At 38.9% G+C, this 144,179-nt stretch overlaps 1 protein-coding gene across 1 annotated transcript; it reads left to right on the top strand.

Moving 5' to 3' along the window:
• Positions 1–32,078: 32,078 nt before the first annotated feature.
• LOC149225650 (Heavy metal transport/detoxification superfamily protein) lies at positions 32,079–130,007 on the top strand. Its single transcript, XM_089377236.1, has 4 exons — positions 32,079–32,509; positions 35,515–35,568; positions 35,724–35,783; positions 129,601–130,007. Exons 1-4 carry the CDS (start codon positions 32,177–32,179, stop codon positions 129,733–129,735), a joined length of 582 nt encoding a protein of 193 aa, XP_089233362.1. The 5' UTR covers positions 32,079–32,176; the 3' UTR covers positions 129,736–130,007.
• Positions 130,008–144,179: the final 14,172 nt, after the last annotated feature.

Below are 144,179 nucleotides of genomic sequence, written 5' to 3'. Positions count from 1 at the left end.
TCTTAAAACACTTTAAAAAAATTAAAAATCCTTAATTTCGGGCGGAGATCGTGGGTTTTACGTGCTGATTACCTATTAGTGCCCATGGCCCAATTGTTCCCAACGAATTCCCAACTAAAAAACTACTTTGGGAGAAGTATAACAAGGCTTCAATGGGAAGGCCTAAGGGAGGAGAGAAGAGAGAGAAAGATCACTCTGCTGAGATTTTCCCTGACCAGGTCTGAAGATCCTTGTGCTTCTAGCACTTCCCCCATTTGCAGGAAACCCTAGTTTCCTTGTGTGATGATGTCTTTCTACTACTTGAGATATCATGGAGTAAGTCATGGAAGGAGTTTGTTGAAGGCTTGAGACTGGACAAATCCGGAGGATGGTTCCGCTTGGAGCCTGCGAAAGGAAGACCCAGGTGAAATTGTTCCTTTCTGTACTTTAGTTATTTATAATAAAAGAAACACTTGTCTTTGTTCCTGATATAAATTGTCTTCATGTTTATGATCTCAATATTATGATTCACATATGAATGGTTGTTTTAATTGTATAACTAACTACCTTTCAATATGCTATGAAGATGATTTCTTTATGATGCTTGGTCCATATACTGCTATACTTTCTTGAATTGATTGTTTTGCAGGTTGAAGGAGCAAAAGGAACTCCAAGAGGGTTTGGACCCTGGCTGGATCTTCCCAAATGAAGGACCCCCAGGTACGCCTCTCATCGTAGAGTTTGTTTATATTAGCATCATGGCTATATGGAACATGTGTTTCTCTTTGTAAATAACCTCTGATCTGCTAGGGTACCAACCCAAGACCCTAGGGGAATTTATCCCTTAACAGTCCCTCAGTTTCTCAATATGCCTTGCAACCTGAAACTATTGTTGTGTAGAGAAATCCTCTCTACGGACAGAGACAGTCCCTCTAGCCCAATGAGTGGGTCTAGCAACAAACGAGACAATATACAAGACACTTTCGTAAATTACAATCAAAATGAGAAAAGAGGAAGGAGACCTACCTCGTTCTGAAGCTATAATGCACTCCTTTGTTGTAGATCTTGACCGCTTGCTCCTTAGGCTCAGTCCTTACTGCTCACAGCGTTTGAATACCTGCAAAGGAGGCCAAAGGCAAAACAAAGCATAAAAGTGCAACAAGCATAATTGAATGTAATCCACTTAACAGATCAAGGAGCATTAAGATAAATGAAGCATTGACACAAGCATTTATGGAAAGTGAACCAACAATTGTATATATTAGTAAACAGAAGAGGAAGCATACAACCTAGGTCTTCATGTTAGTAGCCCTCCTTGAGTGAATGTCCAAGTCCAAGCTAAAGCTCTCCAAGCAGTCCTTCTCCAAGCCAAAGTGAATGGCATGTAAGCACTATCTCAGCATAAGGGTGCAAATAATCAGAGACTAACCATTTGGGAATGGAAGAGGATGAATTTATAGGGAGGAAGAGGGAGTTAGGATCTCACCAAAGATAGGGGAAGGTCATCATCTCAAGGAGGAAGCTCATAGGGATAAGATCAAAGGGTAATATTGTGAGAATTTGACCACATCCACAATGAACATCATCCAGTTCAGCATTCTTGAAGCCTCTAGATCATGAAGCTTCTGCTCCACTTTGGGAAAACTTTCCTTTTAGGGTTTAGCACGAGTGTCCAGGCAAAAGCGCGCTGGCAGCGTGACGCTCATATGGTGCAACCTGCCATCAACACGAGTGGGCAGTGTAATAGACACGTTGACCCAAAAATTAGGGTTTTGAGATTAATTTTATCAGGAAAGGCTTAAGGAAACTTTTCATTAGTTCTTTAGGGAGGATCTAGACTGCATATCAAGATGGGTACATTGCATAGTTTTCAAGGTTTCGGCACTCTGGGGTATGACACAGGGAAGTGTAGGAGGTGTGAAAAAATACTATGTAACAGATGCCCCCTAAAGCATGAAGGAAGAATAGGGAGTGATGGATGAGATGCTTTACGAGCTAGTGCAAGGACTAAGACAAACACCACCAAGAGACCTGCAAATCAAGGGCGCATATACATATACATATCTGATACCTCTATCATATATATCAAACATGAACTGACGGTATGGATGCAGCTATCCGGATAGAAAGGATGATGTAAAAAGATCCACGGTATGGGCGCAGCCAACCGAATGAAAAGGATCGTTTGGAAGTCTAAGATCCACAGTATGGATGCAGCCACCCGATATAGAGGGATCATAAGCATCATGGATATAAGGTCCCATGGTATGGTCACAGCCATCCGTATAGAGGAAACATGTATACAATCATGAATAATACATAACTCCACGCAGCCTAAGTTATATCAGACAAAACTTGGGGTCTTGCACTCCATCCCAACCCGATCAAAGTACAAATTCTAACATGCGAATGAATGTGTCGAAGTCGAACATGCTAGAAAACCACCTGATTATCGACCAATGATGTGAATCGTTAACAAGCATGAGAGAAGCCACCAATAATGACAAAGGCTCTCAAGGTACAACAATACAATCCATGAATGTGAAAATGATGTTGAAGTCGAACACTGACAGAATCATCTGATCAAAGGCCAATGATGAAAACCTCTCATCGAATGTGAAGAAATTTCCATTAAGGCATGCAAGCTCTAACATACTAAAAGGGAGTTTCTAAGTCATATTCCTAGATAATGAGTTGAAGTCAATAGGAAATGACCCGCCGAAGGAGGGCCATAATTATTTCCTCATCATCGACATGAAACAAAGAATAAAGTGGAATAAATGAGTATGATCTAGAACTGTGGAAAAGAGTCAAACAATGTACAAGTAGTAAACTGTAGATAGGACTTCTCTTGAACATATCCTCAATATGACTCTGAAGTGTGGCAGCATTTGACTCAACATAGGACGAAGGGTTATGACGATGAAGTGGAATAGTCAGATGAGAGGAAAAATGGATTACTCAAACCCAGAAAGACAAGTGACTGAGTGAGGATATCCCAAACCCAACACGATAAACAAATGAGTGTCATGTTCAAGAGTGATATGCTACTTATACAAGAGATGTTTCACTTTCACTTTTTCCACACTATTTCTAGTGAGTACCACAATTATTTTTAATCACAAGCTTGAAGGGGATAGGATATGCTTGTCGTATAAGTCCATTCTTCAAATCAATCCATCCTAGTAAATTTTACTAGTCTTAGGAAGGGGAAACTAGGCCTTGTCATGGTGACAAGTCTATCGTCATTTAATTTTTACGAGTCTGATGAAAGAGTAACTCGATGTCTTTTTCATATTTAGAGAGTTTGAAAAAGAGACGAAAAAGAAAACTCCATCAGGTCCCTTTTCGTAAATTGTCTCTTGAACCTGAAAAGGTAGAAAACAATATCCAAGAGAACCTCTTAGCCATGTCGACCAAGGTGTTCATTTTTCGTAAATAGTTAATTGCAGCTCGAAAAAGGGGTAAACATATACTGAGACGACATCAATTCATTTAATTTAACGAGTTCGAAAAGACAAGTACTCGGCGATATTTTCATCTTTCGAGAGTCAGAAAAGAGCTTAAAGATCACTCCACGTGGAGGAACGACTGGTATAAAAAGATAGAAACTGGTTCTAGTCATGATGGAACTGCTTAAAACATGTAAAGGTCAAGAGGCTGGCTAAGAGGACCACTAATCGCAGATGTTCCTTAGGCAAAGGTAAAACAACCAAGTGAAACCGAATGATCGACCAAAGAGATGGTGGCAATGGAAAGGACAAACTAAGGCTCATTTGGGAAAAAATGGCTGATAAAAACGATAATCACGAGATGTAAAGTGGGAATGGTTTCATTTTTACACAAGCTTGAAACATGGGAAACTATGATTGAGTATACTTGAATATGGTTTCATTTTTTCACAAGCTTGAAACATGGGAAAAACCTATGCTTGGATTTGGTTTCATTTTTAAACAAGCTTGAAACAAAGATAAACTATGCTTGAAATGAGTTAGCATGCCCCCAGCATAATGACTCGATTTGAGTACATTCCCCCCAAGCTTCACTTCATTCACCTAAGTAGAGTACAGGTTACTAACAGGTGATGGAATGAAGGCTCACTTACGAGATCAAGTGAAAGAATCAATCTGGGATTTTACGAGATCTAATCAAAGACTTGAATTGGAAGGCGATATGTTTCATTTTTTAATGAGCTTGACACAGGAAAAGAACCATGCTTATGACACCTCGTTTCATTTTTTAACGAGCTTGACATGTGTAAAAGAACTCTTCTCATAGGGACCTATTTCATGTTTTAACAAGGTTGACATAGTAAAAGAATTATCCTCATAACACCTATTTCATTTTTTAACGAGGTTGACTAGTAAAAGAAATATCCTCATGGTCCTTGTTTCATTTTTTAATGAGCTTGACACAAGACAAGGAACTCTACTCCAAACCTTTGATTAGAGACCAAAAGAGGCCATGGCTTCCAAGAGGTTTTCATCAGACACTCTGGAAGGAAAACATGTCCAGGTATCCAATGGAAAAATCGGGCTCCAATGCCCCCAGTACATGATGTACTACATCACCTACTAGATCATCAGTAGATGTTGGCATGGAACAGGTGGCCACATAATTAACCTGTGGTGGGGGTGATACCGCTTGAATATAAGAAACATTTAGGGATGATGGTTTATTGGGAGTTGATTTAGGACCAATGAATGTAAGTTGATCAATGATCACAATTCTTCCTTCATGCGGGAAACACATCACTCGAAAGAGGGAAGAGACAAGAGCTCCCATGACATAAACATAGTCACGGCCAAGGAGTAGATTAAAATCCAACGGGCCTTGGACAACCATCACGTCTATATAGAAAATCTTTCCTCCCAAAGTAATAGACAACTTAGGAAGGATCCCTAATGGTTGTCTGGTTCCTTTGTTAAAAGCTAGCAAATTCTGGGTGACAGGGACAAGATAAGGAGAACCTAAAGCTTGCCAAGTAGTTGAGGACATGATGATAACATATGCGCCCTCATCTATGATTGTGCTAGGTACAACCATATTATAAGTCTATATTGTAATATGGAAAGGCACATAATACCGAAGACAATATCCTTCCAGTCGATTCCAATTAAAAGAAGTGACTAAGCTACTCAGAGGGGGTGTTGTAGGAACGTGAGAGCTGCCCTCTTGCGCTCTGCGAATAGGAGAACTGCTATCATGCACCGCGAGAATGGGAGGATTTACCTCCAGTTCATTCGAAACTGAAGAAACCAGAAGAACTTGAGCAGTATGAGGTTCACTCTCTACCGGAAAGGTACGTTAACTAAAGGTGGAGCCAAGTCTATTTTTTTTCAACCAATGGTTAGTCGAGAATGGACTCACGAGACTCACTTTCAGAGAGGGCAGGGTTGATCAAACATGGATTTTGACCAAGCACTGGATCAACTAGTGAAGGATCAGGGGAAAGATTTCAATACCCAACCGGAAGACGAGGTTGAGAAGCTGTAAGGTTTTCCAACTCTTTGGAAGCCTCATCCAGAAGAGGACAAAGGTGAATGGGATGATTACCTTCACACAACTTACAAAGAAATTTGGCTTTTCCCTTTTTCCCATGGGCTTTACTAGTTGAAGGTCTATCACCAACATGATCTCTAGAGGTTAATGACAAAGGTCGATGTGAACTTGTGGACTGCACTTCTAAGACCTTGGGAATACCAGGACAATTCCGAAGAAGGTGGTCACCCTTACACAACATGCAAGGGACTTTTACTTTCTGGGACTGATTGGAAGATTTTTCTACATCAGTTGCATCAGTAGCAATGGCTACTTGGTTGCCTCGTTTCTTATTTTGCTTCTTCTTCTTCATCCTCTTCTTCTTCTTCTTATCTTCCTGGTTACTAGAATACGTACTTTCACCAGGCGAAGAGGAAGAACGGGGTGAAGAAATATGCGAAGAAGGCGAGGGGTCAAATTTAAGATCAATTGGAGGTTGATGTAGTTCATGTGGAGGAGAACTCGGTTGAAAAGTAGTTTGGACACTCGGAATCACCGAGGTCGAAAATAACCAAATTGGCAAACCAATGGTCAATCTAGGAAGGGACAACATTGCCATATAGGGAGCACCAATATTTCCAAAAGAAGGAAAAGAACTAGGATTCCTGTCAGAGGGGTTTCCTTGACTAGTAGACTCAGGAAATGTTTCCATCAATATCAACCTAAGATCTACTAAGGAGTATTTCCACAGGAAGGATGTTTTTTTGTGGTCAATTAATTGATTTTAGAAATTAACAAAACAAGATAAAAAAAGGTAAGCTAGGCAAAAGGGTTTACCAAGTATCCGTGAACTGTAATATACACCTTAGCTGAAGCCAATGACTTAATGTACGGTGGCCAATCTCCCCGAATGTTGTGTTCGATGTATCACATTTACAAGGTGGCTGACTCGATTACTTGTGGCTAAAAGATAGCAACCTAGTGGGGTCTCCCAATATATACTCGACGATACGGGGAGCACAAGTCCACATTAGCACTATCTAATACATAACCGTTTGGTAAGAGCATTCCCATATACTTGTCATACTGAAGTGCCTCCGATATACCTGAAAGTACCGGAGGACCTTCGATATACTTCTGTAGTGGAATGAGATTTCACCCCCGGGATACAATGCAGGCAGTTAGCGACAGTTGCTAGGTTTATAGATGTTGGAACACGTCTCTAGCCTAGACCTCTAAATGTTTTTCATTAAGTTCCAAATGCTACTTAGGTTAATTGGTAAATTTTAATGTATATCTTCAATTATGTTTCAGTTTTGGGCTCAAAACGATGTCACCTGAATCCCTAAGATGCAACGATATGAGAAAAGGAAATTTTCCACTTCAGTGAAAGCTAAACTAACCAAGGGAAGAAACTCAATCAATAATGCATCAAACAACATGTCTTCCACTAACTTTCACTTTCGTCTTCCAAATGCAATGCCAAAAGTGAAAAATATTTTCACTTTTCACTATCCTAAATGCAACTTTCTGAAAGCAAAATGATTTTGACTTTAGTAAGATGCATTTATATGAATTATGTTTTTGTTTTCGTTTTGAATGATTTGATGCACCTAATAAAGTCTTTAGATTTCAATCACTGTAAAACATGATTTATTTTCAATGTTGAATCTCAAAAAACAATTTTCAATGCAACTAATCTAATGCATTTTCATGAAAAGTAAACTTTGAAAGACAAGCTAAAACCAATGCACAATGATGTTTTCAATGATTTCCACATAAAACAACACTCAATCAATCAGCAAAACCAACATGCCAATAACACCAACAAGGACCAAGTGATGACCAATTGACGACCAATTGACTAGAAACCCTAGAACTCAATTAGATTTCACTTCAAAGCTAATCCGACAAATTTTGCAAATTAATCAAGGAAATCAATAAAAAACACTGACAAATACAAGCATATAGGATGGGAAAAGACCTCAGGGGCCAAGACACACCAGATTCTAAGGAAGAAACCTTAAAAAATCTCACATTCAAGGATCAAACTACTTTAGATAGAAAAACCCGTGTTGATTGGGTCATCATAACTACTTTGCATAAAAACCCCGTGATGGTCGGGGTCATCAACACTACTTTAAATAGAAAAAACAGTGTTGATTTTCAATGTGACATAACAATGGAAAACAGGGTTTTCAGTGCAACTGTACAGGTAAAAACTAGCGTTGCCAACATGACTATCACTAAACTCGCACTAAGCGGGAAATATGGGAAAAAACAAAAAAAAATCAAGAATACTCCAGACTTAGCACTCTAACGTAGCAATCAGTAACTGTATAAACCTAGATTGATGCGCACAAGCCGAGAAACTGACGGTTGGTCAAACTAATCAAAGGATTAGATTGAAGAAATGGATGGAAAGGTTATATCCTCCCTAGTGGAGTCACCATTTTTTGTGTGTAGGTAAATCCCCTCTGCGTATAGATACGATCCCTCTAGCCCAATGAGTGGTTCTAGCAACAAACGAGATAATCTACAAGACACTTTCCTAAATTACAATCGAAATGAGAGAAAAGGAAGGAGACCTACCTCGTTCTGAAGCTATAATGCACTCCTTTGTTGTAGATCTTGATCGCTTGCTCCTCAGGCTTAGTCCTTACTCCTCACAACGTTTGAATACTTGCACAAGAGGCCAAAGGCACAACAAAGCATAAAAGTGCAACAAGCATAATCGAATGTAATCCACTTAATAGATCAAGGAGCATTAAGATAAATGAAGAATTGACACGGAATTTATGGAAAGTGAACCAATAGTTGTATATATTAGTAAACAAAAGAGGAAGCATACAACCTAAGCCTTGATGTTAGTAGCCCTCCTTGAGTGAATGTCCAAGTCCAAGCTCAAGCTCTCCAAGCCAAAGTGAATAGAATGTAAGCACAATCTTAGTATAAGGGTGCAAATAATCAGAGACTAACCATTTGGGAATGGAAGATGATGAATTTATAGGCAGGAAGAGGGAGTTAGGATCTCACCAAAGATAGGGGAAGGTCCTTATCTCAAGGAAGAAGCTCATAGGGATAAAATCAAATGGCAATATTGGGAAAATTCGACCACATCCACAACGAACATCATCTAGCTCACCATTCTGGAAGCCTCTAGATCACGAAGCGTCTGCTCCACTTTGGAAAAAAATTCCTTTTAGGGTTCAGCGTGAGTATCCAGGGAAACGTCACACTGGTGGCGCAAGGCTCATATGGTGCAACCTGCCATCAACACGAGTGGGCAGTGTCATAGTCGCGCTGACCCAGAAATTAGAGCTTTGAGCTTATTTTTATCAGGAAAGGCTCAAGGAAACTTTTCATTAGTTCTTTAGGGAGGATCTGGACAACATATTAGGATGGGTACATTACATATTTTTCAAGGATTTAACACTCCAGAGTATGACACAGGGAAGTGCAGGAGGTGTGACAAAATATTGTGTAACAACTGCGCAGATGTGTCCTCCTAGAACCCATCTCGCAGCAGTGCCTTGCATCCAGAAACTGTGCAGTATTGCCTTTCAGCTGCCCAGGATGCACTGCAACTAGAAATTGTGCAGAGGTGTCCTCCCAGGACCCCATCCCGCAGCAGTGTCTTATGCCTAAAAACTGCGCAGTGTTGTCCAAGTTGTCATGTTTGTATTGCATGTAGAAACTGTGCAGATGGGAATCCCAAGGCTTCATCCCGGCAGGAGTCACTGCCTGTTGAAACTACGTTGATCTATCTCTCAATGACTACAGTAAATGGTGACATGTTGAGATCACTCCCAAGGAGTTGAGGATAAGGACCAAGAGACCAAGTGATGGAAAAAGATCAGGATCGCATGGAAACTTCGTAGGATGCATGATCATCGCGAGGGTAAGTATGGTAAGTAAATAACACCTTTCGAAGTACACCTCTTAGTTAAGTTTACAGGATTGCTTGTCATTGTCATATCATCTTGTCTTCAGTAACATGCATGTGTGCAAACAAAAAAGTCATTTCATGTATTTCCTCTACATGTCTTGCTTCCTTTTCACTTATTTGACCAACTGTTGTCTTCAACATGTTGATTGATATTTCATGCTTGCGACCTTGTTCTAGTGATGTTGAAGGTCTGTCTTTGTGCGTATGAGTTGTGTTTGCTATGTAAACATCTATCGCACTCACACACAAAGTTGTAAACGATGTCACACAAGTGTCATCACGATCGTTCAATTATCTATCTCAAGTGTCACACTTGTCGCTCTTAACCTTTAGACAATCACACTAAGACATGTTGTCTTGTTGGTTTGAGGTGTCTTGTCATCGAGTCATGTTTAGTGTGTGTTCGCAAGGTCATGTATACACGAGTTCACTCGCTGACACACTTAGCCTCCATCAGTCAGACCACCCTCCATCAGTCGGACCTCCACTGAGCTGCACTATGCAGTCTCAACTCTCAGTGACCAAGCATTGTTGCCCAAAACTATGCAGAGCTTGAGGCTACCCTCCAGGTAGTCTGCACTGTACAATTTTGGAATCAACCCAGCTAACTATCACCTAGAACAACACAGAAGTTGCCCAAGAAGCCATCTCAGTCTGCACTCCCCACAAGCCTGTCCATCAAGCCTCTCATTGGTCAACCAAATAATTTGACTTGAGCAATGACCTAGGGATGCACTCATCTCCAAAACTGTGCATAAGTTTTCCAGCTTGACTCCCTTCACTTCCTAAAGAAATTGCGTAGACATGAGGGACATGCATTCGTTTCCTGTCATTGTATTGTCCAGTGAAATTACACAATTCTGCGAGGCAGTCCCCTTGATGGCATGCTCTCCAATCCTCTTGAAAATTGTGTAGTTTCATTGACAATCCACCTACTTCCCGACACCCCGCTTAGCCCAGAAAATACATAGTCATGTCTTGCTTGACTGCCTCCCAGAACTGCACAATTCTGACCACCAGGCTCCCACAACCTAATCCCGACCTCCTGTAGAAAACTGCGCAGTTTTCACTACTAGTGCTCCCTGTTGCCCACACTGCCTTCCCTAGAAAAACCGTGCAATTCTACCTCCCAACTAAGCCATATCCCACAGATGTCACAACTCTTCCGAACTGCTCATCCTAACCTCCTAGTGACCACTGCGCAGTTTTTCCCGATAGTGTCCCGGAGCCTCGCATCCTAGCCTTACATGTGCTCGGCGTTGTTTCAGAGCCTTATCCTTTCTCTCAATCACCTGTGCCAGAAACAAAGGACAATGCATCATGGTAGACTAGGGTATTTCTAGATTTGATTTCATCTCATCATGAGTGATTGATGAAACATGTACATGGATGAGACATGGCAGGACAATGAATAGGATGAACAAGGAGCGAATTCTAGAAGACTTGCTCATGGTTGGACGAACACATGAAGCATACCAAGTAGCAAGTGAAGGAGACACATGCACATGCATGAACCATCAAGCGAACACCAAGACCATTGAAGACTCCATGCACTTTTCCATGCAGAGGTGAAGCTATGGTACACCACGAGAACACTCATCACTCAGCAGTACAACAACTCGAGATGAACAACACAACCAACATGTGCATACCAGCAACGTTATGTCGATTTGTGCCATGAGTCGCCTCGCCACATCACTACTTTAGGTCATACTTGTATAATCAATGTAACGTAACGTGGAAGTCCAAGAGACCCATGGATGAAATTAAAGAGTCATGTAAGTTGAATAGCCATGAGGGAAGTTGAAGAGTCACAAGGGCCAGTTCCACCCTTGGCTACATATACCCCCTTATTTGTGCATGGAAAATACTTTTCACCTTGGCTCCTCCAACATAGCCTTGAGAGTCTGTAATATTTTCTTTGAGGAGTGAGTAGTGGATCCAATGCTCCACTATTGGGGTTAGTGATCTATGGTGTACGAATGTGTCTTGGAACTTTCACTTAATTCAGAAGCCTGTCACAAGCCAGCATGTTTTCACACATGTATTATATTCGTTTGTAATACTATTCTTTGGACGCTTGTAATGCATGTTGCTTTATCTTGTACTAAGATAGTTGAACTATTTCAGTTGTTTTAGTGCATATGTTGTTGGAAATGTGTTGTATCATTTGTTATCATTGTCTTTCCAATGTGGACTACTCTGTCAGACATTAAACATACTCATTCTTGTAAACCTGTTATAACGACTGTCACACTTGTGTGGACTACTCTGTTGGGTGTTGTATGTGCTATCTATTCACCTTTGTGTATGTGACTACCGCATCCGTCTGGACTACTCCATCGAAAGCTACGCAGATCCTTTTGTGTGGTGTTTCTCTACCTAAGTTGGTACTACTCCATTTCGACTTGAGACTCACTCTCACCCTCTCCCTCTGCAGTTTAGAACTTTGACACAAGTGACATTAAGCACTCACCAGGCACACAGACCTCATTGTTTGAAGACAGTATACCAGTCTCATGTGCCGACAAGCAAGAGCTAAGGCATATCTTTAAGATAATGGAAACTAGGCCATCATACTGGATGGGATTCCTACACCAAAGGATGTGAGGTCTAGTTGGGACTTCATATCGGGGAGATCCCCTGAATGTTGGCAGATCCAACACCGTCAACATAATGGTAAAATGATTTTTTGTATAATACAAAGTATTTACGTAGATTTTATTATTATTATTATTATTATTATTATATATGTCGTAAGGATTTTCCCTCTGAGAAGAACTCCCCTCTTATGCCACATGTGCCATTTTGGGCCATTGATTTTGGTGTTAGAAGATTGAAATAATGTCTGTCGTGAGATTGAAAAGAGGTATTAGTTACTTACAATTCATAAATTTTCATGATTGAAAACAAGTATCAGTCTTCTTAGATCTGAAAGTAAAACTGAATGCATAAGGAGTTTGATATCTGATTGATTGATTGTATAAGTAGGGTGATCTCTGCTACTGCCTGTGTGAAGCTCTGTAAATTGACAATAGATGTTCAATATATTGCTGGTTGGTACAGACTTGATTCAGAAGTTTTAGGTTTCAGTAGTTTTGAAGGTATACGCAGGTTTGATTGAAGGAAGTAGCGTATACATGCAGGTTGGGTTCAGTAAAGTAGCGTACACATTCTGATGCATGATTTTTGAGGTTGCAGTTGGTTTTGAATGATGATGCAGGTTTCTGGGTTCAGCACAGTGTTTTGGTGACAGTGATCTGACTGATCAGATTAATTGATTATTGGTTGATGCAGTTTGAAAGTTCTAATGGGTCCAGTATGAAAATTTGATGAAACGAGGCCTTCATGTGTATAGTTGTGTACCAGGAGCATCCAATCTGAAAATTTATGAAACGTGGTCCCTTGAGGAAGAGAGAAGGTCATAGCCTTCTGTAGGTCAGCGCCTGCGTACTAGTAAACACATTGGCTAGTACAAGAGCTAGGGGGTTGTAGCTCCCTTCCAGCAGAAGTTGGAAAACGAGAGAAGGTTGTAGCCTTCTGCAGGTGGGTTCCTACGTACTGGTATGAGTCTACACCAGTACAAGATTGTAAATATATTTTCTTATTATTAAAATAAGACAGAGATAATAACAGCATGTGGTTTTCACCCACATTGGGTTTCCACCTTAAATCTTGGTGTTCATGTGTGTTGCTTATGTGTGGTGGTTTATTCTATTTTTATTGCATTATTTAATAAGCTTTTGATGCACTAGTTGTAGATCAACACATGATAAATTAACTAAATCACAAGTGCTCTGGGTATACGCTGGTTTCTCTAATCACAGTAGCGTGTACACACTAGTTCACTTTACAGAAGTAGCATATATAAATTTGTTTGGGAAATGAAAAATTATTGATCTGATAATACTGATTCACCCCCCCTCTAAGTATTATTTCCAACAATTGGTATCAGGGCAGGTCCTTCAGAAGAAGCTTGATCGCTTGAAGGAAGATCTTTCAAGATGAATAATCACGAAGGCATGGGATCCATCAGACCACCAATCTTCAATGGGATCAACTTAGTATATTGGAAAATAAGAACCAGAGCCTATCTGCAATCGCTTGGAGCTGATGTTTGGGAAATTGTGGTAGGAGGATATCAATTTCTAGCAACAATTCCTACAGACTCTGCAGGTAAGAAGTTATACAAAACTAATGCCAAAGCTGTCAATACGTTATTGGGAAGTCTGTTAGAATCAGACTTTGTCAAAGTCATGCAGCTCGAAACAACCAAAGATATATGGGACAAAATCATTTAGAGCTACGAAGGAGACTCTCAGGTAAAATGTGCTACGCTTCAAACTCTCAGAATTCAGTATGAAACTCTTAAGATGCATAGTGATGAAAGTGTTGCTAGTTACTTTTTATGTATAGATGAGATTGTTAATTGTATGAAGAATCTGGGTGAAGAGATAAAGGAAGTTACTTTAGTTGAGAAAATTTTGAGATCTTTGTCTTCTAAATTTGAGTCAAAAGAATTTGCCAGAGAAGAAAAATAGGATCTTCAGACTACCACTATGACTCAACTTCATGGAATCCTAACTACCTTTGAAATGAGAAAAGGAGGTCCATCATATATGAGAGAAGCCACATTTAAAGCATCAGCAAAGGGAAAAGAAAAGGAAGAGCACAATGAATCAGGACACATTTCAGAAGAAGAAGATGAGGTAAATTTTGTCAAGAAGCTTCAACGGGGTTCCGGAAGATTCAGAGGTAAGCTACCTTTCAAATGCTTTGCTTGTGGTAGAGTCGGTCACTATGCTGCCAAATGTCCTCATAAAGATAAATATGAAAAAGGGAAGGAATATGCAAAAGGCAATAGAAAACAGGTTGTGAATAGAAGGAGTTACTATACACATGAAGATAGTGATGGTTTATCTAATAGTGATGAAGATGAAATTGAACAAGATTATAGACTACTCATGGCTTATGACAATGATGATTTTTTGGATGCATTAGAAGAGGAAGACTTTCTTGAAGAAATCACTAAACTCAAAATCTGTGTAGAAGAAAAGAATATGATCATAGATACTTTGACACACCAACTTGTTGAAAGAGAAAAACACAATGAAAATCTAGAATGTGAAATTGTGGGTCTAAGAAAAGATCTTGAGAAGACAAAATCTCTTAATCTTAGATTTGCTAAAGGATCAGAAACTTTAAATGAAATCATCAATGTTCAATGTTCTCCTCTGATAAAGATAGGTCTTGGATATACTGAAGATTCATCTCAATCACAAAAGCTATCTTGATGTAGCAAAGACCAGTGAACAATATGTCAATCGTCAACAAAAGTCTAAAATTACTCATCAGGTAAATCATACTCAATTTACTCCAAGGATGAATATCAATAGAAGCCGCAATCAACAGGTAAACAATACCAAAAGATACTATGATTGCAAAAATTTCTTTAATGGGCAATGTTTTTCATGTCATAACTTTGGGCACAAGGTTGCTCAATGTGTTGCTTACAAAACCATCATGACTATAGAAGCACGAAATCAAAGGAGTGTGACAGGAATCATGAAAAGTTCCTATAATAACTTTTCTCCTCTTGAAAATGAAATAGAATGTTCGATTTGTAACAACTTTGGTCATGAAGAATCTGAATGCAGGAGCAAATTTCGGCCAACACTTCAAAAGGAGCAAACACCATTAAATCCCAAGATATGGAGAAGAAAGGAATCTCAATCAGAAAGATGTGGCATAGCTCTGTATGCAGAAGGACAAGAAAATCAGTGGTACATTGATAGCGGATGCTCCAAACACATGACAGGTGATAAAGAGAAACTGCATTCATATAATGCTTTAGAAAAAGAAAAGAATGTCTCATTTGGAAATGACACTCCTGCTGTCATTAAAGGTAAAGGCTTTGTTTTCTTGAAAGAAAAGGTTAAAGTTGGAAATGTCATGTATGTAGATGGTTTAAAGCATAATCTGTTGAGTGTCAGTCAAATGTGTGATCAAGGAAATGAAGTGGTATTTCGATCAAATAGATGTGTGGTTCGTGAGCTTGATACAGGAAAGACCGTGATCAAGGGGACAAGAACTCCAAACAACTTATATATACTTAAAGGAGGACAACAACAATGCTATCTAAGCAAAACAGATGAAAACTGGCTATGGCATAGAAGATTGGGACATCTAAGATTTTCTCGAATAAGAAAACCATGCAGGCTCAAGACAGTTCATGATCATCCAGATATCAGCATCACAAAAAATACCATTTGAAAACCATGTCAAATCGGTAAGAAAACCAGAGTTCACTTCATTGAAAAGGAAGGGTCAGCGAGTAAACGTCTCTAACTCATCCATATTGATTTATGTGGACCAACAAGGAAAAAGTCACCTCGTGGAGAAGAATACTTTATTTTATTTATTGATGATTTTTCCAGGATGTGTTGGATAGGTCTATTAAAGCACAAAGATGAAGCATTTGAAAAGTTTAAAGCCTTCAAATATTTAGTTGAAAATGAATCAGATCGAAAAATCAAATGTCTCAGATTTGATCGAGGGGGAGAATTCATATCAAATGACTTATTTGACTTTTGTGAACAACATGGAATAAAAAGGAAATTCTCCGTCGCAAGAACTCCTCAGCAAAATGGTGTGGTAGAAAGGATGAACAGAATAATTCAACAAATGGCTCGAGCTATGCTAGATGAATTTAGAACTCCTACAACATTATGGGGTGAAGCGGCATTTGCTGCCGTAACTATTCTCAACAAAGTGAATGTTCGGGTAAATAGCAATCAAACTCCATATGAACTTTGGTATGGTAAGCCTCCTACTGTAAAAAACTTTAGAGTTTTTGGAAGCAAATGTTTTATCAAAAGGACTGATGAAAAACTTGGTAAGTTTGAACCCAGAGCAGACGAAGGAATTCTTCTTGGTTATTCATCCAGAAGTAAAGGATACAAATGCTATAATAAAAGACTTCGGAAAATTGTTGAAATCATTGATGTTGTAATTGATGAAGCATGCAGAAATCCAGAACAAATGAAATCAACAGAGGAATATGACAGTGAGGAAGTTGGGGAATTCTTTCCCACATCAAATCAAAATGATATAGAAGAAGAAACCAATGAAGCACCAAAAGAAGATACAACAGACAGGGAAAAGACTCCATCCAGGTATGTTCAGAAGAATCATCCAGAATCTCAAATTCTAGGAGAAAAGGGGGCTGGTGTACAGATAAGAAGAACTCTTACAGGGACCTCAAGCTATCTAGCATTACTATCTTCCACCAAACCTCAGAATGTAAATGAAGCCTGTAAAGATGAATGTTGGGTCAAGGCCATGGATGAAGAACTTGACCAAATTTAAAAGAATGATACTTGGGAGTTAGTTCCTAGACCTCATGATAAAAATGTTATAGGAACAAAATGGATATTTAAGAACAAGCTGAATGAAAATGGAGAAGTTATTAGAAACAAGGCCAGACTTGTTTGTAAAGGGTATGCTCAACAAGAAGGTATAGATTTTGAAGAAACTTTTGCACTTGTTGCCAGACTTGAAGCCATAAGGATGTTTCTTTCTCTTTATAGTTTTCGAAAATTCAAAGTATATCAAATGGATGTAAAATCAGCCTTCCTTAATGGATACTTAGAAGAAGAAGTTTATATTGAACAACTAGAAGGATTCATTCTTGGAAATGATGCAAAACTCGTATGCAAGCTTAAAAAGGCTCTCTATGGTCTGAAACAGGCTCCAAGGGCTTGGTATTACCGCCTTGACAAATATCTACAACAACAAGGTTTCACAAAAGGTTCTGCAGATAGCAATTTATACACAAAGGTTGAAAATGATAAACTGCTAATTATTGTTGTTTATGTTGATGATATCATCTTTGGTAGCAATGAAGAATCCATGAGTCAGAATTTTGCTTCAGTAATGCAACAAGAATTTGAAATGTCCTTACTTGGTGAACTTACTTATTTTCTTGGTCTACAAGTACAACAAACCAAAGATGGTATCTTTCTTTCGCAAACCAAATATCTCAAGCAGATCTTGAAGAAGTACAGAATGGAAGATTCTAAACCAGTATGTACTCCAATGGTAACAGGATGTAGTCTCAGTTCTAACGATGAATCACCAGCAATAAACCAACCAACTTACATATCTATGATTGGAAGTTTGCTTTATCTAACAGGTACCAGACCTAATATCATGCATGCAGTAGGAATTGTTGGAAGGTTCCAAGCAAATCCAAAGGAATCACATCTCCAGGCAGTCAAAAGAATTTTCAAATATCTTCAAGGAACTCAAGACTTTGGACTATGGTATCCTAAAGATACAGACCTTACTCTTCATGCATATACAGATGCAGATTGGGCAGGAAATGTTGATGATCGAAAGAGCACTAGTGGAGGTGCATTCTATATGGGTTCTCGGTTAGTGTCATGGTTCAACAAGAAACAAAGTTCGATTGCCTTATCTACAGCTGAAGCAAAATATGTGGCTGCTGCATCTTGCTGCACACAACTACTTTGGATGATGCAAACATTGAAAGACATTCAGATCACATGTACTCCACCCATCTCCATTCTATGTGATAATACAAGTGCCATCATTATTTCAAAAAATCCAGTCATGCACTCCAAGACCAAGCACATACCCATTAAGTACCATTTTCTCCAAGAACAAGTGCTTGAACAAAAGGTTAAATTGGAGTATGTTCCCTCCAAAGAACAGGTTGTTGATATATTCACTAAACCACTTCCCAGAGAAACATTTGAATATCTCAGACAAAAGCTGGGAGTAGTTGTTGCATCATCCTGCTGTTAAATCCAGTTTTCAGAGGAAGGTTATTATACGCGAGTTTCATGAAGTATAGTTGTGTATACATGCGAGTCTCTGTGGCTGAAGACGTGTATATGTTTTTCCAACAGAAAAACAGTGGTTCAAACTCTGATATGGGTGCTCTGTCTGATATTGATGATTACAGTCTGACGATATGCTTTGTTCATTGATTTTTATCTGACTGACAAAGATGCCTTGATGAATGACTTGTTGACAATGCACAGGTAGCATAGGTTCAGGGGGAGCATTAGCCTTCACACACATTCTGCATTGTTGGCATTTTGGTTGCTGAATTCAGCTATGATTTGTTGTTTAAGTCATAGGGTCTGATATGACTTCTTTTGTCATAGTCTATATTTGAATGAGTCCTATTGGACAAATGATGTAATTTGTATCCCCACTTTGCATGGGATGGATGATGTAATATTTGTTGTATTTTTGTCATGTATAAACAATTGGTATATCCCCACTTGGTTGGGTGGATGAGTCAAATGTGGTGTATCCCCACTTGGTTGGGTGATTAATGTATGTATGAGTCATTGGTCATAAGGAGGTCATACTCACTTAGTTGAGTTATAGAGTCATGTTATTCCTTTGAATCATATCTCTGCAGAATCAGCATGTACTAAGGGGGAGTATGGATAGCATAATGGATATCAAAGGAGGAAAGTTGCTTGGTCCGCCCTTTGCCCTTGATGTCAAAGGAGGAGAGTATTTTGGTGTTGCATGTTATCTCTAATAGTTTCTACAGCTTGTAGTAATCAACACCATCATGGTTGCAATCAAGTCCAAATGGGGAGATTGTTGGCATTATGATACAAGTGTTGTCCTTGATGGCAACTCACTCACAGGTCAATTCAGTTTTGATAAAAAGCAACTCATAGTACAACAGGAATATTCAGAGGTAACAAGGCAGTGGTACAAAAGAATAGGAAGATGGAACTAAGGTCTACTGATTAGAATAAAGAAGGTGAAGGAAAAGGTTGATGTAAAGCAGTTTAAGAAGTATACACAGGTCCACTTAGTCAAAATGACGTATACACACTAGTACACAAAAAAAGAAGCGTATACGTATATACACACTCTCACAAGAGGAAAATCGCGTACAAGTTGGAGAATCAAGGTTTTGGTTCGAGGTATTTGGTCCAAGGTATTGGTCCTAAGTGGTTTTGGTCCGAGGTATTGAGAAAGGCCTAAAACTATATAAGGAGGAGAAGATCATTAGGCCAGGGTGTGCAAGTGAATGGGTTTCTAATGAATACTTCTATCTGAAGTATATTTTATGTTGCAGGGGCTATGTTGGTGATTTGATCTGAAATATTTTGTGCACCTTGAATTCAATGTTGGATCAGGATCATGAAACCTGAAATGACTTATCATTGAATGATCTGATATTGGTTGGGCCAAATCTAATTGTGTGGACCTGTTTTATTCTTTAAAGGTCATGATCTAGGTTTGTCTGAAGTCCGAAATAACAACGAAGTTATGAGTTAATATTTACAGATTTGTATGCTGGTTCATCTCAGTAAAAGCGCGTGTACATGCAGGTTATACTCTTCCAAGTAGCGTATACAAAAGAAAAGCCTTGTCTTCAGGTCTGACTGATCTATCAGATCAGTTCTGTTGTTTTACTGTTGTCTGTCAATGAAGTCTTCTTAGATCTGAAAGTAAAACTGAATGCATAAGGAGTTTGATATCTGATTGATTGATTGTATAAGTAGGGTGATCTCTGCTACTGCCTGTGTGAAGCTCTGTAAATTGACAATAGATGTTCAGTATATTGCTGGTTGGTACAGACTTGATTAAGAAGTTTTAGGTTTCAGTAGTTTTGAAGGTATATGCAGGTTTGATTGAAGGAAGTAGCGTATACACGCAGGTTGGGTTCAGTAAAGTAGCATATACACACAGGTTGGGTTCAGTAAAGTAGCGTACACATTTTGATGAATGATTTTTGAGGTTGCAATTGGTTTTGAATGATGATGTAGGTATTTGGGTTCAGCACAGTGTTATGGTGACAGTGATTTTACTGATCATATTAACTGATTATTGGTTGATGCAGTTTGAAAGTTTTGATGGGTCTAGTATGAAAAATTGATGAAACGAGGCCTTCATGTGTATAGTTGTGTGCCAAGAGCATCCAGTCTGAAAAATTTTGAAACGTGGTCCCTGGAGGAAGAGAGAAGGTCATAGCCTTTTGTAGGCTGGCGCTTGTGTGCTAGTAAACACATTGGCTGGTACAAGAGCTAGGGGGTTGTAGCGCTCTTCCAGCAGAAGCTGGAAAACAAGAGAAGGTTGTAGCCTTCTACAGGTAGGTGCCTACGTACTGGTATGAGTATGCACCAGTGCAAGATTGTAAACATATTTTCTTATTATTAAAAGAAGACAGAGATGACAACAGTAGGTGGTTTTCACTCACATTGGGTTTCCACCTTAAATCTTGGTGCTCATGTGTGTTGCTTATGTGTGATGGTTTATTCTGTTTTTACTGCACTATTTAATAAGTTACTGATGCACTGGTTATAGATAAACACACGATAAATTAACTAAATCACAAGTTCTCTGGGTATATGTTGGTTTCTCTAATCACAATAGCGTGTATACGCTAGTTCACTTTACAGAAGTAGCGTATATAAATATGTTTGGGAAATGAAAAATATTGATCTGATAATACTGATTCACCCCACCTCTCATTATTATTTCCAATAACCATGTCTAGCTTTATGAGCATCCCTTGCTTTTTGCGTTGATGGCTGGAATGGGTGATTTCCTGCACCAAGATCACATTATCCAGGATATGCCTGCCTTTAACAAATCCGCCTTGGTTGGGAGAGATGATTTTTTTCAGTAGAGGCTTGATTCTATTCGCGAGAAGTTTGGAGAGAATTTTGTAGGATGAATTGCACAGCGAAATTGGCCTAAATCGATCAAAAGCCACCGGGTTGGCTTCTTTTGGGATTAGCGCTAGGAAAGTGGAGTTTGTGCTTCCTCCCACTTTGGCTTTTTGGAGGAAGCCTTTGATCATTCGGAACAAATCAACCTTGATGATGTCCCAACATATTCTATAGAAATGAATGGAAAACCCATCGGGTCCTGGAGCTTTGTCTGGTTCCATCATCCAGATGACATTGCTGATTTCATCTTCAGTGAAGGGCTTCAGAAGTCTTGAGTTATCCTCCTCATTTACCATTCTTAGAACGTGGGAGAGGAAGTCTGTTGATTCCTCATTATCGTCTGAACCTAATTCTTTGTATAACTGCTGGAAGTGAGAGGTTGCAACCTCTTTTAACAGAGTTGTTCCTTTGAGGACAGTCCCATCAAGGGAGGTAATTTCAACAATGTGATTTCTGGAAAGACGAGCTCGAATTTGTTTATGGAAGAAGGCAATATTTTTGTCTCCAGACAGGAGCCATAGATTACGAGATTTGAGCCTCAGGGATTCTTCCTCCACTTTGAAGGAACGAAGAGTGCTGAGTTGGGCTTCTTGCTCATTCTGAATTTCTGAATAGGTAATGTCTCGCTGCTCCATATCCAGTTGCAGATCGAACAATTGCTTGGTGGTCTTCTTTCTAAGGCTGGTGGGGGAGTTTGAGGGATTTTTTATCCATTATTTCAAGGTTGTTTTGGTGGCCTTTAGTTTTGGTTCCCACACATAGATGGGTGAACCAAGAACATGGATGGACCAAGCCTTTAAGATTGTGTCCATAAACTTATCCCTTTGTGCCCAAAGGGGGCTGAACCAGAAGGGGATGGCCTCGAGATTTTCCTCTTCTTCGAACATCAAAAGAATGGGTTTGTGATCTGATGTCAACTTTGGTAGAATTTTAGTGGAGATAATCTTATTTTCAGAGAGGAAGGTGCTTTGTAGTAAAAATCTGTCCAACTGGGCTAAAATGTGCTCAGCCCCAGCTCTGTTATTTGACCAAGTGTAGAGCCCTTTTTTTGGCTTGAAATCTAGTAGATCCCATTGTTGAATTAGATCTTCCACGAAGGGAAGGAAATGGTCTCTACTGTTGTTTCCTCCTCTTTTTTCCTTTGGCTCAAGGATTAGATTGTAATCTCCTGCTAGAATTATGTTCTTGGGGGAGTAAGCATCTAGAAAATCGGACAGGGGTTGCCAACAGTCTTTCTTTTTCTGCATAGAGGATTGGGACATATAGATTAAAGAGGGCGAAGGTGATCTTACTTGCAAGGTGATGAAGTTCGGTGTAGATCTAGTGTTGCGTTTGGAAGGAGCTCTCAAGCTGGAATTTGTCTTCCTCCCAGAGGGTGACAAGCCCACTACATGTACCCCTTGCACTTGCTGCTTTTCCAGCTTTTGTTTTCCATTTTAAGGGCATCCCCTTCTATTTTAGTCTCTTAGAGCATGAGGATCTCAGGGGATTCTGATTTCAAAGGTTCTTCACTGCTCCGGCTTTTAAGGGATTCCCCAGGCCTATGCAATTCCAAGAGACTAATCACATTATTTACTGGTAGAGGGGGGAGCAGACCCTCCCTTGGGAGGCCTGGTTCTAGTATTTCTGCCGATGGACATCTCAATCGTGGGCTGACTGCCTTCCATTTTTTATCTCTCAACCTCTTCTTCCCTTGCCTCCATGTGAGATTTCCTCCCAACTCTTTTCGAGGGCCTCTCGATTGTCTCATCTTCCGAGGATCCAGAGTTCTCTAGAAGCTTCTTCCTTGTCATATCTACATAGGATGGGGAAATAGAGGCACCTTTTGGAGGTCCATCTTGTAGAGGATTTGTTTCCTCTGCTCTTTTATCTTCTACCATAGTAATGGGCTACTGTTCAGCCTTTTCTTCGGCTGTTGGGACTAGGGGTTCTTTTGATGTGCTGAGAATTTCAAAGGGATTGCTGGAGATCTCTGCTCTTGGAGGGCCTGTGCTTCCCTCCCCTTGTACCAAGGGAGGTGCTCTGCTCCCCATGGACACTCCTTTCCCTTTGGTTCTGCTATTCTGTTTAGCTGGTGTTGTTTTCTAGACCTGGATCCATTGTTCTCCCTTCGAGTTCTTGACCTCTTCCTCTATTTTCTTTTTGCAATGTCTGGCAAAGTATCCGTAGCCATGACAATGCCTGCATTTAAATGGGAGTTGCTCGTAGTCCAACACTTGAATGTGGGACCAATCAACCACCGTAAGCTTTATAGCTTCAGGGAGGCCTTCCTCCAGATCGACTTCTACACAAATTCTCACGCAAGAGTACTGATCCTTCCTTTCTGCACGATCTATGTATTTGCTGAGCTTATTGTCTATGGTTTCTAGAGATTTCGGGTTCCAACAGTGTAGAGGTAAGTGAGGCAGGCATACCCAATCGGGGACAGCCGAGGGAACATCCTCAGTCGGGTCAAAATCCGGCTTCCATTGATTCAGGTACAGTCCCTAAGGGCCCATGAAATACATGCCATTTTTCAATATGAGATTCCTGTCCTCTATCGAGTCGAAGACAAACACGAAGAAGCCCTTGTCTACTAAATGAATTTTGATTCCTTCTTTTACCAGAGATCTCCAGTTCCTTTGCACCCAAGCATCCATGGATTTGGGAGGGGGCCAGAGCCCGGTGAACTGGCCTATGAGCCCTCGTTTTGCTAGGTTTAGAGCTGATCTAAAGGGTTCATCAATCGGTAGGGCAACCGTGTGATGGTTTCCAACCTTTTGACGAATTTCTGTTGGTGTTCATTGGTTGGGCGTTTGTTGCAGGCAGCTACGAGTTTCTTGAATGCCATCAACTCATGCAGAAGAGGTGGATCGACCTCGAGGCCCCCTCTTGGGGCCATATCGGCGGAGCAGCACACAGATGTGCTTTGTAACAGCTCGCCAATGCAGATCCCCCGCGCAGCAGCTAAGGTAAATCTTAACTTTATACTTTTTATTTTATTTTGATTGAGTTTAAATGTTTTCATTACATTACTTTACAACATCTCTACCAATGCCTCTTGGTGCAATTATTATTATTATTATTTATTTATTTTAATAAAATAATTGTGTGAAGAAGTGCTTTACAACTAAGTATGAGGGAGATGTTGCAGTGTCCATAAATAAATGTAAAAATTTTAAATGTTATCTCAAGGTGGTGAAGATGTTGTAGTGGTTATAAATGTGTGTAAATAATAATAAAACATATTGTTGAGTCAATTAAAAATTAATAAAAGTAATAAATCTATGCAATCGAATTTGTTTTTTTTATTAATAAAATTATAAACAATTTGCCCCCTTAAAAAATTTAATATACATTATAAAGTTTCATATTTCAAAACATATAATTAATAAATATATACAACTTCATTTTTAAATTTAATTAATAAACATATACAAATTCAATATTTATAATATATATATTTTCCCTAAGTTATATATCTATCTATCCTTCTATATATATCATCAATCTTATGCATATCACATTAAAAAAAAAAAAACATGTAGCTATATGTAGAGTGAAAAATATTTGGTCCCTTTCAGCTCTTGGTAGATCCAAAGTTAAGATGGATTTAACCTAGTATAATTTCGCTATTTAAATATGTTATATTCCATATGAATACCATGGGTTCTCATAAACCTAGACCTCAAAAACCACCAGTAACTTGACCAACTCAAGTTTATATTATCTACTCAAGTTTATTTTAATTTTAATTTTATTTTTACTAAGTCAAAATGTTTACAGGACATTACATTACATTACAACTCTCTAGCATATTAGGTTGGGGAGCTCCTCTCAACCCAATCAAGGTTTTAATAAAATTAAAACAAGGGCTACATAGTAGCTAGTCCCTGCCACTTACTTTAAATATAGCTACATTAAAGTAGAAAACAATAAAAATACAAAGATTTAAAAAATTAAAATGTTATAATTAGATTAATTTTAAATTGTAATTAAATGCATTATTAAATTTTGTAAATTAACATTATTTGTATTGCAACATAGAAATAATAGTTTACATTTGACTTTTTATAGTTTGTGGATATGGTCTTATGAAAACGGGTAGTGGATATATTAGATACTTGGCCTTAATGCCAAAGAGCAGATTACAAAAGGTGAGTCTAAATCCAGAAGTGTCGCACAACCTTGCAAGGTCATGGCATTTATGCTTAGCTCACATCTCTTTTTAGCTACTACTATGCAGTTAATTTCAGAGATTTTCCCAATATTGTGGATACATACAAACTGATTTAACAGTAGGCAATAAAACATAACAGCTTTCTAAATTAAGGAATTGCTTCCCATATTTCTTGTCCGCCTCTGAGCAGGGCTTTAGCCGTAAGAAGGGCTACTTTGTTAGCTTCAATGTCCGCCTCCTTATTATTGACTCTCAACACGTGGTAGAAATTCAAATTCTGGAATGAGTCTCCAAGGTCTGTAATTATGTGTATCAGCCTTGCAAGCCTTAGGTCCATTGGCTTAGAATGAGTCACCATAGTGTTAATGATAACTTGAGAGTCCCCAATAACATTAGCCTCCCTGATGTTCAGCACTTTCAAAATCTTGAGACCTTGGAAAAGAGCCAAAGCCTCAGCTTGAATGCTAGAAGCGATGCCCAAACCCTAGGTGAAACTGTGGATCCTAAAGCCATCTGGATTCAATATGACTCCTCCAGTGCCAGCTCTTCCAAGATTGCCCTTTGCAGCCCCATCAAAAAATAGAAAGTGTCTCTGGTGGTTTGCAATCCATCCCTGGAACTCTTTTGCTGTAGCCCTTATTTGCCATTCTTTTGGGAGGGAGATACTCTTTGTAATTTTTTGGAATTGAAGATTGAGAGAAGAGCCCCAATTTATATCTTGCTGGCTGAGACTTAAATCATCTTTATGGCCTCTTAGACACTCTTTTAACTGAAATTTTATTTTAACTACCACAAGCTTGGCATCCTGTTCGTAGTTTCTGAAGATCCTTTTATTTCGCTCAAGCCAAACTTGCCAACAGATTATTTTAGGGAGAGTGGACCAAGCAGCTCTGATAATTTTGTTGTTTGGAGGAGGGCCGGGATACCTTTGCAGCCATTTATCAAAAAAATTAGGAATGAAGGAGGGCAAAGCGAAGCTGGAACTAAAAGTTCCCAGAAGCTCGGTCCAGATCTACAATGTGAAGGTACATTCAAGCATCAGATGTGAAACGCTTTCTTGGTTTACCTTACAAAGACTACACCTTGAAGGGTGGTGAAAGCCTCGCTTCTAAAGATTATCATCTGTCAAGATTTTGGAGTGACATAGAAGCCAGTTGAAGAAATCGATTTTTGGAAAGGAGGGATAATGCCATATCCCTTTCCACGGCTCTGGATTCGTGGCCACATGAGGGCGCTCACACAGCTTGGCGTATCCTTGAGCAACGGTGTATCCACCAGCCTGCACACCCCAACCTCTTGAGTCCCGTTTTCAAATCAACATTGGAGCCAATCCGTGTAGCTTGTAGAGCAAGACCTCGCACTCCATAGATAAATCTAGGGGCATTTCAATATTCTAGCCAGCCCATCGTAAATCCTGCCAGACGGAAATGTCCCATAGGGAACGTAAACCAACCTCCTTAATCCATCTGCGCAATGCTTGAAGTGAGCGGCAGTCTCCCAGCGGCTCGTGGTTCATTATTCTGTCTGTCCAAAGGTTGATCCTTTTTCCATTACCGGGAATCCAGTAGACATGAGCATTGATAGGAGGACAGGCTTTGATACAAGGCTTCAGGAAGGGCGTATTTGGGTGCGTCAGAGGGTGATCTAGACAGCGGGAGCACTGGCCTTTGAAGTATGTTTTCCAAAGAGCTAATTGCGCCTAGCCAGGGTTAGGTGCAATAATTCTCCAGATAAGCTTAGCTCCCATGGCAATATTATGATAGCCAAGATTTTTGAAATTCAAGCCTCCTTCCAACAACGGTTTGGAGATGGATTCCCAGTTGACTAGCAGAATCTTTTTCTCATTTTGTTTGCCCCCTTTCCAAAAAAAATTTCGAATGATCTCATCCATTTTTCTGATAATGCCAGTGGGAGCAAGAAGGATAGAAAACTGAAATAAGGGAAGACTGTTAAGGACTGATTTAATAAGAACGAACTTACCAACAATGTTAAGCCAGGAAAAGCTCCAGGCAAGCAATTTGTTCTTAAATTTCTCCAATTGAGGGATCCAATCTCTGCTGTAGGCTCTTTTGAGAAATACAGGGAGGCCTAAGTACTTGAAGGAAGTCCAATTTGAGGAGGCAACGAAACCAAAGGTTCTGGAAATGGAGTTGAGCAAGCTAGAAGTTGTGTTCGAGCAATACATATGGCATTTGCCATTGTTTAGACTGCTTCCCGAAGCCATAAAAAACTCGTCCAGAACTCCTTTAAATCTGGAGGCAATAAGTACAGAAGTAGCTCCCAATAACAAGGTGTCATCTGCAAAGAGGGCATGATTTATGTTTTTAACACCTCTTGCTATGCAAAGCCCAACGATTTCCTGATCCATCATTTTTTGTCTAAATAAAAACTGAGAACAGAGGCTTGAAGAACAAAAAGAAGGGGTGAGAGAGGGCACCCCTGCCTGAGCCCTCTAGTGGCTTTGAAAAAATCAGCAGCTCTGCCATTTACTAATGGAGCAATCCAAGGCTCCGAAATGCAAGCCCGAATCCAATTTATAGATTTCTCACCAAATCCAAGCTTTTGCAGAAAACTATGCCTAACTCTATTGAATGCATTTGCTAAATCAAGTTTGACAACCATACCTTTTCCATTACGACTTAGGCTTGAGTGGATTGCCTCTTGGACCATAATGAAATTGTCCACTATCTGTCTACCTTGAATGAATCCTACTTGACTTTCTGGTATGATTTTGGGGAGGATGAGCTTCAGTCTATTAGCGATGATTTTAGTAATTAGTTTGTAACCAATATTACAGAGCGAAATCGGGCGGAACCTGTCAAAGGAGTTGGCTCCTTTCTCTTTGGGGATGAGAGCAAGAAAAGCAGAGTTCGTGCTGCCTCTGATTTTCTGGCAGACTTGGGACTTAAGAACCATTTTGTAAAGATCTTTTTCCACAATCGACTAACAAGTTTGGAGGAATCTGGCTGAGAATCCATCCGGCCTAGGGGCTTTGTCTGGGTCCATAGCAAATAGGGCATCCTTGACTTCGTTCTTGGTGAATTTAGCTTCAAGAAGATGATTCATTTCAGCAGTAATCAAGGAGGGGACCACGTCCATTGTATCAGAGTTTTGATCCAGATTTATATCTTCACTGTACATGCTTTTAAAGTGAAGGGAGGCTGCTTTTTTGATGCTTGCATTATCCTTGTAAATGGTAGTGCCATCTCTGATTTCAGAAATGGAATTGGTACATTTCCTTGCTTGAGCTTGTTTGTGAAAGAAGGAGAAGTTCTTGTCTCTTGATTTAAGCCAAAGACTACGAGACTTAAGTCTCCAGTACTCTTCCTCAACTAGACAAGCCTTGTGATATTTTTGCTGGAGCTGGGCTTCTTTATCTAGGATCTTTTTTGTTATGTCAGCTGTTTCAGCTTGGAGATGATGAATTTCCAGAGTGCATTGGAAATTTTTCCTTTCAATGGCTGGATTGGGTAGAGATTTAGCCCAGCTTTTCAAAGCCCTTTTCACTCTTCTAAGCTTCTCCTCCCAAACGAAAAAGGGGGAGCCTTTGACCGGCTGCATCCAGATGACCTTGACTAGTTGCATGAAGTCCGATTCCTTAGCCTAGAGCGGGCTAAATTTGAAGGGAATTGGTCCAAGATCAAGCTAAAACACCCGTTCCAGCTTGATGGGTTTATGATTAGAAGTACTGCATGGGAGAATGTGAACTCTAGCCTCTAATCCAAGCAGAAGAAAAGAGCTTTGAAGAAAGAATCTGTCCAACCTGGTAGCAATGTGGCCATGACCAATTCTTTTATTAGTCCAAGTGTACTTACCAGAGATTGGCTTGATGTCCAGTAGGTCCCAGTCCTGCATAAGGTCCTCTGCCCATTCCCTTGCCGGATCTCAAACTATGCTGCCTCCTCTTTTGTCTGCTGATAAGAGAGTGAGGTTTAGATCTCCTGCAATGATAATATTCTCAAGATTGATGAGGTCTGCTTGGCTTCTTATGGATTCCCAACAGGCCTTTTTTCCCCAGCGTTCACAGGAACATACACATTGAAGAGACTAATAATCTCTTTTGAGTCTAAATGCTGCAATTTTAAGAACAACCAGTGAGTGTTGAGGGTCTCAGAAATGACTGAGAATTTGCTAGCGTTCCAGAGAGTGCCCAGCCCACTGGAAGCCCCTCAGGTTGAGATTTCTTTCGCCTCACATTTGTTCCAGAGTTTCTTACTTGCCTGAAGGAAGACAGAGTCTTCTAGTTTGGTCTCCTGGATGAGGAGTATGTTAGGAGCTTCTATTCTTATTAAACTTCTGATGGCTTCTTCTTTGGTTCTGCTCCCCATACCTCTACAGTTCTAGGAGACAATCTTCATCATTTGTATTTCTGGTTGGCTCCCTTGGAGCCTTGGGGCTGGTTTCTCACCATCTTTGGTTTTGATGCTAATAGCTTCTCAAGGGTTGGTTGGCTGCCTTGGAGCTTATCTTTGAAAGTTTCCTACTCTCTTTTTTCCCGATCTGTTTTGCGGCCTCTTGTGGATCTCCTTATCGAAGCTTGGGATTCTCCTATTTCACCTTCTTCCTCCGAGCCATTAGATTCTTGCTCAACTTCCTCGACTTCGACAGTGTTTCCTTTGGAACTCTCAGCAAGACTTACCCCCTTAGGAGAAGAGGGTGAACCTTTAGCGGGGGGGGGGGGGGGGGTTGGTTTTTGATTGTCTGCTTCCTATGTTTCCTCTATTTGTGAGCTTAGCGGGGTGAATTTATTTTCTTCGTCCATTTTGGGAGGGGGATGCTCAGGAGGGGCCTGCTGGGGACCTCTTTCGTTTGGACCAACCTGCTTTTGGGTTTTCCTGGCACGCTTGACCTGGTTCCAGCCTTCTTCTTTACCCTTATCTGGTTCAACATTGGATGGACATCCTCTGGCGAAGTGACCATAGACATGGCATTTTCGGCATTTGAAAGGCCACTGCTCGTAATCTAGCTTCTGCAAGTGAGTACAGCTTCCTACTTTGATATTGATGGCTTCCGGAAGACCCACCTCCAGATCTACTTCTACGCAGATTCGAGCACAGTCATATTGATCTTTGATGTTTGCCCGATTTATGAATTTCCCGAGGGTGTTGCCGATGTGCTTCAACAAGTCCCAGTTCCAACAATGCACTGGGAGGTTTGGGAGTCTGACCCACACTGGGACAGCCGTGGGAACATCGACTGCAGGGTCGAAATCTGGCGTCCATTTGTTGAGATAAAGGCCCTGGGGGCCCATGAAATAGGGGCCATTTTGGAAGATCAGATCCTTGTTGTCTTTTGAGGTGAATTCGAAGAGGAAAAACCATCTTCCTAAGAAGTAAGAAGTGACACTGTTCTTGATCAGAGGAGCCCAGTTCCTATTGACCCAGTTTTCGGTGGACTTAAGAGAGGGCTATAGACCGGTGAACTGGCCAACAAGGGCCCGCTTAGCCAAGGAGAGGGCGACTTGAATCGGGGTCTCTGGCGGTAAGGAGATTTCAGGAATGTTTTCGAGCCTCTTGACAAACTTGGCTGCTTCACTCTTTTTCTTTTGCGGCAAGCCAGCCAAGAGCCGAGAGAAGGCTTCGGCAGATGAAGGCGGAGTGGGGGGGGGGGGGAGAGAGCCTGCCTGGGGCAAGCCCGGGACTTCCATGGGGGCGAACCCGGCTTACTAGCCCATCCCAGCGGCAAACGAACCACACAAAATCACAAACTCTCAAAAGGAGAAGCTTAGGAACGACGCAGCAGGGCAGGGGGCCCAAAGCCACGGGCCGCAAGGCAAAGGGATCTAAGGTGCAGAGGCGCCGAAGCATAGGCAGAAGGCTAGGGCTTCATGGCAGTGCTCCAGGTCTCGAACCACCGCAAAAAAACGATGATAAGCATTCCCTAACACTTTGATTTCTATTTCAATGTGTAATGTTATACTATATATATTTTTGCAATTTTTTTTGGTCAAACCCAAACTAATATGGGTTTGACCAAAAACCCATTGCAATATCCACTGCGGCAGGGATAATAAGAACATTTATAAATATATAGATGTGAAATTTATATAAATATAAATAATATTATTAAAAACCATCATAGATTCATCTTAATTTTGGATCTACCAAGGTTCAAGGAATCAAATCTCTCTAGGTGTAAACCTTTGTTTAAATTTTGCATTCAAAAGAATGTTTACATTAAGAAGAGCCTTTTTGGTAGAAATCACATAGGAGAAAATTTTGCCTAGTGTGATTCATCATGAGGAACAAATGTGTGATTCATCATGAAGACCAAATGTTTACATTTTGAGATATTTGAGTTCATTAAACACTTGGTAGATCCAGAATAAAGATAACCCTATATTGACAATAATAAAAGTATAATTAAATTAATTTTAATGATTGTTTTAATTTTAGCAATTTAAAATATATCATAAATTGAAATTGATATTTACCAATTAAATAAATATTTAGATGATTATCATAAATTGAAATTGATGTTTATCAATTATTTAATTTTTATAATTTCACCAATTTTATTTCAATTAATTTGTATAACAACATCTAAATTATCAAATTACTTTTAAATTATTTCTATTATTATAAAAAATAATTCATAAATGATAGGTTCATTACTATTCCTACCATTTTTACAATTTTTTAAAAATAATTATCATATATACTTTTCAATTTAAAATAACCAACTCAAATACTTTCCAAATTATTATATTTTAACTAATAACAATCAACATTCATTAAAATCATTTATAACCATAACCTCATATATTCATAACCGGAAGACAAACAACAAATATTACACACACCTTGATTGTGGATAAAACCCACAACCCAAACGCCACCGAGGAGTAGAGTAGCTCACGACTCAGGAATAGCAATGGCAATGGCACCCCCGACATTCTCTCTCTCAACCAATCATCAGAGGACAGTTTGTTGGTTCAATAACGCTAAACCCATTTCCAAATGTATTTCAATTCCAAATCCATATACTTCAATGCTCAGCTGCTGCGGATTCAGTACTGTGGGAGTGCAAAATAGCATGGCTTGGAACATGGAGAGCCACAGAATAATACAAGCAAAAGATTTACAGCAGAGGAGGACATTAAGGGCAGTAGCAGAGGATACTGAACTGGTCTCAGAGGGGACCCAAGAGGAGCAACAACTCTCTGCTGTTGTTTCACAATCTGACAAACTCACCATGATTTTCAAGGTAATTCAGAACTGATATTTTAGTTTCTTCCGTACACACGTGTAGGTATGTATTGCTGGCTTAAAGCAGAACATAATTTTATAAAGTAATACCCACATGGTTACCAGAATCCGCAGTGGGTTATTTTTTTCATACAACTGCAGGAATAATGGGTATGGCATGGTTCAGATTTTTCTGTGTCTGCGACTAATATTAGTGAATTTTGAGACTAAGTTGGGTATGGTATAGTTTTTAAAATGGGGAAGTGGGAGCCTGGCTGCCACATTTTCAACACTGATAACCTTGGTTTGGGGTCATCCTGATATTATTGTTGGGTGTTTATGTCAGAGGATTGTGGTAAGATTGTAGTAACTTGTGGGGCTCAGATTCCATTGATGATGGCTCCGACTTCGAGAATTTTCTGAGTAGGGGTTGCGATGTAATAGTGGGAGCTGTTACAGTTTAAAGAAATTTATGGCGCTGTAGTCGGAGGACTTTGCCTGGTTTTTAAATGCTAAACAAGTTTTCAGGATGTGCTGGAATTCTGAATAGAATATGGGTACTAGTGAATGATCCACAGACAATGATAGAACTTCCGGTGTTATTCAAAATATCTGGATTAGATCTGTTGAAGTTAGCCTTTTTCCCCAACAGCCACTTGATGATTGGAAATTTGTAACTGACTGATGTGGACCTCGCAAGCCAGGGTGAGAACATGGGTGCCTAATGGGCATGGAGTTGTGTTTGAGCCCTAAGGTTTGTGGGGTCAAAATTAAATGTTGCTTAAAGAACAAGAACTTTGTTAGTTTCAGGGAAAGACTTGTTTTGTTCCCACTGCCCCCTCACTTCAACGTTAATTTATCAAAAAATCTGCAAAATACAGTAACTGAGTTTCCCTCATGGAATCTGGCCCATAATACCAATAATGGGATCCATTCCTTTGACAAGTAAATACATTGATGATGTGACATGTCAAATATCCATGACAGATGATCAAAAAACCATGTTTTGACTTCAGAACTACTTGGAAATCCATGAACACCAGCTTGCACATAAGATTGTCAATATCTACTAAAGAGAGCAGATCAAGAATATGCTTGGAAAACCAAAGTATATGTAAGGAGACAACCAATTACCCTGATGATCGCACTATCTCTTAACTGAATTTCTGGAGCACAATTGCCTTTGAACGGGGTTTATCCAAGGTGCCAAAATCTGTTGTCTTTCTGCCTAACTGATAGACGTTTTGAGCTGGTAAAAAATCTCAATTTATGCTCCTAGAGTCCTAACAGGGATTGCACAGTTCCCAAATGAGCTTAAACTGGAATTTCAATGCTCCTTTAACTAGTGAAAAGTGCAAGCCCCACATGAATGCAAGCCGTGCTCTTCCTAAAGGGTTTGGAATCCTCTGTTGTAAATGTGCTCATATAGATGCCAAATTTTTTGTCAGGAATCTACTGTATTTGATGAATATCATATTCTACACTATGTATTGATAGACGAGGCACCTATCTTTGTAAGCAGCCACACCCGGGTTGAAGTTGTACAAAGTTGACCCTACTGACTTGAGGCACGAAGTTCAAACCATCCCCTTGCCATGTATTGCCTACAAACTGGAGGTGCCCAATGAAGTCCTAAACTCTATAGTTGCAGTATACACACTCCAATCTTGGCTAGAATGGTTCCAGTTGTTGCCAAAATCATCTCTTGGATTATTCTGTTTTGTTTTCCATGGAGTAAGATAAGATGAGATAATTTTATTAATGTCCAAATGAATGACCACAAAAGTAGGTCAGTGGGACGAAATAATACATCCAGTACGAGTACAATGTGGAAGTGCAAATGCATCTACTAGAAAATGCCAAAGCTAAATCTAGGATACAATGAAGTAAAGAAGGATACAACAATAGGACGGCCTCATAAATATGTATATAACCAGATCAAAGGCCCCCAGTGATGTAGAAGACTATGTGAATAAGTTCTTTGGAGATCGATGATGTCAAGAAAGCCCGAGTCTGATAGCCAACAGCGAGGGGGGTGATAGCAGCGCTGGCTCTCTATTAGAGTCCTCTGGATCCAACGAGGTGTCTGGCTGCACGATCTTGGGGGGGATGTGTAGGAGTGAGGATACTTCTAGCATCTGAGGCCAAACTAAAGAAGCTCTGGATAAGTCTTTTGGCTACTCTGCTAGGGTTGGGGAGGAGTCCGTCCGGGGGGGGAGGGCACCCTGCTCGGAAACTATCGGGAACTAATCCCTCTGATGCTCTGGGTGTGAGTGAACTGATGTGCTGTTTGGCACCTCTGCAACGGTCTCGAGGATATTGTTTGGCCTCCCAAGGGGGGGGGTGGGGGCTGAGGGGAGACCTGAGGTCTTACTGTTCTGTGACTTCTACTATCGGATATACTCTGGAACTCAGCTCGTCATTTGTTGCTTAGAGTGATTGTCTTTTTCTTTGATGTTAATAATATTGACCATTGAGTGGGTCTCTCTATGTTGAGACTGTTACTAGAAGATTCTTATAATTGAAATTGAAATTAAAGTTTGGAATTTTATCAGTGTCCAGAAATGACTAACGTAGGTCAATGGGACTCAAAAGTATGGCTAGCTTTAATAGCCAAAGGAGAGTGGATGAGGCATGACCCAACATTGAACAAAATTAAATCTAATACTAAGTAGCACTAAAGCATCTAAGTATAACTGGCAAAGAGGGTAGACCAAGTTGGGGTAAATACTAAAGTATCAAAAACCGGCTGTGAAATTGAGGTTTTGATAACTGTAAATGTTATTTTCACCTTTGGAGCTGTCCATGCATGATGGGCAGATTTTGTTATTTGTGCACAATTTTATTGATATTTTCTTTGTCAATTGAGATTTTTCTTGTTCAGAAGTTTAGTTGTAATTTCATTTTGACTAAAAAAGCCATAAAAAAAGTGCATTATATACCTTTATGTTTGTTAATTTTAGTGCTTTTTAAAGTGGAATTGAATTTCTGATGGCAACAACTGTATTTCTGTTCTATGCAAAGGCTGATGGCACTATCACTGAGTCATTGGTGGGGAAGGTTTCCCAGGCATTACAGGTGACAACTTCTCCTGCTACTTGATATATCCCGTACCAATCTGAATAGGCTGGTCTCTTTTCAGTAGAGAAATCATTTGGAAAATTTTATCCCTAGCCAACTGTTTCAAAAGATGCAACAGCTATTCTAGTATAAGATCGGATGTCAATGTGCAGGCTTTAGAGGATGTCAGTGATGTCAAGGTAGAGACTCTGGAGGGTATTACTACTGTTGAGGTAACTGGAAAAATCTGATATTATTTTGTAATAATGACTCTGAAATGCAGATGTGTTGTTATTTTTCACTTGCTAAAGCAGTCCCTTTCCCGTTTGATCATTACTCTCAAGGAAACTTTCTGGTAATTCTTGCATGGCTTTGTTTTTTAACCTGTGTCAAGTGTTGGTATTTGACCCAATCTGTGATCAGAGGTGAAAATTTCTGCACAGTGCAAATGCTCTGCGAATTCAGACTTTTGTTTTCAAAGAGCCTTTCACGATGAAATTGAAAAATAAAGAAGAAATCATTCAACCATCATTTTGTAAAATGATTTTTCCAAAATTTTATGAGGATTATTGCACCAAGAAAACAAGTTGCAATAACAAGGTGGTGCAAGTTCGAAGACTACATAGCTACAATGACCTTGGATGTTGATAGATTTCATGGTTGCGAAGCTTCTTTTTACTGTGATTAGGAATGGGAATTATATAATTAATAAAAACAAAAATTGAAGGGTATTTGCCTGCAACCATCTTCAAGACTGATACTTCACTATCACAGGAATGTTGAACTTCAGCGTTTTAAAATAAAGAGCTGCATTTTAATGGTAATGCAGCACTTATTTTTAAAGCAATCAGCGCAGTCAGACTTTGGCATTCATCTTGATAGGCCTCTGGTTGGATTACATTATATTGAAGAAGTCATAAGAATCATGCTAATTCCAATGCCACTGGTCCCTTCTAGTTCTTTCCTTTTTCATCTCCTGCCTCCTTGAATGAAGTATAATACCAGTTTATTTTTCACAGGAATGTTGAACTTCAGCATTTTAAAATAAAGAGCTGCGTTTTAAGGGTTACCCAGCACTTATTTTTTCAGCAATCAGCGCAGCCAGATTTTGGCATTCATCTTGATAGGCCTCTGGTTGGATTACATTATATTGAAGAAGTCATGATAATCATGCTAATTCCGATGCCACTGGTATCTTCTAGTTCTTTGCTTTTTCATCTGCTGCCTCCTCGAATGAAGTATAACACCAATTTATATTTCCTTGTACCCTTGAAGATTGTAATCCTTGATAATGATGAGTTCCAATTCATCTCCACCTTTGGATAGGTGGATTATACAAATTCATCATCTTCCTAAATTGGTTCATTTGTTACCAATTGCCGATTTTGTGCCAACATACTGCTTCCCCATCTTTCGGACATCATCATAATTCTCTCTGTTGTTGGTAGTAGATCTCTAACATGGATGTATTGCGGTATTTACTATTAACACATCTTATCACACATAAACATAACAAAATGATAAACCATAACAATGACCAGAACCAAATATGCAGTTCAAGTTAAAACAATAATTAAACCCTTGTGCTAACTTGTGAATGCAGGGAACACGAGCTTCATCAAATTCTTTTTGCATCCTTGTTATCGAATTTTGACTTTTTTGAAGCATCATGTTCAAGATATTTTTAAAGTCTTTTGATGAAGGTATTATCGATTTTGATTTCATTGTAATGTCCTAGAATGTCGTCATCTTCTTATAGGAAAATGTCATTTCTTTTCTCCATGTTTAATACGAAGGTACCTGGTTTTTCAAACTAGGGTAACCCGAGAATTATGTCAATCTTTCCTTCAAACATAGTTATGACATTGAATTGTGATATACATTCATAATCATCAATTATTTACTTGCAAGTCCTTAATTTCATATTGTGCTTTGAAATAAGAAACATCTTTATTCTCAATTATATTTGGTTATGGAATGAATAATTGATTTGCTAAATTAATGTTAATGTAATTTTCCCCTGTAGATGTTTGCAGCTCAGGTGGGTACTTCTGCACAAACCTATGTGTCTAGTTGTGTAGAAGTCGTCCATAGTTTCCTTAGGTACTTTCTCTTGTGTGAGAAAATTGCTAATGTAACTTAGCCTAAGTCTAACTTAGGAAAAAACACATTATTATGTTGGCTTATTGAACTAAAGAAACTTAGGAAAAATAAAATAAATTACTTTAGTGAATATGTTTTAATCTCAACCATTGATCTCAAGTGAGGCAAGATTTAATCTCGGTTGTCAATCACTTTGGAGATTAGGGTTAGGGATTTAACTCAATGTAAAGTTATAGAAGAAAAGCTAGGGAGATGGGAAAGACACACTACAACAACACAAGATTGAGAGAGTCTTCTCAGTGAGTGCTAGCTCCAACAAAGGGCAACAAGTAGATTTGGATCAACCAAGGTGTTGAGAAATCTAGGGCATCAAGATTAAGTGATTTCTCTATTAATGATAACTGCATGTGAACGCTTTTTCCATGACTAGATTAGGACCTTCTCTTTAGTTAGATTATTATAGTGTTCTTTCTTCATCAAACAACTACCAAAGCATAAACTATAAAGAGACAAGGAAGACAAGATGTAGGCTATCAGCCAGGGCCAAAACCTCTCCCACTTGAGAGGAAAACCCAAACGAATTCTTCTTCTTATAGAGGCTTCAATTTGAAAAATACAAAGACCAAGACCCTTGACCTATTTGCCACTCCAAGACCAAGACACAAAGCTTCCTTAATGAGATCCTTCTTGCTTTAGTCAACAATAGTCAAACCGATGCTCCTTCCTCCTTCTCGACTACCCTTCAGAATTCGGCTTCCTTGCTTCAGACTTGCAACCCTTTTCGGCCCTAATTCAGAAACTGTAGCACATGCAAATGACCTTTTCTTGTGCCTTAGCAACTCGGCTAGTAATGCACCTTGATCTTCTCCTTGTCTTGACTTACGAGTATCACAACAAGAACTTGGCTTCTTCTGTAGTGGACAACCTTTTTCCTCGCACGTGTGGAGTAGATTATCCCAAAAATAGATCAAAAATTATCTTAATTATATTCGTCCTTCCTTCGTTTGGATATAGGTCTCCTTCTATGATCCATGCACATCTTTATTGCAGACTTATCCTTGACCAATTTGTTTGCCTCCAAATGAGAGTCGAGCTGCCTATATATAGTGATTTGCCCATGCATATAAGCCGACTTGATAGAGGGTGAGCCAATATGTCCTTTGATGTAGGTCATTTACTCCATCTTATAGTCGACTTGAAGGAGATGCTTTTGCTTGGTCTTGGAGGGCCTTCTTATTCTTTTAATGACTCATACAAAAATGTAACATGCCCAAGAAGGGTCCTTCATACATGACATTGACTCAATTTGACTTTTATGACTTGATGACAAAACCTAAAGGTTCACAATGGGAACCTTAACTAAAATAAAATTCCTTGATCATGAAACCCATGATTCAAGTACTACAAAAATAATTTTATTTTCTTCTTTACATCAATTACATAAAATCACAATTACACGTCATTATGAAGACCGAACCTAGTTACACTTTTCAACACTCCCTCTTAACTAGGGAGGTATTCATAATGGTACTTGGACATTCTCAATTTGAAGAATTCTCATAAGAAGAGTTGGATTGGTAACCCATCTGTATAGCATCATATCAACCAGCATTGTCACATAGCAAGGCCTTGACTAACAACTCTATCTCTCCACAAGATCTGAGCTCAATGTTGGCGAGGCCAATGATGTATAAACACCCGCATCATTGTCTCTCTCAGAAAATACCCCAGCTGGGTTCTCAGGGTGTGTTCCACTAGGACTATTCTTGTCTTGGATTCCCAGTGCTCAAAGAATATCGGTCCTCTACGACTACGCTTATCTTGGATGCCGTAATTCATCCTCAAAGAGCATCGGATACCAGATGTTTACCCAATCCTCCATTCTGTCTTCCCAAGTGAAGACAAGAATGATGTGTCTATCTCTCCCTCTTAATTAGGGAGGACATACCTATTCCAATGAAGAAATGTACTCATTCCTACAGAAGGAATGTACCTAAGCTCCCTCTTGGCTTAGGAATTTTGCTTCCAAGTTTCTAGCAAGTAAGAAACTTGTTTCTAGGCTCCCTCTTAATTAGGGACCTACAATAGCTCTTCAGGTGGAGATGATGGGACAACCAGCTGCTTGAATAACTCCTTCCTCACAATGTCATGAACTTCTTTTCTTTATTCGAGAGTCTTCATGTTTTGGGATTTCTTCGTAAGGCACAGACCATCCATCACTTTCATCCATGAGTCAATCATGTCATTATTCCTTTCATCGGAAAGTGATTCATCAGTTCTTATCTAGCTTCCTTCATGCTATGTTGCCTTCTTCATGCTATGTTTTCTTAAGGATCTTTCGTCCTACTACATGGACATCATGGGTGGAAGATATCCATAGATCTTCCCTTGGAAACCCTGCATAAGCCTGTACATATATCGTTCAAAAATAAAGGAATGAACATTAAATAAAAATTACCTTTGTGATGGTCTTTCATCATGACATCTTCTAGTTTGCATCAACATCTTGCATACATATTGACACATCTCCCCAATATATATGTTGTCAAGGGTCTCTTTCTTTTTTAGACTTCATCAGAGTCTACATATATTTCATGGTGATATCCTAGTTAAATCTCTCAGTCCTCGGATGTTGATTGCCCTTTTCCATAGATGCATATTTCATGATCTCTTAATTTCTTTCTTCACACATTTTCTTCCCAGGGACTTTTAATCAAAGTTCCTCCAATCACTGTCAACCACCTCATATTTCGTATGAGGACATATTTTGTTGATTTCATCTAGACAATGTGACCCATGCCTTCCTGCATCCTTTTAATGGAGGAGATCCTTTCCTTTTGATCATGCTCTTGAGATAGAGCATTTATCTATGTTACCTGCAACCATATGACATGACTCTTCAATATCGAATATAAGCATACATACCTCATTTTTCTTTTAGGTCATCTCAGACTTCCTTCAACAGCTTCCTTGATTGAAAGAACTTGAATCCCTTGATTTGCTTTACCTCTTTTGTCATCATACTCTTATCCCATGAATTCCACAAGTTGGAATTCCTAATGAAACCCTTGCTTCCTTTTGATTGGTGAACCTTCTGATGAAGATTCCAATAGAAGATCTTGAGTATCCTCATCTAGTAGATGTGTCCTTTTGACAGATGTATGATGAGCCTTATACCAGATGACTTCCCTTAAGTGCTTCGAATGAGGTTTCCAAGAGCTATATTCTTTCATAGACCTACTTCAGCTATCATTCATGCTTCCCTATGATGATGTCACGAGCTCTTGCTTCTAATGCTTCTTATGATGCCATTTCCTAACATGATGCATCCTATCGTGCTTCTAATGGTTCCTAATTGTTATACTTTACAACAGGAAGACTTGAAAATAAAATTTGAAAAGAGCTAGGAGAGGAAGACTATCTCAATCATAATAAAGATCTTTACTTCCTCTTTCTTGGATTTCTTCTTTTCAGCTTCCTCTACTTCCTCGGTGATATGGGTTTCTTCTCTTCCTCTTTTGTTATCATCCTTCTTGATCTTAGGACAATCTCTTTTGTAATGCCTATATTCTTGACATCCATAGAATTGAATCTTAGCCCTGTTCTTCTTCTTTTTTTGAGAACCAAACTTTCCAAATTTTCCCTCTCTTTGTCATTGTAGCATAAGCTTGGTTTTGCTCACCTGATTCTACATCAGATTTTGCCTTTAGCCTGGATTTTCATTCTTGCAGAGTGACCATAAATCCTGGAATGGAGTGGCTTCTTTCTTCTCATAAATACTTGAAGTAAAGTTACCCCACTCCTCTGGTAGTGCATTTAGTACTACTATGGTCATTTCTCTATCAGACATGACTTCTCCCAGATCTTGAAGTTGATCCCTGATTTCAGATATCCTCATAAAGTATGAGGCTATTCCTTCTTCTTTTGACATCTTTAGCTTGTAGAGTTCTTGCCTTAATGAGATGACTTCTCCAACAGTGCTTATGGAATACAACTCTACCAGTTTGTCATAAATTTCTTTTGAAGTTTTGAGTTTTGATACATATGGGATGAGGGGATCCTTGATGGATTCTATGAGAATCCTTTGAGCCTGAACTTTCCCTTTCATATATTTTGCAAGTGCTTGAGCATCTTATTTTGCTGGTTTGGCGATAGATCCTTTGACATGTTCCATAACCTCATTTTCAATGAGATTCAAATCTGTCCTTTTCTTCCATGCAAGATAGTTTGAAGCCCCAACCAATTTGTTGCTTTCCTTGCAAAAAGACATTTTGACAGATTCAGATGTGGACATAAATATACTTACTTGATGGGATGCTCCTTCTACTTGCTGCTTCCTTGATGTTGATGATGATATAGAGAATATAAAACTTCTCCTTGATGAAGATAGTTTTCTTCAAGAATGATCCTTGATCCCACAAAGAGGGAGATTTCTTTAGATCCTTTGATGGTGATGTCTTTGTTGATGATGATCAATGATGACTTCTTGATGATGTCTTCAATGGTAAGAACCTTGCTTCAACGAGAGAGGGATTGCCTTAGAATCTTGATGACAACGATTTTGGTCTTGCTTTTCTAGAAAGGAACTTGATGTATAAGTCCTTCAACTTGAGTAGGGTCTTTGAGGTCTCTTGAGATGACTTGAGGATTCCAAGACTTCTTTCTAGTGTAGACTTCTTTTTTAATCTAGGGTTTTTGATACTTCTTTTGTAGATCTTGACTTCAAGATGATCTTCTAGATTCACTTTGATGCCTTCATCGAGATTTGATCCTTGAGGGTCCCTTGATAAGATGCCCTTCCTTGACTTTGTCACTTTAGCTTTGATACCATGTTGAGAAATCTAGGGTGTCAAGATTAAGTGATTTCTCTATTAATGATAACTTGCTTGTGAATGCTTTTTACTTTACTAGATTAGGATCTTCTCTTTAGTTAGATTATTATAGTGTTCTTTCTTTATCAAATAATGACCAAAGCATAAACTATCAGGAGACAAGGAACACAAGATGTAGGCTATCAGCCAGGGCCAAAACCTCTCTCACTCGAGAGGAAAACCCAAACGAATTCTTCTTCTTATAGAGACTTCAATTGACAAATACCAAGACCAAGACCCTTGACCTATTTGCCACTCCAAGACCAAGACACAAAGCTTCCTTGATGAGATCCTTCTTGCTTTAGTCAACAATAGTCAAACCTCTACTCCTTCCTCCTTCTCGGCTACCCTTCAGAATTCAGCTTCCTTGACTCTGCTTCAGACCTGCAACCCTTTTCGGCCCTAATTCAGAAACCCTAGCACATGCAAATGACCTTCTCTTGTGCCTTGATTTCCTTCGCTTTAGTTGGAGGTCTCTTCCTTGGCAACTCGGCTTGTAATGCACCTTGATCTTCTCCTTGTTTTGACCTACGAGTATCACAACAAGAACTCAACTTCTTCTGCAGTGGACAACACCCTTTCCTCGCACGTGTGGAGTAGATTATCCCAAAAATAGATCAGAAATTATCTTAATTATGTTCCTCCTTCCTTCGCTTGGATATAGGTCTCCTTCTATGATCCTCGCACTTCTTTATTGCAGACTTATCCTTGACCGAATTGCTTGCTTCCAAATGAGAGTCGAGCTGCCTATATATAGTGATTTGCCCATGCATATAAGCCGACATGATAGAGGGTGAGCCGACATGTCCTTTGGTGTAGATCATTTACTCCATCTTGTAGCTGACTTGAAGGAGATGCTTTTGCTCAGTCTTGGAGGGCCTTCTTATTCTTTTAATGACTCATACAAAAATGTAACATGCCCAAGAAGGGTCCTTCATACATGACATTGAATCAATTTGACTTTTATGACTTGATGACAAAACCTAAAGGTTCATAATGGGAACCTTAACTAAAATAAAATTCCTTGATCATGAAACACATGATTTAAGTACTACAAAAATAATTTTATTTTCTTCTTTACATCAATTACATAAAATCACGATTACACATGTCATCATGAAGACCGAACCTAGTTACACTTTTGAACACAAGGAGGGTTGATTAGCTGGATCTGATCTAGGGTTGTAAGTTGTTCATTAGTTGGGCCATTATCCTAGGATGTTAGCCCAAGTAAGTTTGGATTAATAATGAAAAACTTTGATTGGGTAGAATCTGTGTGTTGTTTTTATGAGATTGGTTTTTTATTTTTGCTTCCGCTAACTAAGTTAAGAACCTAGCTGTGTAAATTATTTAGTAGATCTGCAATATGCTAGGTTTAACGGAATCTAACATGTTATGAAAGCTAGATCTCTAAGAATCGATCTTAAGGTACTAGGTTTTAGAAAATCAGAAAGGCAGAAAGATTTTCTTATGTTGATAATTACTTGTGATACTCTTATGTTCTTATTAACTTTCTTATGTTCTTCTTTTATCTTTGTTTCATCAAGAAATTATCAAAACAAAACATGAAGATCAAGGACACTAGATGTAGGTGGACAACCAGGGCTAAAACCCCTATATAGGGGAAAACCCAGTCAAGAACTCTTCCTTCAATAATTCAAAATGAGATAGACCAAGACCCTAGACCAATAGACCTTCCTCCTCCACCAAGTCAACCCTCAAACTGTTCTTCCAACCTTCAAAGATCAATTGCAACAATACTGCATCAACATTGCTTCAATATTGCATCAATACTGCATCAAAGACAAATTTTTGACCTACTGCATCAGAATTTCAGCCCAGCTTCAAGACTGCAATTTCAACCCTCCTGCAGCTTCAATTCCTTCGCACGTGTGAGACAAGAGAGAGAATTTCGACTTCCTTAGCAAGATAATGACCTCCTTCTCCTTTGCTAGCCCTTTCCTTCTTCTTCCTTGGAATTTGTACCTTTTACTGCTTCCAGCTATTGCAATTCGAACTTGTTGTGAGTGAGTGACAAATGAGGTCGAGTTTCTCCAATATATATAGGCTTCTTGTGAGGTCGAATTCCCCTGTTGAGGCTGACTTGTCCTTCCTTGGGGTTGACTTGGTGGAGGAGGGCTAAAAGACCTAAAATACAATAAAATAAATTTCTTCTTTGACAAATAAATCCCAAGAAAGGTTCTTTACAATATGACATGGATAAGGGCACTTGACATAAACCCTAGAAGTCTTCAATGGAGACTTTGACCTAAAAACAATTGACCCAAGCATGAAACCCATGCTTTAATAAGTCAATTTATTTAATAAGTCAATTTATTTTTCTTTCTTTTGATAAATATATTCAAGTAGAATTATGAAGATCGATACTAGTTACATTCTTCAACACTCCCTCTTAACTAGGGAGGTATTCATAATTACCTATACATAAATGTACATGGAAAATTTCCAAAATGAACTACGAAGAGTTCTGGCACACTCAGTGCCTCGGACTAGATACGTAACCAAGGTTATCTATCCGGGTGGGACTAAGATGGATTAAAGTTTCCAGCCAGTCTAGGTACCATCATGCTTACTAACTAACCATCAACCTAGGGATCTAGGTGCGCATCCAAGGTCAGAGCTCCAAGACGAATGCCACCCTCCCTCCTCGGGATCTAGACATCAAACACACATAGGCCGTCTAGATGTCCTCCCAAGCATCCACTATTAGATGCTTCAACTCTCCCTAATAAGCTAGATATATCCACTTGTACAAGCATGCTTCTAGAGTGTTTGACTTTTTTATGGAGAGATATACCTGTTCACACACAAACCCTAATCAACAATAAACTTTCAAATATACATATACAAGTAAACACAAACCTTCAGGGTCCTCAATCATCCTGATGCCACTTATTCATATGCAACCAGTCAGAAGCTTTTCTTCTTTCATTTCTTCAACAACATCAAGACATCCTCAATACATTGTAGTACTTTCATTTATTTTCTGATTTCTTCTTCAAGGTATCCATCATGATCATCATAATATGCCCTCCCTCTTAATTGGGGAGATGTACTCTTTTCTTCTAACCATGCTCCCTCTTAACTTGGGAAGATCAACCACTTCTTCTATAACATCGAAGAACCTATCATGGCTTCATTCCTTCTTACAATATCACGGTTATCATCATAACTTCCTTTATCATGCTCACCAATATTATCAAGTCAATTTTACTTATGAACATCTCCAACATCTTGAAGATTATGTACCTGCACAACTTAAACAAGTACAACCAAATACAAAAGCATGAAGTTAACTATATCAGAATCATGTCAATATAATGGAAGCAATTAGACTTTAGATATCAAACACCTAGTTAAGTTCATGATTAGCAAGAAACACATACTTCTTGCTAGGGTTATGTCATAAACCCTAGACTTCATCATCAAGACTTTGAGTAACTCAATCATGATATTAGTCTCATTATATCTAGGGCCTCAATATTGCTTTCAAAGATATATGACAACCTCTTTTATGATATATTGCAAACCCTAGAATCCATCCTCGAGACATAAAGCCTTAGATATCAATTCTGCAATGCATCTAAGGGATCAACAATTTTCAGAATTTATATATTAGACTCTACTAGGGTTTGTTGCAAACCCTAGATTTTATCAACAAAACTAAATCGTATTAGAAACGATATCATTATATCCTAGAATATCATTCTTATACTAAAGTTTAGTTACAAATCCTAGAATTCACAAACTATGAGCATCAATAATTAGGTTAGCATACTCACATATACATATCTAGGATTTCATAATCATGCACTAGCATATCACAACAATATCTACTAGGTAAACCCAAGACATAAACATCAATATATCAAAATTAGGTATACAACAATTTCATCAGACTAGGGTTTTGATTAGACTAATATACACATAGGGTTTCATTTCTAGAATCTTACTTACAAGGGCTTTGTTCATAAACCCTAATTCACCAAACCCTAAAGATCTAGGGTTTCAATACATAGCATAGACATTAATAGCAAACCCTAAAGGGCTAGGGTTTTTATCATAACAATACCAAAACATCAAAAGAATAGGAATTCTAGATTTCATCAACAACCCTAAGTAGACTAGGGTTTCATAATCAATATTGACACACCCTTAGGTTAGGGTTTTACAGTGAACCTTTTTAGGGTTCCACAAGAATAATAATATAATGAGGGTGGATTCATTCTAATGATTAATCACCCTAACAAGAATCATTATGATTCAAAACCCTAGATGTAACAATGTTAGTAATGTAAAACAAATTTAAAAGAAGAATGACCATACCTTTTGCGTGAAGAGAACTTTATAACAAAGCTTATAGTTTAAGACATACCTTGAGTTGTTCCTTAACAAACATTGTATGACGTCAATTCTTGAAGGGCTTCCTTTGCAACATAACTTCTTTCATGCTTCAAGTTTATCTTTTGAAGTCTCCTCCATAACTTTTGTGTATTCTGCAAGCTTTCCTAATCAAGGAAAATATAAAGAAAAGGTTACTCTCATACAATACAAACACATCTTGATAAGAGAGGGAAACCAAACATAAAAGATAAGACAAGGAGTAAGATACTTATCTTTGGTAAAATGGTGAGGGATCCCTCTTAATCCAATCTTTAGGGATACCTACAACTTTATAAAAATGATATGTTATACCTATAAACTCTATAAAGGAAAACAATTCAAAACAAAGATAAAAGATTAAGAGGGCTATGTGAGAGAGAGAGAGGACTTATTAGTATAAGTCCTTGACTTCTGCTTCTTCAGTTTTTTTCTTCTTAGGTGGATCTTCATTAGCAACATTCACATGTCCCCTCTCTCTCTTCTTATTTCTTGGATTCTTTGGACAATGGCTTTTGTAGTAACCCATCTTGTGACAATTATAACATTCAATCTTGGATAGGTCTACTTTCTTCTTTGGTCCTTTGAACTTCTTGAAGGTTCCCTTCTTCTTGTGATGAGCAGAATAGGCATTCAAGGTGTTTTCTTCTTCCTCCTCCTTGTTGTTTACTAACGATATTCTAGGTTCTTCTTGACTACATGCATTTCACATTTGTTGAAATGTTGGAGTATTCTTCCAACTGTTAAGTCCTGATGCAAAGGCACTCCAAGATTTTGGTAGTTCTAGAAGGGCAATAATTACGAGCTCTTTTTCTGGGACAACTTCATCTATAGCTTGGAGTTCATCTCTGATTCTGGATATCCTTATAAAATATGATGAAACGATATCATCATTTGTCATCTTAACAGTTCTTAGTTCATTCTTGAGGCTAGCTATTTGTTAATTTTAGGTATGTTCTATGCTAGAGCAATTTATTTGAATTTTCACAGTTAGCTCATTATCTTTTCCAGATTAGCAATCACATCAGCATAGAACATAAATATAAATCGCAAAAGACAAGCCAAGACAAGAGGACACAAGATGTGGCGCCAGCCAGGGACAAACCCCACAATGTGGGGAAACCCTTGATCAATTCTTCTTTTATGTTCTTCAAAGTTCAGTAGAGAAAGTGAGAGAGAGATAGTACATTCACAATAGAAGTCAACACTTTGACTTTTGATATCGGCAGAGATTAGTTGAAGACATATTGCTTCAACTGATTCTCTAAGGTGACTCCTTCACCTATCACAGTACTGCATCTCGTCCATTTGCCGCACCTTACCGTGTAGCACCATGCTGCCCCATCACAGTGCTGGACCTAGATGACTGAGCTGCTTTCATCTTCATGCTGCTCATCATGCTGCATCTTCCATGGTCTCATTCATCATCAAGCTGCCCATGCTTATGATTACATTCATCATGATGCTGTCCATGCTCCATGTATCATTGTGCTGCCCATGCACATGATCTCATACATCATGTTGCATCTTCCATCATGCTGACCATATATCTCATGATGCTGTCCATATTCATCAAGCTGCCCATATATCTCGTGATGCTGTCCATATTCATCATGCTGGCCATATATCTCGTGACGCTGTCCATATTCATCATGCTACCCATATATCTCGTGACGCTGTCCATATTCATCATGCTGCCCATATATCTCATGATGCTGTCCATATTCATCATGCTGCCCATATATCTCATGATGCTGTCCATATTCTACATAGTGTATCTTTCATGCCATGCCATGCCATGTCAATGAATATGCTGACACAATTCCACTGAAGATTGTTACAGTCATACCATTGACTGCTATATCAACATTACTGCCCATCAAGTCTTCAAGGTCATGAGTCTTCATGCACTGTGATAGATGACAGCGTATATGTCATCAAGATCTTTGCATTTGCTATGCTTTCTGTGACATAGACAGATCCGTATAGTTATGCCCAGGACGTATTACTATGACCCAAGTCTAGACTGTAATCTTTGATAGAGGTAGTGATCATCAAGTAGTTGACCGAGACTTGATTGTCTAGATTGCAATTGCGGTTTGTCATGACCGTGGCACCCTTATATTTGATTGCGGCTCCTACTGCGGCTTACCTCTTCATCACTGCGGCTTGACTCTTCATCACAACAGCTTGACTGTGACCTCATGTCCTTATGACTGTGGCTTCCTTTATTGCGTAAACATATCTCCAAGTGTTCCTTATGCCAGCGTATAAGTGTCTCTACAGCTGCGTTGTATATCTCTCCATTTCAGCGTGTATATGATTGATAGCGTGTATGCTCTTCTCATATGCGTATCTTGGCTGCGTTAAAGTGTCTATAACCAGCGTATAACATCCTCTATGATCAACAATGAACAACGTATATATCTCTCCATTGCCTACGTGTAAGGTCTCTTGTGTCTGCGTATAGATGTTTCCAGAGACACGAATTAGGGCATCACGTTCACTGTAATTAGGGCTTCATCTGCAGCTATGGCATAGTGTCTCTCCTTCTCCAAAAGCCCAAGACGTGGAGAGGAGATCACATGAAGAGTGTATGTACAAATGACTTCAAATCCTCTTCTATTTATACTAAAACGTAGGTGATGAATAGACATGACGTTTGGGCTTCTAGAGCCTACATAAGTTGCAGGTCGGCTTGATAACAATTCCATAATCAAAATAAATTCATATCTCCATAAATATTTGTCGGAATCGGATGATCTTTAGATCAATCTTACACCTCTCGACGAGAGGGATCCAATAAAAATATCAACTGCCATAAATAAGCTGACCCACATGGAGTTTGGCCCTAGTTGCCAATTTTAACACTCCCTCTCAACTAGGGAGAACTCCATCCGTTGATCCATATGTTCGACTGTACTGTCTCTGCCATTAGTGCCCTGCTCTACTCTGCTAAGCTCTGCTGGCTTTGCTCTGCTCTGCTTAGCTCTGTTGGCTTTGCTCTGCTCTGCTCAGCTCTGTTGGCTCTGCTATGCTCTGCTGGCTCTGCTCTGCTCTACTTAGCTCTGCTGAACCATGAAGAAGAAGAATTGATCGAGAATGTCTCATACCATTCTCCACTGACTCGAAGTCAGTCTCAGAGTGCGTAGCACTGCTCTGCTCTGCTCAGCTCTGCTGGCTTTGCTCTACTCTGCTCAGCTCTACTTAGCTCTGTTGGCTCTGCCAGCTCTGCTCTGCTCTGCTGGCTTTGCTCTGCTCTGCTCTGCTCTGTTGGCTTTGCTCTGCTCTGCTCTGCTGAACCATGAAGAAGAAGAATTGATCGAGAATGTCTCATACCATTCTCCACTGACCCGAAGTTAGTCTCAGAGTGCATACCACTGGTCCTAGACCAGTCTCAACCGACCCAAAGTCAGTGTCATAGTGGGTACCACTCCTACCACTGGTCCCAGACCAGTATCATCAGTCTCAGAGTGTGTACCACTGGTCCCAGACCAGTCTCAACCGACCCGAAGTCAGCGTCATAGTATGTACCACTCTTACTGGTCCCAGACCAGTCCTCCACTGACCCGAAGTCAGTCTCAGAGTATGTACCACTGGTCCCAGACCAGTCTCAACCGACCTGAAGTCAGCGTCATAGTAGGTACAACTCCTACAACTGGTCCCAAACTAGTATCATTGATCCCAGATCAATGAAGGTCATCCTAGCATAGGGAGTATGGTAGATACAACGATGCATCCATCGGTACTACTATGGTCCCTATCCTCATTTCCCTACTCATTGATCAGATGAGAGGTACTTCCCATGAGTCCTAGACTGCATGGGTAGGATGCCTCGACAGGAGAACTTAATCAATCCTGTCCTCACAGGAGAACTTATCATCCTGCTACACAATCGCCATGGAGAACACATCATCCAGGCCTCACAGGAGAGCTAATCATCCTGCTACATAATCGTCATGGAGAACACATCATCCAGACCTCACAGGAGAACTAATCATCCTGCTACATAATCGTCATGGAGAACACATCATCCAGACCTCACAGGAGAACTAATCATCCTGCTACATAATCGTCATGGAGAACACATCATCCAGACCTCACAGGAGAACTAATCATCCTGCTAGATAATCATCATGGAGAACACATCATTCAGACCTCACAGGAGAACTAATCATCCTGCTACATAATCGTCATGGAGAACACATCATCTAGACCTCACAGGAGAATTAATCATCCTGCTACATAGTGGTATCCAAACAGCTCACTGAAGAGCTTTCGTAACCAGACTGCCTCTCAGGTAGTCATGCTAGCAGCAATATACTCTGCCTCAGTGGTGCTCAAAGCCACCGACTTCTGCTTCCTGCTCATCCAGGATATCGAAGCAGATCCCAAGGAGAACCAGCACTGAGAAGTGCTCTAGTGATCCTCCACACTGCCTGCCCACTCAGCATTTGAAATATTTCGGTAGTGTATCTCAATCCATGAGAGATTGTGCCCTGAAGATATCTCAGAAGATTCTAGGCACCAATCCAGTGAAGCTCAACCAAATATGAGCTCACCATACTAACTGCAAAACATATGTCCGGACGAAGGTTCACCAAGAACATCAACGTGAATGATTTTATGAAACTCAAAGGCATTTCCCAAATCTGGTCCGACATCATTACCATATAACTTTTGAAAGTTAAGATCCTCAAGGTAGTCACAGGCTTGCAGTTTATCTTTCCACATTCGGAATCCAACTCCCTCTGTCTTCTACAAATGAGAGGGTCTGCACCTGTCAGACATAGGTGCCGGTATGAGAGGTCTGTCATCCACAACCTTCGGATGGTTTGGATCGATTTCACTCCTAGTGAATCTTAGCTTCATCAGACAACTGTTGATCCTCTCATACTATGCCTGGGGTGTTTTGCTTCAAGCCATAGAGGGCTTTCTACCACCTGCATACGTGAGATTCCCGATCATGAATCTCAAACTCCTCGGGTTGTTCCAAACTTGTGGACCTGTGGCATGAGGGGAATGGTCCCCTTATAAGATTTTCCTTCGGTACATCTCAGACATGTACCTTCATGTTCTTTTTGAATTCAGGCATCCCTGTCACCATCTGACTCACAGACCTTCAGTGCTGTGTCAATGGACATGGTCCCCAGTGGACTTCCTGCAACTTGATACAACCCTGAACTAAAAAAAAAACATCTTTGAAAAATCTATTTTCAAACACGTACCTTTCCATCGATGAGTGCCACCCTGAACCTTTGACTTCCATTGTTGAAATGGACACTAGGTTCTTCTTGCGATCAGGTACATAAAAGTGTTTCTGTAAATGAATCGAGTTACCCTCATTCAATTTAGGGGTAACATTCCCTACACCCTTTCCGGGATAGGTGGTATCGGCTCCAAGTATAATCCCATGATTATCTATCCGATGAAGTGCCTGGGGTTCCTTGCTTTGAAGAGTCGACCATTTCTCCTTGATGAACTGTATTACCTGTCATTCCCTTGATCATTGAAGATGTCCCTGAAATGATTGTTATCTTCATCAAGAGACGTGTCTCTGCCATTCAGACGCTCCTTCGCATAATGGTCGAACTTATTGCAACCACGGCATTCGCCTTTCCTTCCACCCTTAGATCCGAACTTCCCAATGAAGTGATCTTTAGATGGGTCATCAAAAACTTCCGCTATGCCATTATGATAATATGCTCTGCTTCAACTTCACCCTTTGTGAATTTAGAAGAGAGATGTGGAACCCATTGATCCTTGTCCCTATTGTCTTTGGTGATTGCTCTTTCACTCTTGCTTGGACATTGTCTTCACCTCAACTCCGATACCATGGTAATTTTAGGTATGTTCTATGCTAGAGCAATTTATTTGAATTTTCACAGTTAGCTCATTATCTTTTCCAGATTAGCAATCACATTAGCATTAAAGTAAACTGCAGATAGAACATAAATATAAATCGCAGAAGACAAGCCAAGATAAGAGGACACAAGATGTGGCGCCAGCCAGGGACAAACCCCACAATGTGGGGAAACCCTTGATCAATTCTTCTTTTATGTTCTTCAAAGTTCAGCAGAGAAAGAGAGAGAGAGAGAGAGATAGTACATTCAAAATAGAAGTCAACACATTGACTTTTGATATCGGCAGAGATCAGTTGAAGACATATTGTTTCAACTGATTCTCTAAGGTGACTCCTTCACCTATCATAGTACTGCATCTTGTCCATTTGCCGCACCTTACCGTGTAGCACCATGCTGCCCCATCACAGTGCTGGACCTAGATGACTGAGCTGCTCTCATCTTCATGCTGCTCATCATGCTGCATCTTCCATGGTCTCATTCATCATCAAGCTGCCCATGCTTATGATTACATTCATCATGATGCTGTCCATGCTCCATGTATCATTGTGCTGCCCATGCACATGATCTCATACATCATGCTGCATCTTCCATCATGTTGCCCATATTCATCATGCTGCCCATATATCTCATGATGCTGTCCATATTCATCATGCTGCCCATATATCTCATGATGTCCATATTCATCATGCTGCCCATATATCTCATGATGCTGTCCATATTCATCATGTTGCCCATATATCTCATGATGCTGTCCATATTCTACATAGTGTATCTTTCATGCCATGCCATGCCATGTCAATGAATATGCTGACACAATTCCACTGAAGATTGTTGCAGTCATACCATTGACTGCTATATCAACATTACTGCCCATCAAGTCTTCAAGGTCATGATTCTTCATGCACTGTGATAGATGACAGCGTATATGTCATCAAGATCATTTCATTTGCTATGCTTTCTGTGACATAGACAGATCCGTATAGTTATGCCCAAGACGTATTACTATGACCCAAGTCTAGACTGTAATCGTTGATAGAGGTAGTGATCATCAAGTAGTTGACCGAGACTTGATTGTCTAGATTGCAATTGCGGTTTGTCATGACTGTGGCACCCTTATATTTGACTGCGGCTCCTACTGCGGCTTACCTCTTCATCACTGCGGCTTGACTCTTCATCACAACAGCTTGACTGTGACCTCATGTCCTTATGACTGTGGCTTCCTTTACTGCGTAAACATATCTCCAAGTGTCCCTTATGCCAGCGTATAAGTGTCTTTATAGCTGCGTTGTATATCTCTCCATTGCAGCGTGTATACTCTTCTCATAAGCGTATCTTGGCTGCGTTAAAGTTTCTATAACCAACGTATAACATCCCCTATGATCAACAATGAACAACATATATATCTCTCCATTGCTTGCGTGTAAGGTCTCTTGAGTCTGCATATAGATGTTTCTAGAGACATGAATTAGGGCATCACGTTGACTGTAATTAGGGCTTCATCTGCAGCTAGGGCATAGTGTCTCTCCTTCTCCAAAAACCCAAGATGTGGAGAGGAGATCACATGAAGAATGTATGTACAAATGACTTCAAATCCTCTTCTATTTATACTAAAACGTAGGTGATGAATAGACATGACGTTTGGGCTTCTAGAGCCTACATAAGTTGCAGGTCAGCTTGATAACAATTCCATAATCAAAATAAATTCATATCTCCATAAATACTTATCGGAATCGGATGATCTTTAGATCAATCCTACACCTCTCGACAAGAGGGATCCAATAATAATATCAGTTGCCATAAATAAGCTGACCCACATGGAGTTTGGCCCTAGTTGCCAATTTTAACACTATTTGACCAATATTCTTGATTGTGAATAACTTGGAGAGAGCCTCATACCTTTCTTGAGTGGAATTTATGTTGGATGTGTATGGAATTAGGTTATCCTTAACTCCATCCACTATTAGGTTCATAGCCACAATTTTGATTTCTCTAAACTTTTCTTTCTCTGCATCACTTGATTCATCTTTAGGCTTATTGATTTTTCCTTGAACGAGATCCAAAACTTTAGAGGCTCCTTCTAATTTGTTTTCTCCCTTCATTGAGTTTGTCATAGTTCCTATAGATAGTAGGTTTGTCTCTTTATAAGATCCTTTTTCCTTAATGACCTTTCCTTGATCTCCTTTTTCATTAACAGATCTTCGACTTGCCTTTTTCCTTCTTCTTCACCTTAGCTCTGATACCGTGTTAGAAAATCAGAAAGGCAGAAATTTTTTCTTATGTTGATAATTACTTGTGATACTCTTATGTTCTTATTAAATTTCTTATGTTCTTCTTTTATCTTTGTTTCATCAAGCAATTATCAAAACAAAACATGAAGATCGAGGACACCAGATGTAGGCGGACAACCAGGGCTAAAACCCCTATATAGGGGAAAACCCAGTCAAGGACTCTTTCTTTAGTAATTCAAAATGAGATAGACCAAAACCCTAGACCAACAAACCTTCCTCCTCCACCATGTCAGCCCTCAAACTGTTCTTCCAACCTGCAAAGATCAACTGCAACAATACTGCATCAATATTGCATTAAAGACAGATTTTCGATCGATTGCATTAGAATTTCAGCCTAGCTTCAAGACTGCAATTTTGGCCCTCCTACAACTTCAGTTCCTTCACACGTGTGAGACAAGGGAGAGAGAATTTTGAATTCCTTAGCAAGATAATGACCTCCTTCTCCTTCGCTAGCCCTTTCCTTCTTCTTCTTTGAAATTCAAACCTTTTACTGCTTCTAGCTACTGCAATTCAAACTTGTTGTGAGTCGGTGATAAATGAGGTCGAGTTGATCCAATATACTGTGAGGTCGAATTCCCCTGTTGAGGTCGACCTGTCCTTTTCTTGGGGCCGACTTGGTGGAGGAGGCCTAGAAGATCTAAAATACAATAAAATAAATTTCTTCTTTGACAAATAAATCCCAAGAAGGGTTCTTTACAATATGACATGGACAAGGGCACTTGACATAAACCCTAGAAGTCTTCAATGGAGACTTTGACCTAAAAACAATTGACCCAAGCATGAAACCCATGCTTTAATAAGTCGATTTATCTAATAATAAAATTTCTTTTTCTTTTTTTTGATAAAATATATTGAAGTACAATTATGAAGACCGATACTAGTTACAATTTTCAACACTAGGTTTGTATAGGGATCATTGGGGCCAAGTTTGGCCTTGATCATACACAACAATAAAATTTAATTTGTAGGGTTGCATGAAGGATTGTATGACATAGGGAGAATGTGCAAGATAACTGGGCAATTGTTTTTGAAGGGTGTTGAATTTTTTTTAATGGAAGAAAAAAAGTAAGCAAGTTGAGGTTGACTAGATGGTTGATAGGTTTGACGGCCCACCTAACCACCACACTAGCTGCCATAGTCTGTTGATAGGGGGGTCACCGAAAGGTAGCTGATGGACAGGATTTTACATGTAGGGGGAGAAGAAAAGCACAACTGACAGCCTCGAGGGCCACTCGACCAGTAGTTAGCCTTGACAACGTTAGGAGATGCGGAAGGGGGGGTGGCAGAACACTGCTAGTGGATGAGGAAAGTTGTGGACAGGTTCATGTGCAAAGAACCAACTATAGCAACCATAAGGAGCTAGGCGAGTCGAAGCAGGTGGCGATGGGTGTAGGTAATGATTGGCTACAAAGAGGTCGTTGTAGGCAGCGAAGAGGGTGACCGATGATCTGAGTAGCACAGGTCAAGTATAGAGTTGGTCGCAAGGATCGCCAAACAAATCCATCGTGTAGTGAAAAGGTTAGCTGCAAGTGGTTGTAATAGGATTTAGAAATGATAGCCAAGAGCATATGCCATCAGAGACCAACCAATCGCTAACTGTGGGGTCAATTCATTGGCAAGAAAGTTGGGCAGGGAAGAAATAAAGTCTATTAGGCAATGAAGACAGAGCACCATGGTAGGAAACAAGAGTGTGGCATAGCAAAGGGAAACCTTAGGGATAAACAACGCTATAAGTTGAGTGATCCAACACGAGTTGAGTGCAGTTCAGTTGCTTGACAGAGCATCAGTAAGGACAACTGTAGTTAGTCAGAGACAAAGCTGCCATCTTAGATTGAGAGGAAATTGAAACAACATGTACATACCTTGATGTTGAGTTTTCTAGGGAAGGTGTTGACAAGTGTGACAAGTTAGCATAATCAACGACTGAGTAAAGTCTAAAAATTAATAAAAAGTTTTCTTCGGTGAGATTTCACAAAATGGCTACAGTGGGTCTTCGGTATGAAGACATATTAGATAGAGAGTCAAACTTCTTACCTTGGAAGGCTAGGGTCACCTTAGTATTCAAGGAAAACAATCTCTGGGAGATTTTTGAGACTGAGATCTCAGAGTCGTCGAATTCTCAAGAGAAGGCCATCCTAGAAAAGAAGGAGTTAAAGGCACAAAGGGTACTTATGGATATTGTGAAGGACCATTTGATCCCTCACTTAATTGAGAAGAAGACAACCAAGGAGATGTTTGAAGCATTGGTAGGATTATACCTGAGCAAGACAAAAAATATGCTTCAAACTACGTAGATGACCAAATATGACTTAGTGAGGAGTTATTAGATGAAGATTGCACAAATTTGTGTCTACTTGTAGCATTGGAAGAAAAGGTAGAAGACTTAGCACTAGTAAATGTGGAGTTGAACGAGTTCTCAGAGGCATGGGATCCATTCATTAGAGTGTTGGAAATACTGAGAGGGGGGGGGGTGAATCAGTGTTTCTTTTTAATTATTCTTGTTAAAACACACACACACACACACACACACACACACACATATATATATATATAGGAAATACTGAGAGGGGGGGGGGAATCAGTATTTCTTTTTAATTATTCTTGTTATTACCAAAAACACACACACACACACACACATATATATATATATATGGAACACAGAAATAGATAGCTGAAATTAATGCTTTTATTAACACAAACAGTGCAATGAAATAAATACAATATCTATATATATATATATATATATATATAAAACTGGTTGCAATTAGTTGCCAAGCTCCAACTTGGACTTTAGTGAGGCTCCAACCTCCAGAGCACCAACTCTGTCTTGCAATAGTTCTGCACTTAGGAGCACCAACTCCCAAGGATTTCAATCCTGTTCAGTTCTGAGGCTCCAACCTCTTAGGCTCCAACCCAAACCTGGTATAAACTGTTTTGCTGCACTTCTCTGCTCCCAAGCCTGCTGCGCTTCTGCATTTCTCCTATTCTCCTGCTTCTCCGGCCTCTCCTGCCTCTTGCCTGTTCTTTGGCTTCCTCTCTCAATGATTATTCATACACACACACCTTTCCTTGTTTTTCCTGCTTTATGTATCCCCAATGCCTCTGACAGTTCGTTTCCGCTTTTCACCGCCTCTTTGGCTTCCTCCTCGGTGACTGTAGTTTCCTCTGCCTCGCTTGATCTTTCTGCTTCCCTCCTCAGTCACTGTGGCTTCTTCTGCGTTGTTCGAGTTCACCAACACTCCAGGGACACATAAACTCATAAGAGAGGTCCAAAAATGCACAGAGGAATCAGGTTTCATGTTAAATTGTAACAACGCTCTTTTTGACAATAATTACAGGCATACACAGGACTTTGTCGTTTTACGGAGAAGCTGTACTTATTAGGAGGGCCCCTCAAGCCATGTCTCCATCGCAATTGCAATCGGCTTTGTTCAAGCCTTCTGAACTATCATAACCGTTATCATATGCATTTTGGCACTTCAAACCCCACGCAATACATTTTTGAATTACACAGGAAATATATGAAAAACCATGAGCGAAGCGCTAAGGGCGGATTTCAAAAATTTTACTCTCTCATCTATAACTGCTTCGGGTCCGTCTTGTAATCACAATCGACAGTCGCCAAGGGTCGATGGCCGATGGACGCGATATGACATTAAGCCAAATTGCAATGTTGCATCGGGTCCGGTCTTTAATCGCAATCGGCGCTTGTGGGAGTGACAAGGCTTTACAATGTTTGCGATACATGGCTCCCGATATGACGGATGCGATATTATTATAGGCTTGTTGTTATAACCAGTTCGGGTCCGTGTATATACTCCTCTGCCCTTTGACTTAACTCATAACTTGATTTCCGCCAATATTATGTTATATCACATTGTAATGGTCCGTGGGTCCACTTATATATATTTATATATAAATATATATATGTATCGCAATCGGGGGTTTTGGGGTGGTGGCACATAGCCGAACCGCTGATTTACGCTGTCGCCGATATATATGTATATGTGCGCCTATATACATAAACTTCTCTGCTCCGATATTGTATTTGCCATATAACTAAGTCTTTTTGCCCCCGATAGTGTATATGCAATACAACTAAGTCTTTCTGCCTCCGATAGTGTATATGGCCTATATATATATGTTTGCGCCTCCGATAGTGTTAATGCATATATATATGGGTTTTGGCCTCCGATAGCGTTATATATATATATATATATATATATATATATATATGGGTTTTGGCCTCCGATAGTGTTAATGCATCCTTTGCTCCTTTGATAACTCTCGATAGTGTAAATGCATCCTTTGCTCCTCTGATAGCTCCCGATAGTGTAATCTGTGGCATATATGGCTCCCGATAGCTCATTTGCATGCATATGACTCTTTTGTGGCATACATTGCTCCGATAGCTCCCGATAGCTCTGTCTGCTTCCTCCATTGCTCCTAGGGCTCTGTTTGCTTCCTCCAATGGCTCTGTTTGCTTCCTCTGGCTCCTCGAATATTGCCATATTGACATCAATGACAATCTATGTCAACAATCTCCCCCTTTGTTATTGATGGCAATATTCTTCTGCTCTCCCCCTTTGCCATCAATGGCAAAGGAATGCATATGGACTCCCCTTGTCAAACTGCTCCCGCTGTAGAATTGCTCCCCCTGTCCTGCAACCTCTTTATGGATGAACTTGAGTGATGCTAAAGAGATAACCCCCATCTTTTGACGCAGATGTTCAAATGCCTCTCTAGGAAGAGGTTTTGTGAAAATATCAGCTATCTGCTCCTTAGTACTGATATATTCCAAGACGATGTTTTGTTCAGCTACTTGTTCACAAAGGAAATGATACTTGATTGGTATGTGTTTGGTCCTTGAGTGCATCACTGGATTTTTGCTAAGACTGATAGTACTTGTGTTGTCACATAGATGGTAATGGGTTGATCTGTACCTATTTTGACATCTTCTAGAGCTTCCTTCATCCATAGTATTTGAGTACAACAGAGTGCTGTAGCTATATACTAGGCTTCGACTGTGGATAATGATATGATGACTGTTTTTTGCTGAGCCAGGATACTAAACAGTCTCCCAGGAAGAATGCATTTCCACTAGTACTTTTCCGATCATCTACACTTATCAACATCGATGTATGCAGTTACAGTCAGTGTTGAGCTCTTAGGGTACCAAAGACCGAAATCAGAAGTTCCTTTCAGATATCTGAGAATTCTTTTTACAGCTAACAAATGGGATTGTTTAGGGGCAGATTGAAACCTTCCCACCATTCCTGCTGCCTGCATTATGTTGGGTCTTGTAGCAGTTAAGTACAGAAGGGCTCCAATTATTGACCTGTAATGAGTTGCATCTACTGGAGGGGAGTCATCATCTTTGCTCAATTTGCAGTTCGTGGTCATAGGTGTGCTCATGGGTGCACAATCTTCCATTCCATATCTTTTAAGCATGTCTTTTAGATATTTGGCTTGAGATATACACAATCTTGCTTTGGTTTGAGATACTTGAAGTTCAAGGAAGTGAGATAGCTCTCCTATCATTGACATCTCAAACTCTTTTGACATGTTTTGCGAAAATTCATGGCTCATTTCATCATTATTGCTCGCAAAACTTAGATCATCAACATAAACAAGAGTAACTAGTAACTTACTTTCATCTGTCTTTATGTATAGATTACTTCCAGCCACTCCCTTTTTGAAGCCTTGTTGTTGTAGATAGTGATCCAATCTTGCATACCAAGCTCTAGGAGCTTGTTCAACCCATATAAAGCCTTCTTCAACTTACAAACTAAGTCCTTTCCTTCTGTTAGACCAAACGCTTCTGGTTGCTCCATGTAGACTTTTTCCTTGAGTTCCCCATTTAGAAATGTTGGTTTTACGTCCATTTGATAGATTTTGAATCCTTTTGAGCAAGCAAATGCCAAGAACATCCTGGTAGCTTCCTTACGAGCTACAGGTGCAAATGTGTCTTCAATGTCAATTCCTTCAATTTGTGAATAGCCTTTGCAAACAAGCCTTGCCTTGTTTCTGATAACTTGTCCATCTTCATTCATTTTATTTTTGAATACCCACTTGGTTCCTATCATGTTTTTGTCCTTTGGACGAGGTACCAGCTCCCATGTCTCGTTCTTCTCAATTTGGGACATTTCTTCTTCCATGGCCTTTACCCAATGAGGATCCTTACTTGCTTGTGCAAATGTTTTTGGTTCTATCATGGATAGAAGAGCAATAACATTTCTCTTTGGTGTAACTATCATCCTTCTTCGGGTTTGCATCCCTTCATCTCTATTGCCAATAATTTGCTCTTCTGGATGATATTTCTGGAGAAACTTCATCTTTGAAGGGGTATGAGGTGGTTCTTTTTCCTCTTCTTCTTCTTCCTGATCTATTTCTTCTTCTTCAGGTTCTTCTTCTTCAATAAGAGGATCATCTTCGTGTTCTTCAATTTCTTTTTCTGGAAGGTCTTCATCAATATTTACATCAATGCTTTCCACTATTTTCCTTAGTCGAAAATTGTAGCACTTGTAAACTTTGCTCCGTGTAAAGTATCCAAGGAATATCCCTTCATCAACCCGAGAATCAAACTTTCTTGGTGAGCCATCATTGATTTTTATGAAGCACTTGCTTCCAAAGATCTTGAAGTACTTTACTGAAGCAGGTCTTCCTTTCCATAACTCATAAGGAGTTTTTTCACAATTTGGTCTTAATTGAGTTCGATTCAAGGTATAGACAGCTGTCCCAACTGCTTCTCTCCAGAATTTTGGCTGCAAGTCTGCTGCTAATAACATTGTTCTTGCCATTTCTTGGACTGTTCGGTTTCTTCTTTCAACTACCCCATTTTGCTGAGGTGTTCTGGCAGCAGAGAATTCCCTTTTAATTCCATGAATATTACAGAACTCATTAAACTCTTTTGATGTGAATTCTCCCCCTTTGTCTGTTTTGAGGCACTTAATTTTTGAGTCCTTTTCATTTTCTACAAGAGCTTTTAGATTCTTAAAACACTCAAAAGTTTCAGATTTATATTTTATAAAATATATCCACATCATTCTAGTATAGTCATCAACAAATAAAACAAAGTACCTTTCTCCTTGGAGTGCCTGATTTCTAGTTGGTCCACACAAATCAGCATGGATGATCTCCAAGGGCTTTGATGTAGAGAGCTCCTTGGTCTTGTGGCTGGTTCTGGTTTGCTTTCCATGTTGACATGGACCACATACTCCTTGATTTGGTTTGAATAGCCTTGGGATGTCTCGTACAACTTTAATCTTGCTGATATTGATCAGATTTTTGAAGCTTGTATGTCCAAGTCGCTTGTGCCACAACCAACTTTCATTTGTCTGACTCAGGTAGCATTTATTTTCTTGAATCTTGTTCAGAATGTAAATGTTGTCTGGTGTTCTAACCCCTTTTGCCACAAGTTCCCCTGAGGAAGAGTTCCTTATTTCATAGTCTTTGGTGCTAAAGACAACCTTATGTCCTTGATCACAGATTTGGCTGACACTCAGGAGATTGTGTTTGAGCCCGTCTACTAGCAGAGCATCTTGAGCTTTTCCTTTTCCATTGATAAGAGTAACAGTTCCTTTTCCCGCAATTCTGGCAGATCCACTTCCAAAGGACACATTTCCTTCCTTTTTGCTCAATGAGATAAACTTCCTTTTGTCCCCTGTCATGTGTCTGGAGCACCCACTATCCACAAACCAATGATTTTCATTATTTTGAGCATATAGAGCTAGGCCGCATTTATCCATGTTGGGATTCTCACTACTCACTTTTCTTCCTTTGAGTGGGCAGTTTTGTTTATGGTGTCCATTATTGTAGCATAATGAGCAAATCAGATCAAATTTGGTCAAGGGATCAAACAAATTGAAGGTTTTGATTTGTCCCTGCCTTTGGGGGGCATATGGTTTGATTATTTGATCCTTTAGCTTTGGTTTTTCACTTTTGCGAGCCATGCAATGTCTGGCTTGATGACCGAAGTTTTTACGGTGAAAACAATGTCCAAGAAAGATAGTTTTGTACCTGTTGTAGTATCCACGGTTTGAGTCAATTTCCTTTCTTGGAATTACTCTCGCTTCATTCTTTGGATTTGAGATGGGCCTTTGGTGGAACACTGGTTTGTATTTGCTGTAGTATCCATGATTCGAATACACATTCTTCTTTGGAGTTATTCTCTCTCCATTCTTTGGATATGGGATGCGCTTTTGATGACATAATTTTTCTTCTTTTGGATTGCTGGAAAGTGCATCGGCATAACTTTTCGCACTATTCTTAGTGCTTGAAGATTCTCCTTTAAAACCTACTCCAGACTTGTCATGTTGAGGTTTTTGACTTTTTAGAACAGTCTCAAGTATTTGAGAGCTTTTCCAACCCCTTTAACTTGCTCAAATTCCTTCCTCAGAGATACTATTTCGGCTTCACGTTCTTTGCAAGTCTCTTCTTTTTCTTTTAGCTTTGTTTCCAAGAGATCTTCTCTTCTTGTTTCCTGGTTTTCTACCTTGAGAGAAGTGATTTTATTCTGTAGTTTCTCATTTTCTTCAATGGCACTTATTAACAATTCATCTACATTTCCTTCTAGCCCTGAGTCATCATCATTTGTGAATGCCATGAATAATGTTTCTTGGCTTTCATCATGGTCACTTTCCTCATTTGATTTCTTTTTGATGACTACAAACTCATCCTCATCAGACTCATCTTGCTTAGAGAAGAAGTTCTTCTTATTGAACCCTTTCTTTTTGAATTTCCTTCATCATCACTATCATGTTTATGAGGACATTTTGCTGCATAGTGACCTATTTTTCCACATTTAAAACAGATAAGAGGGTACTTGCCTTTAAGCTTAGATCCTTTCTTCAGCTTTCGTACAAATTGAGCCAATTCGGATTCCACATCGGACTCATCACTACAGCCATTCCTTTCTTTCCCCTTATTTGATTTTGAAGCCTTGAATGCTGCATCTTTGGAGCTTGGTCCACCTTTCCTCATTTCATAGGCAGCGAGGATTCCATGGAGTTCATCCATCTTGAGAGTATCTAGATCCTTTATTTCTTCTATGGCGCTTATTTTGGAGTCAAATTTGTCTGGAAGAGATCTCAAGATCTTTTGAACAATGGTACTTTCTTCAATGTTTTTGTCCAAACCTTTAAGAGCATTAACCACTTCAGCTACTCGGAGAAAGTATGCTGCAATATCTTCTTCATCTTCCATTTTTAGACTTTCAAATTGCCTTCTGTGAGTTTGAAGCTTTGCCTTCTTGACGTTTGAGTCACCATGGTATAAGCTAATTAGCTTATCCCACATTTCTTTGGCAGAGTTACAGTTCATGACTTTTGTAAACTCGGAATCAATGATTCCACTAGTGATGGAGTTCAAGGCCTTTGCATTTGCAATGTAGGCTTTCCTCTCGTCTTGATCTGTTGGAAGAGTGGTAGGAATTGGGTACTCATTTAGAACCGAATGTCAGACTTCAGGTACAAGGGACATTAAGTAGTAGGTCATTCTCTTTTTCCAGAAAACCAAAGTTAGTGCCATCGAACAAAGGAGGTCTTCTTGATGCTTCGTGACTTCTCATCATGGCTATGGATCCTTCTTCAAGCTATTAGGCTAGTATGAAGAAGCTTGCTCTGATACCAATTGTTGGAAATACTGAGAGGTGGGGGGGTGAATCAGTATTTCTTTTTAATTGTTCTTGTTATTACCAAAAACATATATATATATATATATATATATATATATATATATGTGGAACACAGAAATAGATAGCTGGAATTAATGCTTTTATTAACACAAACAGTGCAATGAAATAAATACAATATATATATTTATATCATTGTTTTAAGATTCGGCCGGCTCGGAACCGACTCGGCCGAGTTGGTCCGAGCCAGAAAAAAAATATTTCAACCCAGTAGAAAATTCGGTTCGGTCGGCCGAGTTGGTCCGAGCCAGAAAAAAATATTTCAACCCAGTAGAAAATTCGGTTCGGTCGGCCGAGTTATGACTGACCCAGCCGAGTCATAGTATGACTCGCCCGAGTTAGTCATAACACGGCCGACTCGGCCGGATCTGTAACTACTCAGTCGGGTAGCTGACAGTGGCCAGTGAACCATAAAAACACGCCTTTTTTGATTTTTTTTTTTTAATTTTTATAAGTGTGGGGGACTCCAAAGGGGTTTATGAATTAGTTTGCTGGTCTTTGGGGTCCATTCCCCTCTCCCAAACCCCAGTATTTGATCATATTGCCCTACTAAAGCTATGCTATTCATGGGAATGTTAAATTCTTAAAGTAAAAGTGACATTCTCCTTAATCTTCATTTTCATCCTTTAACTTAAATTTTTAACATTACCATGAAATGACTCAGGATGTTTGAGAGTGGTTCCGACCTCATTGGATTTCATATGGAGAAAGTAGAATTTTAGATTTCATTCAAAATCCAGCAGAATTATCGGTTTTTCAGGATTTCAGGATTGGGGGATTGCAATGTTTCCATTGAATTTTGTCATGTATTAGGGTATGTAACTCGTATTTAATCAAGAGCACCAATCCCTCTGTGTACCTTGATGTTAGTGACATTGGTTGTCGAACTCCTCCGGGATTCGCTCCCAAATCGGGAGCTTCCGAAAATGTCGCTCCCGCTCCCGTTTTCGCTTCCGCTCCCAAGTAACACTGAGCTAGATGATGTTGGCAACTCTAGCAGTAGCCAGTAGTACTAGTCACAAACTTTTGTTGTAGAGGCCATTTCTAGCCTCCTTGGTTATGTGTTTTTGTTTTGATCTCTATATCATCATCGTGTATGTATTGGACAGTGCACTGGGTGCCATTTTAATATAATGGATATATTCATGAGCCTACTTTGATCATATGTTGTCTTTTATCTATATTCTAATGCTGTGTGTTTGGAAACATGAATGAAAATCTTTAAATTTATGTGTTTTTATAAAAAATAAATATTTAATGTATTTCTTACAACCATTGTTTTAAAAAACGGCCGTTTCGATACCGAAATGGCCGAGTTGATCCGAGTCGATACCCTCAGCCATGAATCGGCCTTTGAAACGGTACGTTTGGCCGAGTCATGGCTGACTCGGCCAACTTCGCTGTTTCTGTTATGACTCGGCCGAGTCACAAAAAGCCAGCCCAGAACACGTTAAACAGCGATTTAATATTTTTTTAATGGATTTTTAAGGTGATTTCTAATTGGTTTGGACTCCAAGGTGTTATATGAATTTGATAAATGTCATTTGGGGTCCATTCCCCCTCCCAAACCCTATTTAACACACTCAAATGCTCTCTACTATTGATATGCTATTCAAATTTCATGGTAATGTTAAATTCTTAAAGTAAAAGTGACATTCTCCTTAATCTTCATTTTCATCCTTTTACTTAAATTTTTAACATTACCATGAAATGACTCAGGATGTTTGAGAGTGGTTTTGGCCTCATTGGATTTCATATGGAGAAAGTAGAATTTTAGATTTCATTCAAAATCCAGCAGACTTATCAGTTTTTTAGGATTTCAGGATTGGAGGATTGCAACGTTTCCATTGAATTTTGTCATGTATTAGGGTATGGAACTCTTATTTAATCAAGAGCACCAATCCCTCTATGTACCTTGATGTTAGTGACATTGGTTGTCGAACTCCTCTAGGATTCGCTCCCAAACCAGGAGCTTCTGAAAATGTCGCTCCCGCTCCCATTTTCGCTCATGCTCCCAAGTAACACAAAGAAGAGAAACCGTTTGGAAAAAACGGTTAAATGATCTAGTTTATGTCCAATACAACCTCCGGCTCAGACGAAACCATTTGCTGAACAAAAGACCTGATTCAGATCCCATTGTGTTGGAAGACATTGATCCAACATGAGATTGGGTAGTGGAGAGTCGTCCAGCAGAGTTTGATCTTGATGAGGATCTTGATTTAGATTTAGATATCGAGACATCAATTGAACTTGAACATGTTGTTCAGTTGAATGTAGATCCCAATCCACCATCCTCAGTCTCACAGCTAGCAAGGACTCCAGTTGTAGGTGTGTTTGGAAACATGAATGAAAATCTCTAAAATTATGTTTAAAATCTTTAAAATTATGTTTTTTTATAAAAAAAATAAATATTTAATGTATTTTTTACAACGACCGAGTCATTGTAATCGAGCCGGCCGAGTCATTACCGTTTCGGAGTCAGTCGGAGTCGGAGTCGATCCTCGGCCGAGTCGGAGTCGGAGTCGGAGTCTTAAAACATTGCTTACAACAACCGAGTCATTGAAATCGAACCGGCCGAGTCGATACGAAGTCGGAGTCGGAGTCGGAGTCGACCCTCGGCCGAGTCGGAGTCCGAGTCGGAGTTTTAAAACATTGATTTATATAAAACTAGTTGCAATTAGTTGCCAAGCTCCAACTTGGACTTTAGTGAGGCTCCAACCTCTAAAGCACCAACTCTGTCTTGCAATAGTTTTGCACTTAGGAGCACCAACTCCCAAGGATTTCAGTCCTGTTCAGTTCTGAGGCTCCAACCTCTTGGGCTCCAACCCAAACCTGGTATAAACTGTTTTGCTGCACTTCTCTGCTCCCAAGCCTGCTGAGCTTCTGCTTTTCTCCTGTTCTCCTGCTTCTCCGGCCTCTCCTGCCTCTTGCCTGTTCTTCGGCTTCCTCTCTGACTGATTATTCATACACACACACCTTTCCTTGTTTTTCCTGCTTTATGTATCCCCAATGCCTCTGACAGTTCGTTTCCGCTTTCCACCGCCTCTTTGGCTTCCTCATTCGTTGTAGTTTCCTCTGCCTTGCTTGATCTTTCGGCTTCTCTCCTCGGTCGTTGTGGCTTCTTCTGCGTTGTTCGAGTTCACCGACACTCCAGGGACACGTAAACTCATAAGAGAGGTCCAAAAATGCACAGAGGAATCATGTTTCATGTTAAACTGTAACAGCTCTCCTTTTGACAATAATTACAGGCATACACAGGACTTTGTCATTTTACGGAGAAGCTGTACTTATCAGGAGGGCTCCTCAAGCCATTTCTCCATCGCAATTGCAATCGGCTTTGTTCAAGCATTCTGAACTATCGGAACCATTATCATATGCATTTTGGCCCTTCAAACCCCGCACAATACATTTTTGAATTACACAGGAAATATATGAAAAACCACGAGCAAAGCGCTAAGGGCGGACTTCAAAAATATTACTCTCGCATCTATAACTGCTTCGGGTCTGCCTTGTAATCGCAATCGGCAGTCGCCAATGGTTGATGGCCAATGGACGCGATATGACATTAAGCCAAATTGCAATGTTGCATCGGGTCCGGTCTTGCAATCGCAATCGACGCTTGCGAGAGTGACAAGGCTTTACAATGTATGCGATATATGGCTCCCGATATGACGGATGCGATATTATTATAGGTTTGTTGCTATAACCCGTTCGGGTCCGTGTATATACTCCTCCGCTCTTTGACTTAACCCATAACTTGATTTCTGCCAATATTATGTTATATCACATTGTAATGGTCCGTGGGTCCACTTATATATATATATATATATATATATATATATATATATATATCGCAATCGGGGGTTTTGGGGTGGTGGCACATAGCTGAACTGCTGATTTACACTATCACCGATATATATGTATATATGTGCCTATATACATAAACTTCTCCGCTCCGATAGTGTATTTGCCATGTAACTAAGTCTTTCTGCCCCTGATAGTGTATATGCAATACAACTAAGTCTTTCTGCCTCCGATAGTGTGTATGGCCTATATATATATGTTTGCGCCTCAGATAGTGTTAATGCATATATATATATATGCATATATATATATATATATATATATATATATATATATATATATATATGGGTTTTGGCCTTCGATAGTGTTAATGCATCCTTTGCTCCTTCGATAGCTCCCGATAGTGTAAATGTATCCTTTGCTCCTCCGATAGCTCCCGATAGTGTAATCTGTGGCATATATGGCTCCCGATAGCTCATTTGCATGCATATGACCCTTTTGTGGCATACATTGCTCTGATAGCTCCCGATAGCTCTGTCTGCTTCCTCCATTGCTCCGATGGCTCTGTTTGCTTCCTCCGATGGCTCCTCGAATATTGCCATATTGACATAAATGACAATCTATGTCAACATAGAGGAGTCTGTGCTTGAGATATACTACCCACATTTGATAGGCTCAGGGATGATTGCATACAAGAGGAAATCAAGTCACAGTCAAAGGGAAAAATCCACAAGCAGTTAGATGATGAGAATGTGGGCAAAGGAAAGAGCTCAAGCAAGAGTGAGGAGTCAACCTCCCAAGTGAAGAAGAAGAAGGACTTGACTAAGGTCAAGTGTTTCTCTTGTCATAAGACAGGACACAGTGTTCGAAGAGGAATAAAGCAGGAAAGGGCACGCAACCAGCTTTAGCTGCGTCAGCATAAGCTCAGGAGGATTTTGCCAAGAAGTTTGAGACTAAATTCTCACTTGTTTCCGACTTGACCTTAAGCACATTACAAGTGAGTGTGTTGTTGCTAGATAGCAAGATCCACATGACATATGATAGGAGCATGAGAACAATTCCACCCGTTGATTTAGTGGGACTCAGAACTGGATGTGAAGTTAGGCTTTGATACGAAGCATGCAGTTAGAGGGGTTGGAACTTCTTTTTACCTATGCAATTTATTTCTAAATTGTATAGGTTTTAAAACAAAAAATAAGTTAATTTTATTAACACTTTGTAATAAAGTCAAGCATATGTTAAAATGCGCTTTAAATTAGTATAGGCGCAAATAATTTGTTAAAATGCCTTTGAAATATTGCTGCCAATGAAGTTATCGTCTAAGCAGTTTTTAACGCACTAGATCAAAGCTGCTCAAATCAACGTACAATAAAGCATTGCGGGAGCCCTCCGCACTCCCAACAGTTAACGAAAGGGGGGGGGGGGTTCGCAAAATAGTTTTGTATAGATTGCCGACCATGACGTGTCGAGTTATTAAGCGTTGCAGGACCCCCCCTCATATACCACTTACTACCGCTACCCGCCCTACCCCCCGCAAACCACCTTCCACCCACCTTTTCCCCACCTCTATTACCTCCACCAATTTAACACTTCCGCCACTGTAACCGCTAAAATGACCCCCGCTATTTTTCCGATAAAGTTGGTAAATTAACCGTTACGGTCATTTATTCCATCCCGCCAATGTTCCAATATTAAATTGGTGACGCGCCAAGCATTAACACCAGTAATGACTATTCAAACTCATTTGTAAATCTAAATTGCCTTCCACCAATTACATTATTCTTCATCTCGCCAGTGTTCGCAAAAGTACTTAGTGACACCAAATCTCCGAATTGAGCAGTCAAACACCTCTATCGATCAGTGGATCACAGGGTAAATTCATCTTCTTGTTTTCATTTCAGTTTAAAAAGGCTAGTCAGAAGGGGAAATCTAAGATCTTTGTTGAAAATCATATGCTTCCCCCTATCCCTAATTTAGATGACCTTCCCTTGGTAGACACTCAGTTCAAAATCATAGAAACCAAATGCGAATTCGACCTGTATGAATTACACAATTGGGCATTTCAGAAGTTTGAAAATGCTAGTGATGAATTCAGTGTTTGGGAGTCCATGTGACCCCAATTCAAGTTAAAAGTTCATGTTGGTCCATTCATAGTAAACACCAGAGCAACGGACAAGGAGGTTGAGAGTTTATTGAGACAAATGAATTTCAAGTTAAGTTTTAGCTGGCCTTATGACCCTTTGGGATTGATCTCATCAATTAGAAGTGAACAAAAATGAACACCCTATATTCATATATCGAAACCAGCGATTGAATAGTATGCAAATCAGGAAGTATGGGAGGAAAACACTTTGCAAGAAGTTGAAGAGAAAATTTCAAGCCAAACAACATTAGAGACTCCAAGATTGAAAGAAAAAGAGTTAAAGAGACCAAGTGAGAGTATGTCCCCTGCTGGTTCAGGTTCTAAATCAGTAGGATTTAAAGTTTTCAAAAGAAGAAAGACAATGAATACAGAGGAAGAATCATCAAAAGTCATAGATACTAAGGTCTCTACAACAGTTAGGTTATCAAGTAGGCCTATGTGATCTTTGCAGCAAACTGAAGAAATAATTCCTGATAAACCTGCTTCCCCTTCTTCTAGTTAGCAAAGTATCTTTTCTAGGTTCAGAGAAATGAAGAAGAAGAATGAAATGTTAAAAACTGCTACCTATTCTGAGTTTTGGAAGCAGATCTCTACCACTCAAACCAGACTACTGTCTGCGTTGAACCTTGAAAAATGACAATTTCAATTAGCATTTCTTGAGCCAAAGGTTCCAGTTCTTAAAAGTGCAGAGGACTACAAAACTTCAATATTTTCTTTTGATACTAAACAGATTCATCCTATAGATCAAATTGATCTACACAAACAAGCTGGAGAAATGATATATTCCTCTTTAACAAGTTCTGCTATGGCAGCCTCAAAGTTGCAGGTTTCTCTAAATAATATTCATTCTTAGCTTAAATTACAAAATATGTCCTCATTAGCTAAAGATACAAAGAGAAAGGGTCTTGTATTCAAGTTAGGATTAGATCCTAGTGATATTAATGCCGTCGAAGAAATTATTAAGAGCAGGAATGCAAATATTCAAGAATTAAGAAAGCGACTAAAATTACCAACAACAGAGCATCCTCAAGCTCAAGAAGTTGGGCAATTAGAGAAAGAGAAGGAAAATATGTTGCGTATGATTGTTGAGCAGAACATTCAGATTCAAAAAATGGAAGCAGATATGGAAAAACTCTTCAAAGAGAAAGAACAACAAATTATTGCAGGAACTTCTACAGCGCAGACAAAATCAACCAGCCAAGAAGCCACTAAACAATTGTCAAAAGCTATGGGAGATTTGTCATTAAGAAATGTTGAAATTGAGAAATTAAAGGCATCATTGCAAAGAATGGAAGAAAATAAAATTAAGGCAGATAATGCATACATCTCAGAAGTACAGAAGAATTTCAAGCTTACTAAACAACTTGAAAAATATATGGATGAGTCAATCAGTGCACAAACATTATCAAAAGCCAAGGAGAAAATTTGGATTGATATCAATTCAACCATTTCAGAATTGTGGACATCTATTGAAATTATTTTTGAACAGGAACAATTGGTACATAAAGCAAAAGCAGCCATAACAAAGATTAAATAAGAACTGGACCACAAACCTAGAGAGGCAACAAAGATCATCAAAGTATTAAACTCAAAAACAAAGATGAGCTTGAAGACATGGGGAATTGAAGACAAGACAAATCCAGTCCTAGAAGTCAGAAAGGTGTTAACAAAAAGGAATTTGTTGTTGCAGTTGGAAAACAAATGCCAAAACTTAGAAGCTCAAATCAAAAAGCTTCATAGAAAGTTTTCTATTCTTCAACAAAAATGACTCCCATCCTTAAGAGATTCTTGTGGTCAATTGATTCCACAGGAAAATTACCAATATAAGTTACATGACATAGCAAAAGATAACTTAAAGTTTGCTAAAGTAAAAGGAATCATTGGTGGAAAAGCTTTTCTTGAAGGTTTAGAAGATGATTTATTTATTGCTCATGAGGTTTATCATCTTTTTATTACCAAGCCTACTTTTGAAAAATACATAGAGGTGGATGAAGCTTACAAGAGGGTAATCAAGTTTTCATGCCTTGATGATGAGAAGTGGGATACTTTTCTTGAACTTATTGAGTAAACAAAAAGCAGATTTTCAGGTGAAGTTGCAGCGAAGACAGGAGCAGAATCAATAAAATCAGCAGAGTCAAATTTCAAGGCAACAATTACAAACAACATCCTCGAATATTGTGTTGTTTCCACATAATCAATTTTAGAATCCCTGTTTTGAGTTGTACTAATTGGAAATATCCAAATTATTTTGGATAAAACTTTATTTTTTGTAAAAGATTGTATTAAGTTAGATATTTTTGAATTACACTCTATATATACATTGTAATTCAAAGTAAGAAGGGTTGACACTTTGAGGGAGCCAAGAAACACTATTGTATTCTCTGAAATTTCTTGAAGATAATCAAAGGCTTTTGACTTCAGTTCTAGTAGCATTTGTGTTCATGTGAGTTTTTCCTGTGTAATCATTTTTGTTTTTCATCATATGTTCAAGGTAACATAGGAGTTAGGGTAAGGCTAAGTTAAGGATTGACTTCTCTGAAAACTCGCTGCAAAGTTATAATCATTACTGAGAATAGCTAATTGAACAGGTTGTTTAAATTAGTACCTCTACATCATTAAATTGTTGCCTTTTGTCATCTCTTGAATATATATATGTTAGTTGTAGAAATTTGTCTACACACTTATGCTATATCTAATAAATTAAGCATCTAGGATGAATTTTTAATTATCAAATATCTTCTTTTTTTATCTTTCACAATAAATTGTTGTTAGGATTTAAGATCATCACTTTGAGAAATCTCTGAAGCTTTTAGATTGTATAAGTATAAATGGCTTGAATCATTGGTCATCCATTTAAATCAAATCCCTCACTTAGATGCTCTGGCATAGTTTCCGAACCTAGAACTGTCTTCAAAGATACCACAGGAACAATGTTATTCCAACTCGAGTCAAGAAGCCGGATGGAAGTGAAGGACGTGCTATGTGTTGAGAAATCTAGGGGCAGCAAGTTAGGTGATTTCTCTTACTTTGATAACTGCTTTTGATGTATTTTTACCTAACTTAATTATCTTTAGTGTTCTTTTCATCAAATAACTACCAAACCATAATGAACAATAAGACAAAAGGACACAAGATATAGGCGATCAGGCAAGGCCAAAACCTTTCCAACTGAGAGAAAACCCACAAGAATTCTTCTTTTCTTATAGAACTTCAATTCAGGAATTCCAAGACCTATGACCCTTGACCAAGACCCTTCCAAGACCAAGTCAAACCTTTCCTCTTTGATGAGTGTTCCTTCCAACAACTTCGACCCCAATAACTTCTTCAACAACTTCGACCCCAACAGTTTCTTTTGGAACTTCGACCTAGCAGATTCTTTTTCATTTTCGACCCAACAATTTCTTCTAGAACTTCGACCCAACAATTTCTTTTGGAACTTCGACACAATAATTTCTTGTGGAACTTCGACCCAACAATTTCTTCTGGAACTTCGACCCAGCAGATTCTTTTGCAATTTCGACCCAACTGTTTCTTCTGGAACTTCGACCTTGCAATTTCTTCTGGAACTTCAACCCAACGAATTCTTCTGCAATTTCGACCTAGCAGTTTCTTTTGGAACTTCGACCCAACAGTTTCTTCTGGAACTTCGACACAGTAGTTTCTTTTGCAACTTCGACCCCAACAACCATCCAACACTTTGACTTGCCCAAAAACTGTAGAAACCCGAACAAAAGAGAGAGAGAGAGGTCCAGAAACTTTGATCTTGCTCTTTTTCGTCCTTTTCCAGCTTCTATCTTGAGGAATTCGAACTTGCTTGAGTGTGTGTCCAAATGAGGTCGAGTGTCTTCTTATATATTGGTTTTTGAGGGGTACGAATTGCTATCTTTAGGTCGACTTGTCCTTTCATGTAGGCCGATTTATTGCTACTTGTTTGAGGAGGTCTTGGAGGGTCTTTGACTCAAATAAAATTTCTTTACAATATGTAACATACCCAAAAGGGTCTTCAATACATGACAATGACTCAATTGACTTGTAGACTAAATGACAAGCCCTAGAAGCACTCGAGGGGTGTTTGACCTAAAAATAAATTTCTCTTGAGCATGAAACCCATGCCTCAAAAATAATAATAATACATTTATTTTCTTTTTACATCAAATATATAAAATCGTGATTACATATGTCATTATGAAAACCGAACCTAGTTACATATTTCAACTGTCCCTCTTAACTAGGGAGGTATTCATAATCCGTACAAGGTAGTTGAACATTCTCAATCTGAAGAATTCTCATAAGAAGAGTCGAATTGGTAAGCTATCTCTTTGCATCATTCTAACTAACATTGTTGAAGAAATTTCATGTTAGACTCTCTCATAAAACAATAATAAATCCAAAAATAAATAAATTAATTAAATATTCCAAGTTAGGAATTTGTGCCTAACTCTTGGGTTGTTCCTCTAAGATAGGAGTTAGTTTAGGTAACTCCTATATTGGTGTGTGTTTGGTGAGAAATTATCTCAACCAAAGGAGAAATTATCTCAACCAAAGGTGTCTAAGATAGCACGCACTATCTTGAGAACACTATCTCTCATCTATTTATTTGTAACACTATATTCAATTTTGTGTAATGTGTAATGAGAGAGAAGCATGAGGCTTCAGCCTTTTTCCGCCATATTTTGTGTCTGATTTTTATATGTGTTTTTCTGTAATGTGTCTGTGTTAATCTATTCTTTATCATGTGGTATCAGAGCGAGGTATGGACGGTATGAGTTAGGTGTGCCTACTGTGAGTGAGCGCAGCTTTGGAATGTTGAATCTGTTGTGAGTGAGCGCATCCGCTTTGGAATATTGAATTTGAATGTAATGTAACGGTGGACAATTGAATTGTTTATGTGCAGTTTTTAACATCGAATATCCAACATGGAATATTGATTGTGAAATAAAGTTTGTAGCTTTTTGAAGTATGGAGCTGCAGATCTACACTAGCAATGGCATAATGCTACTATATTGAATTTCGTGGGTGTATTTCTGCATAGTTTGGAGGTACGCTACAAAGACAACCCACACTGATCTCCCACAAGGCAGCAAACGATATTTTGTTGAAGATGGATAATTAAAGTGCACATTCAGGAGCCCATGAACTATGAGATGTCATTGATCAAATCAGCCTGCGGCTAAGATCTGCTGTAGGAGATTAAAAGCGTAGATTATCTTGGCTATGTTTGATGAGCATGCGTTGGAGACTGGTGCGTTGTGGAGGCTGTCGTGGAGCATCATCATCATGAGATAAGTCTAAGCGGTGGAGCGCAGAACAATGAGATCGGAGCTATACAGTAAAAAGGTCTCACCATCACTCTCATCTTTTAACAGCCAATAATCACCCCAAATAATTACAGGAGATGGTACGAGCGTTCTTATGTTGCATTGGCACAAACGTGATTGCAAATGCTTGAGTAAATTTTTTATTTTGAATGTGGGATCTTTCATCACTTGTTCAATAAGATTATGAAGCAGATCTCTGTTTCCTACCATTAGGGCGTGATCTTCATCTGCATAATTAAATAATAGTCTCCTGCACAATCTCTGTTTTCTTATGGCCTCTCTTCTTCGCTCATGATCCTCAATTTCTAGAAGCAAAGCAAGCTGAGGCCATTCTTGTATGGTCATGTCTTCTTGTATGGTCCTATCCCTTTCAGAGGCTTCAGTTCCTGAGGTTTGATTACCATTTGCAAAAAGTCTCGGGTTAGCTGAGAAAGAGCCCATAGAATTCCCCGGCGACAAGGAAATCTCCGTTCCGAGACAAGAGATCTGCCAGAATCTTAAGAATTGATGGCGAGTCGAACCCTGGATCTGTGACGATTTTTGTATTCCAGAGAGGCAAAGAGGGAATCCACCGGGCGAGTACTGCTGCGCGGGAGCTTTCTGCTATTGGTAAGACAACGTGTTCGGTATCTGTGAAGAGATCGTCGAAGTCGCTGCTTATATGATGTATCTAATATTCAACGTTGTTTGTTAACACAAAAAGGTTGTGCTAATCATATTTGTTGATGACGTGATTTCTACACCTATTGGAACGACTTTTTCTTTCGAATTGTCAATGGACTTTCTCTCTTTGTTTCTAATCCAACTATTTCCGTGATGTATCCTATTTTAGCACTATTCGAGCTATCCATTAAAATGAGCTACCAGCAATGTGGAAGTGGCATGCGTCCAAGTCAAAGGAAATCAATTGCATGAATAAGGTCGTAAGTTTTTTTTTAACGTAAAGTTTAAGGTGGACACTTACTATGATCAAAACCCTTACTTTATGTTAAAAGTGTGGAGGTATATTTTTGTTTTAAGTGGAGTGATAAGGTGAGCTTTTTAAAAGTATTTTTTAAAGTTTTGTCATGGAGTAATAAGGGTGATGTTTTGAAATCTTTGGAATGATACTCATTGGTGTAGGAGGTTGAGTCAGGTTTTTGAACGCATTTTCTTCCAAATTTGTGAGTGTCAAATTCTCATTGTTTGAGAAAGCTTTCATGACAATGTTGTAAAAGATGAAAGGTTGATGATCTTAATAAAGACATATTATTTGTGGTGATTGTGTCCTAGATCCGCCCGAAATTGAATAAGGGGATCTAAGGTACACTGTGTGTGTTTGATGGCGCATGTGTTTTATGGCTTCATGTTTTTGCTTTCTGATTTGTGTCTAGTTTTGACACATAAATGATCGCATTTACCACACACATAAAGTTCAATGCAAGCAAGCACAACACTTGTAACAGAATAGTGTCAAGGAAGGACAATTGAACTCAACACTTGCATCTGTGCAAATACCACTCATAATCCTAGATTGTCAACATCAGCATTCTACATCAACAAGCAAATTCACTTAATCAAGTTAAAGCATTTCAAAGCAAAGTCTACATCGACATTCTTGCAAACAAATTTAAGAACTTGTAAATCAAATTCCAATTACATTGCATTGTATGGGTGCATTCTCGGTTGAAACCGACACCCATGTTTTGATTTGATCAGAAGTCAAGCACGTCAATTCTCTTCAACTTAGTCAAATTAAGACAAGTGAATTCCTTGTTTTAGGTAAGTCATTCAAACCATTGTAAGCTTTTTTGGGTGCATTTTCGACAGTGTTCGACATCCTTCCTTTAAAGCACAATCAAGTGAGTCCATGATTTTTTAACTCCTTGAAACAACCATCACAGCAACCACAACAAGTTCAACTCTAACACCAATCAAGCAAGTTGAGATCAACAAATCAAGCGAGCGTGCCAGTCAAATCCCATAGCAAGCGAGCCTGTCATTCAAGTAAAGTGAAACAGTTCAAAGCACGACATCTACGACAAGGGAGCCTGACTTCAAGTGAGCAAGTTCAGATGGCACAACATATTCAGTTGTTAAACATTCTTCACAGTTTGATCAACTCCAGTGATGAAGACATGGTGCACGTCAGCAAAGAAACTCTTGCTGATATTTCACGGCATCTACAGCAAACGCATGAAACCATTGAGTTTCTTCAGCTTGAGTCCCAACTTCAAAGGAATGAATTGCAAGAAAAGAGTGATACTTTCAAGTCTTTGAACCATCCAGATGATAAGTCATTCATCCCAACAACTTCAAGTGTCGAAGTTGTTCATGATCAAATTCAAATTTCTTCCAAACCCATCATCAAGCCCTGGGAAGAAATTCAAAATAACAAGAATAGACGTGGCTTAGGATATGTCCCTGATGACACCAAATTACAAATCCCAGATTATTCCAAGCAAATTAAGTTTGTGAGTGCAGGATTTCTTGAACCACTCACCTCAGCAGGTTCTGCGACAGTTGCCGACAAACAAAATTGCACGCAACCTAAAGTTGAAGTCCAATCAAAGTGCTCTCATTGTCAAAGAGCCGGTCATATGGAAGATCAGTGTTTTGATCTCCATCCGTGTTGCCATTGTGGCAAGCCCAATCATTCCTCAGCAAAATGTCGCAACCACCAAAAATCAAGCAGATTGAAGATACATTATGAATGGATTGATCCTTGGGAATGGTCATCCACAGTCAAACGGTTGTCTCAGTTCTACAACCGACTACATTCACACATAGTGCAGCCAGCAGTGAACAGATGATGGTACTCTCATGCAGTTGAATGAGGAAGTACAACAGTGAAACTCTCCTACACCTGAAGGGGGGGAGTTCAGATATATTTTGGAGAAGATTGTCTCTCCTTTCAGCTGACAAAGGGGGGAAAATGTCAATGCATGGAGTGATAAGGAACAATGAAATTCCTTTTCCTTGTTCTGCTGCTTGCCTTTACCTTTGCTTTTGCCTCCACTGTTGGAAGCTTGCTTCTTTGCTCTGCCCTTCTTGCCTCTTGCTAACAATGCCACATTGTCATCCTCCTCCACCTGTTTGGCTGCCCCAAGATGGTTCTTTCTGATCTCATTCTGAATGCAATCATCCCACAACCTCTCCCAATCGGGAAGGTTTTCCCGTGCAACAATGTCATCCACAAAATTCTCCCAAGTCTTGGGAAGACCATTCAAAGCAATCCTCACCAACTCAGTGGGTGCAATGATTTCACCTATGGTTGCCAACTCATCTCTCACTGAAGTGATCTTTGTGAGGTATGCTATAACACTGCCTGTCTTAGCCATTTTAATGGCCTTCAGTTTCTCCTTTAGGACCATTTTTTTGTTTTCATTTGAGCTCTGGTAAAGACTGGTCAAGGCTGTCCACATCTCATGTGCATAAGTCTTTCCTCTCACATGAGGAATGACATGGTCTTTGATTCCTTCCAGAATCAATCTTTTTGCCTTAGCATTCTTTTTGTTAAACTCTGCCAACTGTACAGGGTCAGTAGGTACTACTACTGGGTTTTGTGTGGTATTTACCATAATGCCCCAGACTTCTGCTTCCTCAAAGATGCTATGGATTCTCTCCTTCCATGCACTGTAGTTGTTCTGCCCATCCAACCTGTCTTCAACTCTTAAACTTAAAGACATGTTTCACTGTCCTACCAAACTGAAATTTTCAAATCTGTGGTAAAGGTTTATGTTTTCTGTGTAAAAATCAGCTTGTTGTAATTTTCACTTTGCTGTCCCAAACTGCACTTTTCAGCCAACCAAGCTCTGATACCATGAAGAAATTTCAACCCCCACTCCGGTTATTAGTTTTCCTTATCACTCCATGCATTTAGTTTTAAATCCAAGCATGATAAAAATTCTAAAATCTGGAAATGATAATATTTTTCTGAAAACACAAATTTAGAGATTTCACAACTGCTGAAATTGCAGAAATAAAACACAACAAAATTATGACAGCCACACACAGAAAATAACACAGTGATTTTTGGTCATTGTGACCCTAGGAAAACCCCCTATAACTCTTGGGGAAAACCAGTTTGAGAGTTCTTATTTATTTCTGAAAATGATTTTATAGAGAAACTGAAATACACATTAAAAATTCTAGCAACCACAAATTACAACTTATCTCGATTTCCGTGCTTGAACTCCACCTCGAAAATCGTGCCAATCAGCAAACAGCCAAAACAGAAATTTTTACAGCAATAAAACAACATTAAATGCTGTACGGCCAGCCTCGAAAAATGTGCCCAAAACTTGTTGTCCCTCTTCCTCGATTTTTGTGCCTTTCTCCCGTTGTACAGTTTCTCCTTGGGATGCGTGCTACTAAATCCCGCTGCCTAGATTTGCTGAAATGTCTTCTTGTTGCTCTCCTTCACTTCCTCACTGCTCAGAAACTCTCTCTTTGCTCTCTCTTCTCTCTCTCAAATGCTCATGAAAGAATGAATTGATCTTTTCCTCTTCTCTTCTCCTTTTATTCTCTAAATGACCTTTTGGGTGACCCTAAGATCTAATGGCTGAGATTCATTTAGATCTAGGGATGAGAATAAATGTGCATTTAATTATCACTTTCTATTTTTTAACTCACCCACTTAAATAAAGACTCACTTAACCTTTTATTTCCATAGTCACTTTTTCACTTTCTAATTCTTCATCCACTTTAATAAAGTCACCTTTAAATTAGAATGTAACTTTACCACTTATAAAGTCACTTTTAAGTTAGAATGTAACTTTATCACTTATAAAGTCACTTTTAAATTAAATTGACTTTACCACTTATAAAGTCACTTTAGAAGAAAAGTAAAAAATAAATTTGGACACTTTCCCCTAGGCCAAAGTTCAAAGCCTTAGGGAACCACTTGTCCTCTGGTACTGATCCAAAATGGGTCTTGTATCAAACCTCTAAGTCTAACTCTTCATATATGTTAACTATTGGAAAACACTATCGCAGAGGAAAACACTAAAGAATGGCGGAAACCCAAGTAAAGCGAAGGTTGAAGTAACGTTGCACTGGAGCTGTCGGATCGGCCAGATCAACGGCCTGGATTAAATCGGGACATCGCATCTGAGCAGACTAGCGGAGTGTATCGGAGGCAGCCTTATGGGAAATGCGATTGCGACCCAACGACACAACGTGGACCGTTGATCGAGCGCGCAGATCAACGACCGAGATTACATTATCGCATTGCAGATTCCAACGGGGAAAGGCCCAAACCGCAGGCCCGGAGACCATGCGATATGCGATTTGCGACTTATCGCGTCGCAAAACAACAAAGGGGAATGACCCCAAGACTATGCGATATACACGGAACCGAAAGGTTTATAAACACGGCCTTATTTTATTTGAGTTCTGTGGTAAACGGTATTTTGGGCAGGCTTCAGGCGGTAAGTGGTATTGGAGAGGCTCCGCCCGATTCCATACACTGGCCGACACGTAGCACGTTGTAGGAGAGAGAAAATCGCTTTTTCGGGCAGGTAATCTCCATGCATGTAGGCCACCCGAAATGGCTGTCAGCCGTTGGATTGGGAGATTGTGGATCAACGATGGAGATCAAGCGGACCACTTGATGTTTTGGGTTGGATACGAACCGTCGGATTGAAGGCAGATCAACGGTGGGCTTGCAACAACAATAAAAGGCGGACTCGAAAGGATTATAGGGCGGACTTTATATCATTTGAAGTCCGGCTTTAATGTTGTGGTCGGGTTTTTCATTGGTTTTCAATGTATTTCCGTGTATTGTTGTAAAAGTGTATTTTCAGGGATTTTCACCCGTGCCCAAAGAACCTTATGTTTGTAAACCACTGCCCTGTGCCTCAAGCGTTTTGCAATGAGTGTTTAAACGCTTAGCAGGGAGATGAAGGGATAGCGCCGGGGAGCCAGAGAGCCCGAAATGGAGGCAAACAGATAGCGCCGATAAGCTTAAAAAGCCATCCCATAACAGAACAAAGACAAGTCAGAGGTCAGAGACAGAGGGGAGATAGAGAGTCAGAGAAAACACACAGCTATGAACAGTTGATCAGAGGCACTGAGAGGGAGAGTCTGTGCACTCTGTAGACTCGAGGTTTTCGAGTGAAATCCCTGTGTAATATCACTGTTGTTGTGTTATGGCTCTGATTGAGCTCACACCTGTAAACTCTGTTCTTGAAGACATAATATAGAGGTCAGCACTAAAAGCGGGACCAGGAGACGTAGCCAGGAAGTCTGGTGAACTCCTTGATTATTTGCTGTGTTGATGTGTGTGTCTGTTATGTTTTCTGACTGTTAATTGTCTATATTATTTGCAATCTTTTCAATCCGTTGCACTAAGTAATATAGGCATTCCTGCACGAGTCTTTAATACCTTTCCTTCTTGATTTAGTATCCATTTTCGGATCGGGTACCCAAATTTTAACAATTGTCACATAGCAAGGACTTGACTAACAACTCTATCGCTCCACAAGATCAGAGTACAATGCTGGCGAGACTACTGACTAATAGACACCATCATCATTGTCTCTCAAGGCACATACCCCACCCGGGTGTTCACTGGGTATGTCCTTCCAGGACTATTCTTATCTTGGATTCCCTACCACATCCTCAAAGAGTATCAGATGTCATATGCTTACCCAATCCCCGATTCTTTCTTCACGAAGTAAATACAAGAATGATGTGTCTATATCTCCCTCTCAACTAGGGTAGATATACCCATTCCTATAGAAGGAATGTACCCATTCCTATAAAAGGAATGTTCCCAAGCTCCCCCTTATCTAGGGACTTGTCCAAGCTCCCTCTTAACTTAGGGACTTGCTTCTAGCAATTTTTTGCTCTTTAGTGGAGATCATGGTACTATCATCTGCTTGTGGGGCTCCTTCTTTCGATGTCATGAATTTCATCTTCTTCATTATGGAGCCTTCATCTTTCGTAGCGTATCGTCCATCCATCACATTCCTTAACAAACCATATCAGTCATGTCATCCTTCTCTTCATCAAAAAGTGATCTTCCAATCCACATCTTGCTTTTCTTCATACAACTACCTCTTCCAAGTCATGTTTTCTTCAGGATCTTCCATCCAACCACATGAGTGCTAGTTATAGGTGACATCTACAACTCTCTTTTGGTAGCCTTGTATCAACCCATCTAGATGTTATTCAAAAACAAAAATGAACATCAAATCAAGGTTACCTTTTATGATGGCCTTTCATCATGACATCTGCTTCGTGCAACATCAACATCCTGCGCTTTCATAAACACATCTCCAAGATTTTCAATGTCAAGGGTCTTCTTCCTTTTTAGACTTTATCAAGGTCTTCATACCTTCCTCATGGAGATGCCATACCAGATTCTTCTAGTCATCAGATGTTGATTCCTTATCTTATGTGACCATAGTTGCAGCTTTTCCAAGAATCCTTCTTCTTTTCCTCACATATTGTACCCCAGGACATAGTTCCTTCATCTTGTCAACCACCTCATATTCCATATGAGGACATCTTATCAATATGTGAACTAGTTCAAGGTGTATACCTTTATGTATCAAGGAGAGATTCTTCTTTTTCCATCATGCTCAATCATGCTTTTTGCAACTATATGATGACATGACTTAATCTATCAAATACATGCATACATATAATCTATCAAATACATGCATACATACCTCTTTTCTTCTTTTGGTCATCTAGACTTTCTTCGACAACTACCTTTCCTTGATTGAAAGTACTTCAATTATCTTGACCAGATGCACTTGCCTGCCACCATACAATCATCCTTCTAAACAATTTATCCCACACATGGTGGAATGATCAACGAGACACTTGCTTCTTCCAAGTAGAGGTGAATTTTCTAATGAAGATTCCAATGGAGGATCTAGATTATCCTCATCTGGCAGAAGCTCCTTTCTCAAGATGATGATGTATGATGAATTCCTTCTATCATGCTAGATGACTTTCTTTCAACCATATGCACTATATATGCTTTCAATGAGGTTACCAAGAGCTACTTCCTTTATATGATGACTGCTACATCCATTTAGACTTCTACTTCAACTATTATTTCAAGCTTCTATAGAAATGTCATAAGCTCTCACTTCAACGATATGCTTCTAATATGATGCCATCTTTTACTAAGATGCAACTAGTCATAATGCTTCTCATCTTGACTGCCATGGTGGAGGTCTCTTCACCTCCTACTTCTCCTTGCTATGCATTGGAGAGACCCTAATAGTGAAGATCTATCTCTGTGGAGTTCTTCTCATCAGATTCTTCCACTTTTTCGGTGATATGAGCTTCATTTCTTTCTTTCCTCTTGTTGTCCTTCTTGAATTTCGGATAATCTCTCTTGTAATGCCCATATTCCTGACAACCATAACATTGGATCTTTGACATATCCTTCTTCTTTTTCTGAGAACCAGATTTCCCAAACTTTCCTTTTCTCTTAGCCATGGAAACAAATGCTTGAACTTGTTCACCTGGTCCCACATTGCTCTTTGCTTTTAACTTGGTTTCTTCAATCTTACATAATGACCAAAGTTCATTGAATGGGGTTGCTTCCTTCTTTCCATAGATGCTTGATATGAAGTTGCCCCATTCATTAGGTAGTGCATTGAGCACAACTGTGGTCATCTCTTTATCGGACATTATTTCCCCCAACTCTTGTAGTTGGTCTCGTATTTCTAACACCCTCATAAAGTATGAGGCTATTCCTTCTTCCTTTGATATCTTCATCTTGTATAGCTCAGTTCTTAAAGATATGACTTCTCCAGCAGTGCTTACGGAGAACAATTCTACTAACTTCTCGTAGATTTCTTTTGATGTCTCCAACTTTGCGACATAAGGTATGAGGGGATCCTTGATGGATTCTATAAGGATCCTTTGAGCCCTTATCTCCCCTTTCATATACTTGGCTAGAGCTTGAGCTTCTTCCTTTGGAGGTTTAGTGATTGAACCCTTAACATGTCCAACGACTTCATTTTCTATGAGGATCAAATCTGTTTTCTTCCATGCGAGGAAGTTTGATGACCCAACCAATTTGTTGCTCTCCTTGCAAAATGAAGTCATTTTAACAGACTCAGACATATATATAAAGATACTTACTTTTGAATATACTCCTTGATGACAATATCTTCAACTTGATGCCTTCTTGATTTTGATGATGATGTTGATAATAGAAGATGTCTTCCTTCAAAAGTGATCATTGGCTCAAAGAGAGGCAGATCACCTTGATTCCTTGATGACAACGACATCGCCTCTTCTTGCTTCTTCGGAAGATAGTGTAGAATGTGATGGCCTTCCCAAGGTACTTCAAATGTAAGGTATTTCTTTGGATGTCGGGTCGTTGAGGTCTTCTTTCCTTTGTGATGAAGATTTTAAACTTTCCAAGAATGCTTCAATTGAACAACCCTTCTTTGAATGAGCTAGGGTTTTGAGGTCTTCTTTGATGCTCTTAATTACTTTCTTCAAGATGATGAGAGGGCTAGTCCTTCTTGATGATTGATGCTCTTGATGTTTCCCGAATGATCTTCTTGTGCTTCGGCCCTTGAGTATCCTTCTTTAAGCTACCTTTCCTTGATGTAGTCACCTTAGCTCTGATACCATGTTGAGAAATCTAGGGGCAACAAGTTAGGTGATTTCTCTTACTTTGATAACTTCTTGTGATGTATTTTTATTTAACTTAATTATGTTTAATGTTCTTTTCATCAAACAACTACCAAACCATAAAGAAAAATAAGACAAGAAGACACAAGATATAAGCGATCAGCCAGGGCCAAAACATCTCCAACTGAGAAGAAAACCCACAAGAATTCTTCTCTTCTTATAGAACTTCAATTGACGAATTCCAAGACCTATGAACCTTGACCAAGACCCCTCAAAGACCAAGTCAAACCTTTCCTCTTTGATGAGTTCCTTTTAGTAACTTCGACCCGATTAACTTCTTCAACAACTTCGACCCTAGCAGTTTCTTATGAAACTTTGTCCCAACAGATTCTTTTGCAATTTCGACCCACCAGTTTCTTCTGGAACTTCGACCTAGTAGTTTCTTTTGGAACTTCTACCCAACAATTTCTTCTGGAACTTCGACCTAGTAGATTCTATTTCTTTTGCAATTTCAACCCAACAGTTTCTTCTGGAACTTCGACCCAACTATTTCTTCTGGAAATTCTACCCAATAGTTTCTTTTGCAACTTCGACTCTAGCAACCATCCAACACTTCGACTTGCCCAACAACTGTAGAAATCCTAACACAAGAGAGAGAGAGACACACAAACTTTGATCTTGCTCTTTTTTTTTTTTTTTTCGTCCTTTTCCAGCTTCTATCTTGAGGAATTCGAACTTGCTTGAGTGTGTGTCCAAATGAGGCCGAGTTCCTTCTTATATATAGGCTTTTGAGGGGTACAAATTGCTATGTTTGGGCCAACTTGTCCCTTCATGTAGGCCAACTTGTCCCTTCATGTAGGCCAACTTGTTGCTACTTGTTTAAGAAGGTCTTGGAGGGTCTTTGACTCAAATAAATTTTCTTTACAATATGTAACATGCCCAATAGTGTCTTCAATACATGACAATGATTGAATTGACTTGTAGACTAAATGACAAGCATGAAACCCATGCCTCAAGAATAATAATAATAAATTTACTCTCTTTACATCAAATACATAAAATCATGATTACATATGTCATTATGAAGACCGAACCTAGTTACATATTTCAACACTATGAGTTCCAGAACTTAGGTGGAGTTTGTTCTCAGTCTTGATGATTGAAAAGAAGGGGTTTGGTGTTGCATTCCAAGATGGACATGCACTGATCAAACTCAAGGGATCTAGCTCAGATAGTGGCCACATCATTGGAGTTAGACAGAGCAACTTGTATAGGCTAAATGGGCAGCCTATTCGAGTAACAATAGGAAGCAGAGTAGTGATAAAGAACAAGGAGCAGGTAGCTTCGAAGGTTGAGCAACTCAGAGGGATTCAATGTTCAGGTTCAAGAGGGGAGGAGTAGTAAGCAGATTCCTCCCAATATGTCAAGAATGTCTCTTGGTATGAGATGACATTGCATGATATTTAGGATTAAAAGGCTTCTAGGAACCAGGCCAAGGACAGTGAGATTTTGAAGATATTTCCATACTAGAGGGTAGGGAAAGATTCTAGTTAAGAGGGAGTAGCGAAGGCGACAGATGTAGGATCGAAATTAGTTCCAAGTGCCATAAGTACATCCATCGCTAAGAGGGAGTGTTGATGTTTATAGCTCGGGCAGGTGCTTCTGCATAGGCATGTGTTTAGGCGTGTGGAAGTCACCCACAATGCCCTTAGGTACTTGCTCTAGTGTGAGCAAGTTTCTAAAGTAACTTAGCCTATGTCTAACTTAGGAAAAAGCACATATTATTATGTTGGCTTATTGAGCTAATTTTTTTTAGGAAAGTAAATTACTTTAGTGAATCTGTTTTAATGTCAATAGCTGATCTCAAGTGAGGTGAGATTTAATCTCGACCTTCAATCACTTTGGAGATTAGGGTTAGGGATTTAGCTCAATGTAAAGTTATAAAATCATGGCTAGGGACATGGGAAAGACACACTACAACAATACGAGATTAAGAGTTTTCTCAATGCGTTTTGGGTTCGAGGAAGGGTAACAAGGAGATTTGGATCAGCCAAGGAGGATTGATCAACCATATATGATCCAAGGCTGTAAGTTATTCGTTAGTTGGGCCATTATCCCAAGATGGGAAGCCAAGTAAGTTTGGATTATTAATGGAAAACTTTGATTGGATAGAATCTGTGTCATTTTTATGAGATTTGTTATTTTATTTTTGACTTCGTTAATTGAGTTAAGAACCTAACTATGTAAATTGTTTAGTAGATTTGCAATACACTATGTTAATGATTTACGGGTACTAGGTTTAATGGAATCTAACATCCCCATGGTTCTCGTTGATAACGATATTAATATCTTTTTCTTGAATGCACCCCTTCGATGTACATAATCCATAACATGAGATCATGCCGCCTTTATAAGAGAATCTTCCTTCATTTTGAATTGTCTCTCTTTTTAAACTTTTTAAAGGGTTAATATATCTCCCATTTTTGAGTAGATGGCTCCCTATTGTAAGTAAGGAAACAAGCTACAAGGTGCATCAAACTTCAAGGCATGGAAAAGATAATTGATCTAGTTCTTGAAGAAAATGATGTCTTATAATATGTAAAAGGCAAGGTGACTGAACATAAGGATGATGTGTTAGTTTTTGTAGCATCAAAGGTGTTCTGTTCTCTAAACTTTGTGGAGAGACTAAAACAAAGGAGTTCTCCATAACCCAGAAATCGTTTATGGAAATTCCACCTAGAAGTGTTTCAATTAGATTATTAGCCCCGTTTTTTAATATTTCCCAAGTCTAAACTTAAGAAAAGGGGTTAATTAATCAAAATTAATTGAGATAGGGTGTGGATCATCTAGAAACTCACACTGATCGACTGTGAAATAATTTGGGCCCTTGATTAAGTTTTAATCTTGGTTGTTGGAGGTCCAACAAAAGATTATAAGAAGTCGATGGGTAGATGGAGAACATGCTCCTTGGGCAGTTCGATTTTCCAGAGGCAACAACCAAAAAAGTTCGAGCCAAAAGGAAGCAGAGACAAAGAGGGGCAGGGACAGTGAAGTCGAAGGAAGATTTCCAAATCTAGTTAGTGCATTTGCAGAGAGGCCGAAATTTCTCCAGGAAGTTGCGTAGAGGTAGCGCAAAAGCTTTAGAGGGCAATTCGATTTGCTGAAGGAAGAAGATGTTTTTAGTTCCAGAGGCCGAGCAGAGGTTCCAAGGGGCCGAAGAAGCATTTTCCTAGTCAGTAACAGGCAGGACGACTTGATTTTCAGTTGTTTCAAGTAAGCGTGTAGCAAACTGTGCCAGGGTGATGCAGAAACAGCGCAGGGCTAGGTGGACGGCTTGATTTTTAGTGGCAGTCAAGTGCTGAGATGTCTCGAAGTGAGGGTAATTTCACTCAAGATATTTTCGCCAGTATTTTCTCTGCAAGATAGCCAGTATACAACATCCAGATTGTACTGAGATAAATTCATTGCTGCTTAATAATATAAAACCCTTAGTTGCTGTACCAATTTTCCCAAGTTAGGTTTTTCTAGGGACTTTTGTCCAAAAATAATTGTGTCAAATTTTATGTGTGTGTGCTAGCATATCTCAGTTTCTAGCGCTATTATTTTCCGCAGTATTTTTGTGAAGATTGCAGTGTGTTTATTTTGTTGTTGCCGTAGCAATAAACTGCTAATTTAATTAACAGTTAGAAGAAATAATACCAGTTGCTGCAATAGGATTTCAGACTTGAAATTTTCACATGGTATCAGAGCGTGATTGATCAGACAGGGAAGCTCAGAAGTGAAAGAAAAAATTCATTGTTCAGAGGGAGCAGCAGGACGAATTTCTGGAGGCTGCGCAGAGCCTAAGCCAAGCAGATCAAATGGTTGGGCAAATCAATTTTTCAATGCAGGTTGGCAGACAAATTCGGCTTGCCAGATTCAGTGATTCTAGTAGGCAGAGGGAGCAACAACTCAAATTTTTGCTGAGTAGATTTCTTGTTTGGGCACAAAGGGTTTTTTGTTAGAGCAGAATCCGTGCCAGGTGGAAGAGAAGAGCACACACCGAGGGAAATTTCTCTCAGGAGGTTTTGAGTTTAGAGATCCGATTTTTCTAGTTGTAGATTGGTAGAAGCTGTGTGCAAATTTTCTCACTCTAGAAGGAAGTGCAAATAACAATGCTAGCAGCCGAGCAAGGAAGAGAGGGAGCTTCCGGGTTTATTTTCTCTAGTTTTGAGTTTCATAGATTTTGCAGCTTTGTAGGGATGACCGTACAAGATTGCGAGAGGAGGCCGTGAAAGTTAGCTAGAATGTAGATCTAGGTAGTAGTTCGACTTCCAGTTGCCAGAAACAAGTGTCGGAGGAAGTGCATGTTGCAAAAAAAGGAAGGGTCCTAGAGAGGGACCGGGCTTGAAAGGAGATAGCGGGGCACCAGATCCAGGAGGAGGAGTATGAAACTCCAATGTGCCGAATGGGCAAGGTCCAACACAGTTGCAACAAGGAGATCAGTCAGATCAATTCTAGATTGTTGCAGCAGGACCATCACCTTTGCTACAGGACCCCACAATATCATAGTACCAGGTTTAGTGTCAGCAGACACAATTTGTCATTAAACAATTGCAAATCTAGTTACATTTAGTACCCGAGAGACAATTGCAGAGCTAGATGCAGTGACATAGGCAATGCGAATTGCCCAGTTGTAGTATATAGGTGCAGTTCCAACCAGAAGATTCCCAACGTAGAGCTACATAGTCCAGTTTCTAGTACAAGAGGACTGTGCGAGCTGCTAGGAGGGAGCAGAGAGATTTCCCATAGGGAGATCGAAACTCAGAGGGAGTGTAGCTTCAGAGGGAGCAACCCTATGGAAGCTAGCACTTCAGGATCTGGGCAAATCAAACTCATTATTGCAGTACTTGCAGCAGCAGTGCAGAAGCATCATCAGAGCGGTAGCAACAATAGTATGAGTAGATCAGATTTTGCCATGTTTGCAGCTATACCTCCAAGAGTGAGGTGGGGTGATATGGAGTTATAGTCCCAGAGTTGCAGAGATTGGGCAGGGTCCATTGAGGTGTCCTCCTCATGGATCATTACCTGGCTATGGGGGCCCACAATATTCAGTAGCAAGATGGATTAGTGTCATTGATGCAGTCAGATTCCCGAGTGACAGTTGCAGACTAGTAGCAGTCAGGTGTTGAGAAGCGCAGTGCAGTGTTGACAACAGAGCAGGAGGCTTAGTAGCAGAGTCAACAACAGTGCAGATTCTTCAGTGGACAATGCAATAGCTAGTAGCAGTCAGGACTCAAGAGACAGATGCGACATACACAATTGATTTAGTATTTTGGATTTTTTTTTAGTTAAATGCCTATCTAAGTTTTAACCCTTCGATCCTTTCTATATTGATCCTGATTTCGTAGTAAGTTGTTGATTTAATCACACCTTAGTGTGCTTCACCTTATTTTCTCTCTGCTACTTACTACGAAATCAGGCTCGATATAGAAAGGATCGAAGGGTTAAAACTTAGATAGGCATTTAGCTAAAATTAACCAAGATTTCTGCATCTCACATTAGTTTTAGAGTCTGCATTTCGTATAAAATAGTTATTCATCCAAGCAGCAATTGTTCATCAATTACTTGGTCCTAAATTTCATAGCAAGATAGTTGACTGCATAAGGCACTGGTATCAATTGTTTAAATCTAATCGAATCCTATAAGTCTTGTTAAATCTAAAACAAGTACTTAGTCGCTTGACTATGTCTTCCGAACTGGTTGGTTCCCAACTAGTTCTCCTCCAATCCATTTCTGTAGGGTCTACCCCCCTTAGCTTGCTGTTGGGAGACAACTTAAATAGAGAGATTGAGGATCAGGGCGACAACCCCCAATCTACTTAGACACCATGGCTAAAATATTAGAGGGTGGAAAAAATATTTAATCCCCTCAAGTGTCAATTAATTAAATTTTCTGGCAAAATTAATTTAAAATCCTAAGCCATAAAGTTAATTAATTAGTTTCAAATTCAAAAGTCTAGAGAAATTAAATTCTCCAAGTGGAAAAATTCGTGGGTATCAAAAGAATTAATTTCTGGAGGTCTCCCACCAAAGGAATATTGGAAATTTTGAGAAAAAATGGACCCTTGGACCTTGGTGGTTAAGTCAAAGTCAATTTTTTGAGGAAATTAGCTCAAAATAATTAATTTTGAGTTAATAAAAAATGATTTAACGAGAAATTCGAAAATTCCTCAAAGTACATATTTTCAATGACTAGGATTAAAAGACAATCAAGGATTTATCAATGACCAAGATTTTTTTGACGAGGATCAAGCCAACTAGCCGTTATTTTTCCACTTGGAGGATTTATCTATAAATTAGAGAGTCATTTGTGTCAAAATGTTCGGCTAAGAAATCGCTGCAGAAGAATTGATGTAACACTACAGTCCCACTGGGAACGTTTATTTGAATTATAATAAAGACTTTCGGGTGTAGTTCATGGTGTTCAATGTTCATTCATTTGTGGTATGTGCTGGGTATGGGCTTTCCTATATCGTGCTTATAAATTTTAAAATTTGTTTTTCATTAGATGGGGATAGAATCATTCTATTGATAGATTATGGGTTTATCTTAGATGATTTGATTCGCCATATGTCTAACAAATTTTCTTGAGAAAAATATATAGTGTTTGTCGGTTCCCCAATCCTTAGTCCCCAATTTCAGAAACTATGAGCATGAACTGACCTTGTTTGGACTCCAGATATTTATGTGGTTGATTTAACTTCGCTAAGGCTATAATGTGCATAAATTTTCCAAAGTATTATTATCCATTTACCAAACAAGATTCCAAAAAAATTATTTCTCAAAATTTATTTTAAAACCCTTGTATATTTGTAAATTTTGTAAATAAGCTGTAAATTAATTTTGTAAATTATTTTTGCTAATTGGGGTTTTGGAGTTTTGTATATATTTGGGGTTTTGGGTATTTGTAAATCTATTTGTGCAGGTGAGATCAAGCGGAGAAAGTTGGAATAAAGTTAGATCTAGGCCCTTGAGGGTAAGATCTAGTCTCTAAATGTTTTTTGCAAGGCCAACCACTGAATAGATTGAGCAAAATTGTAGATCTGAAGGAGATTAATTTTTCTGAAGTTGGCATTCCATTTTTTAGCCTTTCCGGACTTGAATTTAGCCCCTCTAAGGCCAATGTCCTCCTCTTAGCCTCATGTGTCAGCCTTTTAGCCCTCTGCATCTGAGTTTTGAGTTTCTCTATGGCTGGCCGTGAGGTGTAGAGGCCACAACCTCTCCTTCTCCCTCCTGTGTCTGGGTTTTAGGGGATTTTTAGCCCTAGTCGTGAGGCCTAAGGCCTTCGACACCCCTCCTCCCCCCGTTTTTCCTAAGGCTGCAACCCTAAAGGGCTTGCGGTTGCCTCTAGGAGGCTCCCTTTAGGGTGTCGTAGGCCTTAGGGCCTAAGAACCCTAGGCCACAGCCCCTAAGGGCCTCTCGTCCCTCCCTTAAGCCAAGCGACAACCCTCTAAGGCTCATCGTAGGCCTCCTTAGGCCTCCTCTTTGAGCTGATAGGCCTCCAAAGCGTTTTCCAACCTTCCTTGGTACTCTTCCTAACACCTCTTAGCCCTAGCTTTCCCTAAATCCATCTCTGAATTTTTGGACTGAATATTTGGTGAGTTTGGCAGGTCGTATTGGCCCTAGATTGGTGTTTTCAGGTGGCATATTGATTGAAGAATTTATGGGCAAATTTGACAAGTGATCCACAAGGCTTAAGGCCTAGGATTGCTCTCTAAACTCTCATTTTGTCTCTGTTTTGTTACAACTGTAAATTCATCTTCATAACAGTGATAGAAGTGCCTTAAAAACACATCTAATTGGTCAAAATACTCTAAAATTGCAAAATAATTTTTTCCTAAATTTTTTGCCACTTGGGCATTGAAAATCTAGCCTAGATCTAAATTTTAGTTTGCTGGAATTTCTCTACATAACTGAATAATCAGATCTGATATTTTCTGAATATCACACCTAAGAGGGCTTAAAATTTTAAGTTTTAAGTTTTGGCATTTTTTCCAAGATTTTCTGATCTACTTACTGCTGTAATAAATTATTTCAGATCTGATATATCACTGAATATTGCATCTTAAAGTGGATTAAACTCATAATTTAGATTAAACAAAGTGTTGGGCATCTTTTTGAGCATCTCTGGTTATCATAGACTTGTTGTTTCTTGGGTCTACATTGAGAAGTCTCTTACTGCTATTATATCATTCACTTGTTGCTCATTGGAACATAAATTGCATAAGTGCTTTCATAGGTTTACATTTTATTGTTCCTTGTTGCTAACATTGACATTGTGGAAGTAGCTAACATTGTGTTTTCCTTGTGAGTTTATATGCTATAAAGTTCATACTTCACATCTAATAAGATCACTCACTAAAGCACTCTAATCGTAACTTCTGTTGGTATTGAGTATCATTTGAAATCTAATTGGAATTGTGGCATTGGCATAAGTTCATTGGTAATATTCATTGGAGTATCTTGAGTAATTGTGTTTGGCATCTTGAATCATTGGCTAATTGATAAGTGGATAATTTGCTCTAAGTTCTTGTTATCAATTGGTGTTGAACATTGACACTTTTATTCTTAAGCACTTGTCTTGTTTTAAGATTGTTTTCCAATTATTGTTAAGTACTCTTGTCATTAAAGGCTAATCACAAATATAAGTACTTAAAGACTTAACCAATCTTAACTGAAGTGACTTCACTCATAATCATTGCATACGCATTCTAGGCTTAACTTGCATTAAAAACTTACCTCCAAGCAAAAGCTTGGTTGATAGACTCTTATGACAACTCTCTATCATCTAGCTTGAGGTATTCAACCTTTCTTAGTGGTTAACACAATGAACTTGCAGTCGTCAGAGCCATAGTCTCTGCAGCGCCGGAGGCACTGGGTGCTTGGAATACAGGGGGAGGTATCGTTAATCATGCCTTTGCTTGCTTCTCGTTGGCTTCCATCCCACAACCTACTTTGAAGACTGTTTCTCAAAACAATTAAGGGAAAGGTCCCTTTAGATTAGGCATATAGTCTAAAATTAACCAAGATTCTTGAATCACACTTAGGTCTTAGGAGTTGCATCTCATACAAGTTAGTCAATCATATAAATAGTGGTTGTCCATCTGGTTACTTGGTCATAATTTATAGTAAGCAAGAATTTTTGACTCCATAAGGCACTGGTTTCAATTCTAAATCTAACCGAATGCTTAATGTTGTTAAATTTTCACCAAGTAGCTAGGTCACTCAACTGTGTCTCCCGGGCGAGTTGGTTCCCAACTTTCTTTCCATGATCTCATTTCCATAGGGACTATCCCCCATAGCTTGCTGTTGGGAGACAACTAGAATGGAGTGGGTGGGGATTAGAGTGACATCGCCCACCTTGAGCAGTTGTCGCGGTGCCTGTACAATCCGAGCGACAACATGACAGAAAGGCCGTGTTTTTCTAGGCTATCAAAGCAGTAGGATCAATATTTTTGGCCCTAGCAGATGATTCAGAGCAGGTCGAGTTCAGTGGACAACTGATTGACTTAAGCAAATATTTTCTAGAGAAATCACATAGAAATCATAGGGTCAACGTGTTTCGAACCTCTATCGAGGTTCATCATCAGGGCAAGTTGTCCTGATGATGAACCTCGATAGAGGTTCGAAACGCGTCGAACCTATGATTTCTATGTGATTTCTCCAAAAGATCTTTGCTTAAATCATGAATCACAGAAGCATCCAATATGAGCAAATTGACTTGTCGAGGGAAGTTTGACCAGCGTTGTGTTGTTGGTTAGTTTGACTTGAAGAATTAGATGTATCTTTGTTGAATTGAATAATTTCTCTAAGGAAAAAATTGGTGGGTTTTTCCCTGTAGTGGGTTTTCCCAGGGTAATTCTTGTGTTGTCCTTGTGCAACATTGTTACTTTGTAATCTCTACTGTCCTACTACTTTTTATGGTTGAATTTCTGAAGTATAATTGCTCAATGATTAACTGGAAGTGCTAAAGAATATATTTATATCATTGGAAGTAATTATCAATTTTAGAAATTAGTGCTTGTGTCCTTTGCACTTGAAAAAGCAACAAACTTGACCATTGACAAAATAACAGGGAATCAATTCCAAAATAAACTTTGATTCTAAACTAGAGTATTAAGAACAAATAGAGTTTCATGATCAAAATATAAAAAGAGTTAAGCATAGGCATGGCAAGAAATTGACTATGAACTAGATTGCTTAGACCAACGTTCGCATGTCTAGCTAGACAAAAAACCAAAATAATTAAGAAACTAGAACCATGATAAAACTAAGTGTAAATGGAGACATCAACCTCAATGGGGTTGGTGTGCCCTTGACTACAACTACCTAGGCTCGGAGTAGGAGCTAGTTGGTCCTGCATCTGCTTGAGACAGAGCCTCATTTATTTTTGGTTCAAAAACACCTCATCCAACATGAGAAAAATTTCTTCTTTAGCATCATTCCTATCTATTATAACCACCCCCAGCAACATTTTCAGCCTCTAGTATAAATCAATAGTTAATAGTTATTGATTTTGTCTTCCTCGAGTATGCAATGGGACAGGAACCCAGTCGTTAATGTTTGATAACACCTCAGAGCCGGAGAGACATGCATGCTTTATTGCAATCAAACTCATAGAGTTCCCCCTGAACTAGCTTCAGAAGTTGTTCTTTGAAAGTCTGAGCATAAGCCTTGGCTCGTGAGTGAGGACACAAACCTTCTATCCCTTCGAGACTACCACTTCTCCTTCGGTACCTTGCTCTTTGATGTACCATGATCCTGCCCGTTGAAGATCAGAACAAACTTTCCCATTGGACCAAGCCCTGCAGGCTAGAGAGAAGAGGAAGAGCGAGGGCACAAAGAACTTGCTCCCACTTGCAGAGAGGGCAACTAGATAAAGGGAGCTCACAAAGAAACAAAATAGGTGGAGGAAAAACAAACTAATATTACATTGTGAAACACGGATAAAAAACCAAAACTTGATGGAGACTAAAGGCTATAAATGCCAAATAGTAGGCCTGCATCGAGCATGATGGAGTGTGAATAATGGCCATAGGCATATGGTCGATCCTTCATGCGAGCAACAACACCATCATATGGACCAGGAACTTAAAAACCTCAACCACCACATGTCATAAACACTAGGTAACTTCCCCTTATCTATGTTTAAACTCGGATAGGTGGTACATCACCTACGTTCATTGCATTAGGTGGTGGTGCCCTTAGCACTTCGCACCTTACTCGATCTGAGGGGAGAGGTTGTGCTACACCATGTCTTGACACTCATCTCTTAGGAATGAGGGAGGCATAATGTTCCAAGAGTGATGTAAGGTGATCTGCTATTTTATTCCCTTTTCCCCGAAAATGAGTGTAGAGAAGGACTGAAATGGAGGGATTTAGTTCTTTCCCTCACCCTTCATTCCCCTCTCATCACAACCTTGTGGCAACTACAAAGCACAATATTATGAGTAATGATTGTGATAAAAAGTTCTTAGGGATAATTGTTCATTCGACCATTGTGTACTTAGAGGGAAGGCTCTGCATTTCTAGATTGACTCGTGTTCCTTCTCTTAGGGATTCCTCTTACCTCAAATGGAAATTGTTGTCCTCTGAGATGAATCTAGGTCAGTTAGTCATGCTAGAGCATCTAAAATGTTTTTTTGGTTTTTAATTTTATGGATGACTAATGATATGAGTTATTGAAAACAGATGCTTAAGCCTTAATAGTTACTAAGCTAGATAAAAGGGCTGCAATTTGTCTAGCTATAGTTAAATTAATTTAAAGTGAATGAATAGCAGAATATTGATGAAGTATAACTTGCTAAATATTCAGACAGAAGATTTGATTGGTTATAAGCAAAGAATACGGGCAAACAACGTTTCCTGTAGAACAAAATATATTCAAACAAATGCAGATTTGTGTGACAATTAATTGATATAGGGGAGTTTATAATAACAAATAGTCTTATAAGCTAGTCCCTAGTTATTGTTGATAACTTCACAGGGGATTTAAGACTGACTGATACTTAGTATGATCTTACCCAGATCTTTGCATAAAGACTTAAATATATGAAGCAATACATAATGAAATAAGCACATATGAAAACTTACAGGAAGACAAAACTACAGAAGGCAAATTTAGAATCCTTTCATTAACTTGGAAAATCTCTAGCTTGGTTACAATTCTGTTCTCAAAGCTCATTCAAGGGTTCAACCCTTAGTAACTCGAAGGAGGAGTTATTTATATAAAAAGTTCTACTAGATATTTTCAAAACAAAATTACAAATATAGTACAAAATTGTAGGAATTTCAAAACTGCTAAATGCTGGCACTATCCTTTAAGAATCTGTTGATGATGTGGTCCCCAAAAAGTGCTGCCCAGCTGTCCTTCAATTGTTGATGAAAGTTACTCAATAACTTCACACCACTGATCCCATCGGTCTTCACTTGGTCTGGAAAGATTTACCAATTTTCTGTAAACTTCATCAACCTCGGTGTATTTCTCAAATGTTGGCTTATTTACAAAAAGATGTTTAATTTCATGCTTAATAGTCAAATAAAAATCTAAAGCTTCTAATGCTTGTTTCCCTATAATATCCCCCTTTATACCTGAAAAGTTTGATTTATCAGTGGCTATGGTATAAAGCTTTTGGAAATATTCTTCCAGACTGATCAACCTGTCATTTGGGGCCACTAATCCTGGCAGTCCTCTCTGATTCAGTAAATTAAATTTAAAATGAAACCTTTGGACAAAAGTCTTCAAGGTTTGACACTTAGTTTCTAACTGAGTCATCAAGTTCTTTTTCTGCAACACCTTCTTGATTTCCAAGATGGTTTCTGTTCTGTCCAAAATTTGAATCTGCTCCAACTCAACCCTAGTTTTTGAGTTAAGAACTTTGATCATGTCTGAAGCCTCACTTGTTTTAACTTTGAGAAGCTGCTTCACTTCATCAATGGCCGCCTAACATCTGTTTATGAGTTCCTCATGCTCGAAAATGATCTGAATGGAGGGCCATACTTCAATTATGGCTTGACTGATATCTGCCCATATGCTTTCCTTGGCTTGGGCCAAGGTCTGAGCCATCAATGACTGACTCTGCAACTCTTCAATTCTTTTGTTCAACCTGTGTGTTTTCTACATTTCCTCAACATACAAACTATCATTCTTTATTTTCTGAGCTTCCAGATTCTGGAATTTCTTATGAAGCCTTTCATTCTCTTGCTTCTAGTGAGTGAGCTCCTGTGAGAGTTTGTTCAAATCCTCTGCTGTCGATGTAGATTCCCCTGTGGCTGATGTAGATTCCCCTGCTGTTCTGGACACTGTAATAGGAATAACTGTGATGGGAGTTATAGCTAACTGAGTAAATTGCTCTTTTTCCTTAAGCAATTTCTCAATCTGCTCCTCCATAGTTTTTATCTATACATTTTGCTCAATTATCAGTTTGAGCATTTCTTCCTTGTGTTGTTCATTTTCTGCTATCTCCTTGGTCTGGGAGTCCTCTGTAGAAGGTAGTTTCAACTGTTTTCTCAATAATGCAATATCTGTGTTCTTCTTTCTGATAATATCTTCAACAACTTTGATATTAGTAGGGTCATATCCAATTTTAATCACTAAGTCCTCCAATGACTTAACCCTGTTGTCCTTAGCTTTCTCAATCTTTAATTGTGACTGCACATTTGACAGTGCAGTTTTAAGCTTTGACAATGCCATAGTAGCGTTGGTCATGATTGAGAATAACATCTCACCAGACTGCCTATGCATGTCCATTTGATCAATTGGATGTATCTGATTAGCGTCAAATGTAAATACAGTTTTCTTGTAATTAGAAGAACCTTTAGGAAATGGCACTTGACCCTGTAGAAAGGCCATTTGCATTCTTCCCTTCTCGCTGTGAAATGTTGTCAACATATGCTGTGAAGTGGAAGTCTGCCTCCAAAACTGTGCATAAGCATTAGGTTGCAAAGCTTCATTCTTCTGCTTGATTTCAAAGAAGTTAGTGAAGACATTTGACTCCTCTGTTTCACTTGCTCCTGCAGATTGAGTAATTTCTAGCAAATTCTGTGAAGTAGAGGAAGAAGGAGTAGTAATCACAGGTTCCTCTGTCCCTATGGATACCTGTTAATCATCCAAATTGATGATAATAGGCTCCTTTTGACCCTGAGTAGTAGTAGTAGTAGTGCCCTTTGATTCAGTCGTTGATTTATTCTGATAGTGGATGAATTCCTTTTCTCCAATTGCTGATGATGATGATCCTTCCCTAGGCCTCTTGTCATGCTTAGTTTGAGAAGTAGGAGTCTGAAGAGTAGAAGGAGGTAAAACTTGTTCTTCTGCTTCTTGAAGAGTATTCTCTTCCCATTGTTCCTGATTTTTGAACTTCTTAATCTCTGGCCTAGGTGTATGATTGTAAGGAGTGGTTTTGAGTTTCACCCTTAAGTCTGAAATAATACTGAATGGATCATAGGACCAGGTGAAGCTAGGTTGGAAACCCATCTGTTTTAATATAGCATCTACCTCTAAACCAGCTGATTTGGTGTTACAAATGAATGATCCAACCTGTGCCTTTATCTTGAACTATGATCTCCTCTTCCCTGAGATGAAATGAAGCTCATCCATATTCATCATTTGCCTGATATATTCCAGAGAGAAAATTCTCATTGGAACATATTTTGGCAACTTATATGGAGCCAACTCGCAGCCATATACTCTGATCTCTGTGTAGTTCTGGTAAAGATACCAGTCTCCTGTTCTGACTTGATCACTGAGGTGCATAATCCTTTTAATTTCTGTGTTGATTCTGGGTTCACTCTGACTGTTGAGAAGCTGTGCAACTGGGTGAATGAAACAATCTATGAAGTCTGAAAATCTGAACTCAGTTGAGTTCTTTCTAATCAATGAGGTCCAGTGAATAACTGCTTGATTCTCTTGTTGATCATCCTTCTTGTGCAAAATAATAGGCAACCTGTCTCCCTGCTAAAAAATAAACATATGAAATAGGATAAAGGAGTATTTAAACACTCCTTCAGTAGTGAGGTTCATCAATTGCTCATGCATATCTTCAGCCAAAAATTGACTATAGTTATACATGAAGGCAGACTTGTTTTCTTTAGAAAAGATGGACAGATAACCTAGGATAGCTTCATCTACCCATTGGTCTGATTGGTAGCCTAACAAGCAAGAAATAAGGGAAATTATGTTTGGTTCTTTCAGGGAACATAGATGCTGGGTAAGGAGGATTCTTTTTGGGGAGCTCAACATCTTCAAGGAGAAATATCTCAAAGATTTGAGCTCTCTGAGGGAAGGTCAACTTGTGATATAGGTCAATTAAGGCTGCAGTGGAGAAAAAGCTAAGGGAGTCACTCTCGGGTATCAAAAGCATTTTGTTTATGGTTTCTGCAGTGATAGTTATCAGAATGTCTCCATTTTGAGCTACCACTATTCTCTGTAAAGGATTGTACTTGGATTGGCACCAGATAACTAAATCAGGAAAGGAATAAGTTTGGGGAAACATATACAGAGGTAGATTGGATTCCCATAGGTTTATTTCATCCTCAGAATCAAAGTAAGTCTGCTTCAGCCAATTGTGCAATTCAAACATGTCGAATTCACATTCAGTGTCTGCAATTTTAAAGTATTGATCGGCTAATGGGATATGGTCCAGGTCCAAGGCATCAGAGGCCTTTGGGGTTTCCTGAGTTGCAGAGGAGTTGGCAGAAGGCTTGTCCTTTTTCTTGGGAGCCATGGTATTAGACTGAAATGGTGAATGGCAGAAAAGTGCAGAGGTAGGCTAAGAGGATGCTTACAGATACAGACTTGGCTCGACAGAGAATTTGCAGAAAAGAAACATAGAACAGGAGCAACGAAGATAAGTTTAGGAAAAGCCATTGTAATGGGGGAAATGGATATTTATAAATGGATTAGGCTATCATTACAATAGAGGCTGTTGCTGATTGGGAATTTAATGCATTAACAACAAAGAAGATCAACAACGGGAGGGAATTATTGGCGGCAACGGATACGCGGGAACGAATAGGTGATAACGGTTGAGGGCACATGGCATGGAGTGATTGGAGGCGGATGATGCAGGAGGAGTGACCATTGGCCCAAAATCGGGAAGCGCGGGAAGTGTAAACAACGAATTTCTGAGGGGGGGGTAGTGGTAAGCGGTTTGGAGGGAGGGGGTGCGAAGTGTTGAGGAGGCTACACGTACGCGAGGGGCCCGTGCGGGAAAATCCGTTTTTCGCACCCCCCCTTATCGTTATCTCGTTTCGTGATAAGGGGGTGCGAAGAGGCTTCCCCGCAGTTGATCTAGGCGAGGAGGCCTATGATCGTCGATTTTTTCCCGATCTTTATCACTTGCCGACAAAACAATTTTGTTGCATATGACTTTGGCTAAAAGCATAAAACATGTTTATTTACAAATGAATTAATCAACTCATTAACAAGGTAATTAAATACTAATGAAAAATTAATCTAAGGCGCGTTTAGACTAGCTTCCCTTCAAAAAATATTTGACTAATCTAAACCTAATCTAATATAACCTTAGGCCAATTTTTGAGCATATTAGGCCTTTTATTTATCCTAATCTATCCTATCTTCTAATGTTCAACCAAGATTAAACTGTTTGGTTGAACTTATTCTCTAGTCTAGAACAAAAATTTTAAATGATTTGATCAAGATTAAACAGTTTGATTTAGATCAGAAGAAAAGGTTGTGGCATAAAAACAAGCTGCACACAGACCTTTATTATTACAAATGGAATTTATTCATGAAGTGGCATTTAAACAAGCACACTTATACATATCTTTTGATTTTCTTTTGCTGGGGTTCTATTTCATCTCTTTTCTTTATTTCCTGTTTTTTCATACCCTCTTTTATAAAATAAAAGCTAACCTATCAAAAATAAAGCATGTTACAACATCGGCTCCAACTGGGGACTGCTTCCTTCCGCAGAATGCAGAGAACTTGCAGATCCATGTGCCTTCTCCTCGGGCTAATGGGGTCTTCTGTTGAAATAAATACACCCTACATGTAAAATAAGACTCTCTGGTATAATACAATGATGAATGAATAGAGACCTCTCAATACTGAATATAGTGCTTCAAGTACTTCCCATTGACAGCAATCCTAAAAGGTCCCAACCAAAGGTTGTCAAACTTGCCATGTTTACCTTTGTCTTCTCTCCTAGCATCCCATCTCAGTACCAAATCACCTTGCCTAAAATCTCTTTCCCTGGCTTTCCTATCAAAAAAGCTTTTCATTTTACTCTGATATTTCTTAAGTTTGTAATGTACTTCATCTCCATCCTCATTCAATTCTATGATCTGATTTATTCTTCGAGAGAAGTCATCAACCTCTTCATTTGAATCTTGCAAAAACTTCTAGACAGGAAAAGCTAAATGTGTGGGAAATATTGCTTCTTTTTCATAAACAAGCTGAAAAGGGGATTTACCTGTTGATCTTTTGGGTGAAATTCTGTTGGCCCAAAGTGCATAAATAAGATGATTGTCCCAACTCCTTTTATGATCCTCCAATGTTTTCTTTATTACTTTAACCAAACTTTTATTTGAGTACTCTGCCAGTCCATTTCCCTGTGGATAATATGTTGTAGAATGATGCAACAAGATTTGATATTTCTGACAAAACTCAATCATATTAGTACTGCTGAATGCTTGTGCATTGTTTGTGACTATTTGCTGGGGGCATCCAAATCTAGACAATATATATTCTTCAATAAACTTGATAACAACAATATCAATTGCATTTTTGACTGGAATGGCTTCTACCCATTTGGTAAAGTAGTCTGTAGCAGTCAATATCCATCTGTGCTGACTGCTTGATGGAGGATGAATTTCACCAATGAAATCCAATCCCCATTGATAGAATGGTGCTTAGACTAAGACTGGAACCAATGGAAGAGCTGCTAATCTCTACTTTCCAACAAACATTTGACACTGTGTACAACTCTTAACCTTTTCTCCGACCTGTGCAAAAAGAGTAGGCCAATAAAATCATACCCTTAAGATCTTGTATGTTGTGGCCCTCCAAGCATAGTGGCCTCCACAAATTCCTGCATGAAATTCATCAATGATCCCTTCTGTTTCATTCTCTGTTAGGCAAAGTAAAAGGATATTAAGAGGATCCTTCTAGTACAAATTTGCATTCACAATACAATACTTTACAACCTTCAACTTCAGTGTTTTACATTGATTTTTGCTAAATTCAGCTAGACATTCAAATTCTCTAAGAAAGTTCACAATGTCAAAGTACCAATCTAATAACAAAAAAAATTCATCACTGTGAATCAAAATTGTCCGATCTGATGCAGAAGGTTCTTGTGGATTCTTCTTAGTTGGGCTCTTAGAAGGTTCTTGTGGATTCTCTTGTGTGGGGGTTGCAGAAGGTTCTTGTGTATTCTTCTCAGTTGGGATGTCAAAAACAAAATTTATTCCTAAGATCTTGTAATTGGATTCAGCAAGGAGTTTGGCCAGGCCTTGACCTTTTACTAGTTTGGTAGTCTTGATGATGAGATCATACTCTAAAATTTTAGTTATCCATCTCCCTCTCCTTCCATCAGTGTCAAGCTGAGTTAGAACAGTTTTGACAACACTATTAGGTACATAGGCAATGATAGAAGAGTGGAGGAGATAGACTCTAAAGGCTTTCAGAGCTTGAACTAAAGAGTAGGCTTGTTTTTCAATGATGTCATACTTTAGCTCAGCATCTCTCATAACCTTGCTAAAAAATGCAATGGGTTGGTCATCTCCATCTTTGTTCTTTTGCAAAAGAACAACAACTAATGTGGTTTTAGAAGCAAAAGAAAAGACACTGAAAGGTTCAGAGTAATCTAGACTGGTTAAGATGGGGGCTTTTGCAATGGCCTTTTTAATATGATCAAATGCATACCTAGCAGGAAAAGTCCATTTGATTTCATGGTTCTTTTTCAGCATATCAGTTATGTCCTTAACTATTTCAGCATAGTTAGGGATAAATCTTCTTAAAAAAATAATTTTGCCAAGGAAAGCTTGAACTTCCTTCTTGTTCCTTGGTAATATGAGTGCCTAAATTGCTGAGACTCTTTTAGGATCAATGACTACTCCTTCTTTGGAAATGATGTGGCTAAGCAGTTTTCCTTCTTGGAGTGCAAACAAAGACTTCTTGGGATTAAGAGAAATCCCAAATTTTCTGCACCTGTCAAAAACCTTTCTCAAATGCTTCAAATGCTTTTCATCAGAATTGGAAAAAACAGTTAAATCATCTAAATAAATAACAACAAATTTGTTGGTCTTACCTACAAATGCAAGGTCCATAGCACGTTGAAATGTGGCTCCAGCATTAGTTAACCCAAAAGGCATCCGATTATACATGAATGTGCCCCATGGAGTTGTAAATGCAATTTTTTCTCTATCCTCTAGACTAACCATAATCTAATTATATCCAGAAAAACCATCTAACATGGAAATTCTCTGGGCTCCTGAAACTTTCTGAAGTAATTGATCCATCTTAGGTAATGGATAATTATCCTTCAGAGAAGATTTATTCAAATTCCTAAAATCCACACATAATCTAATTTCACCATTCTCTTTTCTCACTGGGACTAGATTGGTCACCCAATTTGAATATCTTAATGGAAGTATTATTTTAGCATCCAATAACTTCTTTAGTTCTTTTTCAATTACAGGAAGAAGGACAAGATTAATTCTCCTCAATTTTTGTTTGAAAGGTTTTGCCTCTGGTTTTAATGGAATTTTGTGTTCAATAAGAGATGTATCATATGTTTTTAATTCATTATAAGACCAGGCAAAAACATCTTTGTAGGCTTTAAGGAGGGCTAAATATTTGTCTTTAGCTTCCATTGATAGGGATGCAGAAATTTTAACGTTTTTGATTTCTTCAGAACTTCCAATGTTTTAAATTTCAATGTTTTCATTAGGTGAATCAGAAAGTGGACTTTTGGGGACATCATTATGATCAAAGAGCTTCTCAAGAGAGATTAACCCTTTTGGAATAAAATTGTTAGAGAGTTGGATAATGTTATGATCAACAATTGTAGAATCAAATTGTGGTGTTTGATTTTCGTTGTCAATTTCAAGATTATCAAGTGGTTCTTCCTCAACTTGCATGTTTGAGAATCCATCTATGACTTGCAAAAAGGATTTTAGTTGCTCGTCATCATAAAAAAATTGCCAGTACTTAAGATTGTCAGGAATAGATGGTCTATACTTGACTTGAATTTGATACTAGACAAGCATTTTATCAGGGATTTTAAAGGAACTTGCAGAAACAGCCAAGGAATCTGCATGCATGTTTTGATCTCTAGGAATAATAGTAATATTGAATGCTAAAAATAAATTTTCAATTGAATCCCAAACTTCATTCCTATAAGATCTCAATCTTGGGTGCTTAGTTTGACACTGATTCCTAACTTGTCTGACAATAAGTTCAGAATCACTATATACATTTAGGTTTTGTACCTTAAGACTTCTTGCTAACTCCAATCCTAGCAGAAAAGCTTCATACTCTGCTACATTATTGGTTACATCGAATGCAAGTTTGTATGATTGGATAATGTTTTTGTTATCTGGAGAAATTAATACAATTCCATCTCTTGCTCCTTCGTTTGAGAAAGAACCATCAAAGTACATTTTCCAAATATCAGTTTCAATGGTTTTAGGTTGATCAACAATACCTTCATTAGTAAGTTGAGTATTTTGTGAATTATTTACAAATAGTTCAAAACACCCAAAGTCTTGGTCAACAACATAAATAGGATGATTCCTAGCCTGATCAGCTCTACAAACGATGTTCATAAATTTGACCTCTCTATACAGCCTGAGATGCTCACTCCCATAAACCGAAATAGTGGCATAAGACATATCCATTTGTAGGCTTCCTCCTAGTTTAGCACATCAAGATCTTGACAACAACATGCCAAATTTTGGAGGAATGTCAGTGACTACTATGTCTAAAACCACACTTTTGACAGGGATCTGAGCTAAGGTAACGACCAAATCTTTAATCAGTGCAAGACAAGGAACCTTCTTGGAATCAAAAGTATAAATATCATGGTAAGTTTTAGTGACTTCTAATTGCAACTGGTCCATGATCACTTTAGGCATTAGATTATGGGAAGCCCCATAATCTAGCATACAGTTATATTGCAGAAAATCATGAATTTTCAGTGTCACATAAAACGGTGGTACATTCTCATCTATCATATCAAAGCTAGGACCAAAAACTACTGAGGATTTTTCATCCTGCAGGCTTATCACATCCCCTTCAGCATCCACACTGGATGACTGAATCCATTTTGAAACTTGGTTCTTATACCCTGTATTTTTTGACAGTTCAGCTAGGGGAATTGGTATTTTAACCCTTTCCAGTTCTCTTTCAACATTGAAGGTTGTCAAAACAGTTTTATCAATTTGACTTGTTTCACCTGTTTGATTCAATGATTGAATGATAGCTGTTTGGGCTTCAACAGATTTTATTTGAGGTTCATTTTGAGTGGGACCTTTTGGAGGTCTACCAGGCCCTGCTCTAGGTCTAAGATTGTATCTTTTGTTCAATTCTCCAATTAGAAATTCAGAGAAGGCCTGATATTTAGAAGTTTGACTGTCTTCTTGATTTTGGGAAGACTGATTTGAAGGGTGAGGAACAATAACATTATGTACAGATGAAGAATCAAAATTATTTATATCTTCGAAATTAGAGGACCAATATCATCTATTGTTGGTCATCAATCATCAGAGGAGGTTGGATCTGTTGATCAGTGTCAGGTCTCTGTAAAATCTGAGTTTGAGGGGCTCTTCTAAACTCATTCTGTGGTCTGACAACAGTTTGTTGTATGGTTCTAGGCCGAGTTTCAATCTTAGAAATCCTATTAGATAGGTTTCTAAGTAATGATGTTGTCTCATCTATTTTCTGATCATCGTTTTTGGTCTTTGAGGAAGATCCTTCCTCAGCCTTCATTTTGCTTTCAGCCTTTTCAGCCTTGGCTTTGAGTTTAGATGAAGCTGGTCTATTAGCCTCAATTTCGATAGCGTTAGTTTGCATACCCTGAAGGGTAGGAGATATCGTTTCCCTCAGCATGATTGCAAAGTCATCATCAAAGGCTTTGGAAAGCCTAACCTTTGCTGCTGCAACAAGAGGTTTACAATCAGGAGGCATTTTGTGGTAGAGTTTATTGAATTGTTTAATGAAATCTGCCACAGGTTCTCCATGGTTCCTTTTAAGCTCTTCAAACTCAGTAAGGTAGTAAACTGCATCGATTTTGACACCCCACTGATTCTTGAATATAGTAGTTAAATCATTCTAGGACTGAATTGAATCAACCCTCAGTTTCCTAAACCATATCCTAACATTTCCCTCTAAATATTGAACAAATAAACACATATATACATCCTCATGCTCTATATTCATATTATTTGCAAAATCTAGGAATGTAGCTAGATGGCCTTTTGCAGACAGGCCAGTTTCACCATTAAACCTGGTCAGGGGTTTCAAATACCCATTAGGAAAATTGTTTAGCTGGTTAGGAAGATGCAGGGCAACGTATCTAGCTTGAAGTATAGGTTGAAATGCCATATCTAAAGATGAAGAAGATGATTCAGTAGAAGAGGTTGGAGAAGATGTAGTGGAGGATGATGAGGCAAGTGGTGAAATAGTGGGTGAAGATGGAGGTGTAAAAGTGGGAGGAGGAGAATGAGAAAGTGGAGGAGGCATAAAAGTTTTCAATGGTGTTTTTATTACTAGCTTCTAAACCTCTGCTTCAACCTGATCTTTACTTTCAAACAGTGGGTTTGAATATACAAAGAAGGTTTCTTCAGGTTGGGCAGAAGTGGATGGGAATGTATAATGAGTGGGGGAGATAAAATCAGTTGGTTTTAGCTTCGGTAAATGTACATCTAGTTCTTCCTCTGACTTGGGAGAATCTGAAAATATTTCAAGAAGTTTGTAAGATTCCAAAGATTGGACTAAGAGAGTTGATTGCAGATCAACTCCTTTAGATAAAAGTTCTAAAACCCTAGGTGTTAGATCAGCCAAATCTAATTGGGATGGAACAAAGCTAAAGGGATCAGAAGTTGGAATATCTTCAGGTTGTAATGGTACAGAAGAAGAAGCAGAAGCTTCAAGTCTCCTTCTAAACGAGGCCTCTCTCACCAGTCTCTCAGGATCAGATAAAGGAGATATAATTTGAGAGTCAGAGTGAGATCTGGTATGTTTTGAAGGAGCCAACTTGGTCTAGTGGAGTCACCAGGTGAATGATTTTTAACCTACAATTTCTTTATTCACCTTAAAGAAAAAATTTTTAATCGTTGTCCCAGGGAAAATAGTTCAATTTTCGCTCCCCGACAACGGTGCCAGTCTGATGTTGTCCTCTGAGATGACTCTAGGTCAGTTAGTCATGCCAAAGCATCTAAAATGTTTTGTTGGTTTTTAATTTTATGGATGACCAATGATATGAATTATTGAAAACAGGTGCTTAAGCCTTAATAGTTACTAAGCTAGATAAAAGGGCTGCTATTTGTCTAGCTATAGTTAAATTAATTTAAAATGAATGAATAACAGAATATTGATGAAGTATAACTTGCTAAATATTCAGACATAATATTTGATTGGTTACAAGCAAAGAACGTTTCCTGTAGAACAAAATATATTCAAACGAATGCAGATTTGTGTGACAATTAATTGATATAGGGGAGTTTATAATAACAAATAGTCTTATAAGCTAGTCCCTAGTTATTGCTGATAAATTCACAGGGGATTTAAGACTGACTGATACTCAGTATGATCTTACCCAGATCTCTGCATAAAGACTTAAATATATGAAGCAATACATAATGAAATAAGCACATATGAAAACTTACAAGAAGACAAAACTATAGAAGGCAAATTCAGAATCCTTTCATTAACTTGGCAAATCTCCAGTTCAACTACAATTCTGTTCTCAAAGCTCATTCAAGGGTTCAACCCTTAATAACTTGAAGGATGAGTTATTTATCCAAAAGGTTCTACTAGATATTTTCAAAACAAAATTACAAAAATAGTACAAAATTGTAGGAATTTCAAAACTGCTAAATGTTGGCACTATCCTTTAGGAATCTATTGATGATGTGGTCCCCAAAAAGTGCTGCTCAATTGTCCTTCAGTTGTTGATGAAAGTTACTCAATAAATTCACACAAGTGATCCCATCAGTCTTCACTTGGTATGGCAAGATTTACCAATTTTCTGTAAACTTCATAAACCTCAGTGTATTTCTCAAAAGTGTGCTTATTTACAAAAAGATGTTTAATTTCATGCTTAATAGTCAAATCAAAATCTAAAGCTTTCAATGCTTGTTTCCCTCTAATATGCCTCTTTATACCTGCAAAGTTTGATTTATTAGTGGCTATGGTATAAAGCTTCTAGCAGTGTTCTTCCACACTGATTAACCTGTCATTTGGGACCTCTAATCCTAACAGTCCTCTTTGATTCAGTAAATTAAATTTAAAATGAAACCTTTGGACAAAAGTATTCAAGGTTTGACACTTAGTTTCTAACTGAGTCAGCAAGTTCTTTTTCTGCAACACCTTCTTGATTTCCAAGATGGTTTTTGTTCTGTCCAAAATTTAAATCTGCTCCAACTCAGACCTTGTTTTTGAGTTAAGAACTCTTATCATGTCTGAAGCCTCACTTGGTTTATCTTTAAGAAGTTGCTTCACTTCATCAATGGCCACCTGGCATCTGTTTATGAGTTCCTCCTGCTCGAAAATGATTTGAATGGAGGGCCATACTTCAGTTATGGCCTGATTGATATCTGCCCATATGCTTTCCTTGGCTTGGGCCAAGGTTTGAGCCATCAATGACTGACTTTGCAACTCTTCAATTCTTTTGTCCAACCTGTGTGTTTTCTACATTACCTCAACATACAAACTATCATTCTTTATTTTCTGAGCTTCCAGATTCTGGAATTTCTTATGAAGCCTTTCATTCTCTTGCTTCTGGTGAGTGAGCTCTTGTGAGAGTTTGTTCAAATCCTCTGCTGTTGATGTAGATTCACCTGTGGCTGATGTAGATTCCCATGCTCTTCTGGATACTGTAATTGGAATCGCTGTGATGGGAGTGTTAGCATGGCGAATTTTTGCTATACCAGCAAGGGTAACTAACCCGATCACAAGCCCCAATTAGACCTGCTTTCGTTTGGAATGGCTAGTTCCAACGGGTTTTAAGGGACCCCATAAACTATAAATGAGTTGAAAGATTGCTTCTGGGAAGAAGACTTCAATTACATCAACAAAATAAAACAACTAACCTCTATGTACTGAATCCTATCTACACTTCTTCTAACTACTCTAGTCTATGTCCTAACTATCCTAATCTATCCTGTAGGAGCATGACAAAAGAGAAGTTAAACATCATATATGAATTCCAAGTCTAAATGAATCAATTACTGGTTCACATAAGAACAAGGCTGCATTAATTCTTAATTGCAATCCAATCATTCATACAGGAATACACATTCCATTTTATGGAAGAAAAGCTTGCAACTGATGTCCAACATAGTTTCAAATCAGGGACTGCTTATGAATTAACTATGATGAAGGATGACATTCGGACAAACAAGGCTAATTATAAGCTGTATCGTTATCAATATGCACAAAAACAAAACACATTTGCATTTATGCCAGCAACAACACCCTGTCTCAAAACACATGAAAGCAAAGGATCTTAAATATGAAACAAAAGGCTCCTCATTGAACCAAAACAGTCTCCTTTATTCATAATAAATCAAAGCTGTTTTCTGCCAAACAAAAAGCCCTTCTCTCCTATCCGGAGGGAATATTTATGCAGCCGGAAATGACTCTCGGTCTTCCCTTAACCCTTTCGCCTTCCCCTTGTTCTCTTTGATATACAGATCAGAATACACAGATGTAGAACAATCGGTGTCACTGCTGACACGTAGAGGGAATTTTCTGTCACTGGAGCGCTTCATTTCCTGGGGAAATGAATAGATGTTGATTAGAAGAGGATGACTGTGTGTCATCTCTTCATGATGAAATCTGGGGCAATTTCGCTTTCGGAATACACAGGCAACACATGGAAACCGACTGAGAATGCCAAAGGCCTGCTCTTTCAATAGAACACACCCGCATATATGAGTTCTCCGGATCCGCTTATGCATCCTTTACTCCTCGCCTACAGAGATAATAGACACCAGTCATGCTTATGAAAATACGACAGAAATGCTTAAAAACATAAGTCTTGCCTTCATTGAATGTTTATTACATCAGAAGGAATAAATGTGAAGGAATAGGCCCCTTTTTTCTAATTCACGCATTGATTAAGTCCCGCAAGCGTAAACTCGATCTATATTGAAAATCGTCGTATAACACAGAACCGGATCTAAAATCTAGACTTGAAATATTATATACGGGGACCTATACCCTATCGGGTCCGCCATATCGCATCGCATCATGCCATGTGTTTGGGCTTAAAGCTATGTCGATTGCGCCTTTCGATTGGCCGGACCTGACATACATATATGTCATGGTTCATAATCCTTTCGGGTTCGCCGCATAAGACTCCTCTTTGAAAAACCCCGACCCCAACATATTATCAAAAAACACGGGAAAACACGGGAAAACCCCGTGGCTGAGCCATAGGGTCGGACTTGAAAATTTACGCACCCGCATTAATAGTTATCGGCGGGTCCGGTATGGAGTGGTGTGCCTTATATATAACCCCGGGAACTCGCCGATTGCAATGTGCGATGGGGCTTCGGACCTGATGCATATATATATGTGTGTTAATACCGCCGACGGGTCCACAATGTTAGACTCCCTTTGAAAAAACCCCGCCTTCAATATTTTTCGAAAACAAAGAAATATACGGGAAAACCCGAGTCTGGTCATTAGGCCGAGCTTGAAATATTATATGCCTGGCTCTATAATCATCGGCGGGTCCGGGTGATAATGGTGCGCCATATATACAACCCCTGGGTTCCGCCGATAGCGATAAGCGATTGGGGGGGCGAACTCGATAATATATATATTGTAGTTGATAGCCCTGTCGGGTCCGCTAAATCGCATAGGCTTTATGGCTTGGCTTTGACTCCCGCTGATTGCGATATGCGATATGGTCTTGGACTCGACATATGTATGAAATATGGTTAATAATGCCGTCGTGTCCGGACTATAGTAATGCGTAGTGTTGATTGTGATAGGCCAAAAAAGGGGTGATTTATGCATTTTGTGAAGTGTTTGCTTTGTAAAGGGTTATAATGGAATAAGGTGCGATAGAAGGTTTTTGGAGGGTTGGAAAGGTTCCGATGGAGGAAATGAATGGAGGTTTAGGAGGGGCTAGAGATAAATCATGCAGCAAATATCTAAAGAGGGGGTTCAACCATTAAAAAAATTGAAGATTTGACTTGTCAAAGGATTAAAGTCCCGAGGATAAAATAGGTCATTCGGAGGGGTGCAAGATCAACTTCTAGGGGACCCATTCAAAATTGCTACTAGGGCAAATTTTAATAGGGTGGTGGTTGTGGCCACAACAAATGGCGAACCGCTGGGCAAACTAGTTATCTCTGTTTCCAAATAAACCTTGGATCAATAGAACATCAGGGTGTTGAGATAAACTTGAAATGCAAACTGTATAGATGGACAAGCATGGGTTCCACTTCAACATTAATTGCTTCAGGTGGGATAGAGACAAATAGCTTCTACTTACTGATAGGGTTTTGACAGGCATTCTCCAATGGCAGTGTTATGGGGTTTATTGACCTTCCTTTACCTGTTTCCCACTTTCAAAAATCCTTTTGGGGCCATCACTGGTCTGTCAATACCTGTTTAGGTGTGTACCTCAGCTCTTTATTGTTCATCAAACTTGATGTAGATATGTTTATCTGCACTTTATATAAGAATTTCAGTGCTATATTTTCATATGATTGAATGGGGCGCAGTCATGGATCTTGCCATATTTTTAAACCGCTTAAGCAAGGTTGGGCTTGTTGTGTCAACTGGTACTCTGAGCCCAGCAACAGTCCCTACTCTAACCGGCTTCCCAAACAACCTGTCCTTCCAGATTGGTACAAGGACTTGACATTTCATTTTCTTTTAAATAAGTCCTTCCAGTTTCAGGCACAAGGACTAGAGCACAATTGGATTTGCCACAGGGTATATGACAGTGAGCTTAGCCCATGAAAGGAGTTTTACTTGTAGATAACAGGTATTGGACAATTTAGTGTGGTGGATGGGACCAATGGAGAATGACTGTAAACCTTACACGCAAGTATAGGCTAGGTTAGAGTGGGATTTGCTAAAATGCAACGTTCCTCCATGCCAGTCCAACTGCAGTTACACATTTTTTGTTTTATAAAGATGCCCCTACATGCTCCGGATATCCAAGCTATCAACAGATCTCATCTAGTTCCCAACAAATGCCAATGAGTGGCTTCGGTTTGAGTTCCACCGCTGATTTTCCAGTTCTCATGGGCTCATTGAAAATTGGTTTGGTTTGCAAGGTAATGATGGATTTAGGATCAGTAGACTCATCAACAGGTTAATGAGGGAGGCAAAAGCTGAAGGTGGCGAATGAGGGCAATCTGAAAAAGGTAAAAATAAGATTGGAGGACCGAAATCAGTTGGTTGAAAAGGACTGCGATTCAAGACAGAAGCAAAATGAACTTTGCAAAAAAGCAAAGAGAGGAAAAGACCGAAATGTAACTAAACTAACAACAGAAATGAAAATGAATTCTAACCTACTCAGGAGGTAACCACCATGTGGTGGCTACTGGAAGTATCTTTTGAGATGCTGGCCATTAACAGGGAGTTTTTCAGTTTCTCCCTGTAAAGTTTTCAATCTGTAAGTTCCCTGACCAATTTTTTCCACAACTTGGAATGGGCCCAGCCATAAGTGTTGGAATTTCGTGTGTTTACCTTTTGGCTCACTCAACTTGTCCCATTTTAGGACTAGCTCTGCTACTTGGAAGTCTGTATCTCCTGCCAGATGATGATCAAACCATCTTTTTACAATCATTTGGTGATTCCTAAATTTATTTATGGCTTTATCTCTTAATTCCTCCAACCTCATTAGTTGGTTGATCCTCTCTTGAAGTAAGGTAGAAGGGGTTTCTCTTGAAGCTTGGGAGAGCTGTAAAGAGGGAAGGGTAATGTTGGGAGGTAGGATGGCTTCTTGTCCATAGACGAGGAAGTATGGGGAGTTTCCTAAGGCCACTTTTGGGGTGACCCTATCAGCCCAAAGGGCATTTGTTAAAGCGTTGTTCTAGTTCCTCTAGTTGTCTGCAACAGACTTACGGATTATGCGTATGAGGTCCTTATTTGAGGACTCTGCAACTCCATTTCCCTGGGGGTAATAGTTTGATGCATATCTTATGCGAATTGATTTATCAATAGCAAATTCAGTCAGTTTCAGTGATGAAAAGTAAGAAGCATTATCAAATATGAGAGCGTCAGGGATGCCATACCTGTTGATAATGACTTTTTCAATGAATGATATTACCTCATCTTCATTTACCTTTCGAAGCGGGATGGCTTCAGTCCATCTGGTGAAGTAGTCGGTCGCTGTGAGTATATACTTATGCTGCTGCGAAGAGTTTGGCGTGATTTCGCCTATGACATCTAGGCCCCATTGCTGGAATGGGCGACAAATCATAACGGGCCTGAGGGGAACAACTGGCTTTCTTTCTCATCTTGTGGTGGTTTGGCACACCTTGCATTTCCGAGCGTAGGCATGCGAGTCTCTGAACACTATGGGCCAATAATATTCGGCTCTTAATATTTTGCGAGTAGTGGTCTCTTCACCATAGTGACCACCTGCTGGGTCGTCATGCATTTCCTTCAAGACATGGTCGGCGTCATCCTTTTCCAAACACCTTAGCCAGATTCCATCATAATTTTTCTGTACAATGTGTTATTGGCCAAATGATACTGATTAGATTTCAATCTGAGCGCTCTCCTTTGTGATGCGTCCATGTTTTCAGGACATGATCCCCATATTAGATAGAAGCGTATGTCGTAATACCACGAATCAGGATCTAAAAGGGCTTCCGACGTTTCGCGCTCACACATCAGCGCTTCATTAATCCGTAGGGGTTCCTCCCTGAATTCCATTTGTGCATATTACATGCTCTGCGCTTATGGTTTTTCGGACGCCCCTTCTTTATCAGCGAAGGCTTTTGCTGCTAGCCTGCACAGTCCCTGCCCTCGAACTATCTTTGCCGGCTTAATCTCGAGGTCGAACTCTTGAAGTGCGGTTATCCAATTTCCTCTCCGTTCACCCATTTCTTTCTACACGAAGAGGGCTCTCATAGCAGGATGGGGAACGATTACTTTAGTCCTGGCCTTTAATAAATAAGGGCGGAAGTGTTTTACGGCTTTGAAAACCGCAAAGCCTTGTTTCTCCACGTCTGGGTAGTTCAGTTCGGCCCCTTGAAGATTAGAGCTCATATAAGAAATAGGGACTTCATTGCCTTCATCATTTTTTTGTGTGAGTATTGCGGCATACAAAACATTAGAAGCAAAAGTGTACAAGAAGAATTCCTTGCCGAAATTGGGACTGACCAATGCAGGAGCTTCCGCGATGGCTTCCTTGATTCGCTAAAATGCTTTCTTGGCTTCATCGCTCCACTTATACACAACGTCTTTCTTCATCATCCGCTGCATGGGGCGCACTATTTCTGCGAAACCTGAGACAAATTTCCTAATGAAATTGATCTTCCTGAAGAAAGATTGCATTGCCCTTTTGTTTGCATGGGGTTGTATTCTCATGATGGTCTCTATTCTTTCAGGATCAATAATAATCCCTTCTTTAGAGAGGATATGACCCAGTAATTTCCCTTTTGTGACTGCAAATATGCTCTTCTTGGGATTCAACGATATTCTGTTTCTTCGACATCTTTTGAAAATTTGTTTCAGGTGATGAACATGATCCCTTTTGCGATATGAATACACAATAATGTCATCCATGTATACCACTACTGATATGTTAATCAACCCTCGGAAAGCTATATCCATAGCTCTCTAGAATGTGGCGCCCGCATTAATAAGTCCAAAAGGCATTTTACGATATGCGTAAGTGCCCCATTTAGTGTTGAAGGTTGTCTTAAGCTGATCCCCATTAGATACCAACACTTGATTATATCCTGAAAACCCATCTAATAGGGACAACATTTCAGACCCAGAAATGCACTGAAGAATGTGCTCCATAGAAGGGACAGGATAGTTATCCTTTTGTGATGCTTTGTTCAGGTTTTTGAAATCAATACACAGCTTGATGTCTCCATTTTTCTTTCTCACTGGCACGAGATTGGCTACCCAGCGTGTGTGTCTGACAGGAAAGATGATTTTAGCATCCAACATTTTGTTTAATTCTTTCTTCACCAACGGTTCTAGGCTTGGATGCATCTTACAAAGCTTTTGTTGGTAGGGCCTAGCCTCCTTTTCCAAAGGAATTACATGCTGCATAATGCTGGTATCAAAGGTTTTTAGGTCTCCATATGTCCATGCAAAGACGTCCTTGTATTCTTTAAATAGCTTGACAAATGCAACCTTTTCTTGTGGAGAGCACCCCAAGCCCAGATTGACGTTTTTTGGGTCTTCTTTGGTTCCCAGGTTGACTGATTCATACTTCATGGATGAGCTATGCGTTTTGCAGTTAGTCGGCTTCTTGAATTTATCATGCAAGTCATACAAGTGCTCCATCTTAACAACTGACTTGGGAATCACATTGGGCTGATCCTTTTCCTCATCTTCCCTCTCGCTCATAAGCCTGTCATGTTCTTTCTCACCAATGACTGCGTTTTGAATGTCTTCTCGCAATGCAAGAACTCAAGGATTTGCTCGTCATCTTCGAACACTTGCCAATTTGAGATGTTATCAGGCACGGATGGTCTGAAAATCAATTCAACATAACATTTATTCTTCTTCAATCTAAAATTAGGCAAAAGTTTAGCAGCCATACTAGCCATCAGATCAACATCTTGGTTTTGCCCTCGAGGTATGTATGTGATATTAAAAGAATCAAAACTGTCAATTAAGCTCCATACCTCATGCTAGTACCTTACCAGGTGTGGTGAATTGCAGTGTATCCTTTTCCTTACCTGATCCACGATTATCTGTGAGTCACCAAAAACTTTAAGATTTTTCACCTTCATATCAATGGCTTTCTTCAGGCCCTGCAACGAGCTTTCATATTCTGCCGTATTGTTGGTGCATGCAAACTCCAATCGCCTGGCCATCAAATGTTGGTTCCCCTGCGGGTCAATGAGAATGCTCGCAACACCTGCACCTTCAAGGCAGTTAGAGCCATCAAAATAGTGTCCAAAATATAGAATTTAATGTTACATCAATTGAACTGCTATCTATGAAATTAGTCCTATCATCTACTATAATACAGGATGGTTCATCAGTGGGATTATGGGGGGAAGCTTCCAACTGTGTGTATGTCAAAGTTTCTTCCACTGTTTCTGCATGGAATTCTCCAAAACAGGGTTCTGTAGCATAAACATTGAAACTATAGTTCCCAAGGATAGAGTTGGTAAACATTACAGGTTCATTGGGACCATTTAGTTCCGTTACCACATACTTCATGTATCTTTCTCAATCAACTCTCAGCATATCACCTTTTCCCTTCTGAGGTAGCAAGAGATGGGACCAATCAGTTGAGAAATATCCATTGAGTTTTGCTGACCAATCCTTACTCAACAACATTCCATAAGCCTCGAGTATATCGACTACCACTATATCAATGACTTGTGTGTATTGTGGTTTAGCAGCCATTCGAATTAATACATCTTTCAATTCCCCAATCACTTTCAAATTTGTCTTGTCTAATTGCATAATTCGAGTCCCAATTTTCTCGGGTATCACATGCAGTCTTTTGGCAACAGCGTAAGGCATCACAGTGGACGAGGCACCGGAATCTACCAAGCAATTGTGTACGTTCATGTTGAGGATCTCAAATGTGATAAGGAAAGGTGGAGTCATGGATTTTGATTTCCTCCCTATCATGGCTGCATTGACATCTTGGGTTTTTTGATTCATTTTAGACAAAGTGGCTTCGACAGCTAATGGTATTTGGGCTGTATTGGAGGTGTTGACAGGTTTGGACACTGACTTCTTGGTTTGGCTGCTTGGGATGGTGGGAACTTTGCAGTTCCGCTCATTCATAGCTTTCAAGAGTAGATCTCTTTGCTGCGTTAATTTTAGCAAGTCAAAGTATGTGATATTAGCCCTAAATTTCTTAAGATCATCCACAATATTGTAATCAATGTTATAAACAGGATAGGGCAGAGTAAACATACCAGTTTTGCTGTTTTTAGGTGGGAGTTTACCATTTTGAGTCGCCTTTGTTGCAGTGGGAGCTGTATTATCTTTCTTTGGATGGTTTGCCACTGGGGTATTCTTGGACTGACCACTTGGTCTACCCTTCTCAACAGGAACTTTGGGAGCAGGTGCCTTCAAAGGGTGGACATCTTTCTTTGTTTGGTCTACAGGCTTCATCACACTTGCAAGTGGCCCCTTACTTCGTGTGTGGATTTCATTAGTGTGGATTTTTTCCATACTATGTCCTTCATCATCATAATTCTCATTTGTGTAGAAATCCCACAGTACATTGATTTGAGACTCTTCATCCAAGGGCTCTTCTACTTGGTATTCTTCCTCATTTTCTTGTTCTGGCTCCAGTTCCACTATAGGTTCTTCTTTGTTAAGGAGCGATCCAATAAGAGCCAGCTCTTCCATATTTAGGTTCCCTTCATTGGGTGGAGCAGGCAACACAAGTTGACCCTGACCACCTTCTGTCTTCTTATGATAGAAAGGCTTGAAAGGCTTTCTGTTGTTATAATCTTCTCCATTACCACTAGTATTCCCTCCAGAATTCCTTTTCATATCTATGACTGTGTTTGTCAATTTCTTAATGATCCGATGCAAACCTTCCACATTTGTGGTGTCCCTTTCTTTGCCCTCAGCCACTTTGTTATCATTCCCACTACTTTTCTTGGATGATTGAGAGGCTTTCTTTCCTTCAATCGTATGATGACATGTTGTGAGACTGATCATTTCATTCTCGACTTTTATTGCTTTGTCGATAGCATCTTGTAAGGTTTATGCGTTACTTCTCTTGACCCACATCGCAGTAGGGACAGGGAGAGCGGAGATGTAGAATTCCATGAGCACCTCGTCAATAGGTCTAGCGGTAGCCGGGATTCTGTTGAACAAAGTATTGAACCGGATGTTAAAGTCCTTGACCCTTTCTTTAGTGTCCATTTTCAAACAGGAGAGCTCTAAAACTAAGGCCGCAGGCGTTTTGTCATCGCCAAACTTGTCTAAGAAAGCCTACTGAAAAGCAGCCCATGAGGTGATTGATCCTATTCTCAAGCTAAAGTACCATGTGGAAGCCGAACCAATCAGAGTAAAAGGGAACAAGCGACATACCACATCCTCGTCGGCTACCCCTAACATGCGCACGGCTAGAAAGAAAGAGTGAATATGATTATCAGTAGTGTCTCCCCTCTCAGGGTCGAATTTAGGCAATACTCTTTCTGCATTCTTGGGTAAGGGATGTTGCTACCCAGGTACCGCTACAGCATCTTGTGCAAGCCAGGGAGGGAGTGTTCCTATAGGAGGTGGGGGGTGATTCCCACCTGGAGGAGGTGGTGGACGCTGATTTCCACCCGGAGGGGGAAGTAGAGGTTGATCCCACCTAGAGGGGGAACGTTAGCCATGTTATGGATATGGAGGTTCTGGTTGAGGGTTTCTTCGTTAGGGTTTTCCAAATCAGGCCAGGGATTGCCTTTAGAAGGGGAATCCTCAGGAATTTCTTCCCAAGGAGAGTCGATACTTTGCAAAGAATCAAACACAATATCTTCAAGAGAAGGGGCCGCAGATGTCTCTTTGTTTATGTGGTAGACCCTTGGCTTTCTTCTTGCTGTCGGAGGTAAACACTGAAAGATAGGGAGCTGTGATAAGGAACGAGCGTAAGCCCGAGTAAGTCTTCTGACTGGTTGTTCCTGAGTGACAGGGTACTCCCACAGTGTCTCTTCCTTGGGTGACCCAAACACGGGACTTAAACACGGGACTTAGATTTCCTTACTTTGCTTCTTCGAACTGAGGCTTTTCCAAATGGGAGGAGGGATCTTTTAGACCTTTACGTCCCATGCATTAATCTTTTTGAGTCCATGCATGGCATTTATAGATGAATCTTGAAAAGCTGTGGACGGTGGTTTAGGCCCTCCTTCTAGCGCCAATTTGTTAGCTAGGAAAATTTTCGCTATACTAGCAAGGGCAACTAACCCGATCACAAGCCCCAATTAGACTTGCTTTCGTTTGGAATGGCTAGTTCCAACGGGTTTTAAGGGACCCCGTAAACTGTTAAATGAGTTGAAAGATTGCTTCTGGGAAGAAGACTTCAATTACATCAACAAAATAAAACAACTAACCTCTATGTATTGAATCCTATCTACACTTCTTCTAACTACTCTAGTCTATGTCCTAACTATCCTAATCTATCCTGCAGGAGCATGACAAAAGAGAAGTTAAATATCATATATGAATTCCAAGTCTAAATGAATCAATTACTGGTTCACATAAGAACAAGGCTACATTAATTCTTAATTGCAATCCAATCATTCATATAGGAATACACATTCCATTTTATGGAAGAAAAACTTGCAACTGAAGTCCAACATAGTTTCAAATTAGGGACTGCCTATGAATTAACTATGATGAAGAATTACATTCGGACAAACAGGGCTAATTATAAGTTGTATCGTTATCAATATGCACAAAAACAAAACACATTTGCATTTATGCCAGCAACAACACCCTGTCTCAAAACACATGAAAGCAAAGGATCTTAAATCTGAAACAAAAGGCTCCTCATTGAACCAAAATAGTCTCCTTTATTCATAATAAATCAAAGTTGTTTTCTGCCAAACAAAAAGCCCTTCTCTCCTATCCGGAGGGAATATTTATGCAGCTGGAAATGACTCTCGGTCTTCCCTTAACCCTTTCGCCTTCCCCTTGTTCTCTTCGATATACAGATCAGAATACACAGATGTAGAACAATCGGTGTCACTGCTGACACGTAGAGGGCATTTTCTGTCACTCTTCATGATGAGATCTGGGGCAGTTTTGCTTTCGGAATACACAGGAAACACATGGAAACCGACTGAGAATGCCAAAGGCTGGCTCTTTCAACAGAACACATCCACATATATGAGTTGTCCGGATCCGCTTATGCATCCTTTACTCCTCGCCTGTAGAGATAATAGACACCAGTCATGCTTATGAAAATACGATAGAAATGCTTAAAAACACAAGGCTTGCCTTCATTGAATGCTTATTACAGCAGAAGGAATAAATGTGAAGGAATAGGCCCCTTTTTTCTAATTCATGCATTGATTAAGTCCCGCAAGCATAAACGCGGTCTATATTGAAAATCGTCGTATAACACATAACCGGATCTAAAATCCGGACTTGAAATATTATATACGGGGACCTATATCCTATCGGGTCCGCCATATCGCATCGCATCGTGCCATGTGTTTGGGCTTAAAGCTATGCCGATTGCGCCTTTCGATTGGCCGGACCCGACATACATACATGTCGTGGTTCATAATCCTTTCGGGTCCGCCGCATAAGACTCCTCTTTGAAAAACCCCGACCCCAACATATTATCAAAGAACATGGGAAAACACGGGAAAACCCCGTGGTCGAGCCATAGGGTCAGACTTGAAAATTTATGCACCTGCATTGATAGTTATCGGCGGGTCCGGTATGGCGTGGTGTGCCTTATATATAACCCCGAGAACCCGCCAATTGCGATGTGTGATGGGGCTTCGGACCCGACGCATATATATCTGTGTGTTAATACTGCTGGTGGGTCCGCAATGTTAGACTCCCTTTGAAAAAACCCCGCCCTCAATATTTTTCGAAAACAAAGAAATATACGGGAAAACTCGAGTCTGGCCATTAGGCTGGACTTGAAATATCATATGCCCAACTCTAGAATCATCGGCGGGTCCGGGTGATAATGGTGTGCCATATATATAACCCCTGGGTTCCGCCGATAGCGATAAGCGATTGGGGGGGCAGACCCAATAATATATATATTGTAGCTGATAGCCCTGTCGGGTCCGCTAAATCGCATAGGCCTTATGGCTTGGCTTTGACTCTCGCTGATTGCGATATGCGATATGGTCCCGGACCCGACATATGTATGAAATATGGTTAATAATGTCGTTGGGTCCAGACTATAGTAATGCGCAGTGTTGATTGCAATAGGCCAAAAAAGGGGTGATTTATGCATTTTGTGAAGCGTTTCCTTTGTAAAGGGTTATTATGGAATAAGGTGTGATAGAAGGTTTTTGGATGGTTGAAAGGTCCCGATGGAGGAAATGAATGGAGGGTTAGGAGGGGCTAGAGATAAATCATGCAGCAAATATCTAAAGAGGGGGGCTCAACCATTAAAAAAAATTGAAGATTTGACTTGGCAAAGGATTAAAGTCCCGAGGATAAAATAGGTCATTCGGAGGGGTGCAAGATCAAATTCTAGGGGACCCATTCAAAATTGCTACCAGGGAAAATTTCAATAGGGTGGTGGTTGTGGCCTTAATAGGGAGCTATAGCTAACTGATTAAATTGCTCTTTTTCCTTAAGCAATTTCTCAATCTGCTCCTCCATAGTTTTTATCTGTACATTTTGCTCAATTATCAGTTTGAGCATTTCTTCCTTGTGCTGTTCATTTTCTGCTATCTCCTTGGTTTGGGGGTCCGCTGTAGAAGGCAGTTTCCACTGTTTTCTCAATAATGCAATATCTGTGTTCTTCTTTCTAATAATATCTTCAGCAGCTTTGACATCGGTAGGGTCATATCTAATTTTAATTACTAAGTCCTCCAATGACTTAACCTGTTGGCCTTAGCTAAAGATGATATTTTCTCAATCTTTAATTGTGACTGCACATTTGACAATGCAGTTTTAAGCTTTGACAATGCCATAGCAGTGTTGGTCATGGTTGAGAATAACATGTCACCAGAATGCCTATGGATGTCCATTTGATAATTGGATGTATCTGATTAGCGTCAAATGTAAATACAATTTTCTTGTAATCAGAGGAACCTTTAGGAAAAGGCACTTGAACCTGCAGAAAGGTCATTTGCTTTCTTCCCTTCTCGCTGTCAAATCCTGTCAACAACCTATGCTGTGAAGTGGAAGTCTGCTTCCAAAACTGTGCATAAACATTAGCTTGCAAAGCTTCGTTCTTCTGCTTGATTTCAAGGAAGTTAGTGAAGACATTTGACTCCTCTGTTTCACTTGCTCTTGCAGATTGAGTAATTTCTAGCAAATTTTGTGAAGTAGAAGGAGGAGTAGTAATCATAGGTTCCTCTATCCCTATGGATACATGTGAATCATCCAAATTGATGATAATAGGCTCCTTTTGGACCTAAGTAGTAGTAGTAGTAGCCCTTTGATTCAGTCCTTGATTTCTTCTGATAGTGGATGAATTCCTTTTCTCCAATTGTTGATGATGATGATCCTTCCCTAGGCCTCTTGTCATGCTTAGTTTGAGAAGTAGGAGTCTGAAGAGTAGAAGGAGGTAAAACTTGTTCTTTTGCTTCTTGAAGAGTATTCTCTTCCCATTGTTCCTGATTTCTGAACTTCTCAATCTCTGGCCTAGGTGTATGATTGTAAGGAGTGGTTTTGAGTTCCACCCTTAAGTCTGAAATAATTTTGAATGGATCATAGGACCAGGTGAAGATGGGTTGGAAACCCATCTGTGTTAATATATCAACTGCCTCTAAACCAGCTAAATAGGTGTTACAAATGAATGATCCAACCTGTGCCTTTATCTTGAACTGTGATCTCGTCTTCCCTTAGATGAAATGAAGCTCATCCATATTCATCATTTGCCCGATATATTCCAGAGAAAATTCTCATTGGAACATATTTTGGCAACTTATATGGAGCCAACTCGCAGCCATATACTCCGATCTCTGTGTAGTTTTGGTAAAGATACCAGTCTCTTGCTGAATCGATCATTGAGGTGCAGAATCCTTTTAATTTCTGTGCTGATTCTGGGTTCACTCTGACTGCTGAGAAGCTGTGCAACTAGGTGAATGAAACAATCTATGAAGTCTGAAAATCTAAACTTAGTTGAGTTCTTTCTAATCAATGAGGTCCAGGGAATAACTGCTTGATTCTCTTGTTGATCATCCTTCTTGTGCAAAACAATAGGCAACCTGTCTCCCTTGCTGAAAAATAAACATATGAAATAGGGTAGAGGAGTATCTAAACACTCCAGTAGTGAGGTTCATCAATTGCTCATGCATAGCTTTAGCCAAGAATTGACTATAGTTATACATGAAGGCAGGCTTGTTTTCTTTAGAAAAGATGGACAGATAGCCTAGGATAGCTTCATCTACCCATTGGTCTGATTAGTAGCCTAACAAGCAAGAAATAAGGGAAATTATATGTTTGGCTCTTTCAGGGAACATAGATGCTGGGTAAGGAGGATTCTTCTTGGGGAGCTCAACATCTTCAGGGAGAAATATCTCAAAGATTTGAGCTCTCTGAGGGAAGGTCAACTTGTGATATAGGTCGATTAAGGCTGCAGTGAAGAAAAAGCTAAGGGAGTCACTCTCAGGTATCATAAGCATTTTGTTTATGGTTTCTGAAGTGATACTTATTAGAATGTCTCCATTCTGAGCTACCACTGTTCTTTGTAAAGGATTGTATTTGGATTGGCACCAGATAACTAAATCAGGAAAGGAATAAGTTTGGGGAAACATATACAGAGGTAGATTGGATTCCCATAGGTTTATTTCATCCTCAGAATCAAAGTAACTCTGCTTCAGCCAGTTGTGCAATTCGAACATGTCGAATTCACATTCAATGTCTGCAATTTTAAAGTATTGGTCGGCTAATGGGATATGGTCCAGGTCCAAGGTATCAGAGGCCTTTGGGGTTCCCTGAGTTGTAGAGGAGCTAACAGAAGGCTTGTCCTTTTTCTTGGGAGCCATGGTATCAGACTAAAATGGTGAATGGCAGAAAAGTGAAAAGGTAGGCTAAGAGGATGCTTACAGATATAGACTTGGCTTGGCAGAGAATTTGCAGAAAAGAAACAGAGAACAGAAACAACGAAGATATGTTAAGGAAAAGCTATTATAATGGGGGAAATGGATATTTATAAAAGGATCAGGCTACCGTTACAATAGAGGCAGTTGTTGATTGCTAATTGGGAATTGAATGCATTAACGGGAAAGAAGATCAGCAACGGGAGGGAATCAATGGCGACAATGGATATGTGAGAACGGATAGGCGATAACGGTTGAGGGCACGTGGCATGGAGTGATTGGAGGCGGATGGCGCGAGAGGAGTGATCGTTGGCATGGTATCGGGAAGCGCGGGAAGTGTAAATAGCGAATTTCGGAGGGGGGGTAGTGGTAAGTGGTTTGGAGCGAGGGGGTGCGAAGCGTTGAGGATGTGACACAAACACGAGGGGCCCGCACAGGCAAAACTGTTTTTCGCACCCCCCTGCCATTATCTCGTTTCATGGCGAGGGGGTGTGAAGAGGCTTCCCTGCCATTGATTTCAGCGGGGAGGCCTATGACCGTCGATTTTTTCCCAATCTTTATCACTTGCCGACAAAACAATTTTGTCGCATATGACTTTTGCTAAAAGCATAAAGCATGTTTATTTACAAATGAATTAATCAACCCTTTAACAAAGTAATTAAATATTAATGAAAAATTAATATAACTAGAGTGCGTTTAGACTAGCTGCCCTTCAAAAAATATTTAACTAATCTAAAACTTATCTAATATAACCCTAGGCCAATTTTTGAGCATATTAGGCCTTTCATTTATCCTAATCTATCCTATCTTCTAATGTTCAACCAAGATTAAACTGTTTGGTTGAACTTATTCTCTAGTCTAGAACAAAAATTTAAATGATCTGATCAAAGATTAAATAGTTTGATTCAGATCAGAAGAAAAGGTTGTGGTATAAAAACAAGCTGCACACAGACCTTTATTATTACAAATGGAATTTATTCATGAAGTGGCATTTAAACAAGCACACTTATACATATCTTTTGATTTTCTTTTGATGAGGTTCTATTTCATCTTTTTCTTTTTTTATAAAATAAAAACTAACCTGTCAAAAATAAAGCATGTTACAACAGAAACCATATTTTCCCACCTCCCACCCGCAACATCCTCCATGTGTTTGGGTTTGCATTCGCTTTGGGATTTTTTGCGTGCGTAATCATATAAGAAAACATATTTATATTGATTCGATGATATGTTGGTTGCACTGGCTTTATGATTACACTTAATATTAGCTTCGTTGTATACATGTTAGGGTAGGATGCATCGCATGTTCATTTTCTTATCAGAACTAACATCATATGATATTTCTCATGGTAGATTAGATGCATTTAGATTAAATTTGCATCATATTTATTTTCCGGTTGATTTTATGGCCTAACACTAAGCATGGGTGATCATAAGACACCATAGAAACATGCTTCCCTATGCGTTTAGTCTTTGATATGTGTAGGTAAAAGGTCTACAGTAACCAAGAGATTGCTGGTGTTATCATGACCTCCAGTTCAAGTAGCTTTGTCCACTTGTTCGAGAGCTCATGTCCCAATTGGAGCCACATGTTACCCACTATTTGGTGGGTGATATCCCTAGGAGAAAAGTTTTCTCCATGATGGTCCTTAGCCGACAACCAACAACCCCTTGCAACCACCAACTAGCTCATTGTGCCATTTCTCCGCCACCTGAGCCAACCATGTGGTCCCTCACCCACTGTCATGATCGTATGTTTGAAGGCGGGCCTTTCAAACCTATAGGTAAGCCTTGTCATTTGGTGATTGAGTATTTTTGTTTACTTATCATGGAAACTCTTGGGCATGGATTAAGGGGAGGTTTTGGCGGAAAGAATGGACTAGGTTTGTGTTCTTGTCCCCTATGTCTCTTTTGGATGTTAACCTTGGACCCTAGTCCCGTGGGATCTCTTTTACTGAACTTTGGGCTTTAGGGATGGTACCACATGGGAAACCTCAATTTTGGTTCCGTGGTCCCGCTCCCCGATCCACATAGATCACCCCCCTTTCGCTCATTATAATCCCATTCATCACTCCTCCCACTTGGGTCCACATTCCTCCATTGGGTCCACAAAGGGTCAGCCACTCCCTCCCCTTTGCCCACACCTTGGGTCGGGCCTGAAACGATGCCCGGAGGTTGATGCAAAAGGAAAGAAAAGAAAAAGCATAATTGGCCACATTCAACAGGAAATTGTACCACAAAATGCAAAAGATGGCCAAGCAAACACATTTAGCACGTGGGCAAAAGCCAATACATGAGCTATACCCCCTTCCATGGCCATCACCCTGGTTCCTATGGGTCCTAGATGAGCCTCCTTTATCATTCAGGAACCCATGATTGTCCCAACCCCTTGTGGGCGATGAACTGCTCCACCTTAAAGGGGGTATCCACTGCTATATTTTACACATCATGCTCTCGTTCCCTTGAGCCCCGAGCAGTTAACCAATGAAAAAATCATAAAAGGCAAAAGACATATGATGAAGGGTGGAAAAATTAAGGTCGGGGTAACTCATGTACCATGATTGCTCCCTCGTACACATCATTTACCCAGTTTCATGTTTAATTCTTTTGCAAAACAATTTGCTAAATGCATTGGAAAAATGTTGCTAAGTGCTTTGCCATGTATTTTGTGATGTTTATTATGCAGGAGTATTCACAATTTTACAACTGACATACTTATTAACAAATTGGCTTCCATATCAAAATTCAAAATCCTTCCCAGGCAACTAGAGATAACCAAATGGAAACCTTCAAATATATTAAAGAAATTAGTGTTCACTCTATTTAGACCATACTTTCAGAATAATGTACTAGATTTTAGAGTATACGAGTCTAAGATGCATGTATTAGAAGCTACATAAATTGAATACGGAAAATCCTTCCAACTATAAAGAAAAGAACATAGTTGGATTATACAATGAATCTGATTGTTAGTTGTTTACTGAGTTCTTCAAAGATTTTGTTGCTGTTGACTTCACATTGGGTTTTAGCATTTTCAGCCTAGACCCCAGAATAGAACAATTAATCTGACCCAAAGTCTTTCCTTTCTGTATGCTTCATCTGAGGCTTTTTGAAGCTTCTTCTGGGGCCTCTTCTCCTTCTAGATATTTTGTACCTGAAGCTACAAAAATGCATTCCAGAACATTCAAACTTCCAGCCCATTTTCCACAAGACTGTTTGATTTTGATATTGAGCTGTTGAGACTCGGGGTTCAAATATAAATCCACGCTTATTAGGTGCCCAGATTTTCTCTGTGCCTCTGGATGTTGTATTGGCTGTGCATGTAGCAAGGACACAGCCTCTATGGGATTCATTTTGACTATTTTTCAACGTCCTTCCACAAAACCTTTTTCAAGACCCTTAGCTGACCTTCAATGGCCAAAAATTGACTTATGTTCCCCCCAATAGCTGAATTCGACTTATGCCTGCCCCAAGTCTTCCATTTATTGTTTCCTCGACTTTTAATCTCTACTTAAAAGCTTCTCCTTCATTGTGGCTGTGTCTGGACTCTGTGCAAGTATAATGAAATCCTAAATTTCACCTTTGAGCTGCTGAAATCTTGCACATTAGTTTAGCTTCTGAAGGTGTATTTTGGTATTACAGATTTTAGGCCTTGGTACAATGCACTGTTATAGTAGGTCGATGTTATAAGATTGATCTATTATTTGGTGATATTGAAGGGTGAACAAAACAGTTTGATGAATGCAATTATGAAAGGGGCATTGAGATATACACTTGTGTCAGTTTTTGATATAAGCTGTTTAAAAATTTATTTCCAATTTCAGAAAGAGTACGACCATTGAATTTGACAAAAAGCTCTGGGTATCTTTTCTGCAGTTAGTTAAACAGACTACTGTTCAGGCGACGGGTGTTGCCTCAGGGTTGGTCGAGATGTTGCTAGGAATGGACTTCAAATTGCAAAGTTTATGCTTAAGTTTTGAAGATGAGGAGGATGATGAAGGCTGGGTTTGAACAGCGCCCCTTGACATGATACTGATGCAGCTGATAAACATTAAAGCAAGAAGTTTTAGAAAAACTCTCACGTTTGGTGTGAAGGCTCATTTTTTATTCTTTTGTCATTTTTTCTTTCATGAAAGCTTGATATTAGCTACATGGTAAGCCTTTTATACAGTGCAATGTCTGGAACAGTTAGCACTGTTTTTGTTGTGTACTCTATATAACTCAAATGATAAGAAAGAAATCAAATTCACCCAATAAGAATGCTTAGGTATTGTATCCATGTATATCTTGACTTGTGGGAATGATTTTGAATTATCTGGTGTTTCTGTTATGGATTGAAAGTGATATTTGAGCTTGCTGGAGATTATTCCCATAAAGAAGGGAAAGAAACAAGCAGTAGTTCTTGCAGACAGAAAAGGCTAGAAGGTAGAAGCAGGAGAGCATCTTGCATGTCACACTTCTATTGGCTGTCTTCCTAAATGGCAGTTCGTTGCATGTGAGATCACACCATATATGCTTTGACTAATGGGAATTGTTGATAATGGACTAAATTAGTATTTATCCCTCTATATATGCTTTGACTGATGGGAATTGTTGATAATGGACTAAATTAGTATTTACCCCTCTAGCCCAAAACCAGGTTCTCAAAAGTCGCACCTCAGCTTGTAAGAAGGGTTGGGATCAAAGGAGGTAAGTACCAACCATTCTAACTCAAGACTAGGACCTTCCTTTTGGTAAGACCTTTGAGGACCTTCTATACGACTATCACGAAACACTCCATAGTGGAGATTGTGTCGAGATTTGTCTACTGTATATAAGCAATAAAACTCTCAATAAGTTGAGGCACAGATATTTTGTCAGGGTAAACCCTATTAAAGAGGGATAATTTTGTTTCTTGTGTATAAATGAAAGCCTTTTCAAAGTATCTCATTGTGATTCAAATGGTTTTAAATGACTTCTATACCTAGGAGACAGCCTAAGAAAGCATGTCAAGGTCTAATGAAGCAAATAAATTCCCCAATGAACTAATTAACCTTCTCCAAAATACTTAATGCCTTGTAATATTGTGGATATTTGCTAGCACGCTTATGAATTCCAAGAGGAAAAGGTTTCATTGTATACAAAAGCATGATCAAGTATGTAAAAAAATCAATAGGGACTAAGATAATGAGAAATTGATTAGTGCTAACTAATACTCATGAAATATGGATTATGTAATCATGAGTTACTTTAGTAATTAAAACAGGAACATTCATTGGACTATGAAAGCCTGTCAATGTTTTAAATACACAATGAAGGGAGCTCAAAATGAAGAGTTCTTAAGGCATAATACTTGTTAAGGTCTTGTTAGTGAGGTAAAAAGCTCAATGGGCATTGACTATAGGGAAAATCTCCATGGTTAAGCACACTTGAGCTAGAGGAATTTTGGGATGGGTAACCTTCCCAAGAAGTTTTGGTGATCAGTTGCAAGCCTTGGGCGTGGTGATTGATGCTATGTAATTCATTCACTAATTTCAATCCCACCTAATCACCCTTGTGAGCATCACTCATTGAAATGGGTGTTGAGTGGACTATTTGAGATCATCAGAAATTAGTTAGTGTTTACTAATAATGCCCATGGGATATGGTTCATGCTTTAATGACTTACTTTGTGTAGATAAAAAAAAATTGATCATATATTGCATTGTGAGCCCGCCTCCCCCCCCATGCTTAAATAAAGAGTAAAGGAAACTTTAAATGAATAGTTCATAGGGAAAATCTCCATGGTTAAGCACACTTGAGCTAGAGGAATCTTGGGATGGGTGGCATTCCTAAGAGGTTTTAGTTATTTGTTGTAAGCCTTAGAGGCGATGATTGATGCTATGCAATTCATTCACTAATTTCAATGACACTCCACCCCTATGAGCATCACTTGTTGAAACAAGTCTTGGTTGGACTATTTGAGATCATGAGAAATTATTTATTTTTTACTAATGCCCATGGGATATTGTTCATACATTAATGACTTACTTTATGTAGATAATAAAAATAATCATATGTTGCATTGTTAAAGCCCTACGATGCTTAAATAAAGGAACTTTAAATGAATAGTTCATTAAGGCATGGTACTTGCTAAGGTTTTGCAAATGGAGTAGCAAGGTAAGTGAGCATTGACTATGAGGAAAATCTCCATGGTTAAGTGAGCTCGAGTAAGAGGAGTTTGGGACTAGTGAATTATGAAGTCTTGGTCATAGGGTGGAAGCCCTAACAATGTTGATTGATGTGATGTGATTCATTTCACTACTTTTAATCCCAATTCTTCTCCCATGTCCTCCCTAGGAAGCCTTGAATATCAGGTGCAAATTTTGGAGGTGATGATTGATGTGATGTGATTCATTTTGCTAGTACCAATCCCACTTCCTCACCCTTGTGAACATCACCTAATGGAATGGGTGCTAAGTGGACTATTGAAGATCATGAGATAGGAGCAATGCATCACTGACTTACTCTATATATATAATACCAAAAAACATATCTGCAAAATTTCACCTCAATGTTCAATTCCTTTTACCTTTTGTTAAAATGAGTGTTATCATATAAGTTAAATTATGCCCAAAGAACCAATTAAGCATGTGATCAGTAATGAGGTTGATCATAGAATTGTGTCAACAACTAGAGTTTAATTTCCATTCTGGTTTTCCCACCCACATAGCATGAATTTCAAAGTGGAGAAGGCATGTTGTGGTTTTCCCATATATATATATATATATATAGGTTTTGGAAGGGATGAGGCTAGGTGAATTTCTTATATCATTTTGATGGGCTAGATACCATTTAGACTTTGCACCTAAGCCTAAGCCAAAAGAGGTGTGTTCTTTGCAATGTATCCCCTTGTAACATGTTTGTTATCTCCCAAAAGAGAGACATGTTGAAAGAAGTAGAATTTGTGTATTTGGACCTTGAAATGAAAACATGTTCATGCGACATATAGATACCATCTAGACCTTTATTGGCTAGGTGAGAGGAAGTTTTTGTCTTGCAATGTAATGCCTTTTAACATGTTTTCTTCCTTAAAAAATAACGTGTATTTTTCCTTAAAAGCATTGGTGGAAGAAGTCGATTTTTGTTTATATGAAATGAAAACATGTTGATGCAATACATCATGTTTCATTAGGATCTAATAATATTTATTTGATTTAAACGCTGATTTCTACACTATATAAATATGAAGTAGATGCTCAACACTACACTTGTATTTTTAGTTTATTTGAATGTATAATAAGTGTCATTAAAATTCAAGAAAACAAAATTATTTGCTTGATGAAAATTGTGATTTCAAAACAAAATTTCTAGCTCTAAAACTCATATTTTTGTGTTAAAAACATCAAAATTAACTTCTATAAAAAATGTTGTTACCAATAGCACTCTCTTTTTTCAAAGTAAAAGTCACCACTTTTTGCAACCATGGCTTTAACAAACTCGTAATTTTAGTTAATAAAACCATTAAAATCAACCTTTGAAATGGAAGGTGGTGCCAAATGCAACAAACTTTTTTTAGGCTCAGAATAAATTCTTCTTTGGCACTATGGCCTTAACAATCTCTAACATTGCAACCAAAACATTAAAATAAACCTCAAAATTAGTAAGTGGCATTCCTAGTTGAGATTGTTCACCAGCTCTAGAAGAATGCAAAAACTGTCGAAGTGGACTCAAAATCAATGAATACAATGCAAGATGAACTGGTTAGTCGTCATGCCTCTTGCTAGGGTTGACCCATTTTCATGATACATTTACAATGCCTATATACCTCTCCATTTTTTTCGTTGATTCATAAAATGTATATGTTTGCTTTCTCATAGTTAAAGTTGTAAATAACCCATAGTCATTTTTTCAAAACTAGTGCAAAGGTCCATTTCTTTGAAACATACCCCCACACTTTGCACAAGTCCTACCTCTACACCAATATTCATACTTAGCCAATTTTTCATTTGTGTGTGGAAAGAATCACATAACCATTCTAATGCATATCCATTCGTTTACACATTTCTCTCTCTCACACTTTTCAAACTTTCACATACCCACATCTCTGTACATCTGAGTGTTCCACACCATGGTGTTACTTATTTGATAAAAAAGGGTTTGTTCCCTTATAAGCCATACTCAACAAAATTTTCGAAAAAACTCTTTGCTCTTTTCAAGGGATATTCAAGGCTCATTTAAGAAAATTTGATCTTCAAGGTTAAAGGTGGCAATATGTCATTATATGAATCAAATCTTTTGTATTGATGTAAGGGGTGTGCCTTTGTTAATTAACTCTCGATAATGATGCTTACATGTCCCGATGAAGGGATGTTTTAGTAAATGTCATTCATGAACCGAACCTTTAAACAAATAAGGAGCTCCATAATGCAACACTTAATTTGTCACATATATCCATGTGCAATGAAATAATAAAAGAATATGTCAAGTAAAAGGAAGAAGGAGGTTTCTTGTGGAGATATGGTTAATGCTCTCACCCACCAAGTTAAAAACTTCCATTGGTCGACAATGTACCAGTGGTATTTGAGTTTGACCCTTGAGTAGAAGCTAAAGAATAAAATCTAGACTACTGGCTTAGCAAATGTTGGGTGTGTTCATGAAGTCTTCAATTTAGAGAACTTGTTTCTTGGTGTGCACATCGCATCGACTCCAATGCCAAAATGATTAGGATGGCTCTTCATAGAAAGAATTTAGTATTGTTAACTCCCAAGATATTTAGAAAAATTATAATGTTGCCTAACTCGAATAGGCAACTCAAATTGCTTGAAGAAGTTGATTTCCTTGACTCTCAAGGTGGAAGTTTAAATGTACTTAAGGAATTCATGGCTTAATCTATTAAAACACAACCATGGCAAAGACAAAAATATGAAGGATAAGCATTGAATGCCTTATATTATTCACATGATATACATTTATAATACATTGGAGTGACTCTTGGATTCATCTTCCAAGGTCTCTTGGACTTCCTTTGATTGTTCAACTTCCACACCATAACCCTTAGTGGATTAGGTGTCCAACATTCCCCCCCTTAATCCGAAGGGGTATGTGTGAGTCCAAGAAGAGAGTTGTAATACAAAATGTGCAAAAATGCGTGGCAACACTAGGATGAATGTGCTCTCTGAAATGTTGGTATAAGGTGGTGGTTTAAGGATGACCACCAACATTGGAACACTTAGTGCAGTTCCTGAAACTCTTCCAAATTTGGCAAGAAGCTGAAATCTTCTGCTAGAGGAAGTGTCCCTAATGCTTTGGAGAGGGAGACCTTCAACCTGGAAAAGGGAGGTCTACAATCTGCAGTGGTTTAAGGATGACCACCAACTCTTGAATGCTTAATGCAATTCTTGGAACTCTTCCAAAAATGGCAAGAAGTTGAAGTCTTCTGCTAGAGGAAGTGTCCCCAATTCTTTGAATAGGGAGACACTCAACCTGAAAAGGGAGGTCTCAACCCTGCATAGATGATTTAAGGTTGACCACCAACCAAAGGCATGCTCAAGGGCATCTCTATCCCTGACTACAACACTGAATCTGGTATGGCAGGTTGTGGCTCAGGCTCGCTTGATGTGGCTTTGAAGCTTGTAGATGACCATCACTTCCCTCCCTGTCAGATACAAGGTGACAAGATGGAGAAAACTCAATTGCAAGACTGTTCAATACTCTAGAACAAATTATGTCATATGATTGAAATATCTTCTTCGCTGTTGAAGCCCATTACCAAGAAGTGATCCAACCAAGGTGAATCTTTGTTCTTGTAGGAGGCTTGTTTTTGAAGCATTTGTTTGAAGAATGAGTGGTTTTATGACATCCCTCACATGGATGAAGATCAAAACAATGATCTTTCATATGGCCAACTCGGTCACATAACAATATGTTGTCACTGCTATGGAAGAGGAGTAGAATCTGGAGCATCTGAAGGTGAATTGTCATGAAGAAATCCAACACTTTGAAACTGGATTGGCTTTGAGTAATCTGGAATATGAAAGGACACATCTTTGTCATATCCAAGACCAGTTTTGTTTCTGTTATTGACAAGCTCTTCCCAAGGTCTAATGATGGACTTATGAAGTGCAAGCTGAATTTTTGCATCTTTCTGCAAATTTGGTTCTTCATTGGGTACTAGATCAACATTATTTATTTGTTGTTGATGGGAGTCTGTCTTAATTTTTGAACAAAAATAGGTTCAAAATGATGACTCCAATGTTGTAATTCTGCTCGTTGAAGCTGAGATTCGAGCTCCAAAAGGTCTATCTTCTCTTGTGCATTTTGTAAACAGATTTGAATGTCTGTGAGAGCATCTTTGTTGATTTTTAATGTATCATGAATATTAGACAATATTATAGTTTTGAGAAACTCTAATACTTCATTAATTATGTCCATTTTTATTGAACAAATAAGGTGAATCTCACAAACACTGCTCCCAAGAATGAAGAAATTACAGTGATCAATGCATTCACCAAAAATGGACAACCAAAGATGAAATGCTGGAATAAATACTGCTAGTATTACCAACGTATTTGACTTCAGGGCCTACCAGGTTCTTGATCTCAAGCTATATAAATAAACCAAGTCGCAGATATATATATAATTAGCTCAAAACCACAATAAAATATGATTGAACACATGGAATGTGCAAGCCTTCAATGTATTCAACGCAGCCTACAACAATTCCAAGCCGTGGAATTTCAACCGCGCCCACTCAATTTTGAATAATACAACACCAATGGGATTTCCTTATGCAATGCTCAACGCTTAACATTAAAATGCTCATGCCAATGCACCAATACCCTACGCAGTTTCAAGTTATTTAATAACTGTATATTTCCTCTGTAACAAGGTTCACGAAATCATTGAATTCAAGTTTCAATTCTAACGCATATATCAACCTCAAACAATGGATAATATATATATATATATATATATATATATATATATATACCATCTTCAATTCAACGCAAACAGTTCACATCAGGCTAGCAAAATATCAACGCACAGGCAACATATACTGTATATAGATCCTTCTCTCAACACACCTCGGAAGCACGACCAAAGACACCAACTCTGAGGACCAACACTTTGCCACTGCAATCAACTATGATATTATGCACTGCAAGGCCAAGCTCGAATGCGTGAGGCAGCAATGCCAAGCTCTTATAATGCTCCCTTCACTTTCCTCCACAATGTTATTAAAATAATATCAAGCCATTACCATGTTTTGATATGCAGTATTGGTAATGTCAGTTTATTATTTCCCTATGAACATGGTAAGTCGGCTCTTAATGAGACCTCTTATCCTTTAAGTTTTAGTATATTTTATAATTACACTCTAAAAAGAGAAAAGTTTACTAGATGGGGAGAATCATTGACTCCTTAAGAGTTTCTGGATGACAATTATAGAGTTAAAGGTGCTTATCTACAGAGAGCCTTTTCTTTGTTAAAGATACTTTTCTTGACTAATGATAGAACAAAGGTCTCTTTATAAAGTTGAGGTTTCACAAAGGATAAATGATTTTGGTGGAAAACAAGAAAATTTTAGAGAAATAGAACTTAGCTTATGTCTCAAATGTCAAAATTATCTTCTTAACAATCTCTACTTATACAAGCGAAAAATCAAAATATAACAGAGATTTTTATTGAAAAGCCAAAAGTAAATACTATTTAACTTTTATTTTCCTAAAAAAAGTAAAGGCAATTGTGTACAAGGGATAGAAGAGGTTACCTTCTATGAAAAATATTTCTTCAAAATTTGCCCATTAATAGGCAGAGAATCTCTCTTGCCTAATAAATCTTGCAATAGAAAAGTTGATGGACTTATTTGTTCCGCAATCTGAAATGGGCCAAGCCACATTCTTTGGAATTTGGTATGCTTACCTTTTTCCTTGTGTTTTGTATCCCACTTCAATACAAGGTCTCCAAGTTGAAAGGATTTAAGACTTACAGAATTTGGATCAAATGAAGACTTGACCAACTGTTGATGATGTGCATGTATGATTTTGGCTTTATTTCTTTCTTCTTTGAGTTTGAGGATTTGCAATTGCCTTAATTGCATAGAATAGGAATGAGTTTCTTCAATAAATTGAACCAGGGCTAGAAAGGGAATAGCTACATTTTTAGGAAGAACAACCTCTTTATCATAGATCAAATTAAAAGGAAAAGTGCCTATTGAGGCCTTCTGTGTTATTCAATCTGCCCATAGAGCAAATGTTAAAGATTTATGCCAGTTTTTCTGACTTTGATCAATAGTTCGCTTGATGATCCTTATGAGATTTTTATTTTTAGATTCGGTTAAACCATTTCCTTGAGGATAATAGTTAGCAGAAAATTTAAGTTTGAAACCTATTTTAAGAGCAAATTTTGCCATAGTATTTCCTGTGAAATAAGATGCATTGTCAAACATGAGAGCAGTTGGTAGGCCAAATCTGGTAATAATAAATTGATCAATAAATTCAATGATGTTTTCAGAATTGGCTACCTTAAGTGGAATTGCTTCCACCCACTTAGTGAAGTAATCAGTTGTTGTAAGGATATATCTATGCTGCTTTGAAGAGTGAGGAACGATCTCACCTATTATGTCCAGTCCCCATTTCTCAAATGGTTGTTCAATGTTGACCGGTTGTAATGGTAATGCGGGTTTCCTCTATCTTCCAGTAGTTGTTTGACAAATTTTACACTTCCTTACATATTCGTGTGCATCTTTGAATAAGGTTGGCCAATAATAGCCAGCATGCAGGATTTTATGTGTTGTTGTGTCTCCTCCAAAATGTCCACCAGCTGGTCCATCATGGAGTTCCTGCAAAACCTTTTCTGCCTCATATTTTTCAAGGCACCTAAGTAAAACAGAATCATAATTCTTCCTAAACAAAACATCATTGATGATTTCATATTGCTTAGCTTTTAACCTCAAAGCCCTTTTTCTTTTGTAACTGAGTTGCATAGGGGCATATCCATTTTTCAAATAAAAGATGATATCAACATATTTAGATTCAGTATCGTTGAGGCTTACCTCACATATTTTTATATCATCACCTAAATCTTGTAGTGTTGGTAAGTTGGATGCTCCAGCTAACATTCTGCAAAAACCTTGACCTCTAACAATTTTAGCTGGTCTAATCTTAATGTCATACTCTTGCAGTGTCGTTACCCAATTTCCCTTTTCTCGCCTACTTTTCTTTGCATTACTAAATTTATTACTGATGAGAATGGAACTATTACTTTAGTGTGAGTTTTGAGAAGAAAGAGTTTGAAATCTTTTATTGATTTGAAAACAGCAAAAGCTTGTTTTTCAACATCTGAATAATTTAATCCAATCCCCTGCAATTTGGAGCTAAAGAAATAAATTGGTGCTTCGGCTTTCTCATCATTGACCTGTGTCAATATAACTGCATATGATGTCTTGGAAGCAAAGGTATATAAAATAAAATGATTAGAAAAATTCAGAGTTGCTAAAGAGGGAGCATTTATGATTGCTTGTTTGATAAGATTAAAAGCTTCATGCTCAATATGCCCCCATTTAAAAACATATTTTTTCTTGATCATAGATTGGAGAGGTAAAACAATTCGTGAAAATTCAGGGACAAATCTCTTGACAAAATTTATCTGACCTAGGAAAGATTGCATGGATTTTTTATTATGAGGCAGAGAGATTTTAGAAATTTCTCTTATCCTATCAAGATCTATGTGAATGCCATCTTTAGATAAAATAAATCCAAGAAATCACTTAAAGCAAAGAAAGTTTTCTTTGGATTTAGAGAAATTCCATATCTCTGACAACATCCAAAGATTTGTTTAAAATCCTTTAAATGATTATTGCGCTTTTTTGAATATACAGTTATGTCATCTAAATAAATTGCCATTGTTTTATTTACTAAACCTTTGAAAGTTATATCCCTCGCTCTCTGAAATGTTGCACCAACATTGATTAATCCAAATGGCATTTTTTGATAAGCGTATGTTCCCCATTTGGTTCTAAATGTGGTCTTTAGTCGATCATCTGGATGTACGAGAATCTGATTATAACCTGAAAATCCATCCAGAAATAACTCTAAGCCTGCAATTGATTGCAGTATTTGTTCCACAAGAGGCAATGGAAAGTTGTCCTTCTGACAATCTTTGTTGAGATTGTGAAAGTTTATACAAATTTGAATATCACCATTCTTTTTTCTGACTAGAACTAGGTTAAAAACCCACCTTGAATGCTTGACAGGAAAAAATATTTTGGCTTTGAGAATTTTGTTCAATTCATATTTGATCTGATTTTCTAAATTCGGGTGAATCTTTCTCAACTTCTATTGTACATGCCATCGGATATCATAGGAATGGTATGTTGAATGATGGAAGTATCACATGTCTTAAGATATTCATAATTCCAAGCAAAAACATTTTTGTATTTATTAAGGCTAATCTTTCATCAGATGTAAAACCAAGACCGAGATTAATATTTTGAGGTTTAAGGTCAATTCCAATATTAACTAATTCAAACCTCAAAGTTGAACTTTGAAGCTTTGAGTTAGTAGGTTTCTTGAATCTGTCCTTAAGATCATACAAATCTTCCAACTTAACCACAAATTTAGGTATGGAATTTGTAATTGTTTCTTACTTAAGTTGGCTATCGTGCTGATCTTCATCTATTATCTGGTCATCATAAGAGCCATCAGATGTTAAAAAATTTATGATATCCAGATCATTATTAAAAACTCGCCAATTGGTGATGTTATCGGGAATAGAAGGCCTAAAAATTAATTCTATAGAAAAGCAATCAAGACTATAATCTCCTAGTGGTATGAGCTTGGATGAAACATTAGCCAAAAGATCAGCACTTGCATTTTGAAGTCTTGGAATTGGGGAAATGTTGAATGTTGTGAAATGTGAGGTGAGGTCTTGGACTAGTGATTGATAATGTTTAAAATGTCCAGAAAGACAGTGAATAGTATTCCTCACCTATTTGATTACAATTTATGAATCTCCAAATACTTGAAGGTATTTGATATCAAGGCCAATGGCTTTATACAACCCTTGAACTAATGCTTCATATTCAGCAGTGTTATTTGTGCATTCAAATTCAAGTCTGCATGCCAACATAGTTTTTTCTCCTTCGGGGCTAACCAATATGCAACCTGCTCCAGCTCCATCGTTAGATTTAGATCCATCAAAAAATAATTTCCAAAACAAAGACTTGACTACAGGTTTATCTACAAAATTGATACATTTAGAAGAATTTGTTTGAGAATAGTTTTCAACTTGTGATGTAACAAAATTTTCCAAAAAGGGTGATGTATGGGCATTAAAATTGCCTAGAAATGATTCGACTAAATAATTTCCAATGATATTGCTACTGTATGCGACGGGCTCATTTTCTCCCTCCAGTTCTGTGACGATATACTTTAAATGTTTTTCATGGTCGACCCTTATTTGATTCGGCTTACCATTATAAGGAAGCCACATATGGGACCAGTTTGTTGCGAAATAGCCATGAAGCTTTTCAAACCAATCTCTACTAAGGATCAAATCGTACAATTCAGTGATATCAGCCACAAGAACGTCAATCACTTGACATACTTTCAGGTTTGATGAGAGTCTAATGGTGACCTGATTGATTTCTCTTATGACTTCGACTTGAGATCGATCTAACTGCGCAATGCGAACAACAGATTTTGGGGTTCGACATTCAATTTTGCACAAACTGTTTTTGGTAAAATGTTGGATGAGGCTCCAGAATCTACTAAACAATTGTGAAAATTCTTATTGAAGACTTCAAAAGTCAAAAGAAATGGAGGTGTATGGGATTTATATCTACCACCTATTAAAGCAATATCAGTTGAACTCATTTTGTCTGATGAAGTGTTGGGAGGCCGACCCATTTCTTGAGCAGCCCGAGAAATTACAACAGCGGGAAGAGGAGAAGTGGGGACTGCTTTTATTTCTTTAAGAAATAGTTTATGTTGATGTTTTAGCTTGCTAATCTCATGGAATGTGATATTAGCTCTTGTCTTCTTCATATCTTCTACAATGTTGTATTCCATCTCATTAGATACTAGTAAGGTTTTGGCTAAAGGTGAAGAGTTTGATTGAGGAGGAGTCATTTGAGTGTATTTGGGAGAAGATTTATTACCTATTGCTTTATCTTTGAAATTCAGAGTTGATGATTTCCATTTTTTATTTGTTTGTGGCAAATCAACATTTCTCATGCTTCTGGTTGCGACATGTAATACTTCTTGTGATTCTTCATTATCTGACAAAGGAAGAATGAAATCCCACATTCCTTGTAATTCAACTATCTCTTCGTCATTGGTTTGTTCTTCAGTTGTTGACACTTCTTCTTCCTCCACATCTGATTCAGCATTTGATATTGTATTTGAAGGTTTAGGATCAGAGGAAGGATTTATTTTGTAAGGTCTAAAAGCTTTCCTTGAAGAAGTCTCGGCTCCCTACTTTTTAATGTCGACCATTTCATTGTACATGGTTTTAAGTACCTTTTGCAGACCTTCAAGATCAAAGGGATCTGTAGGTGCTTTCTTCTTAGATTCGTCTTTGAAAATGGCCTTCTTGGATTTTCTTTCTTCTAATGCATTCTTCTTTAAAGCTAAAATGCGTTTTTCCACAGTTATGGCTTCTTTCATGTTTTCTGCCAAAGTTGGTTTGGCAGCCCTATCGAAAAAAATAGATGCATTTGAGGGAAGAGAAGAAATGTACCATTCATTTTGAACTGCATCACTGGGTTTGGATGTTGTTAGGATTTTGTTCAATAACTTATTAAAACATAAATTGAATTCCTTAATTGGTTCTCTAGGTTCAGCTTTCAAGTTAGAGAGATCATTGAGAAGTGTGGTTGTTGAGCGATCATCTCCAAACTTGGTTAGGAACTACTCTTGAAATTCATCCCAACTATTAATGGAACCAGATGGGAAAATACCATGATCTTGTTAATCCTTGTAAAGTATAAGGGAATAATCTTACAACTGCATCTTCTCCTACAACTCCATTCAAATTTATGGACAACATGAAGTTATTTATGTGTTCTTCGGCAGGAAGACCATCATCAAGGTTGAATTTTGGCAACCATTTTTCTGGATGTGCAGGTAATAGATTTAATAGTCCTGCCATTTGAACGGCTCCTGGATTTTTCCATGTTCTTTGAGCCATTATGGGTATCTATGTAGAGGAAGATGTTCTAGTGGTTGAAGGTGATTGGGTAGAGGAGGATTGTGCTCCTATACTAGTGTAAATCACGATCTGGAATGGTGAGGTGGATGATCAAGTTTGTGATGAAGATGATGGAATGAATGAGGGCATTTTTGGTGATGATGAGAGAATCTCACTATGAGTTTCAGATTTTGTTTTCTTAGTTTTTCTTCGAGGGTGTGGTAGAGGAAATTCAAATGGAGGGATTCCAAATTTTTCACTTTGTGATCTGGTTAACCTTTGAGAGGAAGGAAATTTCGAGGAAACATTAGCTTGAGATAATTCAGATTCTTCTCGAGACAGAGAAATCTCTTGCAACTTATGAATTAAAGACTGAACTTCGGGGGTTTCTATAGAAAAAGGTTGATCTGATTTCATTAGAAAAACGCTAGTGGATTGTAAAGATTTCTTCACAACTTCATGTCTAGGATTTGGGGATTTTGAATGCGGTTGAGAAGTCAGAGATGATGGTGAGGGAATTTTACTCTTAGAATGGCTTTCTGATTTATATTTTCTTGCCATTCATATTCAGGCCCTCCTTCCAGTGCCAAAATGTTGAAGCCTTGAAATTCACTGCGACAACATGGGGGATAACCACCCGGTCCGGACCTTGAAAGCAGCTCCTTTTCTGTTTGGTATAATGTCTTTGACTAGGGATAATGGGACCAGTTTCCCAGAGAGGATTTATTTGATAATGTTTATGGGATGATATAAGATGTAATTGGGAATTATTCAACTAAGTATAATCTAATCTAAATAATAAACACATGCATATATATTAATCTAACATTATCTAACTATAAATATACCCGGGAATAAAATAAGATATGTGATCTACAATGATGTCTCAAAGCAATTAGTAATCAAGATCATTCAACTGCCAAAAGAAATGACATCGTTTAATGATAATTGTTTTGGATAAATAGTTAGACAAAACAATTGAGAAAACTATATTGCATATAGAAATTATTCATGTATTCAAAACGGATTCAGAGCTAAAACATCATACAAAAGTGAAATAACGCAGAACTATAACTCAGACTTTCATGCATAAGACAATCAAGAGAAAAAGTATTGCTAATGCATAAATAAAACACAATCATACGATAAAAGTACCATATATGAAAGGTCCTCCTCATGTGCTCAGCAATATTGATCCAATTTCATCCAATCAAATACACTCTAAGAGTACAGAAGTGTAATTTTAGTAAAGCGTGCTTGATATTCAAAATAAAAATAGATCATGTTCCATTAATTTCATCAAA

Source organism: Pinus tabuliformis, chromosome J (genome assembly GCF_031772625.1).
Source record: "Pinus tabuliformis cultivar Carrire ecotype Pingquan chromosome J, CPIR1, whole genome shotgun sequence".
Taxonomy (NCBI): Eukaryota; Viridiplantae; Streptophyta; class Pinopsida; order Pinales; family Pinaceae; genus Pinus; species Pinus tabuliformis.
Note: the sequence above shows the minus strand (reverse complement) of the source record. Positions and strands in the feature narration are given on the sequence as shown.

What these genes read in the sequence shown, in the direction of transcription:
- LOC149225650 (XM_089377236.1), top strand. Translation starts at nt 32,177, where the DNA reads ATGGCAATGGCACCCCCGACATTCTCTCTCTCAACCAATCATCAGAGG. An exon ending in AACTCACCATGATTTTCAAG is followed by an intron (nt 32,510 to 35,514) that starts GTAATTCAGAAC and finishes TTCTATGCAAAG; the next exon opens with GCTGATGGCACTATCACTGA. An exon ending in AGGGTATTACTACTGTTGAG is followed by an intron (nt 35,784 to 129,600) that starts GTAACTGGAAAA and finishes TCTTTTCTGCAG; the next exon opens with TTAGTTAAACAGACTACTGT.